This window comes from Schistocerca serialis, chromosome 3 (genome assembly GCF_023864345.2).
Source record: "Schistocerca serialis cubense isolate TAMUIC-IGC-003099 chromosome 3, iqSchSeri2.2, whole genome shotgun sequence".
Taxonomy (NCBI): Eukaryota; Metazoa; Arthropoda; class Insecta; order Orthoptera; family Acrididae; genus Schistocerca; species Schistocerca serialis.
This window is the reverse complement of record NC_064640.1, coordinates 790,916,541-791,060,719: the sequence shown is the minus strand read 5'-3', so window position 1 is coordinate 791,060,719 and position 144,179 is coordinate 790,916,541.

The window sequence follows — 144,179 nt, the reverse complement described above, 5'->3', positions numbered from 1 at the left end:
GGGTGTTCGCCCTGTGTGCCTCGGTCGTATGCAGTCCTGATTGTGGCGCTCACCTGCACGGCGCCAAACACGCATACGACCATCATTGGCACCAAGGCAGAAGCGACTCTCATCGCGGAAGACGACACGTCTCCATTCGTCCCTCCATTCACGCCTGTCGCGACACCACTGGACGCGGGCTGCACGATGTTGGGGCGTGAGCGGAAGACGGCCTAACGGTGTGCGGGACCGTAGCCCAGCTTCATGGAGACGGTTGCGAATTGTCCTCGCCGATACCCCAGGAGCAACAGTGTGCCTAATTTGCTGGGAAGTGGCGGTGCGGTCCCCTACGGCACTGCGTAGGATCCTACGGTCTTGGCGTGCATCCGTGCGTCGCTGCGGTCCGGTCCCAGGTCGACGGGCACGTGCACCTTCCGCCGACCACTGGCGACAACATCGATGTACTGTGGAGACCTCACGCCCCACGTGTTGAGCAATTCGGCGGTACGTCCACCCGGCCTCCCACATGCCCACTATACGCCCTCGCTCAAAGTCCGTCAACTGCACATACGGTTCAAGTCCACGCTGTCGCGGCATGCTACCAGTGTTAAAGACTGCGATGGAGCTCCGTATGCCACGGCAAACTGGCTGACACTGACGGCGGCGGTGCACAAATGCTGCGCAGCTAGCGCCATTCGACGGCCAACACCGCGGTTCCTGGTGTGTCCGCTGTGCCCTGCGTGTGATCATTGCTTGTACAGCCCTCTCGCAGTGTCCGGAGCAAGTATGGTGGATCTGACACACCGGTGTCAGTGTGTTCTTTTTTCCATTTCCAGGAGTATATATATATATATATATATATATATATATATATATATATATATATATATATAAGAGAATTTAAATAAAAAGAAATAAATCAGTTTATATTTGGAAATTTATTTTACCATTGATCATTGAAATTTCAGCATATTAAGCTTGAGTCATAACTATGCTGGTGCCTTATTTAGGACTGTGAAAATGTGAGTTTGTAATCTTACGGAACACATCAAATATGGAGCCAAGGTTGGGAAACTGCATACAACACTGCATTCATAAAATAACACACGAAGAACGTTGAAACATATGCAAGAGGAAATTAACCACAACCAACCGATTCAATTTTCACCCAAAGAAGTACGTTCGTAGCGCAATCCTGTCTGTCATGTAATTACCACACACTGGTGTACTAAATTCATACTAACTCTCTGTGAAATCTTCCCGAAAAGAATAGATGAGGGCTACTTTGATGATTACACCACATGCTTCACGTCGTCAACTTGGTTTACACAAAGAGTGTAACTCCACAATAATTTTGATAATTAAAATAAATTAGATCGAAAAGCAATTTACAAAAGAAAAACCTCGAACTGGTTACTATCGTCTTACTATTAACCTGATGGGTCAAACAATTGTATAAGCACGTGGTGCTGGTCACACACCCCACGTGGGTTGAACATAAAGAAAAGTTGCTATATTGAAAAATATTGTCAAGACGAGATGTTGTAATCTCACGCACATTCGCATTTAAGATTGATGATCTTAGTTAGAGTTACTGATCAACATGTGGTTCCACTTTACTCAAAAAGTAGTGACAAAGTAACTACTGGAAGGTATTCTGAACTTCACACTCGAAATACACTGCGTTGCAATTCAAGATAACATTAGATATTTTAGATCCAAACCTGAAATGAAGGTGATTAAATTTTCAGTTAGGCTGAACTTAAGAAATCCATTGTCCTACGGACTTAGCAGACACGCGCTTAGCCGGAGATCTTACCACTTCAGACGCTCGCCGTGGACAGACTGCCGTGGGTCCCTTCTGAGGGGTGCCTCACAAATACAGACGGATGTGACCAGAAAGGTAGCTTCCTATACCAACATGACACGGGACGTACAGGACCATACTAAGAATAGAAACCTCTTTGCTTCTAGAAAGCGTAGCTACCTGGTCCGACGTTGGTCCTACTGTTCTCTAGCAGACAGGCTTGTCTGCTACCATCAAGCATGCAACTAGAAATACATTTGCTCATTCATTCTTTCACACAGAAGGGAAGGAGGATGACAGTATCTTATCATACACAGTATATAAAAGAAAGCGGATGTAGGTTCTGTATGAGACTGTGTGACATGAATTACATATAAACTGTGTTTTAGTGTAGTAGTGTGACAGATCGTTCTTGTTTATGTGTAAAAGTAACACGTTTCACTGCTCAGTCTCCTCCCAGATAGAAACACCACAGTAAATTTAGAAGTGGAATGTATGCCGTAAATGACAACAGATTTAAGAAATTAACATGAAAGGAATCCAACAGAGACCTTTCAACAGTCCTCCATGCTAATAAACTCGTCTACGATATACAATACGTTTTCGTTTATATGAGGTTTATATACAAATACTTTGGAATTGTGACAGTTGGACTCATTGTTCCAACGATATTATGCGTAAGACATTTTCTTGTAGTAAAACTTGAAGACATGATACATCGCCATTCCACAAGAGAGCCATCTTTGTGCATAGATAGATACGTAGTACAAATAACGATCGGTAGCTGCCTTCTACTGTAAATATCGCTTAAGTACGCGTTGTGTCCAAATCTTACGCTAAACAACAATAAAATTGAACTGAGTCTGCCCGAGAAACACATAACTATTCCCCAAATCAATGTAAGTACTGCTACAAAATTAACGAAAAAATGATTTTTAGGCCATTATTTCTGCATTTGAAAACCATTACAGTTTGAAGAGAATATTAAAATAGCTGAAAAAGAATAGGAACTACTAAACCAAAGACTATGAGTAAAAATAATTACTTTAAATTTTTTTAAACAGATCAAAGAAATATTTATTATATAGTTCAGTCACTTAAATTGTTATGTGCATGTTTGCTAGAGGCAAACAATAAATTGAGTTAACCAATTTAGCTACAAATACCCTCTAAGGAAAAAAAATGGACGCACCACGAAGGAGTTATTCGAATGGGACATAAATCGGTAGATGTGATGTACATGTAAAGACAAATTACTACAATTACAGAAAAATTTTATGATTTATTCAAGAGGAAGAGCTTCACAAATTGAGCAAGTCAAAAATACGTTACTCCACCTATGGGCTCTTACTAAAGCAGTTATTCGGCTTGGCGTTGGTTGACAGAGTTTTTGGATATCTTCATGATGGATATCGTGCCAAATTCTGTCCAACTAGCGCGTTAGAACGTCGTGCCGAGAGTCTACAAAGAGAATGTTCGGCTGACCTTCAATACAGCTCATCTCTTTTAAGCAGAGAGGCTGCATCTTTAAGGGAACTGCATTCTGTCAGAGAAGAAAGGATTTCTGAACGAATTAGCTGTAGCCCATAGTAAGGGACCAATTCCAGCATTTGCCTAAATTGAAAACTGGAAAGCAACCACAGAAAACCATTGTCATGGTTGTCGGTGGATGGATTCGAACGAACTCGCCTCGCGAACCCACATATTCGCCTTAACTCAGTGCGTCAAGGGGCAGAACTATCCTGGTGGATGGAGACTTTAGAAAACTTGTTGTTGTAAATTTCTTTAAAATAAAATAAAATATATTACAACAAAATATGGAATTCTGATATTCCATGTTTTCCCTTAATTGTGCCTGTTTAGTCATTTGATTGTGCATGAATCCAAGCATAATTTAAGATCTAATCGTGCATGGAATTCCAGGCTCAGTTATTACAAGGGAGTAATTAAATTTTGGAAGAGTGGGGGGACAGCCAGCCGGGGTGGCCGAGCGGTTCTAGGCACTACAGTCTGGAACCGCGCGACCGCTACGGTCACAGGTTCGAATCCTGCCTCGGGCATGGATGTGTGTGATGTCCTTAGGCAGGTTAGGTTTAAGTAGTTCTAAGTTCTAGGGGACTGATGACCTCAGAAGTTAAGTCCCATAGCGCTCAGAGCCATTTGAACCAGTGGGGGGACAGGGTGTAATCGACTCTGACGTATTCAGGCAGCCCAGCTGAAAAAATCTTTTAGGAACTAATGAAATGTAGAAGGTGCTGTCATCGCATACCCATTTATCTCTCAACAAAACCCTCCCTATCGTTCCGTATCGGATTTGGTTTTCATAATTATCATCCACATTACCACTCGCAATATTCTGCTATTTGTGCTACTAGTATTAGAATTCTGAGAATTTTTTTTAAAGAAACGCAACCACCGCCGTTTGGGCGATAACTTATTTATCGACGCGGTTATTGGGGGACACAGAGAACTCCAAATCTATTTTAACTCAATGTTTTCAATTAATATTATTTCTAATGATATTTACTGCTCCGCTGCCTTGTGAAATAGTGACATATAGCAACCCAAAAGTTCTGCAAGTCTCCAAATAAAGACTCCAGTGCTAACATTAAACTACTATAGAAAGGTGATTAGACGGTTATAGTACGAATCAAATCGGTTTTATTATTCTTTCCCTTTACAAAATTATCAATAGTTAGAAATTGTAGCAACAGACACAGCACAAAAACAATAAACGCCAGAACATCTCACATTATATTAAACTGCAAGTGAGAATTGAACTGATCGATGGGCTTGTTGGCTATCGATAGTGCGTATCCCATTTTATTCGTATGACTGAAAATCAAAACATCGTTCAGTTTCCATATAATGCACGTAGGTCGTGTGTAATTTCATTTGGGCGATAGTGGGACCCGGACCCTTCCTTCGGCTACGCCCATGTGCGATCCATATGAAGTAATTATGTACAATCCCGGAGAATTTGACAAATCTGGATATGCGGCCCATAATCCTTTTGGAATAACACCGCAAAACGAGAAGGTGATTGTCATGATGAGAGACAAGTCTAGCCGTCCGCAGATTGTGGTGTTCGTTGGGATCAGGTCAAAGATGTGAACATACCGCATTGGTGCAGGTGCCACCCAGAGGCTGTATACGGGTGTGCATCGTGTGGCCTCAAAGGATATCTCAGTCGAGGTTTGCAAGAGGTGCCTGCTCGAGAGCGTTTGCGCTGCTGCGCATACAGCGTGTCAAGTAGTCTTTTCATTGAGATACCATGAGGTGCATACTGCACTGCTGCTGAAAGTTGGACTGTCTCGTCATGACGACAAACGTTTCATCTGGGGACGGTATCGGGGCTGTCCCCTAGTCGCACTATTCGCTGGTTAATTTATTTGTAAGTAATGGATGTGTGTGTAGAATAGTTGGATGAATTGCTTTTCATAGTTTTGTGTGTGTGTGTGTGTGTGTGTGTGTGTGTGTGTGTGTGTGTGAGAGAGAGAGAGAGAGAGAGAGAGAGAGAGAGAGAGAGAGAATGTGAGCATATCTACTGCTTGATAACTGCTGAGGATCAACTGATACTTACTAAGGAACTGCAGCGAAGCCGGTGCACAAACACTCTGTATGCATTCGACAACGTGTGACAAAGGTTGTTGGGTAACCGGTTAGTGCAACATTCCGTGCGATACGACAACTTGTCTCCTAGATATCATTTGGGTACTTACGATAGTGGATGACTAATTGGACTGTTCGAAGCTGGTCAGTGTGTCACTGCTGTGGCCACATTAATGGGTATGTCCAAAAGTTTCATCTCGCTATTAAAATAGGCCGCAGGAGATGGAAATACTATGCGAAAACTGCCGGTGGACGTAGACGGACCATCACATCGATGATCGATACGTAGCACTAGTGGCGAAAAGGAACAGACATCTCACTCCTAGGGAGAATGCGACAGATCTTGCAACTGCTACCGATACACGTGTCTCTCCCATTTGGTGGGGATTACGTGAATCTGATTTTTATGTTCGGAAACCTGTTAAACGCATCCTTCTTCAACTACGCCACCGTCGAGAAATATTTGGTTGTTGTAGGGAGCATGTTGGTTGGGGTCAGCGACAGTAGTCCAGAGTGATGTTGTCCATCGAATCACGCTTCCCTGTAGTAAGTGATTCCGGCCATCAGTTGGTCTGGAGAGAGAGGAGAACACGTTACACATAACACAATGTTCATGAGCGTCATTGTTAGAATCTATCCATTAGGGTGTGGGCATGTATTATGTCCAACGGCCGAACAACGCTGGATCTGGATCGTATCCGTCTCTTTGGGGGCAGCTGCTCTTGACTTTCTATTTATGGACGACAATGCCCAGCCACAAAAGACCACCGAGGTATGGGACGCACCAGAAAGTGAAGATACTGAACGTGTGGAATGGCCTGCGTGCTCCCCAGAGCTAAACCGTTCCTTCAGTGCATGCCTGGAATGCTTTTGGCAGACGTGTTTCTCAACGAACACCCGCTCCCAGACCCGTTCAAGAACTGACAACTGCCCTGAGAAAGGAAAGGACAATATCCCTGGATGACTTCTCAACGGTTTGGTAGCCAGCCTGAATGACAAGTGCAAAATGTGCATTAGTGTCCGAGGAGGGCTCCTTACTGACAGTGCGACGTCAACCTGTAGGGAGTTCGACCTGTGTCGAATATGAGCGTTATTTATGGCCGTTATTCTGTTTTCCGACGTGATGAAACCTGTACCATTTTTCGTTGCAAATATACACCTCCACCTCTTTTACTTAAGTACTGTATTGCATATTCTCCATCAATGCCTTTGATTATTCATATCCAACAAAGTTTCTGTTCCTTAGCAGTTGTCAAGAAGTGTATGTTGCGTACTCACTATGTCTGCCTGTAAATACTGTATATATTTGTGTGTGAGTGTATGTGTGTAGTGGAGGGGGGGGGTTGCATGTGTGTGTGTGTGTGTGGGGGGGGGGGGGGCATTTTCTATACCTGCTGGTGCTAGTCCTCTTTCCCATATACATTGTATATAGAAAACGATCACAAAGAAAAATTTAAATATTGTATATAGAATGACCGGAAGAAAAATGTAAATATTGTATAAAAAACTAACAAATTTACGTAGAAAAAATGGTTCAAATGGCTCTGAGCACTATGGGACTTAACTTCTGAGGTCATCAGTCCCCTAGAACGTAAAACTATTTAAACCTAACTAACCTAAGGACATCACATCTTCTTTCTTTTTATCCTCATTTTCCTTTTACGATGAAGGTGATTTTAGCCCGTTGAACACCTCACGTTTTATCCCTATATCTTCATTACCATGACGTCTTTAGATTACGTCCCCTTAACGCCTCCCCCTCCAGGCTAACTACTGGCATTAGGTATAGTTTTTAAGAGTTCCTCCTGTTGTCATAGGTAGCTTCATATATAAGTTTCTTTACTAGCATAAGCAACTGTGTGCGGTTATTTTTATGTTTCATCTCCTTTTAGCTCGTCTCTTGTTCTATCCATTTCATTTTTTGATATACGTTGATCCACTGTTGGGAATATATGGGCTATTTAGCCCCGACCCATGTATAAACTTTCTCGTATTCGTATGTGCATGCGCATTCGAGTAACTTCCCTTGTCTTGCGCATGTGCATAGATAGCGGGTCAGGCTTGTAAGTGAGCGACCATTTGTAGCTGCAGTTTATGGCGGGTCATGGCCCATCGAACATAGGCGGTGTAAGGTGGCGCGTACACCATTAAGTTAAGTAGTGGTTTTGACTTTGTACATATGTACTGTTTGTATTTCCTTTCCTTTTGCTTTATAAATGTAAAGGTAGGGTGTTCTTTCAATCATTGACAAATGTCTTCTTAGGCACTTGTGGGTTTTACTGTTGTTCTGAAGAAGGTGTAGTTATCTACGCCGAAACCTGGGTTAACACTTAACACTAGGTGCTTTTTTCGCAATTGAGGCGGGTTTTTATTTTTTTAATAAACTGACCAGCCTAACTTGGACCCGTCAGACAGGGATAAAACAGACACGTTTTCTATATTTTAATCGGTGCTCTGTAGCTGTTCAACTGCTTTCAAACGATTCGCAAGTCACTGCACAGTTACCCACAGGTTTCTGCTATCTTTTCTATAAACTATGCAGGATCACAGTCTGAACTCAAAAAAGCTAGGGATACACACAAAACCTCAGCACTTCAATTTACCATTGGGTCAGAATGGACTTAATTATATTTTAGCACCCTCGCCAAGTCCGCTTCATTCATTAAAAACATCCAGCAAGCTAGCTGCACGACACTCTGCAAGTCGGCTTCTTCCTGCAGAGTCTTCAGGCATTCGCTAAAAAGCAACAACCATCTTAACCATCTTCACTAGGCTGGTTCACACACTAGTGCATGGGAGAGCACATCCGAATACCTTCTGAACTTCTTGTACAGAGAGAACAACTTCAATCATCATTAGGTAGTGCAACACTAAGTTTATCCCAAGCGCACAAAACTAGCCACATACACCCCACGAGAGCACACTGCCGCCTCACGATTTGCGAGCTCGAAACCACTCAATCAAATTATTTTGTCAGCCAGGCCTTTGAACCAATCAGACACCAGAGCAGAACGTCGGGGCTTGGATTGGCGATTTCCTCTTAACGCTCATAGTACTGTTGTAAGGTGCTGCTGCATTCCCAATGTGTATTAGGAAACAACAGTCATTCTTTGGAAGTCACCTTTGAAGGCAACTATGTCGGACATCACCATTTTGTCGGAAGAAGGGAAAATCACACCTTTACCTTCAAGTTGGAGAATAGCCTCAGTCCCGCCGAAACTGGAAAACCTTCACTGCCGTTCACTATAGGTACCAGCCGCAGTCGACAGGCACGGCCCATAAATAATAATTTACAAATGTTCTGAAAAATAATACCACTGAGCTTTCACTTTCTCCACAAAATAATCCTCGTAGCTCATTAGTGAACGGAAGTCTGCAGAATAAACTTGTTTCTTAACATTTAAGTCAACTGCAACAGGAAGAATACGTTCTACAAATGTACACTACTGGCCGTAAAAATTTCTACACCAAGAAAAAAAGCAGATGATGAACGAGTATTCATTGGACAAATCTATTATACTAGAACTGACATATGATTACATTTTCACGCAGTTTGGGTGCATAGATCCTGAGAAATCAGTACCCAGAACAACCACCTCTGGCCGTAATAACGGCCATGATACGCCTGGGCATTGAGTCAAACAGATCTTGGATAACGTGTACAGGTACATCTACCCATGCAGCTTCAACACTATACCACAGTTTATCAAGAGTAGTGACTGGCGTATTGTGACGAGCCAGTTGCTCGGCCACCATTGACCAGACGTTTTCAATTGGTGAGAGATCTGCAGAATGTGCTGGCCAGGGCAGCAGTCGAACATCGTAGCACATCTGAAATGTAACGTCCACTGTTCAAAGTGCAGTCAATGCGAACAAGAGGTGACCGAGAAGTGTAACCAATGGCCACCCCATACCATCACGCCGGGTGATAAGCCAGTATGGCGATGACGAATACACGCTTCCAATGTGCGTTCACCGCGATGTCGCCAAACACGGATGCGACCATCGTGATGCTGTAAACAGAACCTGGATTCATCCGAAAAAATGACGTTTTGCCGTTCGTGCACCCAGGTTCGTCGTTGAGTACACCATCGCGGGCGCTCCTGTCTGTGATGTAGCGTGAAGGGTAACCGCAGCCATGGTCTCCGAGCTGATAGTCCATGCTGCTGCAAACGTCGTCGAACTGTTAGTGCAGATGGTTGTTGTCTTGCAAACGTCCTCATCTGTTGATTCAGGAGTCGAGACGTGGCTGCACGATCCGTTCCAGCCATGCGGATAAGATGCCTGTCATCTCGACTGCTAGTGATACGAGGCCGTTGGGATCCAGCACGGCGTTCCGTATTACCCTCCTGAACCCACCGATTCCATATTCTGCTAAGAGTCATTGGATCTCGACCAACGCGAGCAGCAATGTCGCGATACGATAAACCGCAATCGCGACAGGCTAGAATCCGACCTTTATCAAAGTGGGAAACGTGATGGTACGCATTTCTCCTCCTTACACGAGGCATCACAACAACGTGTCACCAGGCAACGTCGGTCAACTGCTGTTTGTGTATGAGAAATCGGTTGGAAACTTTCCTCATGTCAGCACGTTGTAGGTGTCGCCACCGGCGCCAACCGTGTGTGAATGCTCTGAAAAGCTAATCATTTGCATATCACAGCATCTCCTTCCTGTCGGTTAAATTTCGCGTCTGTAGCACGTCATCTTCGTGGTGTAGCAATTTTAATGGCCAGTAGTGTAGAAAGTTCTAGGATACGTGTTTCCCAATCATGGTTGTTATCTATCGGTAGTCCGAAAAAAGTTACACTCCCTTTTTAGCTAGTGGCGTCCTATACTGTTTTGTTTACTGCGTATTATCAAAATTTAATGCTAATCCATTTTCCTCGAACAAGTCGTTGATGTTACCAATAATTTCATTAGCAACATGGTACGAATTGTGATATTTCTTATTTTTGTACTTGCGTTAGGAAGGCATCTCTTACAAAAAGAAATTAATATTGGTGTTTCACGTCCCGTCAACACCTAGGTCAATAGAGACCGAACGCAAGTTCGGCTTGGGAAAGTACGGGGAAGGAAATCAGTCGTGCCCTTTTCGAAGAAAACATCTCTGCATTTGCCTTACACAATTTAAGGGAATCAAAAGAAACCTGAATCTGGGTGGCTGGACAGGCATTTGAACCATCGTCCTCCCGAATGCGAGTGCACTATGCTAACAACTGGGCCACCTCACTCGGCGACAGTCATTTAGGTGTACCACAATCAAAATAGGATCCAAAATAAAACCCTGGTGTACACCACGTCCAGTTTCTTCAAATTATGAGTGGTTATTGTTAAGTAATTTTAATGGAATTGACATAAATTACTTCCTGTTATGCATGAACAACAAAAACCAGGAACCGTTTGTGCCTGCTACTCTATAATAATTTTAATTTGCATTACTATATCATGATTCACACAGTCAAGTCACAAAATATTCCCACCGATAGTAGTTTATGATTTATTAATATGTTTAGATAATTTTTGTGTATCATCCGTCAAGATAAAAATAGTCTGTTCAGTTGACAGTCATTTTCAAAGGCAAACTATTTGCTGCTGAGTATGTTTTTTCTGTTCTAACTCTTCATAAATTCTGTTGCACATGATCTTCTCGAAATTATTGGAAAACACTGACTAATTATTATTAACATTAAATATACTGATGATTCTTTGCCTAGAATTACTTTAAATTGATTTGAATACAGTTATAGTAAGTCCGTTTGGGAAGATAACGCTATAAAACGATTCGGTACATAAGTGATTTACTAATTTGCAAAGTTTAGTCAAACAGCATTTGATTATTTTTTACCTCTGCTTTTATCATAACCACTTTAACATGTAACTGTGAGTCGATAAACCAGAAAACTACTTTCGAAAACGTAGGATATGGTTTAACTTTATCAGAGTTATTATGGAGTGACATTCTTAGAGACTGTAGGCTGTAAATTGGGGAAGTGTTCCGATCTAAACTGTCTTCTGCTTACAGAAGAAAGTATTAAATGTATGTGCTATTTTGTGGCTAGTTTGGATCAGTTTAGTGTCTGTCTCAATTTCCTGTCTCATTCTATTATGCTTTTTAAACAGTTTCTTATGTTTGTTATAGGGTTGCACTTTTTTCTTAAAAATATATGCTTTTGATGGTCTGGAGCCTTTGCTTACACTTTTGTAATTCAGATTGAAGTGTGATTTAACCCTGTCGTCACCTTTTTTCCCCCTCTCTTAGTTTTGTATAATATTACTATTTTATTTGTGATCTATATCTTAGGAGCATTAATTGGACTTACTCAGGCTAATATTCTTAGGATATGAGTTTTATAAGTAGCCTAATACAGTGTTACAGAATAAATTATATTTTTCCATAACATTAAGTATTTTGCGCACATTTCCTAGTTATGTTCCATAAATACTTTCCAATTATTTTCAATATCTTTTATTATTTATTTCCTGTGAAATTATTCAATTCCTTATATTTATTTCGTACTCCCTGTTATTAAGGGTCAGCTGTCGAACACCGTGATCTGACAGACTATTTACAATAGGATTTACACTATGGCTTCTTAGTCCTGGTGCTCTATAATTTGATTCAATAACAGTGCTATTGTCTCCCATAGCACTTATTAGTAACTGAATAACGAAAGCTAAATGATAAGAAATGGCAAGAGATTCGGAATAGGTATGTTCTAAACTATTAAATTCAAATATCCATTTATTGTTATCTCATTCTGTTTGAACATTTAATAACTTTAATAGTGGAAGAAGATATTCAATAAAGAACTCAAAATTATCAGCTGGAGGTGTATACGAGGGTCGCCCAGAAAGTAATGCACCGCATTTTTTTCCTTCGACAGTTCTTTATTGAAAATAATGAGAATTACACACACGAAAGGATAGTGCTTTATCTACACGCCCTATTTTCCAATAATCTCCATCCTGTTCTGTTGCCTTCCTCCAACACGAAACAAGGGCGTGTATGTCCTGTCGGTACCAATCCTTGTCCTGGTAGCGGAACCAGTGCTTCACTGTGTGAATCACCTCCTCATCGTCCTCAAAATGCCTTCCACGAATGGCATCCTTTAAAGGCTCAAATAAGTGGGAGTCTGAGAAAGCTAGGTCAGGGGTGTCAGGTGTGACAGCCGTGGGTGGTCTCCTCTACCGCTGCAAATTGTGGAGCTCCGCCGAATCGCCTTCTAATGACCTCACCCTCCACGCCCAGCGACTAACTGTACTTCTGTCGACAGAAGATTCCCCATATACTATGCACAAATGTTTGCGAATATTTCCCACATTTTGTTTCTCTGCAGTGAGTAATTCAATGACGGCACCTTCCTTGCAACGTACATCATATACAGACGCTATTTTGAAACTGTGGTGCAGTTACGCTATCTGTCGAAAGCGACGGAAACTTGTCGCTATCACTAAGGACACTTCAAATAATACACGTGTAACGTTTCACATTCATAGCATTATTTTCAGCCGAGAAAAAAAAGTGCGGTTCATTACTTTCTGGGCAACCCTCGTGTAGGACAAGTTTAAAATTCTGCTGTCTACAAAATTTAAGGGTGTCTATATTTTTATATTTGGATCACTTCAACATAAGTAGAAACCATCTCTGAGTTGCAGTATCTTGTTTCATCGATATACAGCATGATCATTTCCGTGGTCAAACGATGTACAGAAACCCATATTGTATGGGAAGAACAAATGTGAATAATCCCTGTACGACATCAGCTTTCTTTGCTTTCCTCTCGTTATTTCGTGAGATGTAAATGAGAGGAAGTATCTTGCCTTACGCTGCTTGGGATTCCCACTTTCGTCTGTCGCTAAAGTAAGATATACCTCTTTGTAACCTCCTTTACGGATGGAGTACAATATGGACACATCATACGACAACTGATTATCATAATACCTTACAAAAATGGAAAAAATTATGTCATGCTATATGCATGAAAGATCATAAGTCATTTACATGAGGAAGTGGGTAAAACACTTCTAGGAACTATTAACACACCAAGAAAGACTACATACCCAAATAGAATGAATAAACTGAGCACATATGACAGAAAATGATTACAGCCCAAATAAGTCTCAAACACTTAACAGAAGCAAGTTTAGCGTTATTTAGTATAATATGAACTGACTACAGGAAAAAAGAGCTAGATAAGTGAAAGACTACTATATGTATCTCTCTTTTTTCGACTGCGTTCAGGAGACGATACAACATTTTCGGTAGTAAGCTACAAAAGTTAAGCTAATCCGATAGATCAATGCAGACAGATATTTAATATTTTCTCAGAGATAATTACTGAGGTCACAGGCTGGGAAGCTCATCCATAGAAGGAATCTCCTCAGCCAATCAATCTGAAGTAAGTGATATTTATAACTGATTATTTATTACAGTCACACTAACGATGTAACGCAATTGATTACCGATTTGAGTCGCAAGTTGCTAACTTCAGATTTACAAATATGAAACAAATAATCTCAAATATGCAGAAAACGCCAAGGTATCCCACATTATGATAATATATACACTTTTCTGAAAAGCTTTTCTTCAGTTTGGTTAGTGTATAAAACGCCACCTTGGTCACCGTATATAGCTGTCTCAGTATTAACAAACAAGGAATTATGTGGAAGTGTATGTCCTAGAAGCTACTTATATAGGCATAACAATAAGATTTATGTGGGGAGAGGCAGAGAGGTGAATAAGTGTACTGTAGCGGTTCTATTCTCCAAACATTCGACACTATTAAGCCTGTTTTAATAAGATACCGATATTTCAGCATAGGTACACTTGCCTCGATTATGAAATACCTTGTTACTATTTGAGAAAGAAGAATCTATGAATGTTAATAGATAATGAGAAAAATACATTGGGCGCGACCTGAGAAATTTTCATTGAATACAGTCCTCATTAACAAGAAATGGGACCTAGCCACGAACTGCATTTTAACACGCTGGTGTAAAAAAATAAAGGACGAAAGTAAGTTTCGCATTATGTGTCACTGTCGAGTAACATACCTCGATGAAAATTGGACCACACATAGAAAGAACCGCTACAGTACGGTCAAGAAGATACCTGAAAGAAAAACGCAGTGACACAAACGGAAATGACACTTTCATTCAGACACAATAAGCACAATGAAGTCATCGTGATCCATTATGGTCCCCCACACATTAAAAAGGCTTTACTTGGTTCTTTAACAGGGTGTGTGATTACCATGGAAGGTAGTTCATGCTCTGCAACGTGCTGCCACGAGACTGGTAAGGAATTCCTGTGGTAAGACTCCATTTCTCCACAAGCACGGTTGACATCTGCTGCATGGTCGTTGGTGTTTGTGAACGTGCTGCATTACGTCTTTCCAATACGAAGATAGTAACTGTTCCGAAAGAACAGATACCAATGATGACCTTACAGCGTCTCTAGAAAGAAATGATACTTAATCGAAACCCTCAGCGGCTAACAGGTATAGTTGATAAACCTCTATGGGGACAGTTGAAAATGTGTGCCCCGACCGTGACTCGAACCCGGGATCCCCTGCTTACATGGCAGATGCTCTATCCATGTGAGCCACCGAGGGCACAAAAGAGAGCGTAACTGCAGGGACTTATCCCTTGCACGCTTCACGTGCGACCCACATTCCCAACTGTCCACAACCTAAAGGATATTTGCCCATTCACTCATTACTCGCGCCAACTAAGGTGACGATTCCCGTAAGAGTTCCGGCAAAGTGTGCGCATTCGCACAGAAGGTCAGTGGCCAGGTAGCCTTTAACTATATGAAGTTAGTAACTGTTCCGAAATAACAGTTACCAATGATTACGTTGCCGCTTCTCTAGAAAGAAATGATAATTAATCGAAACCCTCAGCTGCCTACAGGCAAGAGATACTGGGTTCGAGTCCCGGTCGGGGCACACATTTTCAACTGTCCCCATCGAGGTATATCAAATACACGTGTTGGCAGCTGAGGGTTTCGATTAATTATCATTTCTTCCCATTACATCTCATACGTGCTCGATGGGATTTAAATCGGGACAACGGCATGTCATTACATTCGCCGAATATTCTCTCGTTCCAAGAGCGCCTCCGCCTGCGCTGTTCGGTGAAGTCACACATTATCATCCATAAACATGAAGTCAGGGCCGAATGCACCCGAGAAAAGACGCACATGAGGATGTAGTATAGTGTGGCAGTACCGTTGACAGGTGAGTGTACCGTGTTCATTGATTTGGAGGAACATGCAACATTATGCCTTCCCATACCATAACACCTGGGCCACCGGAAGATCATATTCGACAATACTGGACGTAACCTCATATGACAAGAAATGGGAACACGTAATGCACCCAGAAACGTTATTTTTGCACACTAGTGCCAGCCGCGGTGACCGAGCGGTTCTAGGCGCTACAGTCTGGAATCGCGCGACCGCTACAGTTGCAGGTTCGCATCCTGCCTCGGGCATGGATGTGTGTGATGTCCTTAGGTTAGTTAGGTTTAAGTAGTTCTAAGTTCTAGGTGACTGATGACCTTAGAAGTTAAGTCCCATAGTGCTCAGAGCTATTTGAACCATTTTGCACACCCTTCGATAATAGAGGCACGGACATCACGGATATCCGACAGAAGTACATGTGAAACTGAGCACATTTTTGTAAGTTACATTTGGTTGGAGGGGCAATGAGCAGAACACATATATTAACCACTCGAACCAGGGTGACAACATATACAAAAATCTACTATCTCTTGTCTCAGGTATCGCAGCAAGAATAAGACTCGTGAATACTAGCTCAATAGTAAGAGAGACCTTAACAAATTTCATTCCACGATAAGTGCCAGTAAAAATTGATCGAACAGAGGCAGTAATAACTATAATGCATGGGAATGAATCATTGGTGATATGGAAAAACTAATACAAATGAAGGTAACAGACATAAGATTTTCATTATTTGCTAAACGATGTACAAGGCAAAATAAAAACTGAAGTTAAAATACTTCTGCAAGCAACTTGTCTGTGTGAGATAGTATCACCATATTCCTAGAGAAATTGTGTCACTTCTTTGAGGTGATGAAGTCTTTCATAATATGTAGGATGGTGATATTGTGTACAGTGGAGACACAAATTAGAATCGAGCGTCAAAACAGCTAGAAAGCGGAACGACATCGAAGTCAGAAGTCGGCATCCGACGTTTAAGCTCATTGGGGAGTTCCGAGTACTAGAAGGCACACTTAAAAAGATTCACGGCAGACGATTGATCCTCAGAGCAAACGGTTTAGAGGGAGTCCCCCTTACATTAATTACGCGAAGGCGACTCGGAAGCTTCTGGTGGCGGTGGCAGGATCCCGTAATATATATATATATATAAGTGAAATTGACCCAACAAAGTTCTCTAGATCCTAAAAAAAAAGCTCATGAATTTCTCGGTGCCTGTAGTACTGTGTACGTCTGGCAGGTGTCAGTACAGGCGCTTTGGACGCGACGAGGAACCGCATTCGACTTGCTTGACGCTCGTCGAGCAGCCCACGCTCGAATTGCCCTACCGTCTGATAGCTACCCACGTGCTACTCAGTCGCCCGCTGTAGGATCATGGTGCGTGAACGTGAGATGAATCAGAGTGCGCAAGCGAAACTAGATTTGACAAAATACCGGGTGATCAAAAAGTCAGTATGAATTTGAAAACTGAATAAATCACGGAATAATGTAGATAGAGAGGTACAAATTGACACACATGCTTGGAATGACACGGCATTTTATTAGAACAAAAAAATACAAACGTTCAAAAAATGTCCGACAGATGGCGCTTCATCTGATCAGAATAGCAATAATTAGCATAACAAAGTAAGACAAAGAAAAGATGATGTTCTTTACAGGAAATGCCCAATATCTCCACCATCATTCCTCAACAATAGCTGTAGTCGAGGAATAATGTTGTGAACAGCACTGCAAAGCATGTCCGGAGTTATGGTGAGGCATTGGCGTCGTATGTTGTCTTTCAGCATACCTAGAGATGTCGGTCGATCACGATACACTTGCGACTTCAGGTAACCCCAAAGCCAATAATCGCACGGACTGAGGTCTGGGGACCTGGGAGGCCAAGCATGAAGAAAGTGGCGGCTGAGCTCACGATCAACACCAAACGACGCGCGCAAGAGATCTTTCACGCGTCTAGGAATATGGGGTGTTCTTTTTTTAAATTCTAATAAAACCCCATGTCATTCCAAGCATGTGTGTCAATTTTTACCACTCTATCTACATTATTCCGTGGTTTATTAAGTTTTCAAATTTATACTGACGTTTTAATCACCAGGTATAATATAATTATTATGCTTGCCTTGCTCTTGACTCTGCAGGAGTATTTGTCGACCAATCAGTACCATTACGCGGCGTATATACATCATAAACTACATTAGTTTCTTTAAATTATGATACTCCACTTTCATCTCCTTCAGTCACATCATCTCCCCACTTCCATCCGATAGGTCATCATCATCATCACTTGAAGCATCAAGGAAATCTTGAAAATAAGTATCAGTGACCGGATCTTCTACCATTTCATCATCTGACTCATTCGAAAGCCTTTCTAACTTATCATCACTTAGAAAAGTCTAGGCATTTTGACACACAAAATCAGACTAATGAAGTAGTTGTTATAGATGTACCTATTCTTACAACAATGTGTAATGCCCCTGAACCATTGTAAACCATACAACAATAATCGCATTTCTTTCAAATAATTTTTTTTTTTTTTTAGAATTCAAATGACAATTTCTAACTGGGTCTAAACGACCTATTCACAATAAGTGTGTAAAAGCTGTGTCTCCCAAATTATTTCAGATTTTGTGATAAATATTGACGAAAACATAAATTATTACATATCTGTTGATTCCCTGAGATCCTGTTAGTGTATAAATATTAATCGCGGTTTTATGTTAATTTTAGAAACTGAAATACACTCCTGGAAATGGAAAAAAGAACACATTGACACCGGTGTGTCAGACCCACCATACTTGCTCCTGACACTGCGAGAGGGCTGTACAAGCAATGATCACACGCACGGCACAGCGGACACACCAGGAACCGCGGTGTTGGCCGTCGAATGGCGCTAGCTGCGCAGCATTTGTGCACCGCCGCCGTCAGTGTCAGCCAGTTTGCCGTGGCATACGGAGCTGCATCGCAGTCTTTAACACTGGTAGCATGTCGCGACAGCGTGGACGTGAACCGTATGTGCAGTTGACGGACTTTGAGCGAGGGCGTATAGTGGGCATGCGGGAGGCCGGGTGGACGTACCGCCGAATTGCTCAACACGTGGGGCGTGAGGTCTCCACAGTACATCGATGTTGTCGCCAGTGGTCGGCGGAAGGTGCACGTGCCCGTCGACCTGGGACCGGACCGCAGCGACGCACGGATGCACGCCAAGACCGTAGGATCCTACGCAGTGCCGTAGGGGACCGCACCGCCACTTCCCAGCAAATTAGGGACACTGTTTCTCCTGGGGTATCGGCGAGGACCATTCGCAACCGTCTCCATGAAGCTGGGCTACGGTCCCGCACACCGTTAGGCCGTCTTCCGCTCACGCCCCAACATCGTGCAGCCCGCCTCCAGTGGTGTCGCGACAGGCGTGAATGGAGGGACGAATGGAGACGTGTCGTCTTCCGCGATGAGAGTCGCTTCTGCCTTGGTGCCAATGATGGTCGTATGCGTGTTTGGCGCCGTGCAGGTGAGCGCCACAATCAGGACTGCATACGACCGAGGCACACAGGGCGAACACCCGGCATCATGGTGTGGGGAGCGATCTCCTACACTGGCCGTACACCACTGGTGATCGTCGAGGGGACACTGAATAGTGCACGGTGCATCCAAACCGTCATCGAACCCATCGTTCTACCATTCCTAGACCGGCAAGGGAACTTGCTGTTCCAACAGGACAATGCACGTCCGCATGTATCCCGTGCCACCCAACGTGCTCTAGAAGGTGTAAGTCAACTACCCTGTCCAGCAAGATCTCCGGATCTGTCCCCCATTGAGCATGTTTGGGACTGGATGAAGCGTCGTCTCACGCGGTCTGCACGTCCAGCACGAACGCTGGTCCAACTGAGGCACCAGGTGGAAATGGCATGGCAAGCCGTTCCACAGGACTACATCCAGCATCTCTACGATCGTCTCCATTGGAGAATAGCAGCCTGCATTGCTACGAAAGGTGGATATACACTGTACTAGTGCCGACATTGTGCATGCTCTGTTGCCTGTGTCTATGTGCCTGTGGTTCTGTCAGTGTGATCATGTGATGTATCTGACCCCAGGAATGTGTCAATAAAGTTTCCCCTTCCTGGGACAATGAATTCACGGTGTTCTTATTTCAATTTCCAGGAGTGTATGTCAGTTAGACCCATTCACAATAGGAAGGTCAACTGTAGAAATTGCTCTTGAAGCGCTTGAGGTCTGCAGTCTGTGGGGGAACGTTACGGTAAGAGAGAGTATTAAAATTCCTTCGTCGTTCGAAATTTCCTCGCCAGCACAGAACCGTATTAATACTTATCGTACCCTTGGCATTGCCATTCCAAAATGGAGACATATTGTGCAGTTGAATGGAGACCACAGTCCCATACTTACCGGATCACCTCATCTAGTAAGGGATCCTCCAAGCGCACCACATTCAGCATCCAATGCGATAGAAACAATTTTAGTGACTGTCCCACGTGATTTAAAGTAACAGTCACTGCGCAGTGGTCCGTGAAGCTGGCCAAAATCCTATCTCGCATGCAGTCAGATAAATAAGACATGTCAAGCCTACTGCTAGAAGTAGCAGTAACATAGGTAAATTTGACAAGAGTTGGATGTTTACAGACCCAAACATATTGTTATTTCAAGGAACGAACTAAATCTTGACATTCCCGACAGAAATTAAAATTGGGAGACTGATCTACAGGACACAACACCCAGTTAAAATCAGCAGCTATCAAAATACTCTACGGACTTTCCCATGACAACTAAACCATCTCTTCCTTATAAAATTGGGAATGGCCCAAAATACTCCTGGAACCGGATGGTGCTTAAAGGAGGATGAAGGTAAGGTGAAGAAAAGCACATATTATACCTCTACCATTATCAAAAATTTCAACCCCTTCAATGGCAATACCCTACATCAAAAACAAGGCAGTTCCCTTGGAACATTCAGGAGCCAACCACAGAGCGGTAAATGGGAAGGACTGTTATGTTTGACGACGATCTCCACTGAAAGGATACCGCTAAAACATAGCAATCGGTGTTGAGTGGACTAGCGTTCGCATGCTATACCCCTCGCATCACTATATAGGAGCAAAACCTCTTTAAGTAAACTGTCATCAACGCCAGGCAGCAGATTGAACAATCGGACATTTATGTAATCCAGTTCCGCGTTAGCAAGAAGTACCATACCTACGGAACCATCACGATGCTTAGAGGGAACTTGAGAACTATGGCGCAAACGCAACCTATCTACCTGAAGGGGATCCAAAAACTTAAATAAAAAGACAGTTATCAGAATCAAAATAGGCTTCACTAAACTGATCAGACGTTACATGAATGGTATCGACGAGCCAGCCATCAATCTGCAAAGATCCGGGCTGCACGGAATATATGGATTTGTCAAAACTAAAGCTTACTGTACCTTTTCTCGGAAGACACTTGGAAACTATGGTCGAAGTTATGGAATGGACTTCTTCGCTACCTGCAAACGTACACAACTGCTCATACTACGGACTAAACGACAATGTGGCACACACGTAAACACAAACAACACGTAGGAAAGGCTTTTCTGGCGCCAGTAATGCTGCGGCGAAGCGGAAGACAAGCGACCTTAACGCTCAGCTCACGAGGCGGAATTACCGGCCACTAGACCATCAAACCACGTGCGAGATTTTGTCACCCTTTCTGCTCCTTCGAGCGACTGCTGGCCTGTCGAGTTATGGCAATTGTTCGCGAGGTGGTAGTGGCATCGTTTTCACACTTTAACTTTATTTCGTCATAATTCAGAAAATATTTATAGTTAAAAAAATATTTATAAATTATATTAAGAAATCTTTTTCGTGAATCAGTCTGTGGAACCGGATAAAAATCCCTACGGCAATTCCTGAGATTAGCCTGCAAGTACAGACAAATAAACGTGAGAAGGTGACTTATATACAGCCGACTCACTGGCACCCTTTAATAAAAGAAGTAGCAGAAATGCATATGTGCACCAACAGCTTTAAGACAGAAGGAGGTTACAAACTCATTGGTACCTCGAGATGGAGCGCCCTGTAAGAAATAAACAAAAAAAACGCAGTTCTTAAGGGCTTAAGGATGCAGCGGATGGTCACCTTTTCTCTATATCCCCTTAGTCGTGGCCCAGTAGAGGACGGGCCTACCACCTCACTGCTGATTTCACGCATTAGCGCTTGCGAATCCCGCCCTCCCGGTGACGTTACTCTGTCAACAGATGTTAGAATACTAAGAGACGACACCCGGCCAATGAGAAGCTTGAACACTATTATAAAGAAAGTTAGTTTTTCTCCCGGCAGACAGTCACCTTCTGAGGAAGTAGATTATTTTCTAAAGCTCAGAATTAATTCAGATCTGGAGCTGTCTGTACACTTAGAAGATTTTTTGCAAGAAACTGGGATGACTTAAGGATCTAGGCCTTAAAATAACCTTATTGTCTCATCAAGAGATTCACACCATAAAGTGCTGGTGCACGATTCTGGTTTCAGTACTTATTGCAGGTGTGTCGGCAAAGACATAGACACTTGAGCTAAACTATGGTACGAATATATTTGCCGCTTTTTTTCGCGTAATAATTACACTTTCTTAAAAATATCCGTAGAATTACATTTCTCATCATCCGATATGGAACCCAGACATTAGCGCAAAAATGACGCCCTTGGACGGAAAGACGTTTAGGTATTAATTATGCGCCGTCAGAGAGATAATCATAGATGGAGCACAAGCTTGAATTGGGTCGTATAGAGGTGTGAAATGGCCATGTTATTTCCAAACGAAAGATCGAGGCATCCTTAAACGATTCGAGAAACCAACGGAAAACCAGCATCTTAATGGCCGGAGCATATTGCATTTCTCCCTCATCCATGCGAATCCAGGAACATCACTTCCAGCATTTCTTTGTAGTGACCTACACAATTTCGAAGTACAGTACATCCAGTTATGAATTGGCTGCACCTTTATGGTATTGGTAAATACACTAAATAATTTGTATAAATCACACTCAAATCAGATGTAAAGCATTTTCTCAGTAAGTAATCATTGATGATTTGGGGACATGTAGACTGAGAATAAAGGCATGCACTACTCGAAAGGAGATGTCTGTCCAGTAGCAGTGGATGTCAGATTGCAAAAAGATGCATAAAGGATAAGTGCGGATGTGATGTGGCGGTTTCGTTTCCCGAACACATGCTGCATTATACAGACAGAGACCCACGTTCCACAACTCGCCCTTTGGCCTCTCCTAATTATTAATCTCGTCAGCCGCGTGGCAAGACCTCCCCGAGGGCGGGAATTATTTGGTGCGCGTCGCGCCACTCGCTGCCGTTGTTCTCAACCCGCGACGCCGATGAACAGTTTAACAGCAGGACTGAATCTTGTAATTAGCTCAGGTGAAGTTCTCTGTGAGCTATCTCTGTGGGGGAAATGGAGGTAACCGTATTTCTCCTCAACCAACCAAGTAGGCGATACGCTTGTAGATTTTATGAACTAGAATAACATTACTGATGGTAAAAAGTTCAGAGAAGCAGATCTTGACACAACCTATTCCCTAATAATTGGTAGGATGCAACTGGAGTTATTATACAGGAGGCACAAAAACTTCATACTCGTAAAAGTATTTGACGTAGTTAGCCTAATTAATCCACAAATATAAGAACATTTTCTTTGTTAAAAATTAGTTTGAATTTCTTACCGAAAACCGTGATGATGGGTACAAAGAAAAAACAGTAACAAAAGAAAAGAGATAAGGGCAGTTGTGATAGGAGAACACAAGACGCATTTGTTGACAGACTACACCCAAGAAGAAATGGTAGGCTGAGACTTGTCAGGAGGATATGGAAGGTAAAAGGAAAACGACGGACGTTTGTATGCAGTATAGTCTTTGTAAGAGTAAAATATTCCACAATGGAAAAGGAATAGAATTAGCATTTTACTCAATGAGAAGAAGACATTTTCGATGGTTACGGATAAGACGGTAAAGAGAAAGACTGACGTAATTATGACACACATTTTTTATCGAACATTGCTAATGAGTCTCTGAGCAAGAATGTAGTGTCCTTAACGCTTTAGATAGACAAATGCTTGCAGATTGTGTGAGGAATTTTAGAAACTGACTGGAAGCCGGCCGGAGTGGCCTTGCGGTTCTAGGCGCTACAGTCTGGTGCCGAGCGACCGCTACGGTCGCAGGTTCGAATCCTCGGGCATGGATGTGTGTGATGTCCTTAGGTTAGATGGTTTAATTAGTTCTAAGTTCTAGGCGACTGATGACGTCAGAAGTTATGTCGCATAGTGCTCAGAGCCATTTCAACCATTTGAAACTGACTGGAAAGTTAATGTTACGAAGCTAAAATACGTACAGACCCTATGGGAAGATAGAATAGCCTTTTGATGTGTATAGTAGGACTGCAAAGACTGCCGAAATAACTGTATAGCCTATTAAGACACTGTCGACACAAAACGAAACTGCGTGAAAATCGTAATTATCTACAGTTATCCCTATCCACTAAACGATTATTAGTGGGTGAATGGATATACGGAAATTGATTTGCAAACATAAACTGGGCGACATTAGGCATTGTGGAACTCGGCAGTCTACTGCAATTTTCGTGTGCCACAAAATTTTTCTGGGTCGCCAACCAATTTAATTAAAATTTTGAAAATTTAATACAAGAACGGAATCAATCACTGAGTAGATAAGCATAACAAACGTGTTAATATTAGTAAAAAGATCCAATTGGACCTCTCGAATGAGCATATGGGAATAATTGAAGTACAAACGTTAAATCAAATAATTCAGAGTAAGTAGGAGCTTAAGCCTCAACAGAAAGTATAAGAAGATGAGATAAAAGTCATCACAGTTTAACACAGTTTAATAAAACAAAACATCACATTAAAAATTAACAAAATAATAGTAAACTACGATCTACATACTTCACTTATACTATTATTTTATTGAGTGCTGTGGTACATTGCGATGATAAATGAAAATGAAATCTTCGGAACGCGTGGGAAAATATCTCACAAACATATACGATTCACACACAAAAATGGAGATACAAAGAATTTTGCCCATCACAGTAAGTCAGAGGCTCAGACGTTCATACCTATGTCTGTGATTGAATTATTGTGAGTAAGAATACTATGGAACACATTCCGACAAAGAAATTTGTCTGCACTACCTTGCTCATCAAACTAAGGTACGTTGGCGTAAAACACCCGCAAATGCTGTGAAGCTTCATGAAGAAAGCAAAATTATTAAAACTCGTGAAACTTCAAGAACACAAATGCAAATCGTATAGACACAAACAGCAACAAAATATCATACGGAATTAAGAATAAAACATATCCAAGATGGTCCTGAAGTTGTACACGGAGAAATTACCACTACGCGGCATGGACAAAGGTACACAATATTAGAAATGAAACGGAAAGGAAAGTAGAAGAAATAAAACACATACACATGAGAAAAGTTCTCAAATACATTCCAATTAAAAGAAAGGTCAGGCAGCTGAATTTTAAATCTGTACTGCAGTAACGAACTTTGTACACCACGTGTTCTGGTTGCACAAAGCAAAGATCGGAAAAACTTACTAAATACAGAAAATATATTCGTGACCACACACTGAAAGATATAAGAATTTGATTACCGAACTTGAAAATGAACTAGCTAATCAAACGTGTACAACACAGCAGACAGCCAGATGCTGTACTGCAACCGTATATTAGACAAAATCAACGTGCACACTCACTCAATCATTCATACAGATGATAAAGAGAGAAAGGAAAACTGGGAGCAAAAAATGTAGGTAATGTACATCAGGATTAGGAGCTTACTGCAAAAATTGATACTGTAATGCAATTGTGTACCACTGAATAGGGACAAACACGCAGTACAGAACTAAATTACAAATAATTTAACGTGACAGCACGAAATACAAGTTAAATAGTATGAAACGAATCTAACTGAGACGCTTCACCACTACCCACAACTAGTCAAGTATAGAGGCGGTAACAACAAGGCGAGGATATCATGGCAGCTGAGTGTACCTAATAAAAGTCTTTGACCTTCTCTGCTAGAAAAATTGCAACTATTTGTTTAAGGTTTAATTGGAGATTACCATACATAATTTCGGACAGGTTGGAGAAAATCACTGGTAGTTTCAGAAACACAGTTCGGCAGTGTTTATCTTTTTTCTACCAGGCGTACAACAGTATTTATAGGCTGAACGTTCATAATAACCTGAGTGAGTATGGGATACCAAGGAGTCACTGCACTTAACGACAGCATATACGATTGTAAAGGTATAAATGACACACAGGGACAGTCCGTAATTTCAACTTACGCACAAGACTGCGGCAAGCTATTTCTCTCTCAGCAGTGCTTTTTGACAAACTTGAGGAAGTCATCCGAAGAAACAACAGAAATGGAATAGTGCCAACTAAAACGTTGACTCTATATTTAAAAATATGAAGTTCTCTCCAGTATCCAGATTGAGTCTCATATTAGTTAGGTTAATGCAGTGAGGGACATAGCCAACAATTCAACCAATATAGATGGAAATTCAGTGCTGAGAGGCCAAAAGTGATGGTGCTCTCCAGAGGAACAATGTAGAGCGTCACACTAATGTTGGACCTTACGATTTTCTACCTTAAATGACTTTCGATACGTGGACACTTGGCTCGACAGTCAGACCAGCTTAAAACGTGAGACGAGAAAGGTTATTAGTGTGTTATTACCTAACACACTATCATCAGAAAAACTAAAAAGAAGGTAATGTAATAACAGATATTGTGGAGTTATAGGGAACCGAGACCGTAAGTACCACGAAATATTAAGGAATATGATGGATCGAGTGCAAGACACTGATAGTTACAGAAGAAGGAAACATCAAGAAGAATCCTAACACTGTCAAGAAAATGATGGGCAAGATATATAAGTCGAACGCCACAATTTTTTAGAGTCAAATCTATGAAGCTGGTGGAGCTCGAGGGAATAGGGCTCACGTCTGCGCGGTTGACACCGAAAGCGATCGGCAGGTAAGTGGTGAACGGCTTTCGATACCTTGGCTTCACAAATAACTGGATGTAAAAAACAACACCGTATTTACTGGGGTATTAACAGCAACCTACGCATGGGACTATAATTCCTTAGTCCGCCTGCCGATAGTCTTCTACTAGTTGTATACCAGAATTAGAATCAAGAATAGCTTCCAACATGAGTAACTTAGCAGTAGATATCCTGGGTGTATCGAAGGAGATTGAATCACTTAATAAAGGCAATTCTTACATTCCAGATTGTATTCCAGTTAGGTCTCTTTCACAGTATGGCGACACAATAGCTGCATAATTAGCAATCATATACAACCTCTCGCTCGACGAAAGGTCCGTAGCACAGGTCACACCAATACTCAAGAAAGGAATCAGGAATAACCCGATGTATTACAGATCCATACCGCGGACGTCGTTGTAGAAGTTTGCCACACAAACTTTGTTCGAATATTATGAATTATGTCGAAGAAACCGTTCTATTGACACACAGTCAGCACGGATTCAGAAGATCTGGTTCTTTTGAAACTCAGTCAGATCTTTATTCGCACGAAGTAATGAATGCTATCGTGAGGTGATAGCAAATTGATTCCATAGTTATATATTTCCAGGTTTTTGACATCGTTCCTCACAAGGGAATTAAAATCAGATAGCGTGCTTATGAACTATCGTCTAATTTGTGCCACTTCGTTCGTGATTTTCTGTCAGAAAGGTCACAGTTCATAGTAATCGACGGAAAGTCGTCGAGTAAAACAGAAGTGATATCTGACGCAATCCAAGGAAGTTGTCATGTATTGACGATGTAATGACTGTAAATTGTTAACATTCAGGCTGTTGGAAGCCAGCAAGGGCACTGAAAGATAGCAAGTCAGAGACATAATGCAGAGAGCACGCAAAAGTAGTAGCGTTAAGGTTACCGGAGGGCAACAGTAACGCTAGAGGCCTGCGAAATGCAGACGTTCTTGGCAGCTGTTGCAGGGAGAAGCTTTACTTCAGAGAATTAGCTGGTAACTTCACCCACATCCTAGACGCTGTTCTAAAACAGTCAGATGTAAAACTTCCTGGAAGATTCAAATTGTGTCACGGCCCGAGACTAGAGCTCGGGACCTTTGTCTTTCTAGGGCAAGTGCTCCACCATCTGAGCTACCCAAGCACCACTCACGATCCGTCCTCACATTTTCAGTCCCGCCAGTACTTCGTCTCTTACCTTCCAAACTTCACAGAAGATCATCTGCAGGTCTTGCAGAACAGGCAAAGGCCCCGAGCTCAAGTCTTGGTCCAGCACACAGTTTTAATCTTCCAGGAAGTTTCATTCATCGTTTGTTTTTCTATCATTTCATCATTGCGTTAAATACCTCTAAATACATAAGCTTCGCTGGCCCTGTGAATCCACTATTAAATTCTATACTTTCTTTCTCGTGCTTTGATTACACATTACCTTACATTCGCTACGATAAGTTCCTAAGCACTCGTCCAACGTTGCTGTACTAAGTTCTTCGATTAATACTGATGCAGTATTGTTAGTACGCTCCACTTAAGACGTGCTAGCTAACATCACGAGAGGATCACTCCGTTTACCATCTGAGTGTTTTGTAGTACAAGGAGGAGCTACTTGACTTAATTTTTACATACCATTACAACTGAATTTGAGAATGCTTACAAAAGTGGTTTTTTTTATTTTTTATTTTTCACACTTCCTACATTCTCTCTTTACCGCTCCATGAGAATATGAATGTTTGGGTAACTGAAGGACTGGACTAACCGGAGATGGATAGAAGATAATGATTTTGCTAAAATAAATCCGTGGACAAGGTTAAGCAAAGAGCTTTGCATAGGTTTTCACTACGTATCGACACTTGGTTCATCTAACAGGTGAGATGACTTCCTCCGCGACTTGTGAGGCCAATTGAGGAGGTACGTGACTGAGAAGTTGCGACTCCGGTCACTAAAACTGACAACGGCCGGGAGGGCAGTGTGCTGACCACATGCCTGTCGGCTGAGCAAGACACAGTACCAGAATTCTGAATAATTCAGCTGCACATGTAGTTCAAATACATCATCACGTAGTCCTAGTTAATTCCTTTCTTGTTCTGGCGTAAAGTCAAGCGGCGGCTCGTCAGTCGGAAACGACAGAGAAGAGAGGGCTGTAAGATGTCAGTCAATCGTATGCTGACCGGACCTTTCTCCAGGACAACAACGCGACAGCAGCGTCCCCTATGTGAAGAGGACATAAATGCCGCGACCGTCTGTCGACGCCCAGTTCAGTAGTAGCTTTAGGACTAGTGACTTGTGTAGCAGCCGACCGGTGTGGCCGAGCGGTTCTAGGCGCTCCAGTCTGGAACGGCGCGACCGCTACGGTCGCAGGTTCGAATCCTGCCTCGGGCATGGATGTGTGTGATGTCCTTAGGTTAGTTCGGTTTAAGTAGTTCTAAGTTCTAGGGGACTGATGACCTCACATGTTAAGCCCCATTGTGCTCAGAGCCATTTGAACCATTTTGAACTTGTATAGCAGCGACTTGGAACTGTTTGTACTGAAGGGGATTGCTTATTTTTGATGTTTCCCTTTGCTTGCGAAACATCTGTGTAAATGCAAAGTTAAATATTGTCTCTTTTCATTTAGTAATAAACCTCAGTAATACGATTTGTTTGAATTGTTTGTCTAGCGATCCGAGTAAGCATTTTTCCTAGACACCCCTTCTTTGACGACGAGCACGGAGACATAAAATTTCTTGCTCGAACATTCCACGGGTGTATGGCTCTGAGCACTATGGGACTTAACTACTGTGGTCATCAGTCCCCTAGAACTTAGAACTACTTAAACCTAACTAACCTAAGGACATCACACACATCCATGCCCGAGGCAGGATTCGAACCTGCGACCGTAGCAGTCGCGCTCCACGGATGTAATGCCTGTCCTTAGTGTCCAACGGGAACAATATTTCGGCGATCTGATATGTCACTGACGAACAGTTCGACCGGCAGTACACCAGTGGACTGTTCGATCAAGAAATACGCCGGGAGAAACTGAAGAATCACACAAAATTTCTTCCTTAGGTCAAATCGTTACCTTTAAATTGTGTTTGATACATAATTAAGCAATTACTAATTTCGCCCGGAATGGCATGTAGGCATATCAGTGGGGGCCTACGCTACAACCTGAACTGCCAAAAATGGCCCACTTAGCGTGCTAACAATGTTTACCACTAGGACTTGGCTATTCGTATTGCGCACGGGCACAGGGCACTTTCCTCTTAACCTTGCCTCTCTCACGGTGAGTATTTTCTGCCGCGGCCATAGTATATTTACCATCGTATGGTGATATAGTCCGGCTCGATAACTGAATGCTCGGCATAGCCGATTGCCATGCGGATTACCCAGGTTCAGTTCTCGGTATTGCAGGAGATTTTTCCTTGGTGGGAGGAATTGAACGGAACTCTCTCAGATTCGTGAGCTACTTGAATGAGAAGTAGCGATTCCAGATCCGCAAAGCCGATAATGAACGGGAGAGCAGGATGACCTACATACCGCATCTAAATGACGCCATTGACTAGTACGAGCACTATAGCGTATTCCCATGCTATGAAATCAAAGGTCATGAAGATCTACATAAGTGATAGTAACCGTATCAACGAAAAAAAAAAAAACACTCAGCGATATTATGACACATGTTCGTTCAGTTTCTTTGTCAGATCTACACTTCAAATGTTCAAATGTGTGTGAAATCTTATGGGACTTAACTGCTAAGGTCACCAGTCCCTAAGCGTACACACTACTTAACCTAAATTATACTAAGGACCAACACACACACACACACGCACACACACACACATACCTGATGGAGGACTCGAACCTCCGCCGGGACCAGCCGCACAGCCCATGACTGCAGCGCCCTAGACAGCTCGGCTAATGCCGGGCAGGTCTACACTGAAATCTGTAATTTATTTGCACTTTCTGTTAACATTGTAATTTAATTTGTAAGTTTTGATAACGTGATGTTTATGATGATCCTTGTTCTTAAAACACGACTGACCTCCTTTAGACTTTTTGTCTACCGTTCCAGTCTCGAAAAATATGAGGGAAAAGTAAACACGTAAATCTTTCCGTACGAACTCTGCTTCCTTTCATTTTAATATGTCGATCATTTCTTCCTTTTTAGTTTAGCGCCAGTAAAATATTTTTACGTGTAGAGGAGGAAGTTGGTGACTGAAATTTCGTGGGGAAATCTCGCCGCAGTGAGAAACGCCTATGGCTCAAAATGGTTCAAATGGCTCTGAGCACTATGGGACTTAACATCTGTGGTCATCAGTCCACTAGAACTTAAAACTACTTAAACCTAACTAACCTAAGGACATCACACATATCCATGCCCGAGGCAGGATTCGAACCTGCGACCGTAGCGGTCACGCGGTTCCAGACTGAAGCGCCTAGAACCGCACGGCCACACCAGCGGGCCAGAAACGCGTATGTTTTAATGATTGCCACCCCAACTCGCTTATCATATCCGTGACACCCTCTACCCTACTTCGTGATAATAGAAAACGAACTGCCCTTCTTTGGACTTTTTCGGTGTCCTCCGCACAGCAGTACTCTAGCAGAGGACGGACAAGCGCAATATAATCTGTCTCTTTAATAGACCTGCTGCATCTTCTAAGCGTTCGCCAATAAATCGCAGCCTTTGGTTGTGCTTCCCTACAACACTATATCATCGTTCCAATTTCATTTGTTCGTGACTGTAATTCCTAGGTATTTAGTTGAATTGACAGCCTTTGGATTTGTGTGATTTATCGTGTACCGAAATTCAACGGATTTGTGTTGGTATTTATGTGGATGACCTCACATTTAGAGATAATTGCCAGTCATCGCACTATACAGGTATCTTGTCAATATCATTTTACAATTGGTTTTGATCTTCTGATGACCTTAATAGACGGTAAATGACCGTAACATCTTTAAATAATGTAAAATGGCTGCTCAGATTGTCCCCTAAGTCGTTCATATGTATTAGGAATAGCAGGGACCTGTAAGAATTTATCGTGTCCTAACACAGTATAGAGGGAAGGCAGGGGTTATAGGTCAGTCTCCAATTTCCGAGCGAGGACGAACTTCCTCCGAAAGAAGGTTGGTTGCATGGGTCAGAGCCAAACATTGTCACAAGGCACCTATGAGAGTCGTGGATTTTGAGACTCGATAGGATGTTCGCAGCAGAAGAGTGAAGGATGTTTAGGGGGCTGATTTCCACTATTTATTTGCAATCGGACTAATTACTACACAGAAGGGTAATTCGAAAAATTAGAATAAAACAAAGGGTTCACAACAGAAATCAGGATCTGAGTGAGTAGGGCAAGAGCTAACAGAAATAGCAATCACCAGCTGCACAGCAAAGTACGAACTTTGAGAGGAGCCCTCCTAGCCTAGTGAGAAAAACAGACTTGTCGGAGCTTACCAGCTGCCGGCGATGAACGAAAAGTAGATGGCGCCTCAGCAGTCTGACAGAGAATTCTCCGTGAATGCAGAAACATTGGTTTTTAAGGGAACGTGGCGGCGTGCTATTTCTCCCCCCATAGTCGGCGCACCAATCTAAAGGCACTTTAAAGGCTTCGGACAAAGTTACGAGTGGCTGTGCTCCTCCAATGCACCTCTGGCCAAACACATTCAGATTCCTCCCCTTCTCCTGTTCCGTAGGTAGGAATGTTTTTGAGCATTACATTAACGGACTCGCAGTCTGGTAGCAACAACAATGAGCCGAAAGCTAAACGTTACTGCCCTTTCTGGTACAGATGGTAACAACAGTGTTTTACGTCAGTTGGCCCCATCCAGAAGTCTCTCGTAAGTAAGGAACGCTGTTGTAGTAGCAATCTAATCTGTGTAAACCCATTGACTCTCAGTTTCTCAGGCTTCCTGCCTCTGCTAAGATGTGCCTTTTTGTGACCATCTTCTATTTTACATTCACTGTGCATCACAGGTTTTGACCGAAAGCAGTGCGACATCAGTATTACTAAAACGCTTTTCTCGAAATCGGAATCCAGAAAGCGGTGCCAGTTGCAAAGTAAGGGCAAGGTAAGATCTCACGTTAAAAGTGTAACACAACAGGACAAGTATTACCGTGAGAAACTGTGGGTTTGCCTTGAGGCAGCATAAGTTAGGGTGCTCAAATATCTTGAATTAATTCGTGTAGCATCTTAGAATTAGAGGACTCAGTGACTACCAAAAAAGTTGACACATAATTTCAAATCATTACGAAACTTTTCCTCTCTTACACCCCCGCAGAGTGATGAAATGAAAAAAAAAAAAAAATTATCCCTTGCTATAATTTCGCTGTTCATGCAGTCAAATTTCAGCATCAGGCATGACATTTTAATTTGTTATTTCTTTACTTCTAACTAACACGCTTTACTGGCAGTATCTTCATATATCACTAAATGCAGCTGCAATATTGTGACTATACGATACATAGATGAGGAGATATAACGTCATAAACATTTGTATGCGTGAGAAACTAGCTTTAGCTTAAAATGCTGCACAGTGAAACGTCAGCATCGGGTACGACTCTTCACTTTATTACTTCCTTACATAGTTCAGAAGATGTGGCTCATAGATACTGAGATTCATAAAAAAAATAGCTTTTGCTTCAAATGAAGCGCCAATAACGCTGTTTATATTCATCCTGTGTTTCATAATGAGAGCACTTCGAGACTTACAACGAACATAAAGCATAATTTCAAATTTTTCCTGAACCTTTTCTTCCTTACATTCTTAAAGGGGATATTTAACACATTAACTCACTTGTAGAGTAATTAGACGCTGAAAGCAGTTTTATACGTGGAAATCAGATTGTTTAAAGCGTGGATGGTTTACTGGTACATTCCTAATGCGAAAACCTTTCAAAAACTGAGGATAGCTCAACGACCGCTGCAGAGGTGTGGAGTTATTGCCGGGGACATCATAAGAAAGAAATGCATCAGTGAACAGTTTGGGTTTGAAGACGTAATTATGACTGTTATGAAAGTGAAATTGGCGTGAACACGACACGTAGTCAGTCGAATAGGTTGTGGCTGGACTAACGAAGATCTTTGAGGGTTTCAAAGAAAAGGAAAGACCTAGACGACATCCTAACAGAAAGTGAGTGACAGCACTAAAAAACACGCATTAGCCGGCCGCTGTGGCCGAGCGGTTCTAGGGGCTTCAGTCCGGAACTGCGCTGCTGCTACGGTCGCAGGTTCGCATCCTGCCTCGGGCATGTATGTGTGTGATGTCCTTAGGTTAGTTAGATTTAAGTAGTTTTAAGTTCTATGGGACTGATGACCCCAGAAGTTAAGTCCCATAGTGCTCAGAGCCATTTGAACCATTTTTGGCATCACACACATCCATGCCCGAGGCAGGATTCGAACCTGCGACCGTAGCAGCAGCGTGGTTCGGGACTGAAGCACCTAGAACCGCTCTGCCACAACGGCCGGCTGTGCAAGTGAGTGACAGCACTAGAAAACACACATTTTCACTTCAGACAATAATTTCGAAACTCTAGAGCACCACTAGAAGAGTGTTGCGAGTTATACAGCGAGTTGTGGTGAGGGACTGTCCCGACGACGAGGCTATGAGAGAGCAGAGAGAGGTCGCTAAGGGGGTGGTCGCTGCTGCAGCCCTGGCCGGCCACTTTCCTTCCGGTCGCAGGCTTGCGGAATATTCTGTGACCCGTGTGCAAGCTGTCTGAGTGCTCGCAGCGTCTGGAGACTCCTCGCCCTCCACACAAGACTTCTCTCCAGCCGGCATCGCCGCTGCAGTGCAGTCTCTGACACTGCTCTTTCCATGTTGCTTGCACCGAGTGAATGGCAGGTGTTTTATCAGAATCAACAAAAGGAGTTGGCGGCTTCTGCTATGTTTAACGTCTCCTAAGAAAAGGAACTGTTGCAGATGTAGCAGTGATTAATGTAACTGACACTCTTAGGAGTAGGGTCGAAATCTTCGTCAGGCCTAACTGATTTAGGTTTTCCGTGCTTTCGATTAAAGCTAATAAGGGGGCCATTCCTTTTAGAACGATACAGACGATTTCCTGCCGCCAATCGTACAAGAAGAGACTAGAACTGGCGATCCACTGATTTTGACGTGGTTCGTTATACTAGTCGGGTGTCTTCTAGAGTAACATACGACAATCCGCTTTGGTCAGTACACAGGTTGATTGACGAAGTTATACAAATATTTTAATATGTTATTCTAAAAGTAATATTAAAGAAAAAAGTTCATATAAACATAGGCCCGCAAGTGGTTGGTTATGGAGTTACGGCTAATAAAAGGTTTTGGCTGAAATTTAGCAACTTCGCTAATATGAAGCCATCACAAAACTGTACGAGGTTAAAGCAAAGCACGATTTCCATTTATGTTGTTGCTATTGGTCTGGTGAAACTAATAAAACATATCCCAGACGTGTACCTGCAGTAGTTATCCAGAACATCCAGAGAAGCAAAGAAGCAGTATTGTAAAATTTTTAATTTATTAACTACTTGGCCAAATTGTTGTTAGAATTCCAGACAGTTGCACCAAGTTTTCAACAGAAGATGTAGAGAATTTAATTTAGGAAAAACGATGATAATAACGTTAAGTGAAACTGTATTAAACAAGAATGAAATTTTCACTCTACAACGGAGTATGCGCTGATATGAAACTTCCTAGCAGATTAAAACTGTGTGCCGGACCGAGACTCAAACTCGGGACCTTTGCCTTTCGCGGGCAAGTGCTCTACCAACTGAGCTACCCAAGCGCGACTCACGCCCCGTCCTCACAGCTTTAATTCCGCCAGTCCCACGTCTCGGTCCCGAGGTCCCGAGTTCGAGTCTCTGTCCGGCATACAGTTTTAATCTGCCAGGAAGTTTCATGTGTTAGACAATCTGCTTTTATTAATACTTACAAACTACAGCAGTTAGCATGTGGTTTCACTTAAATACAAAAAAATGGCTCTGAGCACTATGGGACTTAACATCTGAGGTCATCAGTCCCATAGAACTTAGAACTACTTAAACGTAACTAACCTAAAGACATCACACACATCCATGCCCGAGGCAGGACTCGAACCTGCGTCCGTAGAGGTCGCGCGGTTCCGGACTGAAGGGTCCAGAACCGCTCGGCCACACTGGCCGGCTCACTTAAATACACTTGTTACTATGTTCTCTCACTCAACAATACAGAAAACTAACTTGTTTCAAGTTTAGGAAATAATTTAAACAACTCACTAACGGTGACCAACAACGACATAAGCGCTTCTACATTCTTAATGAAAAGTAAGCAAATTTACTTGTATTATAATCTTTGCTTCTCTGGATGTTCTGGAAAACTACTGCAGATACACTTCTGGGACTTGTTTTATTACATTCTCCAGAACAATAACAACAAAAAATGGAAATTCTTCTTTACTTTAACCTCGTACAGTTTTGCGATGGCTTCATATCAGTGAAGTTGCTAAATTTAAGGCAAAATCTTTTATTAGCCATAACTCCGTAACAAAACATTTTAGGACAAATGTTTATATGAACTTTTCTCCTTAGTTTCACTATTAGAATAACATATTAAAATAATTTCATATCTTCGTGAATCTCCCTGTATTTACGTTTCGAAAAAACCGAGGTCAAAGGTCGTGGCGCTGTATCAGTTTTAGACCAGTTAGACACGTTGTAACAGTAGAAAATTATGAAATCTTATTTACACAAATCATGCACGCAACCTAATAGTTCCGGGAAATATAAGAATTCGCTACTTCTGCCCGTTGCAGATAGATTTAAGCAGGAAAAAGTAAGCTAATTGAGCGTCACCTCAGTGTTATAAGATCTACGTTAAAATCACAAAAGTCAATCGTACGTGTGGTTTCGAACAAAGAAAAATTGTGCTGAGCGTGACTGCTTACAAACATTGACCGCAGGTGTTTGATTCTTGGTGCAGACTGTCTTTTCTGTTACACGCAAAATGTCTATTACGTCTGTCTTCTGATGTTAATATTTTTCACAAAGTTATTATCTTTATCACGAAGTTGTAAACCTACTCACCAGTCCACATCGATAAAATCACCACCGATTAGTTAGCTTTAAGTAGTTCTAATTTCTATGGGACTAATGACCTCAGATGTTAAGTCCCGTAGTGCTCAGAGCCATTTGAACCATCACCACCGAGCTGACGCCGTAACCTCCCATACACTGAGGTGCCAGGCACAGAATTATAGATGATGGTAAGGTATGTGTCGAAAACAAGCGACAAATGGCTTTATAAACGTAATAGAAATCAAGTTTTCATCCTCTTGTATAATGGGTGAGACATCATGTGCTTACAGGAAAACGGATGTCATCAAGTAATGGTTCAAATGGCTCTGAGCACTATGGGACTTAACTTCTCAGGTCATCAGTCCCCTAGAACTTAGAACTACTTAAACCTAACTAACCTAAGGACATCACACACATCCATGCCCGAGGCAGGATTCGAACCTGCGACCGTAGCGGTCGCGCGGTTCCAAACTGTAGCGCCCAGAACCGCTCGGCCACTCCGGCCGGCTGTCATCAAGCATGTTAGGAGTAGAGAAGTTCTCTGTTTTCCCCGCTTCTGTGATGAATACCATACAGCGTTCGGTCAAGGCTTATCATGACAGCAACGGACGAAAAGGGAGGGACTCCAGCAATAATTGCGGAACACTTTTGGTCACTTTTTTACCTTAATGAGATACACGTAGTTTATGAGAAAAGCACACACACAAAAGATCAAATATGTGTTGCCAACGTTAGCAGGCAAGTAAGCTGATCAATTTTTACTTTTTGTCAACGTAATTTATTTATTTTTGAAATAAGAGTATGTAAATGTCATGGCAGGTCTCATTCTCCATGGAGATCACAAAAACATAGTGAAGACAACGATTTGAGTCCACGCCTACGTAAAGTTTCTGTGATCTGAACGCAGGATATCATTTGGCCCTCACTACCATTACCAAACCTTTACCTTCTTTGCAACGAATCACAATGACTAATGCTTCCGTTTTTCATAGACTATGTGGTTACGGACCTCTGTATACAAATAAAGTTTCCTGATTTTTGTATGTTTTAAAGGTTCCGCCTCTTTCGGCACGAATCTATAGACACAACATTTGACCTACATTTGTTTCGAAATCCGAAACATAGTGACATAAATATTTTCAAAGTAGTGAACCCTTACTTGTTTGCTGATGCATGTCGAAATTGGTGGGTCGAATATCTGCCTAATCCTTGTTTGTCTAATTGGAGCCTAAGCTGCGTTTCTGAGGACTTTATCGTCGACGGCACATCAAATTTTATACAAAAGGAGAGTGAATGTGAAAGACCTGAAGCAATCAGGATCACTCTTTTCAAAATGCTCACCTATTGTGATTTAGGTAAACATGTAATTAATCTGGTACCTGGTTTTGATTGAGTTCGTGAATATATCATATCGTTAACAGAAGACCAAAAAAGACCCACTTGTGAATTTCCCACGGCTGGTAATGAGCGCTGGGAACACAGCGCTGGTCGCATCCTGTTTCCATCCCCTGATCAGTGAATAGTTTTCCAGATGTGTACCTGAGTTGTGTCACTGACTGGAAAGTTTCACAGAGGAAGCACAGCTATCTGCGTTTGATGGTGTGTATTAAAACGGACGTAAGGATGATAGAGGATGAAACCTGTTACCAGTACACACCGGGATCAGCATCCAGAGCCAGCAACAGTGTCTTGTTCTCTGAGTTTAGTTTTAATACTATACTTTTCGAAAAATTAGAAGACTATTATTGAAACATTGCAGTGGAAGTACAAAGAAACAAGCGCAGTTTCACCTAGAGATCTTTTTAAATATAATGCAATGTGGCTTTATCCATTCATTGACCACCGACTGTCGCCATATGTTAAGCACATATTCTCTTCATCATTGCAAGGAGTTTGACTGTGAAAACTAACATGTGTGTTAACACGATACACTTCTTTTCACGACTTAGGAAAAAAGCTGTTAAAATTGTCGATGCACTGTTCCGGTTTTAAAAAAGAACTCATTGGGTCATGAGCTAGACAAATAAAAAGTATGTTCACACCTCTCATCCCCATCACTTGCCTATATATAGAATGTTTTTATAATATATTGGGATTTACTTCTATACGTGTAGTACGCTGGATACAAATGAGGTATAACATTGTAAGTGAACTGTGACTTTTGGAACTGAAAGCTCCATATGTAACTTGTATAACGTGCCCTTTATTTACTCGAAAATTAAAAAGAACCTGAACATACTTGCTCCGCGAACTGGATTTCTCAGGTGTTCAAGGATACTTCCTGATGGAGATTAGCTATATGGCATAAATTAAGAAAAAAACTTCATTCATTTCAGTTGCACATGAAAACTTCAAAAAAGTAAAGTAATTCATAATTAACGTTAACCGTGCAATGAAGTTAACACATGCAGAGGAACCAAGAGAGAAATATAATTTAATAGGTCTCGTGCAAGATGACATTGTGTCTCTCCCGAGCGGGATAGGCTTCTTGACCACTGTAAATATTAAGCTCCTTGTAGCATTAGGTTTTCCAGAGGCGAGATGTTGTGGTGAGTTTGAATAGGACCAGTAAACCGAGTTTAACTATGAACGTGTGCTTATTTCAGCGATAATATCCCCAGTAACTTCTCGCATGGGAAATAAGAGTGTTGAGAACTGGAAGAGTTCTGTCTTAGACGATGAAGTTGGAGTCGTCCACTTTCCTGTCGAGAATAGGTAGTACGAGCAATCGCCTCTGTATAGCTTTATTATCGCATAATAGACGCTGGAATATACAGCAGCCTGAGCGGAGTAATGTATACCTAATGTTGATGTTGCAAGCCTTTTTAGTCAGGTATTAAGAACCAAACTACAACAGAAACTGGATTTAGAGCATTTCAGGTGGAACAAGTGTTAAAATGGATATTATTTTAAAGCTTTAATGATGGTTTAATACCTTAAGGTCGACTCCCTAACTGGTAAGATATACATTTTACTAAGGGATGCAGAGGACAGTCCACTTCCTACAGGTCTCCTCCGTATAAGTCTGCTAGCTGATGAAAGAAAATAAACATTCCCTGCTGTTACCACAAAATACACGTTCACTCACAGATTTATATTGGTTCTAGCCTCCAAGCAATTTTGATTACTTTTATAATTAATACAGTTGTGAAATATGCTTTTCAAAATACCGAGACGCGGATTCTTTGCATGTATATGCAGTCCATATAGCTCACAACTACAACGTTCGTATAGTTTACAGCTAATTAAAAAAAAATCTGTCATATAGATTTCATACTAGTTATTCATAACACTGTTGATTTTACTAAAGCAGTAATAGAAGTGATTTAATAGCAGCATATGTAAACTGCTTCTAAATCACAATAGCCAGAATAATGTGTTTCATATGTATTGGCTACCTAAGTCGAAGGCGAACTTGGACAGCACGAAAAACTTTCCTATAAAGTTCCATTTCAGAGCAACTACCTCGATACATTCTGCGTCATTACACAATCGAAGATCTTGCCTCTACCAACATATTGCCTCCCTTTGAAATTCGCACGCAACTATGTAGCTTAGCAACTGGTAACGCAGACCGAATTTCTCATCAGACATTGGGAACAAAGAGAACATAGGTTTCTACATACTACATGCACACGTAGACTTTAAAGTCTTGCTTAATTAAATTACATGCTAATCGTCTCTCTAAGCCTCCAGAAAAGGATGATACAATGAACAGTTTAAATTATACGCTAAACCACAGGTATGCGACATGATAAATGTAGTCTGAGTTCTCTACTGTTTATTTCGTTATCATAAACTCCTGTGATTTTCCATTTTAGAAACTAACTAAATTTAAATAATTGATTAATAACTAACTTGTGACGAAGTTAAAACTATAAATGTTAAAACTATTGTGACTTACGCGTATCAAAATTATCAGGTCTGTAGTGATTATGTGCTACAAGATAATGCATTGTAAAGTAAGGTAGTGTATACACTGTAGAAATGATAAGCATTCATCTCAGTTTTGGCCATACATAGTTGTCAACGAATCGTAACTGTTTACAAACTTTTACAAATGAGAAAATCTAGGATTGCGGGAGATGTCACTTGCTTACTGGCATGTTTACGTTTATTGTGACCTTTATGAGCTAACCTAAGTTAATTATGGCTTCAAGAAAAATTTTAGTCAAATCCCAATTTTTGTCTTACTTTTGGATTTTTCGGAGAACACAATATGTTTTTATCCACCAACACATCTGAGTGCTTTGTGGTCTCTAAGACAGTATGGCAAATACTTTTGCGTCGTCTACCAGGTTTTGAAGTTGCTCTTATTTTTACATTTAGTGGGCTTTATTACCGTGTAGGGCTCCTCGCATTGAAGCTGTAAGGGCTGTTCCTGTTTTAGATATTGTTGTCCTCATCCTCGTAGTCGTCTTTTATCCGAAGACTAATTTGATGAATCTCTCCAAGCTAGTCTATTCTGCAAAGACCTCTTAATCTCTGCATAACTACTGCGGCTTACATCTATTGGTCAAGTATCCGCCTCCCTCCCCCTTCCCCACTCACTTCCCTACATTACCAAATTGACGCTTCCTTGATGTTTCAGGATGTACCCAGTCAACAGATCCCTCCTTTTAGTCCAGTTGTGTCATATATGTCTTTTCTCCTCAGTTCCTCTCAGTACCTCCTAGTCAGTTATTCTATATACCCATCTAATTTTCAGAGTTCTTCTGTAAAGCCATGTTCGAAAAGCTCTTCTTGTAGTAACCGCTATGTCCACGTTTCACTTCAAACAAGGCTACACTGTAGACAGAGGCTTCCGAAAATACTTCCCAGCACTTAATTTTATATTCGACGATAAAAAAAATTCTATGTTGGAGCTGCAGGTCTTCGAGAAGCATAACGGCTGTTCTTTATCCGTGCTTTCAGCAGTTTTCAGTACTAACATTCGTTATTTAGTTTAGTACATATACCATATTATGGACTTACATTACATTAATTCTGAAGAGAATTATCCAGTCTTGATAGTTGCTTGATGCATAACGCCCTAAAGGTCAAACATAGGGACGCACCTGTTGCCCCAGCGTCTTTGAATGACGTCTTTGCTCTTAGTTGTCTGTTCGCCACGCTGTTGCCCTTTTCACCCGTGTTTTCCTCCGGAATATGGCACGAGCATTTGCACGTTAGAGAGAATAACGTTAAATATGTCGTCATTCGCTGTTCATTTCGAAAGTTTACCATCGACCACCATATTTAGGTCACATACGCCCCAAAAATGCTACAGGAGAATATTTTTATTGTGTGGATGATGGTTAACCCTAAGCAATATGAAATATTACTGAATGGCTTCTGTTTCCTTATAATGACACTTTGTACTTCAAAACTGGAAATGCGCAGACTACAATCTAAACGTGAAATGTCTAAATTCTTACTGTAATATCCACTTAAAAGAAAATCTTCTAGTACCGTAAAAAATAACAAATTCGAGAAAACTGGTGCAACGACGTAGCCATTGGATATTGTGCAGTGTACCTTTAGAACCATAAATTATCCACTGGTATTTTAATAATAGAGTAGTTTCTTCTGGCAGATCGTACAGGAATAACCTGGATGGATATTCTTCTTCCATTGCTCTACGGCGGTTCTAGCCTTGTTCGTCAATCTAAATTCGATAAAAAGAATATTTAATAACCACTTCAGGCTAAAGTGTATGAATTTCAAATATTATTTGGGCACTAAAATTTGCAAAATTACTGAAAGGAGACATCAAATGTTGACACGTTTAAATGAAAGAATTTCAAACCATTTTAGACCCCAACGTTTAACGTTCCCCATAGCATCTCAGCATTGTATTCAGTCCTGTTGCATTCTGCAACACACTACTTTAGGCAGTTTCTGTGACACGTTGGACTGCCGAGAATGCTGTGTATGCTGTGTTGTAGGACTGAAAAATTCCCTGCAAGAAATAATTCAGAGAGGAACATACAGGTGCTTTTGTAGTACGTATAGTCATCCGTTTTTCAAGGACCTATATTTCCAATTGGCTGTTTAAAATAGCTAAGAATTCAAACCGTACGGCACAACACCAGAGTACCGTGTATGGTTCCATGGCAAAGAGTATGGGAGATTTATTTCTCAAATAAAACCATTTTAGAAACATAACTGAAATTAAATTCTTTTATTGAAACATCATAACTATAGTATTAACTGGAGTAAGGGCTTCCGTAAAAGGGTAACTAGGATAATATTCAGTCTAAGAAAAACGAAGTCTCCATAAAACACATTTCACTGACGTTTGTATGACATACGAAAAACTTGATCAAAATACGTTGCGACTAGAGAACCACATGTTTGGGGTGTGTGGAGCCGGAACTGTTTCAAGAAAACCATAACTTTTTTAACAAATTGCATCTAGATTAATATCGGTATAGTACATCCAAAAGGTATAAAATTTTAACTTTTAACGTAGTGTAGCATAACTACAATTACTATTTTCCATTAGTTTCTTTGTGTGTCATGAAATACACATTGTCATTCTGCTTTTTACACTCTCCTATGAATGAAGTGACATTGTGAACATTCGTGACGTAAGTCTCTAATTAATCTCGATGTGCCATATTAATTTGTCATAACATAGAGCGGTATCCACTTGAGCAGTATTGCATTATAGACCATGCAAGTGTTTCTTAAGCAATCCATTTCGTAGATAAACTAACAATCTAGGGAAAAGGTAGATCTCTACTTACCATAAAGAAGACACGTCAAGCTGCAGACAGGCAGTACTCTCTTTTCCCACATTGTTGATATTCCTACCTGGAGTTTCCATTCGTAGAGAAACTTCATTTTCCGAATATCTTACCAACCAATCGAAACCAGTTTATTTTATTTTCTTTTTCGCCCAGAAGACAAAAATTAAAATGTATGATGGAATATATCGGTATAATGTCACTAGAATGAATTTTACAGGTGGTACATTTAAATACGAGTGATTAAGGTACGTCATATCCCTACAAAAGGCATATAGATACAGATCATCATCAAATAATTACAGACCATGAATTCGTCGCGACGCTTTACAAGTTTTCTCCCTCGATAGCTTTGAAGAACTTCTGGCATCTAGTCTCCCGGGACACAAAGTTTTAATATGTAGTTTACCACCTTATCCTGAACTCGACCACCAGAGATACTCGTCTTCTGTAGTAGAGTGAAGCTCCTCTCTGAAAATCTCAAGCTAACAATAATTCGAAGTCGTAATGTAAAACCGGGTGAATGATAATGATTTATATCTCTATCTTTGTCCTTTATATTAGGGCTTTAAGAGACATCGTACTTCACTGGTCATTGGAAACCACGAAGCCTTTAAAACGAGGACTGACGCACTGCGCCGGAAAACCATTATAGCCGGCCGCGGTGGTCTCGCGGTTCTAGGCGCGCAGTCCGGAGCCGTGCGACTGCTACGGTCGCAGGTTCGAATCCTGCCTCGGGCATGGATGTGTGTGATGTCCTTAGGTTAGTTAGGTTTAAGTAGTTCTAAGTTCTAGGGGACTGATAACCACAGCAGTTGAGTCCCATAGTGCTCAGAGCCATTTGAACCATTTGAAAACCATTATTTGCAGAAGTACTTTTTGTAGCATGTTCTATAATGCCTTCTACCATGGTTTGGAGCTCGCATTTGCTGATACGAAATATTATGTAGTATTTACAAGCGCAATTCACTTTTCAGATATATCAAATTATCTAAAACATTTCCGTATCAACATTGAGAAAGGACTCTTGATTTCATGTCACAAATGTCAAGCATGTAATAAGGAGTATTGTACACTCTACTTACGGGACCACAACTCAGCATCAGATCACAGTTTTGTGATGAATGGTAGCATGCTCTAAATGTGGGAAAATGTAAGTTAAAGGGGGTGAGTAGGAAGAACAAACCTTTAATGTCCTGATACATTAGTACTTGTGTCCTACCTGACACAGTCAAGTCGTTTAAATATCTCGTCGTCGCGTCGCAAAGAGATATGAAATGGAACAAGCATATGAGAGCTGTGGTAGGGGAGGTGGATGTTCGACTTGGGTTTATTGGGAGAATTTTAGGAAAGAGTGGTCAACTGTAAAGAAGACCGCATATAGGACGCTGATGCGTCCTATTCTTGAGCACTGCTCGAGTGTTCGCGATCCATACCAGGCAGGATTCAAGGAGGACATCTAAGCAATTCAGAGGCGGGCTGTCAAATTTGTTACCGGTAGGTTTGAACAACACGTAAGTGTTACGGAAATGATTCAAGAACTCACATGGAAATCCTTGGAGGGAAGGTGACGTTTTTTTGGAGGAACACTTTTGAGAAACTTTAGAGAACCCGTCACTTGAAGCTGACTACCGAATGATTCTACCGCTGCCAATATGCATTTCGCGTAATGACAACGTAGATAAAATACGAGATAATAGGATTCATACGGAGGCATATAGACAGTCATTTTTCCTTCGATCTATTTGCGAGTGGAATAGGAAAGGAAACGGCTAGAGTAGTAGTAGTAGTAGTAGTAGTAGTACAGGGTACCGACCGCCACGCACCGTACTGTGGTTTGCGGAGTATCTATGTACATGCATAAGTAATTCTACACTGAAGAGCCGAAGAAACTGGTACACCTCCCTAATATCGTGTAGGGCCCCCGCGAGGACCCAGAAGTACCGCAACACGACGCGTCATAAAATCGACTAATGTCTGAAGTAGTGCTGCAGGGAACTGACGCCATGAATCCGGCAGGGCAGTCCATAAATCCGTTAGAGCACGAGAGGGTGGAGACATCTTCTGAACTGCACGTTGCAAGGCATACCAGATATTCTCAATAATGTTCATGTCTGTGGAGTTTAGTCGCCAGTGGAAGTGTCTAAACTCTGAAGGGTGTTCCTGGAGCCACTCTGTAGCAATTCTTGACGTGTGGGGTGTCGCATTGTCCTGCTGGAATTGCCCAAGTCCGTCGGAATGCACAATGGACATGAATGGATGCAGGTGATGAGACAGGCTGCTTGCGTACGTGTTACCTGTCGGAGTCGTATCTAGACGTATCAGGGGATGCATAGTCCCCAGCTGACTGCAGGGTCCATGGGTTCTTGAGGTTGTCTCCGTACCCGTACACGTCCATCCGCTCGATAACAATTTAAAAGAGACTCATCCGACCAGGCAATATGTTTCCAGTCATCAACAGTCCAAATCAAATGGTTCAAATGGCTCTGAGCACTATGGGACTTAACATCTGTGGTCATCAGTCCCCTAGAACTTAGAACTACTTAAACCTAACTAACCTAAGGACATCACACACATCCATGCCCGAGGCAGGATTCGAACCTGCGACCGTAGCAATCACGCGGTTCCGGACTGAGCGCCTAGAACCGCTAGACCACCGCGGCCGGCCAGTCATCAACAGTCAAATGTCAGTGTTGATGGTTTCAGGGAAGGCGAAAAGTTTTGTGTCGTGCAGTCATAAAGGGTACACGAGTGGGCCTTCGGCTTGTTGATGGCCCAGCATGGAAACTTCAGCAGTTTGCGGTTGGGTTGCATTCCTGTCAAGTTGATCTATTCTCTTCAGTCATCGTTCGTTCCGTTATTGCAGGATCTTTTCCCGGGCGCAGCGATGTCGGAGATTTTATGTTTCACCGGATTCGTGATATTCATGGTACACTCGTGAAATCGTCGTACGGAAAAATTCCCACTTCATCTCTTCCTTGGAGGTGTTGTGTCCCATCGCTCATCCGCCAACTGTAACACCACGTTCAAACTCACTTAAATCTTGATAACCTGCCACTGTAGCAGCAGTAGCCGATCTAACCAATGCGCCAGACACTTGTGATATATAGGCGTTACCGACCGCAGCGCTGTATTCTACCTGTTTACATATCTCTGTATTTGAATACGCATGGCTATACCAGTTTCTTTGGCGATTCAGTGTAGTTTAAACCTACCCCTAGTCAGTTACATGTCCTTACCGTCCACACAGTCTACAACTTTTACTCAGGACGCACAAACTAACTAATTTATCAAGTATTCATGATGAAGCCTTGATACGACTTAAGCACCATGGAGCGGACAGGTACATCCTGCTCTCCCTTCCCTGTAACTAAGAAGTTTGCGGGTTTATGATATCAGGTGCATCAGACATGACACCGAAGTATGTTTATAATTAAACATGATAAATAGACTTAGACAACGACAGTATACATGTCAACAGTGTGAATCGATGTCACATATCTTCATTAAATGTATTCGAAATTGCGAATGTGGGCAACCATCAGCTGTAGAACGGAATGACGATAGTGAAAATTTGTGCCGGACGGGTAGTCGAATTCGGATGTTCTGCTTAGCGCGAGCGGTCGCCCTACCATTTGGCTATCTGTGCACGACTCACGGCCAGACCCAAATTTCCGCATGTCGTCAGCCATGTGTCTACAACCTTGTACTCGTACATCCATTACGCATATTCCCGTACAGGCGAGACATTTTACTTGAAAGTCGCTTGTCTGCGTCGGTGGATAAATACGATATTGCAGTCCTGTGTTATTCTGAATTACGATGGAAAGTAGATTTGGACATGGGTGTACTAAGGGGCCGCCGTGCTTAACGACCGCATCTGACGGGAAGTTCACCAGTCAGCAGTATCACATGCCTTCCCTTCATGAGACGTTGCGGAGAGGTTTGGAATTTAACGCAAGTCGTTTGCGTAAAGAGTGGTGATCATAAACTTTACTCCACCACCTCTTCTCCCTCTGTCGGCCAAATACTGGCAGTGAAAGTTTCTTCCACCATCAAGATTTGAATCGACTTACCTCCGAGTCAAGAGCCACCGCACAAGCGACGTTAACGACATCGGCTACGAAGGCAGGTCGTATCTCAATAATAAACTCAAAACATTTAGCTCTGGAGATGAGCACGTAGAAGAACCGTGGTTCAGATTTAGAAGAATAGTTGACTATGCAGTTCATAGACATATAGGGGCGTGCTAGCAGAACATTGGATAATGGGCAGCAACCTCCATGGTATATGGGAGAACCGTTCATGATGGGAGTGAACCTTCATGGTATACAGTCACTGTAAGAAAAAACTTCTGTAGTAACAGAGACTACTGTGTAAGAGGTGCAAAACTAAGCATAGGGGCTGTAGATAGGGAAATGCTGAATGAAACACGAGTGGTTGTCAAGAGGGAAGTGCGTGAAGCCTTCGTAGCGGAAATAATCGAAGGATCTCTCGGAAAACCCAAAGAGATTTGGGTCGTATTTTTACTATACGAAGGTGATTCAGCTTCCCCGACAAGCCGGAGTATCGATGGAGAGAACGCGTTATAAATGGTCGTGCCCACGTGGGACGCTGCCGCCGCGCCAGGCACATGGTATGGTCCTGCCGTCTGACCAGTGTTTGCCGATATTCCGTAGCCCAGAGATTGCGGCTAGTCTCTCGCTATTCACTGAAGCCTTACATACTCGTCATCTGCTAGCAGAGTATTTTCACCACTCCTGATTAACGTTTTGTGATTTGGACTTTTTCCTCGATTGTGGTATATGTGCTTGGAGAACTCGACTACGCTCTAAACTCGTGTTGGTTATTATTTCACCTCACGATCGCCACTGTCTGTCGCCACCGGAACCACCTGTTTCGTCCCTACGGTCTCCTTGTTCCACAAGCGCAAGTAATTGTAAACTGTGTTTTTACCTATGCAGAGTAGTATAGAAAGATATGTAAAGACTGTTAGTGGAACCAAAACTACTGTCGAGACAATCGTGGACGACACAGGAACTGAAATTGAGGGTTGCAAAAGAAAACCAGAAATGATGAACTCCGTTTACTAAGGTTCCTTTACAGAGAAAAGTAGAGGTTTATTGCCCCAGTTTAATTCTCGCATAAGGATATTAGTGTCAGTGGTGTTAAGAAACAACTGATATGGCTGAAATTGAGCAAAGCTCCGAGGCCGAGCCGAATTCCTGTGAGATTCTGTACAGAATTTGTGGATGAGTTAGCCTCTCTTTTAACTAAGATCTACCGTAGATCACTCGAACAGAAAACCGTGCCTAGAAGTTGGAAGAATGTACAGGCTATTCTCAGTGGAGAGAGGTTTTCAGACGAGAAAGTAACTTCGAGTATACCCTAAGGGTACCACAGTACCGTTTCTTTCCACAATATAAATAAATGACCTAGTAGACAACAACAGAATTTCAATGAGGCTCTTTGCGAATGATGCTATTATATACAAGAAATCTAAACGCAAGAAAATTGTACCCAAATGAAAGTAGGCCTCCAGAGGATCAGTGCTCGGTGCGGAGAGTAGAAACTGACTAAACAAATTTGGCGTAATGCGTACACATAGAAAAAATTATCCATTACTGCATGATCATGCGGTTGCAGGACAATCACTGGAAGCAGTTACTTCCAATAAAGGCAATTAAAGTGAAATGACCAAATAATATTCATTGCAGGTAAGGCAGATGCCAGAGGACATTCATTCGAATGATCCTCAGGATATGTAGTCCACCAACGAAGGAGATAGCCTACAAAAATCTCGTCCTACCAGTACTTGAATATTGTTGTCAGTCTGAGATCCATATACCATATATGATTCATAGAGAAAATGCAAAAGATTCAAAGAAGAACACAGCGTTTCGTTACGTGTTAATTTAGTCAGCACGAAAGCGTCACGGAGACGTTTAGCCAACTCCGGTGGCATAAGCTGCAAGAGAGGCGTTCTGTATCACGATGTGGTTTACTGGTCAAATTCCGAGAGCGTGCGTTCCTGGAAGAGTCAAACAATATATTGCTTTCTCCGACGTAGACCTCATGAAAATAACGTGAAGATAACATTAGAGAGATTCTAGCACACTCATAGGTTCACCAGCAATCACTTTTCCCGGGAACCATTCGCGAGTAGAACAGGAATCACGGGAATTGACAGGGGTACACAAGGTGACCTCCGGCACACACTGGAAGTTGATTTGCGAAGTATAGCTGTGGAGGTCATAAATGTCTTCAACAACGTTAGCAGAAGTGATCCACAAAACTACTACACAATCTTAGAAAATGTTCTATGCTCAAACGTAATGAGGTACCTCGAACACAATGGCCTCCTCGCTGCCAACAAGAATGCATGCATTCCGAAACCTAACTAACAGTTTTCGCACATGACATCCTGAAAGCCATGGATCATGACAGCATGTAGGCTCAATATTTCTTGATTTCCGGAAAGGATCTGACTGAGAAGCACGCCTACGCTTATTGACGAAAATAAGATAGTGTAGGGCATCAAGGAAGACTCGGGACAGAATTGAAGATACCTTAGCAGGTAGGACGCAGCATGTTCTTTGGGTGGAGAGTCATCGACATACGTAGAAGTAGCTCCAGATGTGCCCCATAGAAGTGTATTACGACCCTTGTCGTATTGCGAATTAATAACTCTGCTGGCACTATTAATAGTAATCTCATAAATAAATCAACAGCGACTCCAGCACATAGTTCAAGCGTCCGTCACTAGTCGGCACTACAGTCGCCGAAAACTCCAGAATAGCACTATTGGGAAATTCAAAAATGCAAACGAACCTGTGTCAGACAAACGGCGAACCATTGTTGCAAACATTGAATGCTGTTGTTGTTGTCGGCGGGGACAGGTCTCCTGATTGTACCTTGCTCCCCGCGTTCCGTTGCCATTTGCCTTTTCGTAAGTAATCCCCATATCGGCAATTTCTCGATTCTAATAAGGAACCATTGTGTACAACGCTGTATCGCATCCACTACAAGGTGAGTCAGCAAGAAAAGTGACTCGGACACAACATTGCCAATTGCTACGGCAGAAGAGTGCGCTAGGGCATGACGCATGAGGAACAGTACCACCCTCTAGGAGGAAACCATGCATACTGTAACAGTGGCTGCATGGTACAGCTTGTATTAGACCACAGTCTCTATAATGAAGTATGATTGAATAAATCGTCTCTGGCATGGAAACCATGCATTTCCGGACATAAGTTTTTTAGACGTTTTTCGTTCTGTAGCCTAGATAATTTTTCTTCAAGACTTATTTCCATCCTTTTATTTTTAAATATAGGGTCATTCACAATCTCGGCGATTATATACAGTTGTTCAGTGAACTATTACAAGCAATCACTGAATTGTTCAATTTAAATTCGGAATATCCCTCATCATAACTGCAGTATATGTAGTAGGCTATGCTGAACAGTGTATGCACATGTACCTGATTGGAATACAAACCAGAGTCACTACTATGACAGCAAGTATCAATTGGTTCTAATATGCATTCCGTATCAGCATAAATTACAATTGACAGGTTCAGTTTGTTACTAAGACAGTAAATTTAGTACACTCGTTCTTGTTGATAGGCATGACACTGCTGACCGGTTAATCTGTGCATAGTCAGCCAAGCGTGTTGTATCCTGCCTACTTGTCAGATATGGGGTGCCTAGGAAACCTGCTGTCTCGGATCGCTAGACAACAACAAAAAAATTGTTCAAATGGCTCTGAGCACTTTGGGACTTAACATCTGAGGTCATCCGTTCCCTATAACTTAGAAATACTTCAACTTAACTAATGTAAGGACATCACACACATCCATGCCCGAGGCAGGATTCGAACCTGCCACCGTAGCGGTCGCGCGGTTCCAGACTGAAGCGCCTAGAACCGATCGGCACACCGGTCGGCTGCTAGACAACAATTCAAGCAAATCGTATTACAGCATTTTATTATGAAATGAATGAATGAAAGTACTTAACTTTGACAACAACACAAAAGTGTAGCAAGCAAAGGGCGACATGCAAATAAGAAATCACTTCAGTATATACAATTCCAATATAAGTGAAGTAATACAGTGGATGCTTCTATCTAGGTCGCTGGTCTTGACGCTTCTTTATAACTAGTAGAACTGGGCCGCGATCAGACGGCGTGGTGCTTATGTTCACTTCGTGTAGACGGCACTGTTGTCGTGTTGTCATGTTGGAGAGGGGTCAGTCAGCGTGCAATTCACTGCTCTCTCTGCTCTAACGTTCCTGCCTAGCATGCCGACACTTGACTTTATGCTGGAACAAAGTGCACATAATTTTTATTTGGAATGAAGGTAGCAGAGACAACGCTAACATACTACAATTGAATGCTGATAAGCAGTAACGCTACTAAGTACAACCATTGACAAGTTTTTAATATAATAGAAATGACAAGTATCTGTAAGAGCAACCTGCAACACAAATAAGTCAATTTACATGTTTCTCACATACATAGAAATTCTTTCTAATCTCTCTTGTCTTCTGCAGGCATCCAAAAATATCAGAATCTTCTTTATGGATTCTTCCATTATTTTTTGGTGGAACAATTCCACATTTAAGGTAAACAACAAATACATGGGTTTTGTTCTACTGATTTTTGTTTATTTCGAACTAGTTTTCGGCTTATGAGGCCATCTTGAGGGAACAACTGACTAGCGTCTGGAAGAGACACTGGTTCTTAAGTAACCAAACATTATAGATACAATCACTTGTATAGTGTTCAGCACCTAACTTCTTTCTTAATGTTGAAATTACACTTTACACAATGGACAGTGTTAAGCACAATAAATAATTGAAGTACACAGTATTACAGGTTAAACAGACTTTTTGAGATACTGTCAAACTGAGTATATTCAATTTATATTGTGCAACAGACTTTTTTTGCTAGCAAAGGGTTTCAAAATGTCCCTCCTCATAAACCTTCTGAAAAAAAGATCTTTTAAAAGTTGATGCAGAATACAGTGTAAAATGCAACCAAACACATCATAAGTGGTGATATACAAAATAGCTTGAGTTTGACACTCCTACATCATAATTGTTGATGAAAACACACTGAAGAACCTAAAGAAGAAAACTACGAAAATCACAACTTTGTCACAGAAGCCGATAAAGATAGTACTTAGGTTCTCATGGGCAAAAGTGATTATGTTGAGAAAGTGAAACAACTCCTCACATCCAGTTCCTATCATTTCCTCGCCAAAGACCCCACCAAAACCTTCAGCAAAGAAATTGAAAACCTAACCAATACTTTCAAAAGTGTAATACCTGAATATGAAGCTAAGTATTTGATTTACATGAACCCAGAGGCTCCTAAACTGTGTACTTCCTAAACTACACAAAGAAGGCCAATCTTTACGACCTCTTGTGCCAATCTACATCGCACCAAACTACAAAAGTACCAATGAATTATATTTCTGAATCAAAACCAAGACAAAATTTAAATCTAAGTTTGGAACTGAAAATTCAGTGGCCCTTGTTAACGAAATTAAAGACTTCCCTATTCCACATAGTGCAAAACTAGTAAGTTTTGATGTTAGCAGCTTATTTGCAAACATACCAGGCTATGCAGGGAAAGTGTCAGCCCTGTAAAAGTAGAAGACATAAAACTGGCCACCCAGACATCTTTCCAACAAAATTATTTTCAGTTTGAAGGTACTCTATACAAACAGATAGATAGCTTGACAATGTGGTATCCCGTCAGTCCTCTTTTAGCAGAAATCTTCATGGACCATTTCGGAAAACAGTTCCTATGTAATGAGTGTCTCAGTGATAATATCAAATATTGGTATAGATTTGTAGATGATGTACTGTGTCTGTGGACTGGAACCAAAAGACAACTGGACGCACTCTTTGAATGTCTAAACACACAACACAAAACGTACAGTTCACTTAACTTCTTAGACCTCAACGTAGATTTCACTATAAACACACAGTTTCAAAATTTACAGAAACTATAATAACCTTATGTTCACAACACTAAATACCTCACAAAAATGCTTCCATTCCATGGTACATCGTCTTACATCCGTATCAACGTCAAAACAGAATTTTCAAATAGAATTACACACCATTAAACATATTGCATGAAACAATGGCTATACCCCTAAATTAACAGGCAACATTCTACATAAAAATCAAAGAAGAAGAATGTTATGCTATGTGTGCGCCCCATCTGTAGCAGCAGTCATGTCTGAAACCAGCCTGTGTACTGTGCCATATTTAGGAAAACTATCTTGCAAATTAGCTAACACCCTCAAATCCTGCAAATACAAAACTTCATTTTATCTAAGAGGCTCCACAGCCCATATCCTATTCAACAGCAAGGACAAAGCATATTTATTAAGCAACAGTGGTGTTTACAAAATCACTTGCAATGCCTGAAACAGGCTATACATTGGACAGACAGGCAGGGCCATAACAGCTAGGCTAATTGAACACAAACGCAGCTGGAGATTACGTAAGTCAGACTTAATCTTTTTCGAGCATGTGCTGAAGGAAGGACACAAATACCAAATCCACACAGAAGTACTACATGTAGCTAACAAAGGAAGAAAACTACGTCTATTCGAAGCACTTGAGATAAATAGACATTTAGCTCAAAATCCCCAGCTGGTTCCAAATAATCAACTATAGCTAAGCACATCCTCATTTTTAAGCTTCACAGGATACTATCAACCAGCCACATACCTACAAACCGCCACAATGATGCCTACTGCTACACGAAATTAACAGATTTTCCTATTCCTTGCCCCACAAAGTTCAACAGTATAACTTGTAATACTTTAATACTGTATATTTTAACTATGTATATGTTCAATATTGCCCATTACATAAAAGTGTTATGTACAATATAAAACATGTTTCTTCCTCAATATAAGTTGCTGGTGCTTAGTTATGGCATCACAACCATACATCCTGTAATAATGTAAGATTATGTATTCTCTCTATTGGGTATAATACTGTCCATTACCTAGAGTTCTGTCTACAAAAAAAAAGTTTGTTGCAAAACATAAATGGAATGTACTCAGATTAACAGTATCTCAGGAAAAAATCTGTTTAACCTGTAATATTGTGCAGTTTAGTTATTTATTGTGCTTAACGTTTGTCCATTGCGTAAAGTGTAATTTTAACATTAGGAAACAAGTTTGATGCACAACATTCTATGCAAGTGATTGTGTCTTCGTTATCTAAGAATCTAAGAATATTGAGGTTACGTTATAAAATATATGACAGTGCTGAATAGACTGAGGACTTTCTAACAACAGTAATGATTCCATTAGCAAAAAAACAAGGAATCAAGAAATGCAGTGTTCACAGGACAATTAGCCTCATTTTACATGCAGCCAAAGTGATGTTAAGAATAATTAATAAGAGACTTGAAAAAATAATGGAGGAGAATCTTGGCGAGAAGCAGTTTGGCTTTTGACGGAATACGGGCACCAGAGATGCAATAGGGCTCCTACGAATGGAAGAGACCTCTATATGTGCTTCATCGATCTAGAAAAGGCATTTGACAATGTGGCTTGGGACAAGCTGTCGACTATAATGAGGGAAAAGAGAGTGGACAGGAAAAATCAGACTTCTAAGCGCATTATGTCTGAATAAAAAAGCCTCAGTTAAAGTGAGAGGAGAAAGCACAAACTGGATCGGACTAGGAAAAGGAGTAAGACAAGGATGCTATCTATCACCTACTCTTTTCAACCTCTATTTGAAAAATATGATTGACCAATGCTCATTAGATGACAAAGGAGAGTGGAGGAAGAAGAGTAGGGTGTTAGATGTTTGCTGATGACATGGTCCTTCTAGCCACAGGGGAAAAAGAATTACAGGATTTAGTGGACACCATTGAAGCTAACGGAAAAAAATAATGGAATGAAAATTAGCACAAAGAAAACAAAAGTATTGGCACTAGGAGGAAATAAAGAAATAAAAATTATGCTGAATGGAGAAACATTAGAACAGGTGGAAAATATTAAGCATCTTGTAAGCAGGATAGACACCGACTCGAGTGCAGCATAGAAATTAAAACAAGGATAGCAATGGCAAAAGAGGCATTTTATAAGGAGAATTTTCTGCAGCAGTCTGGACAGAGAACTGAGGAAAAGACTCATAAAATGTTTTGTTTGGAGAGTTCTTCTGTATGGCGCTGAAACATGGACTTTGAGAGAGAAAGACAGAGAAAAGCTGGAGGCTTTTGAGATATGGACATGGCGGAAAATGGAAAGAATGAGTTGGATGGACAGAGAAAAAAATGAAGAGGTACTGAGAAGAGTGGGAGAGAAAAGACAGTTACTAGATGCAATAAAAGGAAGAAAAAGAAATTGGATTGGGCTTATATTACGAAAGAATGATGGAATGATAAAACAGTTTTAGAAGGTTATGTAGAAGGGAAAAGGAAGCGAGGAAGGAAGAGATTTCAGATACTGGATGGCGTGATGGATGGTACTACATACAGCAGCCTTAAGAAGGAAGCAATGGATCGCAGAAAATGGAGAGGCAAAGGACCTGCTAATATAGCAGGCAACTGATGATGATGATCTAAGAATCAGTGACTCTTCCAGACGATAGTCAGTTGTTCCCTAAAGATGGCCTACCAATCCGAAAACTAGTTCGAAATAAACAGAAATCAGTATACAAAAAAGAGTGTATTTGTTATTCAACCTTAAACAATCGTAATACTGGATGCCATACACTTTTGCAGGGATGCCTTCATTTCGTTTTTCAGTAATGTTAACACGCTTCAGTTCAGTAGCAGTCAGTATGTTGGCAACGTTTAATTTATTTGCATATGGAAATTAGGTGCATGTTGTGCATCCTTATTTAATCATACAATACAGTTAGAACAAATCACTTTTAACAGGCGTGGTGATATGACAGAGCGTTTATTACGGCAGTTTAATTTTCTATCATTTTTGGCACTGATGTGTATAGTCCTGTGTAAAACCATTTATCTTTATTAGCGTTGACATACACATGAACCATTTCTTTCAATGCCCAACTGGTATCTATATCTGTTAAAGTTTCTAGTTTCTTTAACAGCTTATGAGAAACAGTAGTCGAATATCAATCATCACTAATTTTGGATGGAATTTAACTCCTATTCCTTGTATATAGATGCAATGTTTTAGTTCACCTAAATTGGTCAAGAGACAGTTGCATACAGACAAAAAAGTGATCTTCAGGCGTTATTTAATTCGATGAACTCTGATCTGGAAAAAATAATGACAGACATCCAAGAAATTTCTAGGCTCCTTAAACCTAAACCTAGACCTAATTATTACCACACCTGTACATACTGAATTTCTAAATGCAAACTTAGCAACAACCCACTCAAGAACATGGTTGATCGTATTTAATGCATTTGGTGACGGTCCACGTATTATAGCGAACTTGACACGAACTCACTAGTACTATAACATTACTAAGTAAGTCTCGAAGTTGACACTGACCACGATGTTCAGCTTTCCGAGAGGTGGTCTTTATCCGTAGTCTTCGATCGCTGCCCCCTGATAGAGACTAGATAAGGCTGCTGCTGGTCTTTGACTTCTACCCCAGCCTGGTATTTGACGGTATCTGCTTGCAGATTCTGCAATACTGAATAAGACATTCATACCTAAGTTACGGCAAGTCATCAGTAGATGAATTTGGGAAACGATACAGTAGTTGCTCTCATAGATATAGAAAAGGCTTTCCACACTATTAGAAAGGAAGAGCTATCGCAAGGTCAGAATAGACGGAAAACGTCACAAGGAATGCTACTCACAACCAGAAATATGCTTGAATTGTGTTGCAAAAATCAGAATGGAAGGTACTGGATAAGAAATAAGATTATACGGAACACGCTTCAGCTTGATCACCTAAAGAAATGTTTCAAGAAGAAGAATCGATAGGTGAAAAATGTCAGATTTAAATTTTTCTTTGAAGAGCTGCTACCCGTGTCCAAGGGCTCAGAATTTCCTGATGATTGGGTATTATTTTACAGCCACTGCAGTCCTTCGACCACTGTTCTGATGTGTTGCTAAATGACACCCACTGCAGACCCTGTAACACTGAATGAGAAAAGCATGTCAGAGCTATACCAAGTAAAAGAAGAAAGCTTTAAGACAGCCATATTTACATTACCTTTTGAGAGTTGTGCACACGTCCTTGAAAGAAAAGTGTTGAACGACAATGACAGCTGTGATGGTATTATAGCAGTACCTTTCTTCGAGTGGCAGACCCCTACTTTTATAACCCGCATCGTTGGTGAATCACCAAGTGGCGTGGGAGAGAGGGTGTCAGAGATTCTGTTTATGCATATCCAGGGAATTGTCTCATCTCGCAAACCTATCAATATAAGCGTCATATTCCCCTTCTACATTTTAAGGAATAGGGAACACAACCTTAACGACAAGCACATTGCTCACCTGGCTACTGGGTCTAGCAGTGCTGCATGCCACCACTGCCTCCACTGAGCGAGCGTTCGTTGCAAACAGGGAAGGCCTGTTGGTGCATGCACTAAATTTTATGTTATGGAAAACGACTGTGACTTGAAATCAAAACATTAAAGCCATTTGCTGAGTTTTTAAAACTAATGCATGCAAAATTGTATGAACTTTTAAACGTAGATATTTTGAGAAGAGATCAAATTCAGTTGTTTTTTCTTTTTGGAAACCGTAAAGAAGACTCGAGATAAAGATAATATCACTGTAGAGGAAATTGTGGCAAACTGGGTCAAACCAGTTACAATGCTGTAGGTTGATAAACACTAGAAGTCACCATCAGATGTTCACGTTCACAGGGTGACCACCATTGGCTGATAGATACTAATGGGAAGGCAGCAATGATGGCCGTTGCTGTTGTATGCAGGAAAGATGTAACTGCAGAGGATTACTGACTTGTGTTAGGGATCGGCTGCTGACCCACAAAGTAAATAAATCTAACGCTTAGATAGGCAAAACCACTAGTCACAGACAATAAATCAGTGCAAACAATAGAATGTGTGTGTGTGTGTGTGTATGTGTGTGTGTGTGTGTGTGTGTGTGTGTGTGTGAGAGGGAGAGAGAGAGAGAGAGAGAGAGAGAGAGAGAGAGAGCACATTTGAGAGGATGCAACCCCGTATTCTGGTTACAAGCAAAGATTATGATAATGGCGAGTAACGACTGATATCGTAATCTGCTGATGTAATTCAAAATCCTAGTTTATTTACCCATGAGAACTCAAAAACTACGTGCTGTAACAGTAAACCTTATGAACATCTATCTTTCTTCTATCTATACATAAATTTAAAGCCCCTGCTGCAGTATTGTCTGTAGGTTTGGGCTAATCTCAGGAGCTACTATAGGGATTTAGTACTGTTTTAGTTAATAGCCAGACTCATTTAAGAGAAGGATTATGTATAAAACTTACAAATAGTACATACAAACTAGCTGAAGTATGATGAATTAAAGTCCATTTTGAATAAAATGTCATAGCCACCTATTGGTGCATGTCAGAACTTGCAATCGCAGTAAGCTCACAATGTGGCACTGTTGCGGGGCAGAGTGTGCTCTCCAATGATGTTGCATGACAGAGAGTGCTTTGTACTGATGTTACGTGGACGAAAGTCCTTCTTACCAGTGTTGTATGGCAGTGGGTGTTTCTTACGAAGTTCCATGGCAAAGGGCTCTTCATGCCAACGCTGTGTGGCAAAGGGTGCACCATGACATTGTTGCATATTTGAGAGTGCTTCGTACCAATGATGTGTCGTAGACGGTTCTTTCTACCATTGTTATATGGTAGAAGCTTCTTTTTGTACCACTGTTCGTCGCAAAGAGCGTTTCATTCCAGAGTTATGTGGGAGAGAGTGCACTGTACCAATGTTGTAGGGCCGAGAGTGATTCTTATGAGTGCTGCATGGCAGAGGATGCTTTGCACCAGTCAGGGGAGGCAGAGGGTGTTTTGTACAGATGTTTCATTAAAAAGGTCACCTTATATCAACGTTGTGTGGCAGAAGGTGCTTCGTACTAGTATTGCGAGACAGAGGTGCCTACTACCAATGTTGCGTGACAAACTGTGCAATGTACCAGTGTGGTGCTTTGCACCGATTTCGTTTGGGTCAGAGTTATTCATACCAATTGTGTGTGGCAAAGAGTTGATTCTACCAAAGTGATGTTGCAGAGGGTGCTTCATACCCATGTTATATGCAGAGCATGCCTCGTACCAATATTGCGTGGAAATGTGGGCTTCATACCAATTATATGTGCCTGTGGCAACATCCAATTAAATCTATGTCGAAGAGTGTGCTTTGTACCAATTTCGATTTGCAGATGATGCTTTCTTCCATTGTTGCGTGGCAGAGAGAGCTTCATCACATGTTACATCGTGGAGGACGCTCTGTACCACAACGAGGCTCCTAAGGTTGCTTGGCGAGCGTGGAGAAGGATATCTTCTACAGAGAAGAATGAGGCAGTCACAGAAGAAGGCAGCATGTGAATTTCATAATGACTTAATTACTGTTTATTGTTCGTCAGTCTTTGATGTTACTAGGATGATTCCTTGAGAGTGTGGCAAATACACTAGCATGGCATCTCTCTTCGTGTTGGCCTCCTAGTCTGACCTAGTCAGCATAGCACAGGCCATACGTTGCCACAGACGCTGCTCTGTCAAAGGCTGTCTTGTGTTAACGGCCTATGCACTGATCATCCAGAATATTATGGCCTCTGACCTATTGTCGCTATAAACCCGTCCAGGCGATAGCAGCTTCACCTGGCGAGGAATGACTGCTAGTCAGTCACACACTCGATGCATGTATGTATGTACAGTAGAATAGGGAAAGCGCCCAGTTTATCTGAGTTTGACTGAGGGCAGAATGTGATGGCCTTGAGACTCAGCACGAGCATTTGAGAAACTGCACGACTTGTCAGGTGTTCGAGGAATGCTGTGGTGAGTGTCTTCAACACGTGGCGAAACAAAGCTGAAACCACGTCCAGACGTCATGGGGTTTGGCAGTCACCCCTCATTTCAGATATCGGGCGCTGTAGGCTGGGCAGAATGGTAAAACAGGAGAGGCGCCGAAATGTGGTGAAACTAACATCTGACTTTAAGGCTGGGCAGTGTTTAAGTGTGTATGAACACACAGTGCATCGAACACTCGAACACTCCTAACGATAGGCCTCTGCAGCTGACGATCCATGCATGTGCTAAAGTTAACACCATGACACTGCAGCTACGACTGAGGTGGGCACGTGAACATCGGCGCTGGACGTTGATGCAGTGGGATAGCGATGTATAGTCCGATGAATCCCGATACCTTCTTCATCATGCCGATCGGAGGCTCGAATCCGTCGTCTCCCACGGGAATAGCTTCTTGTCACCTGTGCTGTAGCACAGAGACAAGCTGGCGGCGGCTCCTTTATGCTCTGGGAACATTCACGTGGGCTTCCATGGGTCCGGTAGAACACGTGCAATGCACCACGATGGCCAAGGCACGCACACCTCTTTACGATGATCGTGCTTTATGACGGCAGTGGCGTTCTTCAACAAGATAATGCGCCATGTCACAAGGCCAGGGCTGTGATGGAGCGGTTCGAGGAACACAATGACTAGTTCCAGTTGATGTGTTGGTCCACCAACTCACCAGATCTGAACCTGATAGAATACATCTGGGATGTGATTGAACGATGCGTCAGGGCTCATCGGCTCCCTCACCGGAATTTACTGGTGTTAGGTGATTTATGTGTGCTGATGTGGTTCCAGGTCCCTCCAGCATCCTACCAAGCCCTCATTGCTTCCATGCGTTTCAGCTGTTATCCATGCAAAGGTAGATATACCAGCTATTTGGTAGGTGGTCATAATTTTCTGGCTGCTCAGCGCTACTGGTTGGCTAGGCGTCAGCTACTCTCACCGAGAATGCGAAGGACTGCGACTCACCCTAGTGACATTTGGTGAAGCAGTCCTCAGTGTGAATCCCGGGAGACATGGAGATGGGTGGACCCCAGCCCCGTAGACCTGTGGAGACGGCAGGATGCTGTGCTGCCCAACGAGCCAGGTGGTCAGGCACCAGTCTAAGATTCGTGACCCAGGAACAGAGGGGATGGCGACATCATCGGTGAGACGTTGATTGGCACAGATTGGACGTCACAGTATAGCTCAGCTGTTCAACGATAACGGACTGGGCTCAGGGGATTTAAATACATCTGTCTGAGGCTCACTATGCGGAAGTCGTCACGTTTCTGTGTTACACAGACAAGTCTCAAACAAGTACGAATGTCCCTGGTCCCGGCTGTCGTCATGAAGAGGGAGCTCAGTTTGGAAACGGGCACATGGCAGAGGATTGCTTTGTCAGCAGGTCACTGAATTACGCTGTTGGAGACGGTTTCTAATGTCCTAGTCACGACACTGCGCTGGGGCTGCGTCCTATGGCATTACAGTAACAATTGTGTGTTGCAGAGGTGTTCTGTACTTATGGTACGTGGTACATTGTGTTTCATACAACTGATGCGTGACAGAGGGTGCATCCTCCTAAAGCTATGTGTCAGAGAGTGCTTCGTATTTTTGAGAGAGAAAGAGAAAGAGATATGACATGAGCACAGTATTTGATATAAACATTTTAAGTGAAGTAGGAAATATAGAGGTGTGTGTGTGTGTGTGTGTGTGTGTGTGTGTGTGTAGGTGATTGGAAAATACTGTAATATCGACAACAATAATTTTTATGCAGTTCAAGTGAACCCTATATAAAATTTTTTGAACGTAGATCCTTTTTACGCTATTCAAGGGAATATTACCCACTTTTCGATATGGAAATACTCTGGACATACACCATTTTTATGTAAATCAACTGAAGATAACTTAATTTGACAGCTACGTTGTTATTGGCTCCTTTGTTTAATAACTGTTAAAATACTGCGCCGACATCTGCTGGACAGGGCTGCAGAGGGCAAGAAACGGACAGGGAGGGGTTATGAATTACAACTGGGCTATTTCCACCATGATGTATTTTCAGATTTGCCATATTCTACAATTCTGCATTTTTAAATTTTCCACCGCTGCTACCCTGCCATTTTTGAACTTCCCACCACCGCCAAACTGCATTTTTTAAAATTCCTGGAATCATCAACCTCCATTTTTAAATTTCCCTGGAGCCATCTTGAATTACTGAATATCTTGCCAGGCCCATCTAGGGTTTTTCGGCAACTGCAGCACCGACTAGTGGTGATTGCTGAACTATGCACTGGAGTACCAGTAGACATACTACTTATGACAGACTATTCGCAGATGTTGCAGTTACCTGTAATGAAGTACTGTATGAAAAGGGCTGCACTAATATTCAGTCAGATCTTGACGAGATTTACAAGAGATGGGAAGAGTGGTAACTTGTTTTAAATGCTCAGCAATGTAAAACTGTGCGCTTTACAAAACGAAAAACTCATTATTTCCTATGACTACAGTTTCAAGAAGCCACAATAGGAATCCGTCTACTCGTACAAATTCCTTGATGTAACAGTTTGTGGGGATATGAAATGGAACGATTACATAGGCTCAGTAATAAGTACAGCAGATTACTCAATTCTGTTCATTATTAGAATACTTGGGAAATGCAATCAATCTACATAGGAGATCGCTTGCAAATCACTCGTGTGACCCATCCTAGAATATTGCTCCTGTATGTGGGACCTATACTACACAGGACTAACCGAAGATATTAAACATATGCAGAGAAAGGCATCACTAATTATCACCGGTTTGTTGGACCAAGAGGGCGTGTCATGAAGATACTGAAGCAACTGACCTGGCAGACAAGTCTTTCCTCGTTTCTTCCGCATACAGTGAATGGTGCTTTCTGTTTTCGTCATTCAGCTCAAATGCTCTTGCAGAACAATATCTACCAAAGCCTCCATGCATCATGTTAACTCAGTGTCCCTTGATTTCATTCTGTTCATTGGCAGTTTGTTCATTCAGTTATTATAGTAACGGAAACTACGATACTAAGAACATTATTTTTGTTCTGAATATGTTCCAAAAACTTAAGAAACCCTTTGTGGTTATTGCTTACATATTTCTCGGAATCGTCTTTGAGTCTGTGCCAAATTTTCCACACGGTTTCACAGTGTGAGCACCTACTTCTGGTTTTCAGAACCAGTTTTCACAAAATTACTTCACAGTGTTCCACCAGCGGGTTTCATATGTTCTCGTCATAATAAACTCTTGCCAAAAGCCATTTAGTTTTTGTTCAGACCAGTAGTCATTAAGAAGACATCTTTGAAAGTCGCCTAGTCTGTACTTAAATTCAGACCCACAGCATTTCGCATCTTATGTGTGAGCGCTTATTACAACGTTAATGTTTTCTTAGTAAGTACTATTTCCATGCGGTATTTCTCTTTTGCAGTTGTATATTAAGTTCGCAGGGTTCCATTTACTCTGTCTTTTATGTGGATCCAGTTTCTCTTCAGTGTGTCAAATGTTTGATTTAGGAACTCTGCCATGAGGTACTTCGACCTATCTTTTTCTTTCCAGTGTCGCAGGTCTTACCTCCAATATCAGAAGCGGCAGTGACACACATCTGTTCGCGCCGGCCGGGGTGGCCGAGCGGTTGTAGGCGCTACAGTATGGAACCGCGTGACCGCTACGGTCGCAGGTTCGAATCCTGCCTCGGGCATAGATGTGTGTGATGTCCTTAGGTTAGTTAGGTTGAGTAGATTTAAGTGTAGGGGACTGATGACCTCAGATGCTAAGTCCCATAGTGCTCAGAGACATTTGAATTTGAACATCTGTTCGCAAACATTTACCTGGTTAGTGTACATGGCCTCAGTATCGGAAATCACAGGTTCAACACTTCCCTAGATTTTCTGTACTTATGACTGAAGTGTACAGTTAATGTCGTTTATCTGGGTCTCGTTTCCACAAAGTTTGTATTCAGAAATACACTCCTGGAAATGGAAAAAAGAACACATTGACACCGGTGTGTCAGACCCACCATACTTGCTCCGGACACTGCGAGAGGGCTGTACAAGCAATGATCACACGCACGGCACAGCGGACACACCAGGAACCGCGGTGTTGGCCGTCGAATGGCGCTAGCTGCGCAGCATTTGTGCACCGCCGCCGTCAGTGTCAGCCAGTTTGCCGTGGCATACGGAGCTCCATCGCAGTCTTTAGCACTGGTAGCATGCCGCGACAGCGTGGACGTGAACCGTATGTGCAGTTGACGGACTTTGAGCGAGGGCGTATAGTGGGCATGTGGGAGGCTGGGTGGACGTACCGCCGAATTGCTCAACACGTGGGGCGTGAGGTATCCACAGTACATCGATGTTGTCGCCAGTGGTCGGCGGAAGGTGCACGTGCCCGTCGACCTGGGACCGGACCGCAGCGACGCACGGATGCACGCCAAGACCGTAGGATCCTACGCAGTGCCGTAGGGGACCGCACCGCCACTTCCCAGCAAATTAGGGACACTGTTGCTCCTGGGGTATCGGCGAGGACCATTCGCAACCGTCTCCATGAAGCTGGGCTACGGTCCCGCACACCGTTAGGCCGTCTTCCGCTCACGCCCCAACATCGTGCAGCCCGCCTCCAGTGGTGTCGCGACAGGCGTGAATGGAGGGACGAGTGGAGACGTGTCGTCTTCAGCGATGAGAGTCGCTTCTGCCTTGGTGCCAATGATGGTCGTATGCGTGGTTGGCGCCGTGCAGGTGAGCGCCACAATCAGGACTGCATACGACCGAGGCACACAGGGCGAACACCCGGCATCATGGTGTGGGGAGCGATCTCCTACACTGGCCGTACACCACTGGTGATCGTCGAGGGGACACTGAATAGTGCACGGTACATCCAAACCGTCATCGAACCCATCGTTCTACCATTCCTAGACCGGCAAGGGAACTTGCTGTTCCAACAGGACAATGCACGTCCGCATGTATCCCGTGCCACCCAACGTGCTCTAGAAGGTGTAAGTCAACTACCCTGGCCAGCAAGATCTCCGGATCTGTCCCCCATTGAGCATGTTTGGGACTGGATGAAGCGTCGTCTCACGCGGTCTGCACGTCCAGCACGAACGCTGGTCCAACTGAGGCGCCAGGTGGAAATGGCATGGCAAACCGTTCCACAGGACTACATCCAGCATCTCTACGATCGTCTCCATGGGTGAATAGCAGCCTGCATTGCTGCGAAAGGTGGATATACACTGTACTAGTGCCGACATTGTGCATGCTCTGTTGCCTGTGTCTATGTGCCTGTGGTTCTGTCAGTGTGATCATGTGATGTATCTGACCCCAGGAATGTGTCAATAAAGTTTCCTCTTCCTGGGACAATGAATTCACGGTGTTCTTATTTCAATTTCCAGGAGTGTACATTCTTGATGTAATCCAAGTGGACAAAATAAAATTTAATATTTCTAATTTTCTGATTCAGACCTCCTATGTTTCCCTCTAATGAATCAGTTTTTCTGGATTGCATATCTATCGTACTGCTCTGAGAGTCAATTTTTATGTATATATTGCTGCTATGGTCTTCAAGATTGCTGCTTTGAGCATCCATATTGCTACGTTGGGCTTCGATTTTGCTATTTATTACCAGATTTTGATTAAATATTTATGTCATCGACATTTTTTATAAAGTATTCATGTTTAATTGAATTTCAGGAGTCTTATTTTATTTCGGTTTTTTTCGTGTCTCCGGTATAGTCATATACATACTACATAAGTTTCTGGCAGTGCAGTGGTGTCAGGTACATTCTCTGTCTTGTGTTGCCTATGAGGGTTGCCCCACACTCCACTCATCATTCTGTACCTCCCTCGTCTGTTAGTTATGTAGTGCTACTGTTCTCATATCCATTTCAGTTGTTAGTTGGCCACAAACTAAAATCTATGTTTCCCATTTTGTGTGTTTATTCTATTATTATTAACAAACTTTCGTAGTATTTTATAGTATTATTACAAATTCGGATCGCTAGACTGTTAGTAAATATTCTTGTCATCCATGAGCTGAATATAACAACCTTCTACTGGATTAATATAATAGAAAGATTGTGTTAGCCTCTTACAGGATTTATGACGGTGGTCATGTAATTAATGGATTTTAAGCAATTGGACCATTGGTTACGTCTATTTTATACAGGGGATCACATTTTTTAAAGCAGTGCTCAAACAGGGATTCATTTAGCAGTTGTAATTACTTGCAGCTAGATAAAAATAGAGTCTTCAGTACAAATTGAACATTTAATTTGCAATCAGTGTTAATAATTTTAAACTAAAGACATTAATTAGATTACGTGGCACTTTCTACCACTTAACTCAGATTTGAACTGATTTACATCAAAACTTTTGCGATGGTGCTGAGCCACAGTCATGCAGCATTTTTTGAAAGAATATCGCACTATTTGACTGTATATTAATCTATTTTTCTTCTGCACAATCTAGATTTCAGCTTTTGCACCATTATCACGTACAGTTTTCTTAGACCATTAACACGTCGTACCTGAAAATGTCAGTCCAGTGCAGATAAACACATTATTCACTATCAGCAACTTCTATACAGTCATGGTGTAACCACAATCAACGTCAAATATGAAAGTAGGGTTGTCAATGAAGTACAGCACTTAGTCCTGAAAGCACATTTATTGCAGATGTCTACGCACAACTAGAAGAGATTGAAATCCTAGAGCCGGCCTGAGTGGCCGAGCGGTTCTAGGCGCTACAATCTGGAAACGCGCGACCGCTACGTTCGCAGGTTCGAAACCTGCCTCGGGCATGGATGTGTGTGATGTCCTCAGGTTAGTTAGGTTTAAATAGTTCTAAGTTCTAGGGGACTGATAACCACAGCAGTTAAGTCCCATAGTGCTCAGAGCCATTTGAACCATTTGTTTCTAAAAATTTCCTGCACAAAGGATATAATACATCATATGAAACATTATTCTTGATGAAATTCGTCGTTTTCTGGCAAAGGATCAATCAAACACAAAATATTAATTGGCGGATCTGATCCTACGTTCGGTAATACATCGCATGTATCGAGTCTAAGAGGCTAGTACAGACTTAAGCTGGTTTACCTGACGTCTCAGGTGTTGCTGGTCTTGTTTGCAACATTTCAGTTCTTACGGCAGTAAAACCAAGATGGAACGATGCCCATCCAGCTCCAGTCTGAGCTGTTGTAAATTGACTTTGGCATCTTAATTAACCAGAAAATTTAGCCCAAGAAATACGTCATAGCATATGATTACACTACAGAGAACTTCCACACAAACCCTGAAGTCTCTCTCACACACTCAGAAACCCAACAATGCCGAACCTAGCGAGAGAAAACTACCACCACCAACAACACTGAGTCTAAAAAGTGATGCGTTTAAATTTACTGCACGAAGCATACTCCGACTCGCCTTAGATACCTGTGATGGTGTATCCAACAAAAACCTACACAACCTTTTCCTTACACAGCTGGTTAGGCAGATGTCTGCCACTGATTTCACACTGCGATGTCATGTAGTCACGTTTACTGGTAGCATTACGCTGTGGCCACACTGCTTGATGTTCCATTTAATGTAAGAGTGCGAGTGTTATCATGATTCCACCTTCCCTGCAGCTGTGGGCATTTTCAATCGGAGTCTCACACCTGGTAGCCCTTTTGACACCGTGGCTTCCTATAAAACTGCTGAATGTGACCCAGATGGTGTGGTGTGTTGGGGCTTATGGGCGCTCAACATCGAGGTCATCAGCGCCCTGACACACATTAAAAGGAACAAATGTGGACAGACCTAATAAAACTAAAGCACACACTCAAAGAAAGCAGGAAAAGAAGGAAAATGCTACATAAGAAAGTAAAACCTAAGGAAAGGGGAAACATAGCAACAAGAATGTCACAGGAAATTGTTATTGGCTGGCCACTTACATAAAATATGGGCGAGGTTGTCACACAGTGAGCAAATTAAAATCCCCTCCCTAAAATCGTTGTAAAAACATTTGACATGGCACAGAACTTTCAAATTTTAACCACATTCATCCGAGTGTTGCCTAAAAGAGATGGCAGGTCCGCTAGCAACTCAGCCGCGGCCCGCTGGTCAGAAAATAAAACGCAATCCAATAAAACGTGGCGCACAGTGACCTGGACGCCGCAAGCACCACACATTGGAGGGTGCTCTCGCCGGAGCAGGAAGCCATGCGTCATAGGGCTGTGGCCTATTCGAAGCCGAGTGAGGAGAACCTCGTCGCGTCGATGGGGCTGAAAGGAAGTACACCATACACGCGTTGTGGGCTTGACTATACGGAGCTTATTGTCAGTCACTTCCAGCCACTCACCCTCCCACCGACGCATGACTCGTGAGCTCAACAGCGAGGTGAGTGCGTGCAGGGGGATAGCACACTGAGATACTTGTGGATCGAGACACGCCTCCTTGGCTGCGAGATCTGCCCTTTCATTCCCAGCAATGCCAACATGCCCCGGAACCCAGCAGAAAGCTACAACCTTACCCAGTCGCTGTAGTCGGAGGAGGGCATCCTGGATGGTCTGGATCATTTTGTCTGCCGGATACAAAAGGATGTGACCCAGACAGCCACATCTATAACATATAACCTCTGCACGGAAAAATAGTCTCCTCTCCCTTAGCCTCATCACTAAGTCAACCTCAGCCAAATCTGCCTCAGGTGCCACTGCTTTGTCCATAGTTTTTGGAGGTTCCATATCACGCTTCGTGATATTTCAGCATGTAGACCCTGCAAAAACGTATCAAGCACATGTCGTTCTGCTTTTTGCAAAGTAGTTCGCACTATATAGAAGTGATTGTCAAAGAGTACAGAAGAGCAATTTTAACTGCAGTTATAAATCGTATCTTCTCGTCCGGCATTACCACTTTCTTTGGCCAAAGAAGACATAATGCGTTATGGTAGATGCATATCAAAGCACTTTATAAAGTGAGCAAGATAGTTAGCAACATTTTTGTTCAATCCTGAACATGTCATTCGGCATATAAATTTGTTACGGTAGTTTTCTCGAAAACAGAGATAGTGGTTTCATGTTAGGTAATCACACATTTGCATTTTGTTAAAAATGTCAACAATCTCTTGTATTATACCCAAGTTCCCAAGGTAAGATAATGAATAAGGGTTCAAATGGCTCTGAGCACTATGGGACTCAACTGCTGTGGTCATAAGTCCCCTAGAACTTAGAACTACTTAAACCTAACTAACCTAAGGACATCACACACATCCATGCCCGAGGCAGGATTCGAACCTGCGACCGTAGCGGTCGTGCGGTTCCAGACTGTAGCGCCTTTAACCGTTCGGCCACTTCGGCCGGCAATGAATAAGGGAAAAATATTAAATGTCCACCTGCTTAGCTAAGTGGTAACGTGCTTGCCCACCATGCAGCAGGCCCGGGTTCGATTTCCGACCAAGTTGGAGATTTTCTCCGCCCGTCGACTGGGTGTTGTGTTATCCTCATCGACGCGCATGTCGCCCAGTGTGGCGTCACATGCAGTAAGACTTGTAACGCGGCGGCTGAACTCCCCGGACGGGGCCTCCCGCCCAAAGACGCAATACGAAAATTTCATTTTTTTCTTAAATGATTTAACATAATGTTTATATAGCTGTCCAAAATTTTGAAAGGATGTTGTTGCACGTTCATTCACTCTCTCTCTCTCTCTCTCTCTCCTTGCTGCTGGTGTCCATAGCACAGTGCCGTCCTCAAATCAGGCAGGATTCCCCTCACTTTTAAGGGTCAAAACCAATCAGTGGTGAGCCATTCCACTTCAAAAAAATTAGTGAAGAAGCAGCTTTTGCTAATAGATAGGCTCTGCCGTTATTAATGACCACATTCACGTTCAGTAGATCACGCTGGAACTGTCTTGATGGTGGTTAGTAACGAAAGCTAATTTGTGGGGTACTTTGCCTTGTTTTCACAATTTCCACCAAAGTTTTCACAACTGTCCAAAACTTACTAATGAAACGATTTAATCTTACCTTGTTTGTTCAACTGAAAGTGAGCTGCAAGTGTCTTAAAATGTTTCAAAAAATTTCTATCGTAACACATCTGAAAATCCGCAGGGTTTTCTTTTTCTTTGGTCTGAGATATCGGCATGAAGTACCATTGGAAGCTCCGTAGATATACTAATCACCGGTTCACGTAATATATCACCATGTACATATCAGCTTAATTGCACACACCTTTCCAGCAGCGCGCAACACACATTCTCGTTCATAGGCGTCCAAAGTAACTGGTAGCGATGATAGGGCATATTCAATGTTCACCGTTCAAAAGCAGCCCACGACTCATGGAGACAGAGGCAGTATGCAAGGATAATTCGCCTTGACTGAATATCAGACATACTTAGTACAGTGTGTGCTGTTTGTCAGTGTACTCATATTTGTAGAACGCTCATTAACCTACACCCTCACAATGCGGAAAATATCATAGAAGGACGCATTACTTTCCGCTGTTAACAAAACGTACCTTACCAGATACTAAATTAACGTAAATAGCTGTCAGAAGTTTTCCGCTTGGATGCAGGAAAATTCGGTTAAAATACGCAATATAGGGATTTAAACTGATTTATCTTTATTAAACACAGGTATCGCAAAACATAAACCGATGTAATGTTATTTTATTTACGCGTAATGCTGAACAGTATGTTCCTTCCACGTCAGTGCACCACCTTTTCCCCTTTAACTAAGTGAGCCACACCGTATTAAACGCAGCGATTCACCGGTAACTGGACGCTAATAGCTTTTCATCATCGGGTCGACGCGATGCGTGGTTATGTGCAATGCGGCGTCAGGTTCCGAGTAATATTTACTGCAAAATGTTCGACGAGCGTAAACGAATCGCAAAGTAATCTAATACCCAACATTAACGTGCCGCAATTACGATACAGAAGCGTGGTACGTGCGGTCGGAAAACTCTGAGCGAGCAATTTTGTAAGAAGATTATGTCGTTACCATCGACACGGTTGTCACCACAAAATCAATATTCCGTATATGACACTCACAAGTACGTCTCACATCCTTGTGTTTCAACGTGATGGCACAGCTAACAATGGGCTCAGTATTCATTGCTACATTTGTAAGGCGATGAAGAGCATTTACGTAGAATTAGATCAGAATTATTCTCCGTTTCTTTTCTCTACATTATCCATTTCTATATTAGAAGTTTAAAAACCTGTGATTATTGATAAACTGTGTACCATTAGTGCCGGCCGCGGTGGCCAAGCGGTTCTAGGCGCTTCAGTCCGGAACCGCACGACCGTTACGGTCGCAGGTTCGAATCCTGCATCGGGCATGGATGTGTGTAATGTCCTTAGGTTAGTTGGGTTTAAGTAGTTCTAAGTTCTAGGGGACTGATGACCTCAGATGTTAAAACCATAGTGCTCAGAGCCATTTGAAACATTTTTGGCACCATTACTCAATAAATCAACAACCAGTCATTTTCATGCTTATTTAGTACCATGATGAGTTTAGAACTCTTACGCCTTCATATCTAATGGCGATCATCTGTTGTATTTTATATGTTTACACAAGATGTTTCTGTGAATGTGCTTCAACTGGGTCCTACAATAAGTTTTTCGCAGAATTATTCACAGCCTGCATGCTGTGGAGCGCAGTTCATTATAATAACTCGCAAACCGTAGATCAACTGTCCAAATAAACATTCCAGAATCTACATGTTAAATTGCTGTTTTCAAATAGTTTTTGATATTCCGAAGTTCAGTGGTGAAATTTCTTAGCAACAGAACTGAAACGTTACTTGTATGTTAGTGAGCCTTAAAACTGCTGCGTTTTGTGTAGTAAAGAGCAATACGGTTTTCTCTCTGGTTCAGTGCAACCAGTAATCTATACTAATAGCAAATCGTTAAACCGTCGTCTCTTCTTTTTTGAACAAGCTAAGCTCCAAAACGACAAGACGATTTTTTTTCCAGGTAACTTGGGTATAGCTTTTGGCACTGCTTAGGGTTTATTTCATCAAAATCGGATCACGGGAAAAAATATTCACACTTATGTATACTGATCAGCCAAAACATTATGACCGCAGAGCTACTCTCAATATAAAATCGACCATCGGTAACGGCGTCACCTGATGAGGATGACACTCGCACTGTTCACGTATCAGCGAGAGTGCTGTCCGAGTGTAGAATGGGGAAGGCTTTCGATCGATCAGAGTTTCACGAAGGCAGATTTTGATGGCCCGAGCATTTCGGAAACTACATGACTTTGTCAAGTGTTCGAGGAGTGCAGCAGTTCCTTCAATGCGTGTCTAAACCTAGGTGAAACCACATCCATATCGCGTGGGGTTGCTCGGCCATACTTCATTGTTACAGATGTATGTCGTCGTAGGCTGGCCAGACTGGTAAAACAGGACAGGTGGTGAACTGTGGCGTAGCTAACATCAGATTAAAATGCTGGGCAGAGTACAAGTGCATGTGAACACACAGTGCACCCAACACTCCTAACAGTGGTCCTACGCAGCTGACGACCCATGCATGTGCCAATGTTAACACCACGACATAGGCTACTACGAACGAAATGGTTCAAAATGGCTCTGAGCACTATGGGACTCAACTGCTGAGGTCATTAGTCCCCTAGAACTTAGAACTAGTTAAACCTAACTAACCTAAGGACATCACAAACATCCATGCCCGAGGCAGGATTCGAACCTGCGACCGTAGCGGTCTTGCGGTTCCAGACTGCAGCGCCTTTAACCGCACGGCCACTTCGACCGGCGAACGAAATGGGCACATGATATTCGGTACCGGACGCTGACGCAGTGGCAGGACATTGCATGGTCTGATGAATCCCGATACCTTTTTTATCGTGCCGATGGGATGGCGTGATTCTGTCGTCTCCCAGTGGAACGCCTGTACTGCAGGTCAGAGACAAGCTGGCTGAAGCTCCGTTATGATCTGAAGAAACTTCGTGTGGGAATCTATGAGTCCAGTGGAGCTCGTGCAAGGCACTATGATGGCCGTGGGGTATTGTACACTAGTTTCAGATCACGTACAACTTTTCCTGACGATCACGTTTCCCGACAGCAGTGGCATTTTTCATTAAGATTGTACGCCATATCACAAGGCTAGGAGTGTAATGGGGTGGTCCGAGGAACAAAGTGGCGACTTCCAATTGGTGTTTTGGCCCCTCAACTTGCGGGATCTAAACCCGATCAGACACATCTGCGATGTGATTGAACGGTGCTTCACAGCTCATTGACCCCCTCCGCGGAATTTATGGGAATTACACTACTGGCCACTAAAATTGCTACACCAAGAAGAAATGCAGATGATAAACGCGTATTAATTGGACGGATATATTATACTAGAACTGAAATGTGATTACATTCTCACGCAGATTTAGTGCATAGATCCTGACAAATCAGTACCCAGAACAACCACCTCTGGCCTTGATACTCCTGCGCATTGAGTCAAACAGAGCTTGGATGGCGCGTACAGGTACAGCTGCCCATGCAGCTTCAACACGATACCACAGATCATCAAGAGTAATGACTGGCGTATTGTGACGAGCCACTTGCTCGGCCACCATTGATCAGACGGTTTCAATTGGTGAGAGATCTGGAGAATGTGCTGGCCAGGGCGGCAGTCGAAGATTTTTCTGTATCCAGAAAAGCACGTACAGGACCTCCAACATGCGGTCGTACATTATCCTGCTGAAATGTACGGTTTCGCATGGATCGAATGAAGGGTGGAGCCACGGGTCCTAACACATCTGAAATGTAACGTCCACTGTTCAAAGTGCCGTCAATGCGAACAAGAGGTGACAGAGACGTGTAACCAATGACACCCATACCATCACGTCGGGTGATACGCCAGTATGGCGATGACGAATACACGCTTCCAATGTGCGTTCACCGCTATGTCGCCAAACACGGATGCGATCATCATGAAGCTGTAAACAGAACCTGGATTCATCCGAAAAAATAACGTTTTTCCATTCGTGCACCCAGGTTCGTCGTTGAGTACACCATCGCCGGCGCTCCTGTCTGTGATGCAGCGTCAAGGGTAACCGCAGCCATGGTCTCCGAGCTGATAGTCCATGCTGCTGGAAACGTCGCCTAACTGTTCGTGCAGATGGTTGTTGTCCTGCAAACGTCCCCATCTGTTGACTCAGGGATCGAGCCGTGGCTGCACGATCCGGTACAGCCATGCTCATAAGATTCATGTCATCTCGACTGCTAGTGATACGAGGCCGTTGGGATCCAGCACGGCGTTCCGTATTACCCTATTGAACCCACCGATTCCATATTCTGCTAAGAGTCATCGGATCGCGACCAACGCGAGCAGCACTGTCGCGATACGATGAACCGCAATCGAGATAGGCTACAATCCGACCTTTATCAAAGTGGGAAACGTGATGGTACGCATTTCTCCTCCTTACACGAGGCATCACAACAACGTTTCACCAGGCAACGCCGGTCAACTGCTGTTTGTGTATGAGAACTCGGTTGGAAACTTTCCTCATGTCACCACGTTGTAGGTGTCGCCACTGGCGCCAACCTTGTGTGAACGCTGTGAAAGGCTAATCATTTGCATACCACAGCATCTTCTTCCTGTCGGTTAAATTTCGCGTCTGTAGCACGTCATCTTCGTGGTGTAGCAATTTTAATCGCCAGTAGTGTAGGTGATATGGATGTGCAAATATGGTGCCAGCTCCCTCCAGCGACCTACCAAGGCCTCACTGCTTCCATGCCAAGAAGCGTCGCCGCCGTTCTCCAAACCAAAGGTGAACATTCCGGCTTTTTGGTAGACGATCATAATATTCTGGCTTATCAGCGTGTATGTTCCCAATCTCCTCTGAAACCATTTGACGAACTTCACCCCGACTGGTACACATATCACTTACTGTTGCGAGGGTAAGAACCACTTACCTATTAAAGGGGTTGGGGTGAAAAAGAAGTGTAAGCCGCGATGCGCGGATAGCCATACTTTATTCTTCCAGTATTAGCGAAGGAAAGCACTTAGTGATTTGCAACAAACAATAAACATAGTTTGAAAGCTTTGCGAAAATTTTCTCCCTGACATCCCCACGAAATGATGAAAGAAAAAAAGTTGATCGCTTACTACATTGTCGCTGTTCATTTTCGCATCAGACATGTCGTTTTAATTTATTACTTCTTTACTACACATATAACATTTAATGTACCTGAAAAATTATATCAACGTTCTATACATAGTTCAGGGTCTAAGACGTCATATCACAATATCGGTGAGAAAATGCCACATCATTCATGACATATCAAATCGCTATTACTAACCCACTCAACCGATTTCGATGAAATTTGGTAACTATGTAGCTTAAACCCTGAAGAAGAAAACAGCCTTCTTTAGAAAGTGTGTAGTAAAAGATACTCATTGATCTGAAGACTAATATTGCGAATTAGGGAAAAATAATTACTCTTTGTCTTTTGAACTTCATCATATTCTGAAAAAGAGTTTATTGGTATATATGTGCTACGTGATATAACACAAAGTAATTAATAAAACGTTTATACTATCTTCAATAAGTTGAATCCATTCTTCAAAATTACTTCAGTAGCGTTATTCATAGATGTTCGATATTGTCCAGACCCCTCTGTACGAATTGCTTGGCACCGTGCGTTGGAACAGCTCGGGGTGGGTGAGAGCGGGGAGGATATCACGAGCTATACTTACCCGAACACGCAGAAACGTAAGGACAGCTGATATTACTGCTCGCACAGCAGCTTACTACTCACCATCACTCGTTATACCAAAACTACCGATTCGCGAGCACGTCAGCACGTAATACCTAGTCTCTGTACTAACGAGACATATGCGTCAATACTAATCAGTAGTGGACGTTCATTGTTTATGCCCTAGCAAGCCAGTAAACAGGTTGTGATAATATTTAGTACGAATGTGAAGTCGTGAAATGATAGTCATTATTTCAGGCACCAATGAATAGTTGACAGTTACAGTGTAATGTACTAGTTAAAATTTATATAAACCGTTTTTCCGTCAAATTAATATTATCTTAGAGAGAAAGTTTAAATTGTCAGATCATATGCAAATATATGATGGAGTTACAAATGAATAGTTTAATTTACCAGTGTGATCAACTCCAATAATTCTTCAACAGCACCAGTAATGGATCCTTACCACTGTTCTTTTCCCCTAATGTCATGAGCCATTTGATCGCGAATGCGGAAATAAAGGTAGTCACACAATACTACACAGTATTAATACACTGTGAAGTACTATACTGTTGTAGACGCGGGACCGTGTAAGTGTAACGAGTGTGAGATCCCTTGTGCTCCATCTCCAAAGGAAATTAGTGTGAGACAGAACATAATACTCCACTCCGGCTCCGTCTTTATGAATACTGTTACACATGTAAAAAGACAAAGACTTTGATTCCACATAAAGGGAGAAAAATACACTAGTACATGTCATTTGACTCTTATTATGTATAATGGGAAGCAATGTGTCTAGCATATTGCTTCATTTACATTTCAAAGTCACTGAATAGTGGCGAAAAGCAATCTCGTAGCACAATGAGAAATCCCTGTTCTCTTTCCTTACTACACTGCTTTCCAACCTACCTCCAGTAGTCAGCATAAGATGCATGTAAGAAAAATACAAAAACAAAAAATAAACAAATAATTAGGATTACAGGTTACACTTTCTAGTGGAACGTAATTATTATAGCTCTTTCGTCTTCAGGTATTGCTTTGTTGACCCTCACATTGTTTGATGAAAGGTTTATTTAGTTATATGAACATAGTCGTGAAATGATCTAAACGTCCAAACTTTCATAAAATCAAGAGTCATCTCTGGTTAAAGTTCCATCTTATGCAACACATCTTACAAAACTGCGATAGTAAGCTGTTTGTGTTGATGTTCCCCTCAGTAAAATATTGAAATAATCTTGATCTTAACTGCCTCTAAATTTCTTTAATATTCAGAAAATGGGAAAATATCGAATACTGAAAATGGTGTCACTTTTTTTCCAAGTACAAATGAAATAACAAAATTGGCATGAAATAGTGAAAGGAATTAAAAAGAAATATTAAAAAGTATATTTTAGATAATTTTGCCAATGGTTATGGGAGTAATAATTCTGAACATTTTTAACTCCTTCAACAAACATGGTCCGCAGCTCGTGGTCGTGCGGTAGTGTTCTCGCTTCCCGCGCCCGGGTTCCCGGGTTCGATTCCCGGCGGGGTCAGGGATTTTCTCTGTCTCGTGATGACTGGGTGTTGTGTGATGTCCTTAGGTTAGTTAGGTTTAAGTAGTTCTAAGTTCTAGGGTCCTGATGACCATAGCTGTTAAGTCACATAGTGCTCAGAGCCATTTAGCCAACAAACTTGAAAAAAAGTCCCTAGATTTGTCCTTCTAGATGAAGTAAACCAAACTATATTTTAACATACTACGTTTACTTTCCCAGACAATTCTAACAGATCACTCAGATGCACTGATTAAATTGTTCTTATCCCTGTAGCAGAAAAATAGTACAATGATCTCACGGTTCTAAACAGTTTTTGTCTCTAAGTTCGCTTTTAGCACGACTACATAAAATGCTATGTAAAAAAGAGCAAAGCACATTTGATATTGTTAGCTACATATGAGACATAATGAGAATTTTAAGAGTCTGCATTTAAATATAAAGTGCTATTTTATTGTTAATAAACAACACTGATCACTTCCCATTTTTCTTACATCACAATTCTATAGACGGTCATTATTCTCGTTCAGAAAAGGATCTTAGTAGGTACTGATAAAAGAGAAAAATTGTGTTAGTACTGTCTTGTCAAGCCGACCCAGGGTGGCCCAGCAGTTCTAGGCGCTACAGTCTGGAACCGCGCGGCGCTACGGTCGCAGGTTCGAATTCTGCCTCTGGCATGGATGTGTGTGACGTCCTTAAGTTAGTTAGGTTTAAGTAGTTCTAAGTTCTAGGGGACTGATGACCTCAGAAGTTAAGTCCCATAGTGCCATTTTTTACTGTCTTGTCAGCTATATTACATATCGTAAAAGGTCCTAGTATTGTAAAATAGTATAATAAAGGCGCTGCATTCTGTGTCCATTCTAACGTATCTGCCAGCGCACGAAAAAGCCAAAGTAATAATGCAATAAACCACAAGAAAGAAAGGAACAAACACAACAATAAAAATAGTATGACAAAATGACAGATTGTTACTAAAGTAGAAGAAGACATCTGCTACAACATCACTTTACCTTTTGTTGATATTTCCCTCAGTACAACAATGAAATAGCTTTTTGTCTGCTAACTTCGGTCTTAATTGCCTCATAAAAATGTTTTAAATCCAGAATGCTGAATAAGATAAAAAGCGGCACGAAATAGTGCTTACGTTCCTAACATCAGACTGGTTCATTACAACTGCACTTGCATTGCTTGAAAAATTATCAGTGCAACTAAGTGAGAGGAGACACACAAATAAATCTGCAGACACAATCTTTGACTTCAGACACATGTAACGTAAAAGGAAGGAATGGACAACTATAGCTAAGTTATGTAGGTTAATTATTGCTATTTATTACACTTCAGCAAACTGTTAACAGTAATATAGCTTTACACATGAGAATGCAAATTATAACATTACAAAGGCATTTGTATTTCCATAGTAAACTTGTACAGTAGTTGAAAATTTTATAGCCGCTTGTTGCAAGGAGCACATCAACATTAATTTTGGAGGAAGATGATGTCCACTGCTCACCAAACCTCTCCGCAGCTGAACCGTGTCATCCCGGTTGCTGTTACGCTGGGAGAACGGGAGGTTCGGGTCTTATTCAGCGCTACGTTCGCGTAGTGCTGGCAGTGATAAGTGTCTTCTGTGCAGATGTTCCTTAAAGCTTCCACGGTTAAGTTACAGTCGTTATATGGAGGTGTAGCACTTTTTGAAGCATTTTCACTCTATACTCGTGCTATATTGAGATTGTTGGCTTTATAATGTCCGTCTGTTATTTGTCAGATTGCGATCCATTCTGGTTTTAGGTTATGATATCTAATACTGGTTTCTTATGGATGGCGTTTTCGCCTCTACGTGCTGTCTACTTGACAGTTTCATCTACTAATTCCCTTCCTCGAATTTCACAGTATGCTTCAGCCTATTTCATGGTGATACTTCGGTTCATTCGCCTTATTTCTTCTATTGTCTCCATGACTTAATAACTAATTGGACGACATTTAATTTCAAATAGTAATATCATATAAGCTTTAGTGGTGACACGCTGTCGGGTAGAATGATCACTATGTACTATGGTTTTGATTGTGCAGCATTCAACCATTCCTTCATAACTGAGTCGTCAGTGCGTCTTGCTGGCATATTGAGGGATTTTTGCCTGGTCGGAGGACTGTAAAATTATGCATTCAGCCTCGTGAGTCCAACTGATGAGCTATTTGAGTGAGAACTGGCTGCGCCAAGGTCTGAGAACCGTGTGCTGACCCCCATGACTTTCCACACCGCATCCAAATAACGCCACATAGAAGACGACGACGTGGCAGCTAGTCTGCACTGGGATGGTGTAGCTACGAATTCAGTGGTCTCTATGCTCCTCTCTTTTTGTAGCCATCTAACAACGGGAGGCCACGACGTTGCAGTCACGGATTTACTTCAAAGTTTGTTCACCTTTAGTAGGACATTATAAGAACATAATGTGCAAGTAGTATGGTGCATTACTCTGGCAATTCCGGGGAAATCACAAGAGAAGTTTTACGCGACTATTATGTAACTAATGTGTCTGTGCGAAGGTGCACATGTAAGCTGTTATTGTGGACAAGTAGTGCGCGGGCACGGTAGCTTAGCGTGTTGCCGGCACGGTAGCTCAGCGAGTTCGGTCAGAGGGCTGCGTGCTCTCTGTAATAAATAAAAAAATAAATAAAAAAAAACGGAGTCATGTAATCAACGATCAACTTGAACGGATGTCTTGTGATGTCCGCCTTGACCAAACGCAACGAACTATATCGAACATAAAAAAGCGTGTTCGGTCACAGGATTAGCTTGCCCTCTATAATAAAAATAACTGAGTTAATGAATCAACAATGAACCTGAACAAGTGTCATGGGACGTCCGCCTCGAACAAATACAACGACCAGTAACGAACAAAATGAGATAAAAAAAAAAGTGTTTGGCGATTGCGCGCGGGAAGGGCGTCGTGGGTGAGGCGACGGTTCGAATTCCGCTAACACAAACTTTTCAATATATATTTTTCATCAGTAGTCACGTTATTTAATTTATAATATACTGAAGAGGCAATATGTCTATTTAAAAATACCACCTGCATATTAATGAAGTTGTCTGTTTACTATTTCTACTTAAATGCTGAAGAACTAGGGATAGGGTTGGATATCCCAAGTCAAACTTCGCTAAATCATTAAGCGATTGGCGTTATTCAGTAATATAGTAAGCCAAAATGTGCCAGACCACAAGAGTAATGTACAATAATTCATCGTATGTGTCTCGACATCACACGTTGCAGGATGGTATTTGTCTTACAGACATGGAAAACATAAATTGAAACGGCAGCTACTACTTCGAATGAATGTAGTTTTCCCTCATTTACAGAGAGTGTTCAGAGTTTCTAAGGCAAAAAACACCTCGCTGACACTTTGAAAAAATTTTCTTGCTTCCGATAGTATAGATTAAAAATTAAGTTTAGGTGAGAGTCGAGAGTCACCTCATACATGTTTGTCTTACGTGGCCTGTACACTGACCACTTGACCACCAATAGCTCTACCGTCCGGTATCTACTCACAGACACATAAGCCACATAATAGCCGCCTAAAACTTCTCTTGCATTTTTCTCGGAATTGCCAGAGTAGTGCACCTTACAACTTGCACCTTATGTTGTTTTAATGGCCTGCTAAATATGTACAAAGTTTGAAGAAAATCTGCGATCCCATCGTCGTGGCCTCCACTTGTAAGTATGCGGAAAACTGCTCCCATTGCACACTTTGTTCGGTACAAGTGCTAGAGGAGGCAGCTAACACAAGCCACCACAATTATTATGACACCAAAATCGTTGTTTTTTTTGTTTGTTTATGGAACTACGTACTTTCCTTTGTTACATTTAAAGGAAACTTCTAAGAGATTTTTCAGGACATAACATGTATAGGACTTGATGATATAACATCAAGATAACAGCGCCGCAAACCAGTGTCCCGCCGCCAGGAGAAGACGTTTCAAGAAAACCAGCCCCCTTACACCCAAGTAAGTAAACATGTAACGCTGGCATGGTTCTTGCGTTTATCTGTACGCTTGAAGCCCATAGACTGTGTTCTGATGTTATAGCAACCATATAACTTGCTCTTAAAGCTGTTAAGACGTTCACAATGTATAGAATAGCAGAAAAAGTGAATATCGTTTGTGGCGAATATTGGTAAACTATTAGAGGAGCGATGTGGTTGCATGCTGAAGAGTATCCAGATCGCGCCAAGCTCTCGCGATATGTCTTTGCAAACATTTTGAAAAAAGTTCGAGAAACTGGAAGTATAGGGTATAAAATATGCCAAGGAAAAAGAAGAGCTTCTAATGGAAAAAGTGAAACTAACATTTTAGTAGCAAAACGCATTGCAACATCTCTAAAGTACAAGAGGAATCAACTAAACGAGTGTTCTGCGAACTCTACATTTCATCGTATTTCATCCTCTTCACAAGTCCCTGCACCTACAGCTTCTTGGGAATCACTCCCAAAATAGTTGCGTATAGTTCTCTGAATGTTATCCGCGAAAATTGTGAAATAATGCGGCATATCTAAGCAAGATTTTCTTTACGGAAGAGGCATCGTTTACAAACCATGGGTAAGTCAATCTTCACAATATTGATTTATCATTAGCTGAAAATGGTTCAAATGGCTCTGAGCACTATGGGACTTAACATCTATGGTCATCAGTCCCCTAGAACTTAGAACTACTTAAACCTAACTAACCGAAGGACATCACACAACACCCAGTCATCCCGGGCGAGGGTATCGAGAACGCTACCGCACGACCCCGAGCTGCGGACTATCATTAGTTGAAAATTTACGCTGGCACAAAAAGTAGATGAAAACAACACGACGTGTGGTGAGTGTTTTTCAAGATCCGCATTATTGATCCTTGTTTTATTGATGGTAATCTAAATACACTGAAGTATTTCGTGTTCCTAAGATATGCCGCTGCTGCTGTACTTATTAAAAGATATCCCACTGGACATAAGCCAATCAGTTTGCTATCAAAATGACGGATGTGCCTCCCATTCTGCACATATGATGACGAACTCTTTTAACAGAACACTTGGAGAGCATTTGAATCGTCTTTCAGGTAACGCAAATAGTCTGTACACTCACCAAACTTAACACTTCTACATTTTTATTAAAACATATCTGTTAGGAAACACCGACGACTCCCGAAGGCAAGGTCAACATTTCGAGCACTTAATATGACAGCCGTGATAATAACCACACGGACCATCCCTGAGATACACGCTAACTTGCATCTGTGGAACATCATCTCCTGACGGAACGACTTTGGTTTGCGTTTGAGCAGCAACATCTCGATCGCCTTGTGGACAGCACACAACGTAGAACCCAATGATGTTACGATTTAGCAACACGGTACCAAATGTTATTCAGCGAAAGATTTTGTTGTCACAGATGTACGAAGATGGGGTATTTCGACAGGATACTCGTTACTTTCTTTTTTAGACTCAGGTTGCTTCTTTAGTGCCATATGTGTTACTCTGTAATTTCCTGGTCCCCTTGGAGCTAAGCCCACACAGGTACGCAGATATGCATGTGGAGCATAGTGGTTTATAACGGCGAAAGTCTGAAATACTGCAAGGCAAGGTGTACATTCTAAAATGAGTGTGATACAGACTTCAGAATTTAGTTTCGGAAATCTGGGACATATTTTTCACAATTTCCAGTAGTCCCAGGAGTAATTACGTAAGTATTGACACAACGTGTACCGTTTTTCGTTTAAACATGTAATCAATTTCTGCTGGTATTTCTCTTAAATCAGTCTTTCTTATAGGCCACAGATCCCACAGAGGAGGGCATTCAAAGTGATCGAATAGCATTAAGATGACAAATCGGGACTAATAATTGCCTTTCTGGATGCATAGAACTATCTCAAACTCTTATATCACAGAACACAATATGTTCCTTTTTAGAGTCAGTGACGATTATTCTTATGCTTGGAAAGCAGCACACAATTTCATCATAAGATTTAGGGTGTAATGCCTCAAACAAAGTGTCTCCTGCATTTTTGGTTCTAAAAATTTATATTTCACTTCCGTAATTATTTGAGCTCGTTGCCAAAATAAAATGTCTCTTTGACAAGAAGTCTGTCAGAATCTGTATGCTCCGTCTTAGTGAAGATCGTGTAGGCGACGTAGCATCAGTTTACCACATGAAATATGTCCCCTGCTATCCCTTTTTGCACAGCTTCGACATCTTTATTTACGCATCCGGTTTGAGTGTGTTCATCCCATCTTCAGGCATATATATTCCGAAGCTTGTCATGTTAGTAGAGACATGTGGGTTGTGGCAGAGGTTGTATAACGATAATATATTTATACACTGAGGTGACAAAAGTCGTGGGATAGCGGTATGAACATATACAAAAGGCAGTAGTATAGCGTACACAAGGTATAGAAAAAGCAGTGGATTGGTGGAGCATTCATTTGTATTCAGGTGATCCATGTAATAGGCTTCTGAAGTGATTATGGTCGTTCCACGGGAATTAATGGACTTTGAACGTAGAATGGTAGTTTGATCTAGACGCATGGGACATTCCACTTCGGAAATCGTTAGAGAACTCAATATTCCGAGATCCACAGTGTCAAGAGTGTTCCCAGAATACCTAGTTTCGGCATCACTTCTTACCATGGAAAAGGCAGTGGCCAATAACCTTCGCTTAACGACCGAGAGCAGCGGCGTTTGCTAGAGTTGTCAGTGCTAACGTACAAGCAACACGCCATGAAATGACCACAGAAATCAATGTGGGACGTACGACGAACGTATCCGTAAGGACAGTGCGGCGAAATTTGCGTTAATGGGCTATGGCCGCAGAGGACCGACGCGAATGCCGTTGTTAACAGCACGACATCGCATGCAGCGCCCTTCTGGGCTCGTGGCCGTATCGGATGGACCGTACACGACTGGGAAATAGTCGCCTGGACGGATGAGTCCTGATTTCAGTGGGTAAGAGCTAATGGTGGGGTGCGTGTATGGCTCTGACCCCACGAAGCCATGCACCAAGTTGGTGATGACTCCATAATGGTGTGGGTTCTGTTTATGTGGAATGGAGCCGGTCCTCTAGTCCAACTGAGCCGATTATTGACTGGAACTGCTTCTGCTCGGCTAACTGGAGACCATCTGCAGCCATTCATGAACTTCATGTTCGCTAACAACGATGGAGATATGAGGGATGTCAACGCGCCATGTCATCGGGCCACAATTGTTCGCAATTACTTTGAAGAACATTCTGGACAATCAGAGCGAATGATTTGGTCATCCAGATCGCACGACATGAACCGCATCAGTCATTTATGGGACATAATTGAGACGTCAATTCGTGCACAAAATCCTCCACTGGAAACAATTTAGCAATAATGGACGGCAGTAGAGGCAGCATGATTTCTGTTGGGGTCTTCCAACGACTTGTTGAGTTGCTGTACTGCGCCTCGCAAAAGAGGTCCGACACAATATTATGAGATATCAGACGACGTGTGTCACCTCAGTGTAAGTCTATTCACAATTTGTTTCAGTTAAATAAAAACTGTTAACCAACTGTGCATGTTACACAGAATCCTGTTTGTTAAGTCATCTACACTACAACCATTGTCGTTCATAACACAACCTGCATATTTTTCAAATCTGATTCTTTTGAATAATCTGTCAGTTTTAATCGTAGGGCGTTGGTTTATATAAAGACAGGTATCGAACAACGAAGGGAACTCTGCAGCACATTCACTTACACGTCCACCATTCATGACTCAACATTTGCTCTTAGCTGTCACCTTTATACCTCACTCCCCCAAACATCTGCAACCCCATTAGAAAAAGTGAGCTAATATGGAGTGCTATTGAACCTACTCATTTGCGCGGAGTGGATGGTATGATACTCTCTTGCAGACGCATGGCTAGCACCTGTTGCACAGCTACTAGCTGTATCAGTGTTAAGCATAAAGTAATTTACGTTCGATTCGGAATCAGGTGTGTTTGCTGACCTATAACTAATTTGGTAGTCTGATGATACAAGAAAGAAAGAAAGAAGTAAGACTAGGGTTAAACTTTCAATTACAGTCCGAACAAATCTCTGATTGAGGTAGCTTGAGGAAGAAAATCGGCTGTGTTCCTTCAGGGTAACCATCCCGGTATTTCCCTTAAACAGTTTACGGAAATCGCGGAGTCCAGTGTCTTACCAATATGTCCGCTCCCTCGGTGGCGATGGAGGTTGCGATGGAACTCCTAGAAGGGCTTGTGAGAGCAAGGCAACTGATGTGGATGGTACGACGGACGTTCAATAAGTAATGCAACACATTATTTCAGCGAGCATTTAGTTTTATTCAAGTTTCCGATACACTATATTACTCTCGCTCTTTTGGCTACTAAACCCTATTTTTCGATATAATCTCCACTTGATGCGACTGTCTTACGTCTCCTTACTTGGAGGGCCTGCATGCTCGCGTAGTGCTACTGTACAGGTTGACGTCGGAACCAACGTCTTGCTGTATCAGTAACCTCTCAAATAGCCACGTACTGCTTCCCGTGATATGCATCCTTCATCGGCCAAACTAAAAGGTAGCTGGTAGGCGCAAGGTCAGGGATGTAGCGTGAATGAGAAGGAACAGTCCGTTCATGTTTCGCAAGCACTACCAACAGAGACGCCCAGTTTTGCAGAGAGGTTTTGAGTGTGATCCGTCGGTCACTTCGAATGAGAGTGCCCTCAAGTTGCAGCACTGGAGAAATCACAGCTACGTACTGAAGGTCGGCACGCGGCAGATGGGACAGGTTAGCGCGACCGCGTCCAAATGATGACAGACGCGTCGGCCAGCGATTCACCGTGCTTTTGTTCACTTCAGGACTCCATAGACATCTCGTAATCGCCGATGAATATCTGGGATACTCTGGTTTTCCGCCAAAGGAACTCATTGACAGCTACCTGTATGCAACGCACCTCTGCTACAGATGCTGTTTTCAATGTTCCGTATAGCGCTGCCACCTATCGGAACTTCATGAAACTATAGGAGCTAAAGCGGGAGTATTCCAGGATGCCCGACAACAAATTCCGCATTTTTTCATCAGACATTGGGTGATAAAACAAAATGTGCTGCACTACTTATTGAACGCCCCCGTACAAAAATTACCGAAAGTGGCCTGAAAATTTACTGTATATTGACATATTTTAGAATGTGACGTCAATCTGTCCTCACTACTATCACTACCCCATCCCAAAACCCTCACGCTCATCCTGGTGAGACATTCAAAATAATACATTTTCCGTAAGTTAAAATAGCATTTATGTATCCCTGTTCCCGATTCTGTATAGAGATTTGCTCCTGAGGGTCTTTGCTTTCACGTCACATCATTAGTAACGTGTGCAACTTCCATGTATACCTACAGATTTCAGAAATATTAGCTAAATTTCCATGTAAGATTGGTGGAAGAATAACTCCACTTTCACCATGGAATTCGCGGTTGGGATGTTCTTTGTTCAAGCCCTGAAACTGACATTATTCTCGATTTACACATTTTTGGGAACTGTACGATATTTTCACTATTGCACAAGCTTTTCTTTGTTTCTACCTATTGGTGTTAAATCTCAGATTGCGTAACTGATTCTCAGGGAAACAATTTTTCTCATCTTTTGCATTTTTCATAACACAAATGTGTCATTACTTCTACTTTGAGCCTTTGCATCCCTGGACTGGTCCCACATTCCCTCAAAGACAACTACTTCCCTTAAAATTCTTTGTCTGTTTGAGTTTTTCTCTCAGAGTTGAACGGGTTCTGCTAATAATGAAGAATAATATCTCAAGAAACAATTAATAAATAATTATTAATACAAATGAATGAATATATTCTATCTTCTTTAGGCTGATCTTAATCTATCTGTTATTTAAATTAAGATTTGCACTATAGAATTGCCAAGAAACTATTTCCCTCACATCGACCACCGTCCGAACAGATCCTCAATGTTCAACGGTTCCGACCGGCCGCCGTGTCATCCTTAGGACGGTGGCCCAGCCAAGCCTGACAGCGCTTAACTTCGGTGATCTGACAGGAAACGGTGTTACCACAGCGGGAAGATCGTGGGCAAGTATGATAATTGCCTTGGTTAATATTTACTGAAGTGACATGGGATTAACTCACTAGTAAAATGACGTCAACAGGAATTCGATTACTACACTTTTATTTTACAAAGGTCTACACACATTGGAGAAATTTAACTAAACAAGGTGAACGTCTTGGTCCTAAATAACAAAAAACACGTGACGTAACTGTCTCAGTTACAAGCAGTACATGTATGGTGGATTGACAAGGTACTGTGAGAGTCAGTATAAAAGAGGCGTTACTTACACAGACCGCAAATGAAACGACTATCAATTAGATGGCAGAAATAGCTTCGTCACCAATAGAACTAAGGCGAGATTAGATATGCACCAGAATTAATACGTGCACTGGGCGCATTAACGAGCAAGCCGTGATAACTCAAGATATGTTGTAACAAATGTTGAGTCCAGAATCGCAAAAGAATTGAAATGATGAAATTAAGTTTCATCATTGCAGCTGTGAAATGATGGCAACGTTCCTAAACTTCACACAGCGCTAACCTCAGTTAAATCCTAACACCACAATGAGAAGACTCACCATTCTTGCTGCCGCCTCAGATATCGAACAAACGCCAACCGCTCTCCATCAGTCTCAATAATCAGAACGCTGCTGTTCTCCTCCGATCTCCGACACCGAATGTTCTCTCCAAGACTCTCCAAAACTGAATGTTCTCTGCAGCGATCTCTGATACCAAAAGCTCTCTCTTCCGCTCTCCGAAACCGAATGCCTTCTACACTTCTCGTTTCTCCAAATGTGACATCTCAACGAAATAATAATTTTGCCAAAAACCCGTACCATCCAGCCAGGGCTCCTGCTTATTTGTTGACATATCGGAAGTTAGAAAACTCTCCACACGACTCCTCTCCTCGCGTCTTACGAGCCTAAGAAAGATCGAAGCTACATACACTGCCTGAAAAAATGAGTAAACCTGGAAAGACTAAGTCGATTTTAATCCAGTAATGGCATACGACACCTGGGGATAGATGTACTGATAATAGTTTCAACTTCGTCCAAAAAGAGATAGCGTAGTGGGACATCTGCCAGAAGGCCATATGTGTTTATCCTTTAATAGAGAATGCTCACAGTCAGAAGGCTCTGTGTAGTGCAGATGTGTGAATCAAGCACGCCATCACGCTACAGAGAAGCACTCGTACTTCCTACAACCAACCGAGCGAGTTTGAAAGCGGTCAAATTGTCGCCTTCCGAGGGTTTGAAGTTGCTTCCAGAGAACTGTCACAAGTTGGATGTGCTGCGTCAGGATCTTCGTATCGTAAGGGCAGCAGTGAGAAATCGTACAGCTACCACAGCTCAGATAAGAGGGCTTGTAAGCCAACACATGTCAACATGAACTGTTGTCAACCGGTTATTGGCAGTGGGACTATGGGCACGCACACCTGCAGCCCATCTGCCACTTACGCCACAAATTCGACGTGCACGGTTCGACTGGTTCCGTAAGAGGATCACTTGGAAGATAGAATGGCGCGACGTTGTCTTCAGCGATGAAAGCAGATTCTGTCGGCGCGCAAGTAATTATCATTTGCACGTACGACGTAGCCCTAGTGGGAGCTGTATGTAGAGTGCTTTCGTCAAGACACACTGGCAACGCGCCGGGCCTTGTAGTCTAGGGTGCGATAAGCTACAACTCTCTTTCATATTTGGTGTTTATGGAGAGGACGCTAATCAGCGCTCAGTACTTGCAGAATGTTGTTAGACCTGTTGTCTTGCCGTTCTTGGAAGAGAAAGGGGATGTGTTGTTCCAACAGGATAATGACTGTCCACAGACTGCCCGTGAATCTCAATGTGCGCTGAAAAACGTGCAGAAACTCCCTTGGACAGTACGGTCTCCAGATTTGTCTTCTGCCAAGCACCTATGGGATATGATGGGACGATAATTGACTTGTGCGATTCGTCAACCAATAATTCTTACAGAAGAACGCGAACAATTCCAGCAGGCGCGGCATCCCAGGACAGTATTCGCCATCTTTACGAACGACTGGATGCCAGAGTCAACGCCTGCATTGCCACCCGTTGAGGGTACACCACGTACTAATATGGGTATTTGAACATGGGTCGATACCTTTGTGATATTGGTCTGTAAATGTAATCATTTCATGTCCTCCACATGGACTGCGACAACAATAAATCTTGAATTAACTGGAAACCTCTAAAAGTGTGAATTCTTTTCCGGCAGTATATTAGCGGCCAATGAGACCTCTTGCCTTAGCGTTAGTCCATGAGACATCAGCAAATGCTAGCATATTCTACCATTCAGAGAATTTTCGAAAGCATCTTAATTAAACCATGAAAGATCTCACAGTTCTTGTAAACACGTTTGGCATCAGCGAGTCTATCGAGGGCGTAACTTCCTACTTAATCAGCCGGCTCGCAACTCTCAACTGGCACTAGTATATCGTTTGGAGGCGTAAACGATCATTGTACAATACGTCAGTTCTCTGTTGTCCGCAGGGCAGAGCGTGTCGTCTTACTGGAAGAGGTGCACGACTCGCGTGTGAACTCGCACACGCGAACAGTACCCCATGTGAATGAAAAACCATTATTTCAAAACAATCTGACTTGCTTGTTCCTTGACCTGTTAAGAAGGCTATCAGACTTACAGATAGATCCTATGGATAGGAGCTAATGTCGAGGGTGACTGCAACTGCTTCTGCTCTGCTTATGCTCACTCTGAAATTACTGGTGGAAACCATTCTTTGCCGATTTTTACTCAAAGTAGCGAGACACATGCCAGTATCTTCCTATGTTTCTTTTCTTAATCCACCTCTTTGTTGTCGATTGTCGATATGGATTTTTATATTAGCTGGGTTAGGAAAGGAGTCAGGAATGCAAACGCTGATTATCACTTACCAAACATGCGTACATGAAGAATACAATGTAAAAAAAAAGTGAAATAATCGTATGGCTTTGATGGCCAGGAGTCGGCACCTGGCGAAGTTCGGCCGTCGAGTTGCAAGTCTTTTCATTTACGCCACATTGGGCGACTTGTGTGCCGACGATAATGACAGCAACACAACACCCACTCCCCGAGCGGAGAAAATCTTCGATCCTGCCTAGAATCGAACCTGCATGACAGTCACACGCGTTGTCCACTCAGCTGAGGGTCTGGGTTGAAGAATAAAATGTCACACTTCTTTCCGAGAGCTTGGTTATATTCATAAATATTTAGCAAGTAGCAAAACATTTTAAGAAAGTGAAGAGATATGAGAGGGATCTGACAGATTCTACTCTGAAACATGTGGAGCGTTAATTATTTTCACAGCTATCAACAACTCGGATTTCATTATCATCATTATCATCATCATTATCATCAAAATCACCTACTACAAGAACGTTAACAATGAGTCTTGTTAAGACGGCCTCATCTTCTGTTACGCTTCTAACATTTGTCATTCCTGTGTTTTTCCTATACGATGTTTCCTTGTGGCTTTGCAATTATAAATTTCTTTGGGTATTTGTTACCGTCCATTCCCTCAATAATATTTTAAGTGCATTAATTTGTTACATGATCCTCTTTACTCCTAGTCTGAGTGTTATAAATCCATTACAGATTCGATTACCTCTTCTGTGTCACGGAAATCTCATTTCAGCTGCCTGACTTCTTTATCTGTGTTTTGCTATCAACATCAGACTCTCTCTTTCATAAATATAGGATTTTTTAAAGTATTGAACACAAAAACTAACTAAGAGGTGTAAGAGTAATAGCTCAGTCGATAATGTACTGCAGACCGCTGCCTAGTAACATTAGATTTCGTAGTACAGATATGGCCATATTTTCGTTCTGTTGTGGAGTAATTGTTCTTTGTCGCGCTGTAATACTCCTAACACGTTCTGTGCATCAGAAACGCCGCCAAAACCAAAGCCTTGAAATAACACATCCGTAGCTGTAGCCAGTGTGGCCTGTGTCCCTACCACCTCAAAGCGTCCAAGAGTCTCTCTCTAAAAAAAAAAGCCAGGATCCAAATGATTTCTTTGCTGGATTACACCGTATACATCACAGCGAAAATGGAAATATGACTTAGGCTTTGTGAGTGTAATGCAATGCTTCTCCTTATCTTTTAGTCAATACCTCTTTTAAGTTGAGAGTGCTCCTTTCCTAAACAGGTAGCAGAATTTGGATTTGTGGTGCAGTTCGACGTTCTTTTACAACATTTGTCAAATATCGTCTGGGGTTTCTTCTCTTTCTCCCACTATGCTTACCCATGTAATGCTGACATCGAATGAATTATTCATTGAAAGTGCTAGTAATACCTTTAATTTGTCTGGACACTCATGTCCCTACCGAAAAAATATACGTATCGAAACTGGCTGAACTGTCGATGGACACATAGTTAGCGACACCTTAACGCACTTGCCAGTGTACGTCTATGCCGATAAATAATACGGGATCAGATTACGTTCACGAGTGTCGTTTCTAATGCAAATGCGATCATTACTGTTGATATTCGAAAAAAAAAAAAACTTTTACCGCTCAGCATTTCAGCACCGGTGTTCCGATGTCCGTTACTGACTGAGGAATTTGGACATCGAAACGCTAGGTAGTGAGGTACGTGCGACTAATAACTGTAAAATGTAGATTCGTGCAGTCTATAGCGCAGTCATCATTTGTTTGTGTTGTACGGCCAGAGACAGTTAGTCTCAGCCCGGTCGTGTTCCAGCTGCCGCCTGTGAAACACGAGCAGAACAGCAAGTGACATGTTCATAATTTTCTGTTTTTTCTTGGCGTAATTCTTAACTTCCTTGTGTGTTTTTCTATTGAAGGGGAGTAACCCCGCTTTTTACTAACTGCCAAGTGCGGATTCGCTCAGTCTGTTGCACAGTTGCATTTATTTTGAACAGCCAGCTACACTTTCGGTACTGCATCAGGCTCCGTTGATGAAACATCAGGAGAATAGCGACTTGCGTATTAAGTTTCCTCTGTGTGCTCTTGTAGTTAATTCATAAGTGAGTAGTACTAGTACGGATAAGATCTGTGCATGCTATGTGCAGACGCAGGAGAAGCTGGCAACAGTTCACAAATAGCTAGAGACGTTTATGGCCACGGTCAACCATTTTCAAACTGCTTTCTGGGGGATGGCCTGTGGAAGGGGAGGGGTAGCAGTGGCGGAGAATCTGGCGCGTTGCTTAGGACATCTCAAGATATGTTTGTTTCGCCCATGGGCTCTGCTGCTGAGACACCTTGCAGTGTACCTGACTTAGGTGATCCACCCTCTCTAACGTGTGAGTGGCGGGTGGCAAGTTGCTCGCGTGCTAAAGTCAGAGAGCCTTTCTGAAGGATGGCCGGCTGGCCTCACCCATGTGACCTGCTACTTCAGCAGGGACAGAGAAAGCGCATATGGGGAGGGCTTTGCTACTTATCCGGAGCTCCAGTGTTAGGTTTGTTATAGAATCTCTTAGGGAAATAGCATTCAGGGCCAGAAAGAAAGTCAATGTGCGGTCGGTATGTGTGCCGAGGGGTCTCATCCGAAATGTGGAGGAGGCCTTGCCTCGGTTGAGGGTGCAGTTGCAGTCATCCGCAAGCTGTGGCTCACATCAGCACCAGTGATGCCTGTCACTTGAGTTTTGAGGCCATCCTCAATTCTTATCGGCAGCTACCAGTGTTGCAGATTGCTGGCCTCACTCTCTGGGAGCCAGCAGAGCTCAAAATTTGCTGCAGCGTTCCCAAAGTTGATCGGGGTCCTTTGGTCTGTGGCTGAGTTGAGGGCCACAAACAAAGGCTTCGTCGACTCTGTGGCAGCCTTGGTTGCAGAATCCCGGACCTGCACTGTAGGGTGGAGAATTGTAGGACTCCCTATGATAGGTCGGGGGGGTTGGGTTGTTTGGGAAGGAGACCAGACAGCGAGGTCATCGGTCTCATCAGATTAGGGAAGGACTGGGAAGGAAGTCGGCCGTGCCCTTTCAAAGGAACCATCCCGGCATTTGCCTGGAGCGATTTAGGGAAATCACGGAAAACCTAAATCAGGATGGCCGGACGCGGGATTGAACCGTCGTCCTCCCGAATGCGAGTCCAGTGTTTAACCACTACGCCACCTCGCTCGGTGATAGGTCGGGGATGAGCTACTCGGGTAACAGAGAGCTTTTAGAATGCACATGGTATTTTTTAAGCTAGGCGGTAGTGAATTAGATTCTCTGACGAATGCTCGCCAGTCGACATGCAGAGAGCAAAATTAGACCGTGTGGAAAGTAAAGACATTTCGAATGTAAAAATTTTTGAACTAATTTATCGAAGTATTCGCAACAAAGTTTCTGAATTTACTGCCTTCCAGGAAAGTTGTCACGCTCAAATTATTCTCAGAACCAAGAGCTGTCTGAAACCCAAAGCAGAACGCCCAGATATATTTAGTGAGGCATGGAATACATATCGAATACACAGATTAGATGCAATAGGAGGGGGAGTGTTCATTGCAGTGTACAAAAATATTGTGTCTATCAAGTTCGATATTGAGTCTGACTCTGAAGTTATCTGGACGCGTGAACAGGCGTACGTGAGCTCAAATTAATTATCAAGTGTCTTTATCGGCCACCCGACTCTTGGAGTGACAGTTTCAAAATCATTCAAACAAAATCTACGCTTAGTAGTGCGGAAATACAAAGGTCATGCTGTTTTAGTTGGACGCGACTTTAACTTAACGAGCATGGATGGGCACGTCTATGAATTCGTTGCAAGTGGTACAGACAGGCAGTCTTGTGAAGTACTTTTGAACACGTTTTCGAAAAACTGTCTTGAGCAGCTAGTACGACAGCCCACATGTAGTGAAAATATTTTAGGCCTTGTTGCTACAAACAGGCGTGAGCTTATCGACAGTGTCAGTACAGAGACAGAGATCAGTGATCATCATGCCATCATGGCGTTGGTGGTTACTTGTGTTAATAAATTCTTCAAGAAGGCTAGGAATAGTACTTTTGCTAGAAAAAGTAGATAAGCAGTTGTCAGCATCCCACCTAGACAATGAGTGGACATAATATAGTCCGAGCATAATGGACGTACAGGAATTACGTGCAAAGTTTAAATGGATTGTACTTCGCTCTCTGGAGAGGTATGTGTTAAGTGGATTAAGGACAGAGAAGACTCGCCGCCTTGGTTCAGTAACAAAACTCAGAAAATATTGGAAGCAGATATTGTTGCACTCTCTTTCAAAAAAGAATGCGCAAATGACGACAGGCAAAAGTTAATAGAAAGCGAATGGCAAATGTAACCGTCATACCTTAGCAAAAGATCTTGCCGGGAACCTGACATGACTCTGGTTTTACGTAAAATCGTTAAGTGAGTGGAAGACTTATATACATTCACTTGCCAATAGATGACATAAAAACAAAAGCTGACTTTTTAAATTTTCCTTTTAATAAATCATTCAATCAGGAGCGTCGTCGAAATAGACCGTCGTTTGACCGTTACACGGATTTCCATATGGAGAACATAACAACAGGCATTCCAGAACTAATGGCACTCGAAAAATGTAAAGATGGCCGCACCACTGACAACAAGCACCATGGACGAAGAGTGTTCCGTTCTTAGACTTATGTGTGCTGTATGTGTAAAATAAATTAAATTTAATAACAAAATGAGGGTTTAGTATAATGATGAATGTTCGTCACAACAGGCAGAGCAACTAAAGAGTTGAAAAAAATAAGTCATCAAGTCCGGATGGAAATCCAGTTAGGTTTTACAGAGAATACTCTGCGTCAGTGACCCCTTACTCGGTTTGAATTTATTGCGAATCTGTCGCCCAGCGCAAAGTTCCAAGTCACTGGCAAAACAGCACAGGTGACTCCTGTACATAAAAAGGCAAAAGAACGGACACGTAAAATGACAAACTAATGTCCTTAGCGTGGGCTTACTGCAGAATTCGTGAACATATTCTCCGTTGGAGACGGAAAAGCTTTTGTCCAAAACTCAGTAAGGATCTATAGATCATCGCTTGTGTGCAAGTCTGACACGGTGCCCCAGTACAGGCAGTTAAAGAAGCTGCGAGTATATGGAACAGGTTTCCAGGTGAGTGTCTCGAAGGTCTCTTAAGGAATAGAACTCAGTACGTTGTCCTCAACGGCGAGCGTTCGTTAGAGACAAGGTTATCGTCGGAAGTTCTCTCTCACGCCACTTATTCTCTATATACACAGATGATCTGACAGAGAAAGTGAGCAGCGATCTGCAGCTGTTTACAGATGACGCTATGGGGTACGGGAAGGTGTCGTCGTTGTAGAAAAGCGTATAACACAGGTGAGTAGAAAAACAATCCCGTAATGTTCGAATATAGTGTTGGTATTCTACTTGACACAGTGACGTCGATTACACTTCTAACCGTAACGTGACAGAGAGAAATGGACATGGAGTGAGCACATAAAGACGGTAGTAGGGGCGAGGAAAGGATGACATCGGTTTATTGGACGAATTTTAAGAAAATGTGGTTCATCGTACAGAATAACTCGTATAAAACACTAGTCCGATCCATTCTTGTGTACTGCTCGATTGTTCTGGATCCCCACCAGGTCGGATTAAAAGAAGACATCGAAGCGAGTCAGAGACGGGCTGCGTATAGGCTCTATCAGCACGCGAGTATTACGGAAATGCTTCGCGAACTCAAATGAGAATCGCTGGAGGTAAGACGACGCTCTTTTCACGAAACGCTGTTTAGAGAACCGGCATCTGAAACTGACTCCAGAACAATTCTACTGCCGCTAACATACTTTCCCCGTAACGACCACGAAGATAACGTAAGAGAAATTAGGGCTTGTACAGAGACATAGAGACAGTCGTTTTCCTTGCTATATTTGCGTGTGGAGCGGGAAGGGAGATGACAGGTAGTGATACAAGATACCCCCCGCCATGCACCGTACGGTGGCTTCCGGAATATGTACGTAGATGTAAACTAAACCATCCATAGCAGCAAAAAACAGAGTCAAACCGGCGACATAGCCAAGTGTCAGTGCTTCAGTGTCGGCTATGCGGACAGGACAAAGTTATTGCACGCTCACTTATTATCGCATTTTTTCGCGCGACCCTCTACCGTTCACTGGTTCCACAAACGTTGCATAGCGTCAGTAGCGTGCCTTACAGAAGACGTGAATCATTCCTGGGGACCATCCGTTCTGTCCGTTTAGAACCAAGTGATATTATGATGCTGCAACACTTCATGCCTACGCTTACTGTTTCCCAAATCGCTTGAGTTAGGCTGAGTCCAATTTCCCAATGTCCCTGAATAGTTATCTAATCTGCTCGACAGAGGATAGTGTACTATGGTAATACTTTTGATAAATTATCCTTAGTTATCAGAACATACATAATAAATGGTCAAGTTCCGCACTGAAAGTCTGGATGCCTTTAAGGCGACTCAGTTCCTTTCCATCACATGTACTTTCACTCGTTCGTATACACAACGTCTCAAAAAAAAAAAAATTACAGTCCACTTCCAATCCAGTCATTTAACTACAAGTGAAAAATATGCATAACAGGCTTCAACGGAAAAGTGGTTTCATTAACATCCGAGAGCTCCCTGAATTAGTTACCCATACTTGATACATACGTCTATTAATAGTTCATGTCCTGCCACTTTTGGATCCATATTGTTTACTTACTTGACAATTGCAATATATTAAGTTATTAGAAAATTAATGTATTAAAAGCAAGTGATACTAAGGTTACCGCTTAAGGTCTCGTTAATGACAGTTTCTTGTTGATAATAAAGTAACATTATAAAGAAAACCGTTTCTGGTACCTAATACACGTCTCTCCCCTTACTGTATGCTATCTCAGAAGCAAATGAACTTAATGAATGTGGTACCATTTCTGCACGCAGCGCCACATAACCAGCTACAGGGAGGCTGCAGCTCAGAGAATAAGTAAATGCTTCCCCGACTGATAAAGATTTCATATTATCTTGTCAGATTCATATTCTACAGAAAAAAATATAGAAGTTAGTTTTCACGTCATAAAGGTAGATCAAATAATGGTTTTCATTAAAACTATTGACGGAGGAATGGCCCTGATTCTACAGAACTAAATTGTCTAATACTGCGTTTTTCGATATTGGATCCGACGCGATGTGAGGCGCGTGGTGTGGGCTACAGCCACAAACAGCGTCCCAGGGCGGAGGTCTGGGGCTGAAGCGGCTGCCACTGCCCGGGGCTGTGGCGGCGGACCCACAGGATATTGCCAGTTAATGGAGGCGTCCCAGCTGGCCGACGTCTGATTGCCATTCCATTTCTGAGGCTCTGGCCGCGTCCGCCTCAGATGTTCGCTCCCTACACGCCACTTTCCTTTGAGCGCAGTCCTTAAAGGGACCGAGATTTAGTTCCGAGACGGTCGGAGAAATTATCCACTGCTCGAGAACTGGACGTACTTCATGTTATTAAAACAAACTGGTAAAATGGCAATGTCTCCGAAAGTATGAATTAGGTCATACTAAGTTCCACACTTCATCTATGTGAACTATTTTTGTTTCAATTCGCATTCACTGAATGTTGTCATAAAGAATTATGGTGAGGCCTCCTACAGTTCTTTCTGGCAATCCATTAACTGAACAGACGTTCTCGAAGGAAATCATGTTGTTTATATGGAACAAGCAAATATGAATCCAGTTGTATGATTTACGTACTTCGAGTTGTTAATGCAGTGTTTTCTTCAATTTTCTATAGCCTGCCACAGTTGCAGAATCTGTGAGTTTAGCACTTATTTTATCGAATGGATTCTGATCTGTATTATGACAGGTTTTCTCACATTGTCCATCCACCTATCCAACCTTCATCATAAAGAATAATGAGTGTACCGGATATTTAGGGTAAAAATTATGCAAATAGCAGATAAAACTAAACTGAAGGCTCGGAGGCAGAGATTTAATGGTCGGAAATGAATATTTAGTTTTTATTGGCATAAGCTTCTTACAATATATAGCAACGACTTAACTTCATAGAAACTGGTTCTTCTGAGATGTCACGTACCAACAATTTTATGCAGTCCATGAAAAACATTCTTACGAGTAAGATGCTGCAGTTGCACTGGGTTAGGAAAGTACACTCCCTTCCAATCAGATACACCGTCGTGTTGAAACTATAAAGTCTTGTTGTCAAGAGAATGTTCAGTCTCCAAATACTGTGACAGCAAATCTCGACAGAAACAAGACAACATACTCCATTCTAACGAGATGGGAATCAATAGAGTTGTTAATCTGTCAAGTCTCAGTTTCTAATAATATTTCAGTAAAGGTTGCAAGGATATGGATCTGTGGGCTTCTAAACAACTTCAGTTTATTTTTTGTGGTACGAATTTCGATTCAATTTATTGAAGCATTCCTAGTGATCTGAAATATTTACACATCTTCATTTTATTGAAATCCTTTTAACTAAATTATTTTGCTATTGTCTCTGTAAATAATACGCAGTTCAGATAATGACTCAAATGTCTGATATTGCTAAACTGTTCAACTGAAATATTCGTGAAACTGTTTAGGATATCACAGTTCTGTTTTCATCCAGATAGATTGTAAGAAATTCGTTACTAAAATTCTTTCTCAGTAAGACGTCTTGAACATATTTCAAGTTCTTCACTAAAAAAAAAGGCAAGCTTCACATCGTAACATTTCCAATATCCGTTTTACAATCAATGTCACATCTCTTCCACCCAAGTCTAGCATCGATTGGTAGGAATTCAAAAAATAGACACCTAATGTCACTTTCATATTAATTTAATAACGGCACAATCAAAATATTTACGTATAACTGTACACCTTCACACCTGAACGCTATTCCAGTTTGTCTTTTAATGTCAATGATTTTCCCAAAGATCGCCACCTTAACTCTGATTCCTTGCTATAACAGGTCCAGCCAGGTCACCACTTCTTCACATTTCCAAAATTTGCTCTCGGTGATAGCTGAAAAGGGCCTGTCTGTGCCGAAACGCACCACAAAGGTAACGACCAAGTAGGGAGAGATACAGCCGGGTTCACGCCTGTAATTCTATTACCACTCACTTATTTTAAAATAGTCTTTCTCACATTTTTCCTGGCAATAAAATGAGTACCAAATGCCCCATTTGTTACTATTTCTTCAATCACACCATCTTCAGCCACCGACATTAGTCACTGTGATGAAGACGGTCTGCTTTCAGGTTGGCAAAACCACAGGCCAGCTGAACGGATCCCTACCCCTAACAGAACTACAGATCTATTATTATTGTTTGCTGTCCATACTGATTAACATTACCATAGTTGTGCCGATTCCACTTCCTATCAGAGCCTTGCCTGCATTAAGTTCTCCGACGTCAATTTTTATGATAGTGATTCCATTTTTTTATACAATTGGTATTTCCTCTCCAAACACCCATATCTGCGTGTTCTTTCATGTCCATGGTAGCGAATCTGACTACTATTTCTGTTTCGTGGTGGTCCAGTGTAATAAATCGGCTCACAGAGCTCATTCTGTGCGCAATTCTTCCCAGTCTCATACTGTACATGGATGGACCGAAACTAGGATTTAGGCGGGATATGGACGCCTGAGAGTGTCGGAAGATGTGTCGAAAAGGTGACACTAGCAGTATTGTGTTCACTGACTGGAGTTTATTTCTCCATCTCCTACTACTAAAGGATATAGGAAGATACAAACTTTCGATGTGGCAGGAGGCTCCTCATCCCCCATGTAACCATTCCCAGTTCTCTGACTGGCTGGCAGAAGGTATTTTGGATACGTCCTTCAATCAGCGATACTTTACAGTAGCGTCCCCTTTCAGCGGTATCCAGTGAGGGAACGCTATTCACATGGACAGGGCATGGGTAGGAGCAGTATGTAGAAACATCCATTGTCGCACCAGCCCAGGTTCAGCCACAGCTCAGCTGTAAGATGCAGTTGACCATACCAGAAATCCAAAGATATAAGTAAAATAGAAGAAATTGGTTCCACTAAACCTTCCCACTCACACCGTCTGCTCACCAAACACACTTCTACCCCTTTTGCAGGAACCAGCTACGGGACCCACATGGATTTAACAATGACAACTGATAAGAGTTTAAGGGTCTCTTGGACAGGTTATACCGACATTTAATAGGGGTCTTAATCTATGGGAGGGTGATTTTAGAACAAAACTCTTAAAAATGGCTAAAGGGGTACAGATTTTGGTATCGACGGTTCACTTTAACGAAATGTGTTTACATGAATCATAGTCAGGTAGGCCACGTTGATATAGATTTCTTTACTAGCGAGAGAAGAGAAAGGATCTTTCGAGTTGTTGTGCTGATGCGATGGCGTTAGAGTGAAGGCGGTGCTAGGTGATGCGACAGTGGACGGAGCCAATGAGGACAGCATGAGAGCTGTTGAGGGGCAACAGCGGCGGTAGCTGTGGCCAGAAACAACAGTGTTGGCTCTGCCAAAGGAGGGTTGGCGGGTGCAGTGACCAGATCTCATAGGTTATGGGAGACTGCAAAGCTCCATCAGGGGGCGCCTCAGTTAAGGCTCACGGAGAGGCGTCTTTAAAAAGGGGATTACTAGTATTGGTGGCACAAACTATACATATTGAAAATGTCATCATAAAACTAATAGAATCAGTCAGTGTATGTAGTAATCCATCTATGAATCTACACTATGAACAGACTAATTGTTGGTACTTTTCCCGTTTTGTTTGTAACTTATAGATTCATTAAAAATTATTGACTGCTCACTGCTCTCTGCTTGGAAAATTATCTAGTTGGAAACTCACCAAGTATAAAGTGGTCTACACACTAATAAATGTACATTATTCTTAGTTAATACACTCCCATAGTACAGATTCAAACATTCCGTTTAATAGAAAAGAACCTGGCAGAGGGGGTATGTCTGAAACGTACCACACATCAGAAAGTCTTAAACATGGTATTCACGTGACAGCTGCTGCTCAGTGGCTGCTGACTGCGCTACCTAAGGCTCTTACAGTAGCCTCAAGTATATAGCAGCCATATATCAAGGCTGACAATGAGCAGAGTTAAGCAAATAGATGTAACACTAGGAACAATGGGTCTTTGTGGTATTCTGTTCAATAACGTGTGCAGTAGCATTGTCAAGGGTTATCTCACGTCGTTCTTGAACCAGTAAATCATTGATAGATTGCAACAAGAGGATCTTGGTTTTGTTTCGCAGTATAGATAGGCCGTAAAGGTGGGGCAACACAAGTGAAGTATCAGGCAGGTACAATAGAAAAGAAATGCATATGTTAAACGGGCAGACAGCCCGTCAATGGTTGTGATTACGTCACAGAAGCAAACGTTGTATAGAAGTACACTGTTAGTCAGTGACCCGGTAGGTCTGAAATATAAACTCATAGTTGTAACAAAATAAAGCTCCTACGGGCAATATGCTGTGGTAGGGAGCAGAGTGAGATGTTCCCAAAAGGCGAACTAGGCTTCGTCTATCACAACAAGGGTACGAGGATAAGGAGGCGTCCCAGTTTCCTTCAAAAACTGCGCTTTTTCACAGTCCCTCGTACTAGTTCTAAGCAACAGGGTTAAACATATGTAATAATTGGTACAGATGCAAGATTGAACTGGGTTAAGCGGCATGACTGAGTGTATTTACTGATCTTTACAAACAAAAAGAATATTCCTTGTTTGCAAGATCCTGTGTTTCTCGGCAGCTGCCAAGGTTACTGGGAAGGGGTGAAGGTGGTAAAATTCGAATTAACGGTCTGCATGAGTGACAGGTAATGAAATGGTTCAAATGGCTCTGAGCACTATGGGACTTATCATCTATGGTCATCAGTCCCCTAGAACTTAGAACTACTTAAACCTAACTAACCTAAGGACATCACACAACACGCAGCCATCACGAGGCAGAGAAAATCCCTGACTCCGCCGGGAATCGAACCCGGGAACCCCGGCGTGAGAAGCGAGAACGCTACCGCACGACCACGAGATGCGGGCACAGGTAATGATATTTGCACATTTGATGTATCTAGGGATAGTGATAGTTGTGCCTGGGCGCCTGTTCAATAATATGCCAGACTCGATACCCATATAAATGCCGATAAATGAAATGAAATATTTGTTACAGTCTGCAGGAAGATTTCTGCAGGTAATAAGTTAGGACTTAGCCTCTGTTGCCGACCTGACTGAATGATAATATCCAAGGTGTAGACATGTAACTGGGCTGCATGCCACTTATACAGCAAAATTTTTTAATGCCTTGATTATTTCTAAATTGACAGTTAGGGTCAACAATTCCCTGTGTATAGTGCTTAATTCACACTGAACTGTATTTGTAAGCTCTTAATACTGTTATACTAGACCGGTGGCTACATTACGATTTTGCCTAGTAGCAGCCATGATGTTTTCATCAATGCCGGCGGGTGGCACATGCTGACGTATAAGAACTTAATAATTTTTAAGTAGCAAAAGACGTGGCTTGGTGGAAGGCTTTATTCCAGAAATCAGCGTATCAGCCGGATCAGGGGCACCAAACAGGGTTTTTTGCACGGCACCGCCTGCATTAAACCAGGCTCCCATTGTGCGATGCAGGGCCACGGCATACGATATACTACTTCGTAGCTGTTCTTGGGTAGTGGCGGCACCTGTTTTGTCAGCCACTATTATGATCTGTTGAGGTGAGTATTGCAAACTACCTAAAGCTTCAAACAACTAGGGACGTTCCTGAGGTAGTGGAGTACACACAACACTAAGAGAGTAGATACAATACAGCACTTCATAGTAAGTACTGGCGACGAACAACGAAGGCACCTACAGCTTGGGATGCCACGGCGAGCATTAATCTCAACAATTTTCATTATGTCAGTGACATCACTAGCTAGCACGAGTTGTTGATTTTAATAATTAAGTATCAGTGCTCCGCAGGGTGCTGGTGTGATATTTGACGAGCTCAAGTAACGACTTGGTATGCGCAAGTCGACCACTGCTCGTAACATAATTAATCAGTACCTAGAAAGGGGTAAGAGAGGCAGGAAGCAAGGCTTACACATCACTAGAATCAACACTGATTTGGAGACCGGCGTAAGAAGACTCATGAATCTGCTTGTCCTACGATCGAGGTGATCATTCGGCAAGATCGACCGGAAATTGCTGAGCAGTGGCAGCCCTGACTCTTACGACGTGTCGGCAAGTCTGCAACTAAATCCTAAAATGGTTGGATCAGATGAGAGTGCCAGACGCCTAGTTACTGGCAAAGACAGTGCATCACACAGCAGTAAGACAGCGTAGCTTCCAACATGAGGAAAAAATTGTATGGATGGTCTCCAGAGAACATCATGAACCTTGGAAACCTTGGAGGTGAGTGGCAGTGTTGGGTTTGGCGGGGAGGAGGAGGGGGGGGGGGACTAGTAACGCTGTATTGTAAGCTACGTTATATTAAGATGATAGAGTTAGATGTCGTAGGATCCAGGCTTATAGTGTTGTGAGAGCATTGAGTTTACTGACTTGCTTCTTGTCGAATCGGGTTTGGTTGGTGGAGCTTTGTGTGAGTTGTGCTATATGCGAGTTAGATGGCATTCCTACCTACAAAGAAGTGTTACATAGTACTGTTTGATGAATGTTTCGATTTAGAAAATTTAGCGCAAGAGATCTAGATCAAGAGTGGAGGGATCAATGACGCGAGGGGTAATAGTAATTCAGTGAATCTCGTTACCGAGTTGAATTGAAAATTCGGCCCATAGAAGGAGGTTATCACACAGCAGTCCTTAGTAGAGGAATAAATATGTTGTCCAAACGCTGTGGTAATACAAATCACAGGTACAACGACGAAATCGACGTAAAAGCACGCGTGAATGTGTATAAATATGCAAGGCAGTGTAAGCTAGACGCCACGTCATGTGGGAAAGCTATCGTGATCATCTCTTCAGACACGCAGCGGCCTAAACAAACTTGTGCGTTGCACACCACGGTGGTCAGCTCACCACGCAGTGAACTGGATATGTGTTCACAGCACAGGGATAAAGTATAAAATGTGTTAAAATTTTAGGAGTGAACAGGATGTTGCACATTCTACTGAACTTAATTGGTTCACTCCATAACTAATTAGTTCAGATGAAAAGATGACTTGACAGACTTCGATAGTATTTTCGGTCAAGTGAGCCCAAAATAGAAAAGAGGTTCATTATACAGGGTGATTTTTTCCACCGTGAACAATCTCTAGGGACTGAGCAATGAGAGGATGCAGAACAAAAAAGTGTCTAATGAATTTATTTCCGGAAATGCATGGTTAAATTGTAGGAACCATTTATGCACACTTCCCCCCATGAACCATGGACCTTGCCGTTGGTGGGGAGGCTTGCGTGCCTCAGCGATACAGATAGCCGTACCGTAGGTGCAACCACAATGGAGGGGTATCTGTTGAGAGGCCAGACAAACGTGTGGTTCCTGAAGAGGGGCAGCAGCCTTTTCAGTAGTTGCAAGGGCAACAGTCTGGATGATTGACTGATCTGGCCTTGTAACAATAACCAAAACGGCCTTGCTGTGCTGGTACTGCGAACGGCTGAAAGCAAGGGGAAACTACAGCCGTAATTTTTCCCGAGGGCATGCAGCTTTACTGTATGATTACATGATGATGGCGTCCTCTTGGGTAAAATATTCCGGAGGTAAAATAGTCCCCCATTCGGATCTCCGGGCGGGGACTACTCAAGAGGATGTCGTTATCAGGAGAAAGAAAACTGGCGTTCTACGGATCGGAGCGTGGAATGTCAGATCCCTTAATCGGGCAGGTAGGTTAGAAAATTTAAAAAGGGAAATGGATAGGTTGAAGTTAGATATAGTGGGAATTAGTGAAGTTCGGTGGCAGGAGGAACAAGACTTCTGGTCAGGTGACTACAGGGTTATAAACACAAAATCAAATAGGGGGAATGCAGGAGTCGGTTTAATAATGAATAGGAAAATAGGAATGCGGGTAAGCTACTACAAACAGCATAGTGAACGCATTATTGTGGCCAAGATAGATACGAAGCCCACACCTACTACAGTAGTACAAGTTTATATGCCAACTAGCTCTGCAGATGACGAAGAAATTGAAGAAATGTATGATGAAATAAAAGAAATTATTCAGATTGTGAAGGGAGACGAAAATTTAATAGTCATGGGTGACTGGAATTCGAGTGTAGGAAAAGGGAGAGAAGGAAACATAGTAGGTGAATATGGATTGGGGGACAGAAATGAAAGAGGAAGCCGCCTGGTAGAATTTTGCACAGAGCACAACATAATCATAACTAACACTTGGTTTAAGAATCATGAAAGAAGGTTATATACATGGAGGAACCCTGGAGATACTAAAAGGTATCAGATAGATTATATAATGGTAAGACAGAGATTTAGGAACCAGGTTTTAAATTGTAAGACATTTCCAGGGGCAGATGTGGACTCTGACCACAATCTATTGGTTATGACCTGTAGATTAAAACTGAAGAAACTGCAAAAAGGTGGGAATTTAAGGAGATGGGACCTGGATAAACTAAAAGAACCAGAGGTTGTACAGAGATTCAGGGAGAGCATAAGGGAGCAATTGACAGGAATGGGGGAAATAAATACAGTAGAAGAAGAATGGGTAGCGCTGAGGGATGAAGTAGTGAAGGCAGCAGAGGATCAAGTAGGTAAAAAGACGAGGGCTAGTAGAAATCCTTGGGTAACAGAAGAAATATTGAATTTAATTGATGAAAGGAGAAAATATAAAAATGCAGTAGGTGAAACAGGCAAAAAGGAATACAAACGTCTCAAAAATGAGATCGACAGGAAGTGCAAAATGGCTAAGCAGGGATGGCTAGAGGACAAATGTAAGGATGTAGAAGCCTATCTCACGAGGGGTAAGATAGATACCGCCTACAGGAAAATTAAAGAGACCTTTGGAGATAAGAGAACGACTTGTATGAATATCAAGAGCTCAGATGGAAACCCAGTTCTAAGCAAAGAAGGGAAAGCAGAAAGGTGGAAGGAGTATATAGAGGGTCTATACAAGGGCGATGTACTTGAGGACAATATTATGGAAATGGAAGAGGATGTAGATGAAGATGAAATGGGAGATACGATACTGCGTGAAGAGTTTGACAGAGCACTGAAAGACCTGAGTCGAAACAAGGCCCCCGGAGTAGACAATATTCCATTGGAACTACTGACGGCCGTGGGAGAGCCAGTCCTGACAAAACTCTACCATCTGGTGAGCAAGATGTATGAGACAGGCGAAATACCCTCAGACTTCAAGAAGAATATAATAATTCCAATCCCAAAGAAAGCAGGTGTTGACAGATGTGAAAATTACCGAACTATCAGCTTAATAAGTCACAGCTGCAAAATACTAACACGAATTCTTTACAGACGAATGGAAAAACTAGTAGAAGCCAACCTCGGGGAAGATCAGTTTGGATTCCGTAGAAACACTGGAACACGTGAGGCAATACTGACCTTACGACTTATCTTAGAAGAAAGATTAAGGAAAGGAAAACCTACGTTTCTAGCATTTGTAGACTTAGAGAAAGCTTTTGACAATGTTGACTGGAATACTCTCTTTCAAATTCTAAAGGTGGCAGGGGTAAAATACAGGGAGCGAAAGGCTATTTACTATTTGTACAGAAACCAGATGGCAGTTATAAGAGTCGAGGGACATGAAAGGGAAGCAGTGGTTGGGAAGGGAGTAAGACAGGGTTGTAGCCTCTCCCCGATGTTGTTCAATCTGTATATTGAGCAAGCAGTAAAGGAAACGAAAGAAAAATTCGGAGTAGGTATTAAAATTCATGGAGAAGAAATAAAAACTTTGAGGTTCGCCGATGACATTGTAATTCTGTCAGAGACAGCAAAGGACTTGGAAGAGCAGTTGAATGGAATGGACAGTGTCTTGAAAGGAGGATATAAGATGAACATCAACAAAAGCAAAACAAGGATAATGGAATGTAGTCTAATTAAGTCGGGTGATGCTGAGGGAATTAGATTAGGAAATGAGACACTTAAAGTAGTAAAGGAGTTTTGCTATTTGGGCAGCAAAATAACTGAGGATGGTCGAAGTAGAGAGGATATAAAATGTAGGCTGGCAATGGCAAGAAAAGCGTTTCTGAAGAAGAGAAATTTGTTAACATCCAGTATTGATTTAAGTGTCAGGAAGTCATTTCTGAAAGTATTCGTATGGAGTGTAGCCATGTATGGAAGTGAAACATGGACGATAAATAGTTTGGACAAGAAGAGAATAGAAGCTTTCGAAATGTGGTGCTACAGAAGAATGCTGAAGATTAGATGGGTAGATCACGTAACTAATGAGGAAGTATTGAATAGGATTGGGGAGAAGAGAAGTTTGTGGCACAGCTTGACCAGAAGAAGGGATCGGTTGGTAGGACATGTTCTGAGGCATCAAGGGATCACCAATTTAATATTGGAGGGCAGCGTGGAGGGTAAAAATCGTAGAGGGAGACCAAGAGATGAATACACTAAGCAGATTCAGAAGGATGTAGGTTGCAGTAGGTACTGGGAGATGAAAAAGCTTGCACAGGATAGAGTAGCATGGAGAGCTGCATCAAACCAGTCTCAGGACTGAAGACCACAACAACAACAACAACATCGTTACAAAAACTACGGTGTAATACACGCTGTACCATGCAGCCACAGTTAGAGTATGCATGGTATCCTCCTAGAGGGTGGTACTGCTCCTCATACGTCATGCCCTAGCGCCCTTTCCTGCCGTAGTAATTGGTAATGCTGTGTGCGATTCACTTCTCTTGCAGGCTAACCTTGTAGTGGATGTGATACAGTGTTGTACGCTATGGTCACGTATTCGAATCTAGAGTTTTCCGACATGATGTTTACTTACGGAAAGGCAAATGTCAACAAGTGACATGCAGCAAGGTTTTATCGGGAGACCTACCCCGCCGACAACAACCACAGCATTCAATTTTTGCAACAGTGTTTTGCAGTTTGTCTGAGACATAGCTGTTTCGCCAAGCAAGAAATCGTGGAAGACGTAATCGAAATGTTCGGACACCATACTTGGAGGAACATGAGATCAAAGTTGGAAAGCGACTGCCGTGTCAGTACCAGGCAGTTGGCCCGCCAGTACAGGGTAAGCCAGACGACCGTGTGGAGCATTCTCCATGACAAATGTAACTACCTTTATCACTTACAGCATATGTAGTGCTTACTAGCGACAGACTTTCTACATCGGGAGTAGTTTTGTGACTGGTTCCTTCACCAGGCAACCACGATTCCGGGATTTGTGTCATCCAACCTGTTCCTCCGCACACGGAGTGGTATCTTCAACTTTCATAACAGTCATCTGTGGGACAGCATGCAAAACCCCCATGGTATGGTGACAGCGGATCATCAGCATCGGTGCAGCCGGAATGTGTGAGCCGGGATAATTGGCGACCGTATCAGTCTACCTTTCACGTCGCCGTACAGGCGAGAACTATAGGCGTCTCTTGCGAATGACTTTGCCTACCCTGCTGGAAGACGTGTCACTGATGATTCGAAGGGTTATGTGCGTGTCAGATGATGATGCTCGAGCTCACTTCGCTGTGAACGTGCGGACCCATCTCCATTGTGTCTTCCCTGCTCGATGGATCGGACGAGGGGGTCCACTTGCATAGCCTGCTCGTTCACCGATCTCAACCCGTGCGATTTCAGGTTATGGGCCCATCTCAAAAGTATCGTCTATGTAGAGCCAATTCCAGATTTGGAGACACTGGAGCTGCATATTCATTCTGCCTCTGACACTGTTCGGATGCAACCTGGTCGGTGTGAACGTGTGAGACAGAACATGCAACGGCTCGTACACGCACATGGAAGCCATTTTCCATACCTACAGTAACTGTGGCTGCATGGTACATAGCGAATTAAACCTCAGTTTTTGTAACAGTTTATGAGTGAAAAATGATCTCTAGCATGGAAAAGATGCATTTCCGAACATAAGTTCATTAGATCTTCTTTGTTCCGTATCCTCTCTTCGATGAATCTCCAGAATTCGTACACGGTGGAAAAAATAACCCTGTATAATGAGAGAGGAACATTATTATTACGTGATATACTATTACCTCCACAGAAAATGAAAGACGTGTACTTAATCCCGTAATAGTGTGTAAGACATTAATAGTCGAAGTAAATATGTGACTGCTGCATTAAATTAGCATTTGTAATCAATGGCTGTCTGAAGTACAGCTGCAGAGAAGTGCACCAGGGATAAGGACGGGAAAACAGAGTGACGTTGGGAAGGGTTGCCCGTATTACAGCTAAACAGTACATATTTTAAGGGGTAAAACACGTTCACTTCATCCAGCGACTTTGCGCTGGTAAGGCGGAGTATTCATTTGTAAATGTATAGGGTGCTGTGGCATTTGTACAATTGTAGTTGTTCAGTGTGATATGGGCAGATATGAAAGATACAAGTATGATACTGTAGTTGGGGCACAGGAAACGACTGCCGAATGCTCCCTGTTAGCAGCATCAGTAACAATAAGCACCTAGTATAGGCAAACCAAAGTGGTATTATAGCTTCGGACTTTTCATAAATTCTGAAGGGACTGTTGAATATAGCGTGTAAGTAAAATAACGAAGCGACAATACAGCGTAGAGAATATGAACAGACTAAATATGGTAAGTTAATTCTTCTTAGGAAAGCATGGTCGTTACATAAAATATAACTTCAACATCGCTATTACATGCGAGGAGGCAGGACAACCCGTTTCAGCCCTGCGACGTGTCGTTGAAGGCTCATATCCGCTATACCGCTATACCGGGGTGGAAATGTCTATCCAACAATACAAGGGTAAATATTCGTAGTAAGTCAGGAAAAGGGCAGATCCACAAAACAAGGAACCAAAGAATCATTAAAGATTATTTCGTAATGATAGCATGGAGGGCAACGAGAGTCTGCAGTGACAAAATCACTGTTAACTGTATCGTGAAATAAAATATGCGAAAAATGTAGATTCATAAAGAAACAAGCCATCAATAATGTGTGTTTAAGTATGGCAAAAGTGTACGGCCACAGAGTGCATAGAAACTACACTGCTAAACATCGTTTTCTACCATTCTCGAGAAATCATCTTTATTCATAGATCCAAAACTATAGATTCCAAAAGGACAGTCGCGATCGTAGCAGTCTCGCGGTTCCAGTCTAAAATTGTATTAGCATGTATATGTATTAGTTCATCCGTTACACATGACTCAGTAAAGTCATCATGTCAAAATGTACACTTTGCAAGCCTTACAACATACTTCTTAATCTCTCCACATGTTCCTCTGTTGTTCTGGGAAAAAATTGTATCATCTAAATGTACGAGATATATAGTGGGATTCGCAGGATTCAAACTTCACAACAGGTCAGCAAATCTTGGAAACTGGCGGGAACATTCCTTAAACCAAAAGTCACGCCTAAGAACGCTTACAGTGCAGAAGGAACCACGAAAGCGGTCTTTAGACTATTTTTGGTGCAGTCTGAATTTGGATGTAACCAGAGCGCATGTTAAGGTCAGTGAAATACCTGCAATTTCCTAATCTGTCCATTGTTTCGTCTATACAGGGTAGAGGATAACTGTCAGTTGTCATGATCTTACTAACCGCTCGCATATCAACATACAGACAACAGGAATTTTCCACATAGGTTGACTTCTCAGGTACCACGACGATTAGTGACAACTATGGGCTTGCAGAAGATTGATTTATTTCTTTAGCCAGCTGTTGTATAATATTCAAACCAATGTAGGTGAAATGGTAGTCAGTATGGTTTCTGAGCAAACGGTCTAGCGTCTCCTGTGGAATTTCGTGCTATACGAGGTCAGTTGTTGGCAAATACTACTGTTCGTTGAATAGTGACGCATATTACTCCAAGAATGGGTACAAAATGTTCTGTTATGACTGAGGCAAGTGCATTAACATCTCACGCAAGTGATACTTTAGTAAGGGTTGGTGCACACCTTTCTAACTGGCATCTGCTTCTTTTTGCTGCTTTTAAACTGCTCTTCACAATGAACTTCCGCTTTCATTACTGTAGTTCCATATGTGATATCAATGTCGCTTGGGCCAAAGTCATCAACACTTATTGGTACACGAAACTTCTTCCCTACTGCTTGTGGTTTACTTACATTCCTTTCGACTGCAGGCAGTCGAGGACATTGTTCTGGCTGAGCAGATCAACCAGAAAGTCTGATTCGGTGATGTCCAGAGAACTATACCCATACCTCCACTGATGGCTTCATGGGTGTTTGTTTATAATGCCCACGTTCACGGTTTTGTTAGGGCCTGTGGAGAAGGCATCACACCATAGGTTCCACACGACTAAAGCATGTGCTTAGTGCCAAAACACTGAGTTACATCACTGAATTGCAATGTTCGTGTCTTATAATCTATCATTGTCTGGAAAATGTAGCCAGTCTTCCCTAAAATAGAAACGAAATCACGCCTCCCTGATCACACTACTTCCATGTCAAACTCATCTTTCTCTCCATCAGTCTGGAGATTTGTGAAACAAGTCCCTGCGGGTTCAATTATTTCCTCTCCTAATCTACTTATATTATAGCACGGCAGTTTAAGCACACGCTAATCACGAGACACAAATAACACCCTAATCTGAGATCCTGTATTTACTAGCATTCTGACAGTCTTTACCCCTAACTTGCCTTCTAAAATTACATTTCCCACCTTATCAACTCCTCCTTTCATTATGGAATTTATTGTTCTTATGGCAGATGAGGGGGAGTGCCAGATCCTACCTACAGTGTCATTTTTCCTCTGTGTCCTTTCATCGCTTGTTTTATTTTGTTTAGTACTCCGCTGATAGTAATTTCGCCTCCGACTGTGCGGGCAGCCATCGCTGGTGTAACCTATTGTACAAAATTTCGTTCAGTACGGTACGCGATAGCACTCAGCTGCTTCCGTTTTTCACAACGTTGGCCATTAGGTCAGTTACAAAAACTCGACGAAGATCATTGTTTCCCGAGATAATTGAGACAAATCGTCCCGCACCCTTACATAACAGAGCGAATCTCATGGCTTCGTATAATGAAGCAGCCGATGCCATTTTAACAGCACCACCGATGTTCAGATATATTCTACGAAAAAAAAATGAATAGCTCTTGTCTCACCGTCTTCGATTAGTACCTCATTGCGTGTGCCATCTTGCTCCAGAGCATATGGGTGGCAAGATTTAGTTCCTATCCCATCTACAACGGCCTATTTTTCTGGCGCAAAATGGGCAGACTATCTCTGTAACTACTAACGCCTCTCTTGTAAGAGACCTCTTTGTCAGGACATAATATTTTGTCACCTCGTGTAAGGAATCCACTGATTCTACATAGGAGCACACGTCGCCTGAAAGTCTTAGTTTTTTTGTTTTTAGCAAAAACTACATAGCCTGGAAAAGTACGCCATACGTCTTGGACATTTTGCAAGAAGGTGGTAACATTCTCGGAAGGTCTACCCAAAAAGGAGGGGAGAAAAGAGACTGCAGGAAAATTACTAGCAATATTTTGTACTTAAGTTACTAATTCCACTGCAGAGGCCTGAGAGGTTCTTCCAGTAGTTTGATTTTCTGTCTGCCTGGTTTCGCATTTGCATTGTTAAAATAGATCAGTTACCTCTTCCTGTAACTGTAATTTTTGTGCCAGCCGCGGTGGCCTAGCGGTTCTTGGCGCTTCAGTCCTGAACCGCGCGACTGCTACGGTCGCAGGTTCGAATCCTGCCTCGGGCATGGATGTGTGTGATGTCCATAGGTTAGTTAGGTTTAAGTAGTTCTAAGTTCTAGGGGACTGATGACCTCAGATGTTAAGTCCCATAGTGCTCAGAGCCATTTGAACCATTTTTTGTTTTGTTTTTGAAATTTTTGTGACAGTAGTGCGTAAATCTGCTCTTGAAGTAGAGCGGCATTATCTACCACAGGATTTCCAGCAACAACTTCTTCTTGCCGTTCTGGCAATCCACGCAAGCGTGTGTCAGGTATGGTTACAAAACCTAAGGCAACAAGTTCTAGAAACCGGAAGATTTTAACAGAAAGGAAAAAGTCTCAACAGGGAAATAAACATTAAAGTCTACCAGCGATGGATTCCAACGGTGGGAGTTCACAAACAGACGGCATAAAAAATGGGGCACACGTGGCAGCGAGACTTGCTTAATCTTTTCCTGCATCGGTTGAAGCGGAGCGCATACGGCGGTGTCGGCAAGGTTAGTGGCACAGAACGGCCCGCCGATGTCGCTGAGGAGAGCAACGTAGGCGTCGGTGTAATCCACGGCAGAGGTGGCAAGCCTCGGACGGACGTGCAGTGGTGTAGCTGGCAGCTCACGCCAGACTGGTAATCGCGTTGACGTGGAGGCAGCCTGGCAGGAAGGCGACCTGTAGAGCGCGCCCACGCGGCGGAAAAGGCCATTCGCGACTGAACACAGTGGTAGTAAGCCCCGCAAGTGTTACCACGTGGCGTGTCGTGTCCTAGGCGCATCTGACGCAAGGGAATTCAGAATAGCTCGTGCCCAGGCCAATGTAGCCAATCTACAGGCTAACAGTAAACGCGACAGCTCTTTCTCGTGAAATGAACATGCGGCAACTATCCACAAGAGCGTGTGCCAATAATCCAGGCGAAACGGTGAGTTCTAATCCCGCGGCTGACACCAGTCGCGCATGGATGGACCAATATTAGGATTTAGGTAGTGTGTCAGAATTCTGGAGTGTTAGGAAATTTGTTGAAAAGACAACACCATGGGTGTCTGGTTCACTGAATGGAGTTTATTTCCCCATTTCCTACCGCTAAGGGCACAGGAAGATACAAACTGCGACTTTGCAGGAGGCTGCTGCAGTCAAACTGAGTGCCATATTGCCCGGAAAGAGGAGCAGGTGAACGCACTTAGCTGGGACCACAGCTGGTCGACAACAGAGTGACACCGTGGTACTAGTACGCTCTCGCCAACCGCTCCCCACGAGCCCCATGACATCGTTCCCAGGCCTCTGACTGGATAGCAGAGGGTACTTCCTCTGTCACTGACGCTTTGCAATAGCTTCATAAAACAACAGTACCCGGTGTGGGAACGCTATCCACGTGGATTGAACATTGGTAGGTGCCATATCGAGGAAAATTCATGTCACACCACGACAGGTCCAGCCTGAGCTCGTCTGCAAGACGCAGTCGACTATATCAGAAATCCAAAGGAAGAAATAAAATAAAAAAAGTCCACTAAAAGTTTCGACACTTGTAAGAGACTCTTGAAATCTCTCGCATTATCTTTACTGTGCCCTGCTAATCCAATGTGCTGAAGGTGAATTGGTAGTTTGTTCACGCATAGGCAGATCTATTCTACTGGACTGTACAGGTGATACTGGAATTGATTCTGCTGCACCATATGTTGAAGAATCTGACTGGGCTGGAGGAGATTCACTGATTACATTTTTAGCATCATAAGGATCCCATGCTTCACACACCATTGTGTTACTTCTGACCCTTACATGGTTAGAAAAGCTTAGCAGTATTCTCTATCTGTCAAGCAATCATGAGCAGTCGGTCTCATTCTTAACACAAGTTCCATTTCTAAACAGCTCCTATGAATTCGATTTTGCATCAATCTGGCCAGATGCAAGGCAGTGAATGACAAAACTGTGCCAACCATGCCCTTCGATGGATACCATTGGAAGAGTTACGAAATACTTCAAACTTCTGATTATTCAGATTCCTCCATTTCATGATGTGACTAGTCTCCTTGAACCTATCTATTTTTACTGAATCCATGTAAGAGGCAATAAGTCTGTGGATAATATTCGTAATTATTTTCATAACCTGACTCATTCTGGTCTTCCTCATGATGCCTATCTTTACTAATATTCGGTTCTAGGCGCTACAGTCTGGAACCGCGCGACCGCAACGGTCGCAGGTTCGAATCTTGCCTCGGGAATTGATGTGTGGAATGTCCTTAGGTTGGTTAGGTTTAATTAGTTCTAACTTCTAGGGGACTGATGACCTCAGAAGTTAAGTCCCATAGTGCTCAGAGCCATTTGAACCATTTACTAATATTTTGTCTGTTGATGTCGGTATAGCCTAACCTTCGATCCACACATGACATGCATTCACTCAATTCGTGTTCAGATCCTTGGTAATACATATTCTGACTGCGCTTGCTTGAATTTCGACAAGGAACTGACCTCAGCACCGTCTCCATAGTGGGTAACGTCCTTTCGCTACACTTTCCTGTGTTTACTAATTCCTTTATCTTTCCTGAAAGCTTACTCAGCTCATCTTTCAGATTCAAATTCTCCTCCATCGTAGTTACCTTCAACGCCTCTAATTTACTCTTCAAACCCTGTACCGGTACACTAAGTTCCGGAAATCTTCGCCTAAAAGCTTCTCCATCCTCTAGAGTTACAATATTCATCTTCTTCATTTTCCTTCTGCTACTGTTCTCTTAAATTTTCCAAATCGTGTTGAACTCTTTCATTTTGCACTTCTTTGCATAATTCAACTTGGTCTGCCTCCATTATCACAGTCCTGCCTTCGACTTTTTTGAATTTTGTTTCCTGCTTGGATTTAACTCGTCCTGTAACAGATTGCTAAAGGTCCGAAACCTTTCATTTAAACTTTTCATCAGTGTTATTTTTGATTATTTCAGCTGTCTCTCTACATTCTCACAAACGAATTTCATGATCCGCTAGTTCAGTTAATCTCCTTCTTAATTTGTTTTGGACCTACTTAAATTTTCATTCTGCTCGGCATCGTCATTTAAATTTCGTTTCTTCATCACTGTAGTCACACTCTCTCCCACACTAGTGGTCAAACTTCTGAAACACTCCATTAAGGACTCAGGGCTAACAAACTCACTGGCTGGTACTTATTGTACATGCATTTGTGTATTTACAATGGTGGTATTCATGGTTGAAATACGAGGTAAGTAATCCAAATCACTTATCATAATTTTGAGGAGCAACTAATTCCATGGGAACGCAAGAATTGTGAGGGTCAGAAACTCGACTAATAGTCACGATTCCTATTCGCCAGAGGAAATTATTGTGTCCTGCCCTCTACCTCTATCTTCAGATGTGATGTTGACGTTTCATAATAAAACTGTAGCACTCCTGCTTCTCGCATTTCTGCCCACACTGTTTCTTCTTCATCATCTCCTTTTACCCTCCTTGAAGTACTTTTCGATCTGTTGCGAGTGAATATCTTGAATTAATTCGTGTGAGTACAGTCAGCCAAAATCACACTTTACTGAACACAAATAAAACAAGAAAAATAATTGTCAACTCGCAACAAATAATAATCAGAGCAAAAGAAGCGACGTAATCAGTGCAAATACCTCTCCTGAACCCCATCATAATCACAGCTTCGGTAGTATACTTTGCTGTTTCAATACTACATAGCCCTAGATGGTCATATAGAAACAAAACAACTCTCGTTTCTCATGCTTAATGTAAGCAAGAGTAAATCATAAACAATAATTCGTCTTACACAAGGAAAGACACCTCAAAGTCCCACAAAACACTTTTATCCCATTCAAAATTTTTCACAAGAAACAGGTTCCCCAAACAAACAACAGAAAAATGCACAACACAACTGTCTCCCAAAATTGAGAAAAAATTAAACTCACTTCACAGAAAACTCCTCAGTACAACGCTATACATTCAACAACAAGAAGCAACAGACTTATTTGGCTCCTGAAAGAAAAAAAAAGATATGTTATAACTCGTGTTTATCTACCTGCATATCAGAAGATTCTAGTACTATTTTAGTGGGTCTAGAAACGGACGCCATGTAAAACACTCGTTCTGTTTGATCTCTTCACACAGAAAGGTATCCTGGCATGGCCAACTGTATAAAAATTCTCAGTAATAAATTAAATTTCAGTGATCGTGACCAGATCATATATGTAAATGGGCGTAATAGAAAAAAGTATTAAATTGTGGTCGTCACGTGGAACTTTTAAGATTGCAAGTGGTATTATAAATACATGAGTAACACAAGGCTTCACTACTAAATCGAACAAAAGATAATGCAGACGACATTTAAAATTTGGGCAGTAGGTAACACACTTTATACTTACTGAATTTGCTATAGATCAGTTCGTGGTTTTTAAAACAGGAGCTCTAGCTTTGCCAAACTTTCCACCAAATAGATTTATTGACAAACAAAGCATATCGTGGTGAACACAAAACATGTCATCTCATACAGATAAACTGACCCCCCATTCGTGCTGAAAAAAACAAACAATTGTGCATTATTGCAGTGAAGCTACACCCTACTTGGTATGCATGAATATTCATAGTACCACATTGTATTACGAATGTTTGAAACAGTACTTGGTAACACATAAGACAGGCACACAAAGAGTAACAGCCACAAGTTCATGACAAAATCATTAAATAAGCATAGAAAATGCTATTCTCTACAACAAACACCTATGGACGCTACTGTGCGCTAGGAAGAAGGTAGACCTTAGCTGTGGACAGGTGGCAAATAACGAAAAATACATTACACAGAAAGTTAGGAAAATGGATGAAATTGCTTCATACATGTAGATATTCGTTCGGTGCACAAAACTGAGTAATATTAATTAATTAATGAGAATATGAGCCCATCTACCCTTCAGGAACACATGGATGTACATAGCAATTGGATGGAGAAGAAAGACCTATTTACTTCACTACAAAAGAAACTTGAATTCGGATATTCGTGTGTATACTGAGCAGGCGCTGAAGGCACAAGCATTTGTTATTGATATAAAATCACAAGGTTTAATCCCTAGAACTGGCCAAGTGAGCACGTGGCTGAACAAAGGCAGAAACTTCAAAGATTCCACAAAATCGTTGAAAATAAGAAATTTAATACCATGTTAAGCACAGATATTTCCTGAAAATTTACCCCTACGTTTAGGTCAACTTGCGTTATTTATCATTAAGCAGGGATATCATTTGTTAGTCTTACCACTGCAAGTGGTAGCAATTAGACCTACACGCAAAGTATATCCCACAGAAATTTTACGAAAATACGACTGTCCTTACCCAGTTCTGCCAGTGCCGTACAAAAGACTCTCCCTAGCGATCCCAGTTAAAAAAACAGTAGGGGGAAGCTGTCCAGAGGCCCAGTCGCAGATTTCACTGCTCGGGGTCTGGCTGTTGTGTTGTCCTTACACTCGTATCGCCATTACTGACACGAAATTTGGCTCTAACGCGCTGTCGTGTCGTCTTTCCGCTACTTAGATGGCTACATGAGCACGAATGGAAAGCTAAGAAATTGAAGTTTAAAAAATTAAAAAAAAAGAAACTATCCAAACAGACACAACACCTTTCTTGCCATCCCAAGTGACCTACAACCTCTCCTGTGGATACAGTTAAATCTCACTGCCTTTCTGCCTACGACATCAAATAGATAAAACTATACATTTCCGTCAGCCGCGAGAAATTCGTATGCAGATCGAACACAGCCATACAGGCTGCGTTTAATCGCAGGATTAGGACACACAATAAATGTATATACACAAAACATACATGGTATAACTGTGAAAAACTACTCTTTTCCTATCTAGTGGATTGCTACAGTTGTATATAGATTTCATGATTGCACGGGGTTATATAAATACACAGGTATGCTAATGGAAAATAAATGCTCTGTGTTCAAACTTGGCAACGGGTAATGCGCTGAGTTCACTTTTAATCTGAACAAAAGCTACATGGAACGAAAAACAGAAATAATTCAACATTGAAATTTAGTTATATCAAATGGATCTGACGTGCAAGTTTTATGTGAGTACGACGATAAACTTAAAAAATCGCGGCCTGGAGTGAGAGATGCGGTTTTTATGTCTACAAAGGAGTCTCTTTTATTTATAGTCCTGTCTGATAATGAATGCACTTTCTTCAACGTGCAAAATTTTGCAGAATACTTACAAGCAGCTGGCATAGCTTTTCCATTCAACGCAATACGCTTAGCAACCTGAGATTTCTTGAGGTGTTGAAAGAGGTGGAAATCAGATAGTGGCAATTAATGTTCATAGAGTTCAAATGGCTCTCAGTACTATGGGACTTAACTTCTGAGGTCATTAATCCCCTAGAACTTAGAACTAGTTAAACCTAACGAACCTAAAGACATCACACACATCCATGCCCGAGGCAGGATTCGAACCTGCGACCGTAGCGGTAGCACGGTTCCAGACTGTAGCGCCTAGAACCGCTCGGCCACACCGGCCGGCATTCATAGAGTTGATAGGATGCTTATTCCCAGATTTCGTCAAAAATATCTCAGACTTTCGACTGCAAAAGTACCTTTGTCGACAGGTACAATAATATGATGAAACAGGTTATTTTCCCCATGGTAATAGAAATCTATTCTTACGTAGGCCTATTTATTTAGCAACTAGGTGAGTACCCGGCGTTTCCCTGGTATGTATTTATTCCAGTCTTCCGTTTGTCCATCTCGCCCTCCTCTCCCTCGGCCCATCTCATCCTTCATCCCCGAAACTATCCGTCTCCTCCTCTCCCGTCTCCCTAGCCGTCGCCTCCTTCCCCTCTCTGACTGTCTCTTCCTCCCAGTGTCTGTGTTCATTTCAACCTCTCTCTTTTGTCTGTCCATCTCTTCGCCTCCCCTCTCTCTTACCGTTTCCACATGCATTCTCTCTGTCCATCTCCACCTCCCCGTCCTCCTCCTCACCTGTGTCCATTTCCTCCTTCCCCCTTCCCCCCATGCTAGCACGCTCACCCCAATAGAACGTTGATGGTTCTCAGACCCACACTATTTCTTTCCAGATTGTAATCAATATGTGTACCAAATTTTGTTGATATCGTTACAGGGGCTTAGAATGAGCTTTTTACCCGTGGTTTTGCCCACGTACGTACATACAAAATTTATTTTACGCATATTTAACATATTTCACGCGTATTTGTACACATTTCTCACCTGTACCTCTAGCGGTCACCCTGCAGTTTTGTTTTCACGCAGCTTAATGTTTACGATGCCATATCATCTGAACTATGTGCCATACAATGATATGCTTTTTCAAGTAAATCTGGTGGCATTTATGGCTACTGTCAGCGAAATGTGCTATCAGTAGAGTTAGTAGCAACGAAGTAATAAATTTAAACGTCTCGCATGATGCAGCAGTTTTTCATGCACCTCAGTGTTTATGACGTCATATCGTCTGAATAGGGTGTCGTGCAATGCTATAATTTTGCTGGTACACACGATGGTACATGTGAACACTGCAAAATGTGTCGTGAATAAAATTCGTAGCAAAGAGGCAGCGAAAGTCACAATAGGTACAATTAAGAAGAACAGGAGGAAACCGTGGTTCGATTAGGAATGCAAGAAATTGGTAGAGAAAAGGAGAAAAGTGCGATTAGATTGGGATCGAATGGGGGACAGAAAACGAGAGGAGTTCTTGAACTTGAGAGGGGAAGTTGGTCGTAGGCTACGGGCAAAGAAGAGGGATTATTTGAACAATCAAATTACAAAAATGGAAACAAACAGTAAAACAAAAAACATTAGGGAACTTTACCTAGACATAAATGGGTATCGGAAGGGCTTCAAGGCTAGGACAAATGCACTTCGAGGGGATACTGGGGGAATACTGACAGACCCCACTGCTATATTAAGTAAATAGAGGGCGTATTTTGAGCATCTATTAAATGTACACCAGGAAGCAGGAAATGAGCAGGCGTACGAAATACATACAGCAGAACCCCAGATACCTGAGCCAACGTTAAAGGAAGTAAGAGATGCAATCAACAAATTCAAAAACCATAAAGCACCAGGATCAGTTTGCATAACTGCAAATTAGTTAAAAATGGGGGACAGAAATTGGTGGAAGTAGTTCACAAAGTGACAACTAAAGTATGGAACTGAGATATGATACCTGAAGAGTGGCAGGAGTCGATTCTGATCCAAATTTTTAAGAAAGGTGACAAAATGGATTGTAGGTATTACAGAGGGATATCGCTATTACCAGTATGTTCCAAAATTTTCTCGAATATTCAGCTAAGCAGGCTTAAACCATATGCACATGAAATTGTGGGGGATTACCAAGCCGGCTTTCGGAGGAACAGATCAACTACAGACCAAATATTCACCCTGCGTCAAATTTTGGAAAAAAATGGGAATACACTAAACCAGTTCATAATCTTTTCATAGATTTTACAAAAGCATATGATTCAGTATTACAGTCAAAATTGTACAGAATTCTTTTGGAACTTGGAATACCAAATAAGTATGTTAGATTTATAGAAGCGAGTTTGAAAAACACAAAAGGTAGAGTACGCGTTGGGAAATTGGAGTCAGAAGAATTTGTAATAAAGAACGGACATATCTGGGAGATGCCCTGTTTCCTCTACTTTTTAATTTAGTCCTAGAATATATTGTACGAATGGCAGCAGATAATTCAGATGGTGTGGAGTTAAATGGAAATATTAAGATATTAGGGTATGCAGATGATCTAAACATCATTAGCGATAGGAAAGAATCTGTAACAGCAAATGAGAATGCGTTAATCAAGGCTAGTGAAGTTGTAGGTCTAAGGATAAGTGAAGACAAAACTAAATACCTGGTCACGACTAGATTGCCAACAACAGTAGATCAGGAAATGTTAAGAGTTGGAGACATGCAGTTTGAAACAGTGAACACCTTTATGTATCTAGGCGTGGACATCACTTCGAGAAATGAAATTGAATCCGAACTGAAGAAGAGATTACGGGCGGGAAATGCGTGCTACTTCTCACTGAGTAGATTACTTTCATCACAGATATTGTCTAGGAATTTAAAGATTAGAATATACAAAACTATTATTCTACCAGTTATGCTGTATGGATGCGAGAGTTGGTATCTCACTGTGCAAAATGAAAAGTCGCTTTGAGTATTTGAAAACAAAATTTTGAGGAAAATTTCCGGAGCAAAAAGGGATGACAATAGCGGAGAGTGGCGAAAGCTGCATAACGAAGAGGTTCACGAACTCTATTCAAGCCCTGACGTAATCCGTATTATTAAACCACGTAGGCTGCGATGGACGGGTCACGTAGCTCGAATGGATGAGGGCAGGGCAGCGCGCAGAGTACTGGTAGGGCACCTAGAAGGAAAACGTGCTGCGGGGAGACCGATGCGTAGATGGGAGGACAATGTGAAAGCTGACTTGAGGAGCCTAGGTATTGAAGGTGAATGGAAGGAAATAGCCCAAGACAGGGACAGATGGCGAAAATACGTTGGTGCGGTAATGGACTCTCGAGTCCGGTATGACCAGTAAGTAAGTAAGTAAGTAAGTAAGTTAGTAAGCAAAGCAGTAATACATTTAAACGTCATCTTTCGTGTGGTAGTTTTTCCGCAGATAAAGAACAAAAATGTAGTAAGCGAAATTTTTTTCGTTTCATCATTTTGTGGGTCCGTCACCGATAAAAAGTTTCGTAAGAGTTTGAAATTTTGTGTAAAGTCTGTTCAAGTAACTCTCATTCGCAAATACTGGACGACTGACGTATTGTTATTCGTGCGTCGTCAGCTACACTGCTTTTTCACCCCCGCCCACAACCCACGCCTCTTGATAGGTACGTTGTTCGTACCTTCATAGCGATTCTTCCCAGCCAGTAAGTGATACGTGTACCAAGTTTTGTTGAAATCGGTTCAACGGTTTAGGAGGATATGTGGATTATATATATAGAGGGTGTTCAAGAAAAAGGTGGTATTACTTATCGAAACAAGAAACATGGATCCGGAAACGCATACTTCAGAGATAAACATGTGTTTCAAAAATGGCTCTGAGCACTAAGGGACTCAACTTCTGAGGTCATTAGTCCCCTAGAACTTAGAACTAGTTAAACCTAACTAACCTAAGGACATCACAAACATCCATGCCCGAGGCAGGATTCGAACCTGCGACCGTAGCGGTCCTGCGGTTCCAGACTGCAGCGCCTTTAACCGCACGGCCACTTCGGCCGGCAAACATGTGTTTATACGAAGGTCTGCACGACGCGTGGCTGCGGATATAAGCACGATCGTTGCATCGGCGATCCGTCAAGTATATCGAAGGGGCACTATGATGTCTTACTCACAGTACTCTACCTAACATATGGTCATCTGCACGCAATTGTGTGGTTCGAGCCGTGTTGCAGGCTACGTTAGTTTTCGTCGTGGTTCTGTGTCTTAGTGTACAGTAGTATCAACTCTGGGTGCGTATCATGTTGTTTTTCCTTCTTACAAACGCGGAATCACTTACATGTTTACTGTTACTGCGCTGTTTGTACGTACAAATGGTGAAGTATATTTACACTTTCTCTCTTCCATCATTTGTTAGCAATGGAAGCCTGCTACACGACAAGTGAAATTGGGGATATGATATTCTGCTACTATTTAGCAAATGGAAGTAGCCTGCGAGACCGTCTCCACGCTGAAAAATATCCACAGTGCACAGTGCCCTCTGATATGCTGTTCAGCAGACTTTTCCAGCGTCTGAGGGACACAGGTACCCTTGCACCTCGGAAGTCAGACAGTGTAAGGCCTGCACAGTCCGCACGCCTGATATGGAGGAGCGTAAGCTACGTTCGGTGAAAGAAACCCCTGTGACCAGTGTGGAACGTTTAGCAGCAGCAGCAGGTCACTCTCTTATCTGCGAGGTACTTCATGAACAGTTGCTGTACCCATATTATCTCGCCGGCTGCTGTGGCCGAGCGCTTCTAGGCGCTTCAGTCCGGAACCGCGCTGCTGCAACCGTCACAGGTTCGAATCCAGCCTGGGCATGGATGTGTGTGATGTCCTTAGCTTAGTTAGGTTTATAGTAGTTCTAAGTCTAGGGGACTGATGACCTCAGATGTTAAGCCCCATAGTGCTCAGAGCCATTTGAACCATATCATCTACAGCGCGTTCAGGCCCTAAGACCACGGGATCATCATGGCAGACGGTGATTCTGTTAATGGCTGTTGTGGAAGTGTGCTACAGATCCACTTTTCACATCCAATATTTTATTTACCGATGAAGCAGGATTCAAGAGAGATGGTATTGTGAATTTCCGTAACCAGAATGTATGGGAAGATTTCCGTAACCAGAATGTATGGGAAGATGCAAATCCCCAAGCAATTCAGGAAAGAGTGTATCAACAGCGGTTCTCAATCAATATATGGGCACGCGTACTTGGCGATAGATTAATAGCCGCCGGCCGAGGTGGCCGTGCGGGTAAAGGCGCTGCAGTCTGGAACCGCAAGACCGCTACGGTCGCAGGTTCGAATCCTGCCTCGGGCATGGATGTTTGTGATGTCCTTAGGTTAGTTAGGTTTAACTAGTTCTAAGTTCTAGGGGACTAATGACCTCAGCAGTTGAGTCCCATAGTGCTCAGAGACATTTGAACCATTTTTTGATTAATAGCCGCGCGGGATTAGCCGAGCGGTCTTGGGCGCTGCAGTCATGGACTGTGCGGCTGATCCCGGCGGAGGTTCGAATCCTCCCTCGGGCATGGGTGTGTGTGTTAGTCATTAGGATAATTTAGGTTAAGTAGTGTGTAAGCTTAGGGACTGATGACCTTAGCAGTTAAGTCCCATAAGATTTCACACACATTTTTCGATAGATTAATAGGGCTACGCGTGCTACCACGAAGGTTAACTGGGGGCACATTATCTGGACTTTCTCATTAACGTATCCCTACCTTTCTGGAGGCTGTGCCATTGCTGCAACGAATATAAATGTGGTTCATGTGTGGTGACGCAACAGAACACTTTCGTCACAATGTACTCGAACATCTGACGCAGACATTTTAGGATCACTGAGTCGGTCGGGTCATCGGGAGGGGAGGAGGGGGAGGGGGGAGGGAGGACGGCGGCACACTCTGACCTGCTCGTTCTCCAGATCTCAATCCCTAGACCTTTGGCTATGCGGACACTTGAAGGATTTGGTCTACACGACACCAATCAAAGATATGCGGATGTTACAGGGTCCGTTTTCAATGCGTGCCAGCAGGTACAACAACAACCGGGTGTACTTCAAAGGATGGCAGAGGGGTGCATTTTAATGAATAGACGCCACGTTGAACACCTGCTGTAAACATGTGTTTATCGCAGAAAGTATGCATTGTCACACCCATGTTTATTGGATCGTCTCAGAAAAAATGGTTCAGATGGCTCTGAGCACTATGGGACTTAACATCTGTGGTCATCAGTCCCCTAGAACTTAGAACTACTTAAACCTAACTAACCTAAGGACATCACACACATCCATGCCCGAGGCAGGATTCGAACCTGCGACCGTAGCAGTCGCGCGGTTCCGGACTGAGCGCCTTAACCGCAAGACCACCGCGGCCGGCTCATCTCAGAAAGTATGCATTTCCGGACCCATGTTTATTAAGTAAGCGAAACCTTATTTGAAATTCAGAAAACAATAGTTATCAAATCTCAGCAAATAAAATAAAATTAGTTTTCCTTTTTCATTTATAATTTTCAAATATTTCAAGACAGTCTGAAAATCACTAGCAAATTCACTTTCGTATATGGGTTTGCATGTCATTCAAGAATTGTGTCTCCCATTTGCTGGGCACAAAACTCCGTCTTCATAAATGCTTGAAACGTCAGCTACTTCATCGATTCTTAATCGACTATCGTTCAGTATAATATTAAACACTCAGGCGACATATACATATGTCGTAGCATTTCTAAGGTCTTTTAAGTAAATCGCCATTAGAAGAAATACAGCCACGTTTGAACTTAGCTACCCATTGCTTGATTGTTGAAAGTTGCGGATCAGACTCCTCATAAGCCTTCACAAACATAGAACCGATTTCCGATATTTTTTTCTGTCCATCCAATTGTATGAAGCAGACACAACAGGACTACTTTAAATGATCGTGTAAATAAAACTAATCTGTGGCTGAAACTGACGTCTGATTTATGTTATTGGTAAACAGTACTGACCCAAAAACTTCTAAGATGTCAAACATATCACTTTGTGAGTCTGAGATGTTTTCGCTTTGTTTCTGTAGTCGATTTTCACTGAATCAATTCCAGTTCACTTCGTAATACCACATTTAAAACCCACACCAATGTTAAAGGTGGAACGCGAATCGGTGCCCACCTCTTTGCGAGGCAGTGACGCTTCTCAGATGATACGGGCGCCAGGTTCAGCATATTTAGAGCTTTGATACAACAAAAGTATCCGGACACCTACTAATGGACGTTAAGATCGGTAGTGTTCACGCTTCACCTTTAAGACGGCTTTAACTCTGCTGGCAACTCTTTATATTAGGTGTCTAAATGTCTGTGGAGGAATGGCAGCCCTCACGGGCTGAAATCAGAGATGTAGTGATAGTGAATGCTAGGGTCTGGAGCGGAGTAGGAGTTCTAACTCATCCCAAAGCTGTTCCATTGGGTTCAGGTCGGGACCCGCCGCAAGACTATCCCTTCATGGGATGTTATTGTTCACAAACTAGTGTACCACAGAGGCAGCTTTATGACAAGGTGCATTACCGTGTTCATACAAATAATCATTTTCTCCTAACTGTAACTAACTCATATCCTTCCGCATTTAGCTCTTTGTTAACTGCAGTAAGGGGTCCAAGTCCCATCCACGAAAACGGCAGACATACCTTAACACCACCTTCCCTGTGTTTCACTGTTGACACAACACAAGATGACAGGTAAGCATCTCCAGACATACGCAAAACTCAAGACCTTCCATCTGATTGTCACAGGATGTATCGTGTTGCATCACTCCAAATCACTCGTTTCCAGTCATTCATTGTCGAGCGACGTTGCTTTTTACATCACGTCAAGCGTCACTTAGTGTTGACTACAGAAATATGTGGCTTGTGACGAACTGCACGACCTTTGTACCCCATTCTTTTAACTTCCTATGCAAACTAATTGTGCTACATGGACTGCTGGTAGCACTTTGAAACTCACAAGTGATTCCTTTCTCTGGTTTCCTGAGAGTTTTTACGAGTACCTTCCACAATGTTCATGAGGTCTGCCTTGTCTTGATTTGGTTTAATTGTTTCAATTTCGCAATCACGTAACCAACAGTTGACAAAGTATGCGGTACAGATCCTTGAGGTGTTAATTTCTTGGCGACACCCTCTGCTAAATCTGCGTCCTTGAGAAGAGCTCTAGTTTTGTTCTCCACCTTCTTTGTGGAGTCAGCGTTAATCTTCCTGTAAGATTCGTCATTTAACAGGCTCTGCATCTTCTCAGTGTAGTCCTCAAGGGAAAGAACAACCGCAGCATTGCCTTTGTCAGCCGGTAAGACAACAGTCTCAGGGCTTTGTCTCAGGTCTCGAATGGTTGCCCTCTCCCTGCTGGTAATATTGGACTTGATCGGTTTAGTTCTCGTCAGAGCACGGCAGGTTTCCCGGCGTACCTCTTCAGCTGCTTCAGGTGGTAGTCGCGCAGCAACTGTTCAACTGCACTGACGATGACGCTGACCCCACAAAGAAGGTGGAGAACAAGACTAGAGCTCTTCTCAAGAACGCAGATTTAGCAGAGGGTGTCGCCAAGAAATTGACACCTCAAGGACCTGTACCGCCAAGACTTTATGGTCTTCCTAAGGTCCACAAAGACGGGGTTCCGTTACGTCCAATTGTCAGCAACACTAGGGTACCTACATATTTGCTGGCCAAATACCTAGCAGAATTACTAAGCCCTTATGTGGGTAAATGCCCTCGTCACGTTCGTAATTCTGTGGATTTCGTAAAACGTCTCGACAACTTCAAGATGAAAGACTTAGATATCCTGGTGAGTGTTGACGTTGTTTCATTATTCACCACGATGCCCTTCGAAAGTCAGTTGGGCTTGTTGCACAGAAATTTGACGAGAAGACGACCGAGCTTTTCAAGCACATTCTGTCTTCCACGTATTTTCTCTTTAATGGAGTATACTATGAATAAAAAGGAGTCGCAATGGGAAGCACCCTTTCGCCTGTGGTCGGAAATATCTATATTGAGTACATAGAGCAGGAAGCTTTGGCGTCATGCAAATCGAAACCTACAAGTTTTCTACGTAATGTGGATGACACGTTCGTGATCTGGCCCCATGAAAGGGACAAGCTCCTAGACCTCCTTACACACCTGAACTCCATACATCCGAACATCAAATTTACTATGGAGACCGAAGCAGAAGGAAGATTACCATTCCTGGACGTCATGGTCAAAAGAAGAGCGGATGGCACCCTGGGCCACGGGGTGTACAGGAAGAAAACGCACACCGACCTGTATTTGCAAGCGGATAGCTGCCACCACCATGCGCAGAGGAATGGGGTGCTAAAAACACTGGTGCACAGGGGGCGCATCATCATTACTGGGAAGTGTCAAAGACGATCTCGGTTTGCGGAAGGCCGGCATATACCAGATTCCGTGTCACTGTGGGAAGACTTATGTTGGACAGACAGTGCGCACCATCGAAGATCGTTGCCGAGAACACTGAAGGCACACTCGACTAGGGTACCCCAAGAAGTCGGCGGTCGCAGAGCACTGTTTGTCCGAAAATCACGAAATAGACTACCAGCATACCAGGGTCCGATAGCCGAAATACTGTACCCGTTGGACACTATGGACCGGCAGTACACCCGTGGACTGTTCGAGCAACCAGCTTGTTGTTTTCTTCGTTAAGTGATCAGTGCGTGCCGAAGTTGTAAGACGTACTGTTCAGGAGAGTTTGGAGACTTAATGGTAGATACATCAGATATGATGTGATGGAATGTCAGTTCTCATGCGTCATTTCCTTTAAAAAATGTTGAAATGTGTGTGAAATCTTATGGGACTTAACTGCTAAGGTCATCAGTCCGTAAGCTTACACACCACTTAACCTAAATTATCCTAAGGACAAACACACACACCCATGCCCGAGGGAGGACTCGAACCTCCGCCGGTACCAGCCGCACAGTCCATGACAGCAGCGCCTTAGATCGCTCGGCAAATCCCGCGCGGCATTTCCTTTTAAATTGTCGACTACAAAACAGGAATGTGACGTCTTTCACATGTAAAAGTGGCCATACATGTGGCAGTTCTATGAAAGTATTGAAAATGTTCGGTGCTAATGCTCAACCACTTGATGTGACACTGGGGAATCATATACTGTGTAACAACACATTTCGTCGTTTACCGTCAGTCCACTGCCCCACCCTATACACACAACTGTATTTAGTCAGGATCTTCTGTGTCTGCTGCAACATCATATTCTCTGTAAGTCCTCCACCGTATTACATAAAGTGTAAGTGGGAAAGGGCAGGGGCTGCAAATGACGCAGTTTTTTTTATCTAAGCTAATATCTGAAACTGCATACAAAACTAAAGTTAAACCAATATTTAACTGAACCTCAATGCACAATGCAAAAACATACTCTATCAAAAACAAATGAGCCTTCTATAAGAACTTCTACTAGATGTGGACTCCATAAACCACCGTTCAGAGTTTAGAGAAGGCCATATAGCGTATCTGAATCATTCGCTTCGTTCGTATTGCATTCGCGGAGGATCCATTTAAAAACGATTGTTTGGACCCCTTTACATAACTTAGTACGTAATCAATTTTGCCGGCTTGGTCATTACGCAAAATGTGTGTCCGGGGAAGTTAAATATTTCTAGACATGTATTGGAACATATGCATAGTGGATAGACTTGCACTCAAAATTCCATGAGCTTAGTGCCCTTCTTATTCCGATGGTTTATTAAGTAATAGTTTTACGCTCATAAGCTGTCTAAAGAAGCCCGTGACAGATCACGAAGTTCTTCTTTGAAACTTTTCTTTGAAAATTTCCTAACTCATCTATACAGAAAAAAATTGTAAGAGTCGTAGACCACCGAACAAACCTCAAGAATTGAGTGAGCGTAAGTTTACTTTCTTAGAAATTTTACGTTAGTTCTGACTTTAGTATCCGTGTTTTCTACTGATAGATATATGTTTTTCTATTCGCCCTAAAATTTGACTCACCGTAAGGTGGCCTCAAATTTCTTGACTTCGTAAATTTAATTCAACTTTCTAGCCAGATGGCCTTCCTGATGCTGCAGTCGTCAGTTAACCTAAGGGAGGAGAGTCGCGTGTCTTTCAATCTAATGAACCACGTTCTCTGTGTTACCGTGTTTTAATTGTTGTGCATCTTATTTTCTGAGGCTCCAGCCCAGCATTTGCCTAAACGAGCGCGAAAAACTGCAGAAATACCGCACTAAGGCTGGCCAATGTACCAGATCAATGGTCGTTAATCCGCCGCATTGTCTCCACGCTGGTCTCTCACCTCCCTGTCTAGTATGCTGACAGGCTATGCTTTCAGCTACACAATCAGAGCCGCTAAGTTTAAGTGATTTTTCCACCATAAATCACTGTGGACAAACACCTCTAGATCATATTCATTTGTATGGCCATGTTGTCCATAGTTCACGGTTGTGACCTAACTTAATGACTAACTGCAATAGTATAGTAAAAGGGATCGACTCTTTCACTAGTACTTACTTGAATTGCATTACATTTATATATTTCAGGTCAAATCCTCCTATACGCAGTCTGTCCTCTGTGAACGGCCTCAGAGAGCTGATAAGGTTATCACCAGGTCATTTATGAGTATCTTGAGTAGTAACGGTCTTTACACTCTTCTTCGGTATAGTCTAAGACACAGATTTCGCCTCCGATAGTATCTCCTCATTAAGAACGATGTGTTGACATCTGTTTGCCGGTAAGTTCTCACTCCAAACATATTACAGTCAGAATATTTTTAAACAGGTACTGGTAGCTATACTGTTTACTAAGTAAGTACAGTGTTTACTAAGTAACAGTGCATACCTGTTTCGAAGGCTTTTCTGAACCTCAAACGTGCTATTTACAGAGTTCTGGAGCTCGTGTACACACAGAAAGACATGGATTTCAAATAATAAATGAATGAGCAGAACCTTCAAATTCAAACAGGAGTAATATGATTTCCAAAAGAGTTATAACAAGCGATAATATAAGATTCCACAGAATGTTGACGTTAGTGAGATATGACTATAGTTAACCGCTCAGAATGCGTAATGACTCGTTTTAGAAAATCCAGCGTAAAATCTACAGCGTATTTCGACGGCTTTTTTCCGCCAAAATTTATGTTGGATCCACATATTTTCTTTCCTTACACGTATTTACAGCATTTTCGTGACGCGTTCCATATCTATGCTACAGTTGACTTTCGCGTTGTAGAACGTCTTAGCCCAGGCGGGAGTTTTTTCTACCTACAAATATCGCTCTATCCTACAGATTCCATATGAATAAGTACAAGTTGTTAGCCTAACAGTTAAAACAAGCTGATATACAGATTCAAACTTTGTACTCTGACTTCACTTTGATCAACTAATCTTATGGAGATTGCCCAGTCGTTGCAATAACCTTAATATATGTGTATGCTATTGTATTATTACTCCTGATGTTTGTTTTTTTAACTAAGAATTTGTATATGGAGACGCCAACTATTGTAACTTTGTATAATTTTTAAACTTAGAACCTACTTCGTATATGTAGAACTGCGCATAATGTAAACCGCTTAGTATATTGTACTGTCCGCAATGCTGAGCTTATATTCCCAGTTTATAGTTAAATCTGTAAAGTTACAACTGCTGCTGTCTGCGTGGTCATTGTTGCCTCTAGTCAAAATAACTAAATAAAGAAAAAAAATGATGATGATGATTTGTTTGTGGGGCGTTCAACAGTCCAGTTTTTTACAGAGTCCGATCTAGCCACTGTCACGAATGATGATAATGGTGATGAAATAATGAGGACAACACAAACACCCAGTCCCCGGGAAGATATATTCCAGAAGACCACCCCAATACCCGATAGCTATGTTCTTCAGTACTCGTATTCAACAGTGGACGTCGCTGACTCCCTTGAGCTGTTTACGATAACGGTTTGGATACATCCCACTGTTTGTATCACGTTTTGGTGTTTTACTGTAATATCATGAAAATGATTGTTCAAATGTGTGTGAATTCCTAAGGGACCAAACTGCTGAGGTTGTCGGTGCCAAGACTTACACACTATTTAAACTAACTTACGCTAAGAACAACACACACACCCATCCCCGAGGCTCGAACCTCCGTCGGGAGGGACCGCGCAATCCGTGACATGGCGCTTCAAGCCACGCGGCCACTCCGCGCGGCGTGAAAGTGATTAATAAATGCTCAGGATACCTATGTTAATGCAGTTCAGAGAACAGTGCTTACAGACAAATAAATTCGCTCCCACAAACATGAGACGAGATCGCGTATGAGATGAGCAACGTACGGTGATAGGCAGATAAAGGCACAAATCTTCGCAACAACCCATGCTGACGGAGATTTAAAACCAATAGTTGATGTCATTTCATTATGTCACAGTTCGAAACTATAAAATCCAATGGTACTTATTGCGTTACCCTGTGCTATTATTATTTCTAACGAAAACATGTGTTGCTTCCGTCGTTTTATTGGGTTGTTTATAAAACTGAAATCAGAAGTCCTTGTTTTCAGTTTACTACGTTATTCTCGAATGACAACATGAGAAATTCCTTAACACAGCGTGGTTAATAATAAATCTAGTTTTCAAAAACAATTTTTATTGCTATTATGTTAACGGAAGCGAAAAATGGTTCAAATGGCTCTGAGCACTATGGGACTCAACTTCTGAGGTCATTAGTCCCCTAGAACTTAGAACTAGTTAAATCTAACTAACCTAAGGACGTCACACACATCCATGTCCGAGGCAGGATTCGAACCGTAGCGGTCTCGCGTTTCCAGACTGCAGCGCCAAGAACCACACGGCCACTTCGGCCGGCTAACGGAAGCGTCTGATAGATATAAACGTGTAGTGTTTCCATATGGAATGAAAATATATTTCCTATAATAACGTCATAGCCGATATTTATTATATGTTATATGTTCACATGTTTTACAGTATCAAGAGGCATTATGAAACTGAGGTTAGCAACACTAGTTATTCCTATATGGTTGCGGGATATCAGCATCGATGTCGGAAGCAGCCGAGAGTTTCTTATGGTTCGTCGAATGTAAGTTTGGTATGGCATTTTATTAAAAGTTTAGATAGCACGCTGTGGAGTTACGTCAACGACTAGATCATAAATGCCTCATTTCGTGGATTTAAGAAACCAACTAAGATCTAAACAAAATAAATTTACCGTAAGACCATGCATGACCGAAGATATGTTGTGAGAACTCGATAGATATGCATTCTAAAGTGAAAGAAACCTGTCATCCACCGTAAATTGCCGCTTGGTATTCCGAAATCGACTCAAAGAGGTCAAGGCGCAAGGCCATGACTAAATTTCTATTAAATTTTACATTAAATTCAGTGCTGAATCACCACTTTTGTCGCTCAAATTTATCAGAAATCTTTTCCTCGGGAACAGCCCCGCATGACAGAAAAGAGCCCCCAACAGGAGGAGTAAAAGTACGGACGCTAAGATTTATAGATCAGTATTTGCATTATACATTTTTGTCATCTGTAGTACGTTGTAAGATGGAGCATCAAGACGTTTGTGGAGAAGAATAAACTTCTGTCGTGGAAGCCGTAAGGGGTACAGTAATACCACTCGTTTGTAAGATAGCAGTCTTTGATACGCACAGTATCTTGCAGATTTGCTCGCAGGAGAACGGGTAATTTCGTAGACTTGGGAACAGGGCTCGAAATTGTACCATACTGCCAAATGAGAAATGAAATAGTGCGTATTTTAGCATCTTTCTGAAACGCTTAATTAGCTGAGGATATGTACCGCTGTTAGTGAGTAGCTCGCCAAACGTGAATAAGCTCAGCTCCATCGGAAATGCACTTCCTGCTCTGCTCTCATAGCAATCGTCAACATGAACATGACAGTATATTCTAAGAGTACCATTCACAGCCACATTTTATTAGCAGTTACTCTTTCGTGACAATGTAGTTCTCGGAAGAAAGTTTCTACTCTGGGGGCAAAGATAAAATTTTTCTTCATTTATAGGAGAGACTGGAGCAGCATCAGTTTTCAGCTGTTGAGAGAAGCCATTGACAATAGTTTGGTTAAGCGCCAACAAAAACAATGTAAAAGATGGGAAAGTACTTGTGAAATAACCGACCACTACAGCAAGCAAACATAGATTGAACACGTCATTACAGTTATGAATCTTTCCTTTATATATCACTGCAGTCGACGTCTCATTCTTATCTTCATTGTTAACTGTAATCTTTTCACGACTTCCACAGTTACAGGAAACAGAAATAAGTAACAAAGCTACGTAATATCTACGAGAGAAAAATTTTGGTTTTGGTAAACATTCCCAGCAGCATATAAGAATAAATTGTGGAAACAATATATTTGAAGCTGTTGTCATAAATGCTGGAGATGGAAAGCTCGATGATAAATTATATCCAAACTGAAACACGAGACTAACAATATTTACTAATTCACAAACAGCAGATCCCGTTGACAGAACAAACGATTTCGTCAAATACACACACATCACGCAATATTTGACGTTAAACATTACAGCGGTACTTGCTGGACAACATTTGTTAACTGTACGACACATGTGTGCCTTTAATACAAACAGCGCTGGCAGCGACGCACAGTGTCATAGCGAAACAGCGAACCGATTGTGTGTCTGTAACGCGTGGCTGCTTCCCTACGTTCATTAGCGCACATCGGAAGCAAGCCGACTCCATTGAATCGCTTCTGAACAAGGACTTTAAGCTTCCCATTTAATTGTATGGAAAGAACTCCTTCGAAATAATAGATTGCTGTTCTTTTTCCAAAAACATTGAATGCCATATTTGGAATGAATCTCTCACTCTGCATCTGGTAAGGCTGAGAAGGCGAGCTTCACTTCCAGTCAGAATGAAAAACTGTCTTGTTTACGCGTCATAGAAAGAAGATGCTTATATCAACACTGCACGTTCCTGTTCCCTAAAAGTAGAGCACATTCATGTGCTGCACGTCTAGTAACTTGAATTCCAACAACCATCAAACACTTTCTCCACTTTTTTCTACAAAATGCATTCCACACTCTCATTCAGTAGCACTTTACTGTCGTGTAATTTGTTGGAACCAAGTTTAGACAGAGCTATTCTTTTGTTGCTCCCTGTTTAACATCGCAGAAACTGTGGCTTACAGGCACATTTGTGCCTATCGTCCATGGCATGCATACCGTGAACATCTTAGTCCTTCAGAATGAGATTTCCACTCTGCAGCGGAGTGTGCGCTAATATGAAACTTCTTGGCGGATTAAAACTGTGTGCCGGTTCAAATGGTTCAAATGGCTCTGAGCACTATGGGACTCAACTGCTGAGGTCATTAGTCCCCTAGAACTTAGAACTAGTTAAACCTAACTAACATAAGGACATCACAAACATCCATGCCCGAGGCAGGATTCGAACCTGCGACCGTAGCGGTCTTGCGGTTCCCGACTGCAGCGACTTTAACCGCACTGCCACTTCGGCCGGCTCTGTGTGCCGGACCGAGACTCGAAATCGGGACCTTTGCCTTTCGCGGGTAAGTGCCTTACCATCTGAGCTATCCAAGTACGACTCACGACCCGTCCTCACAGCTTCAGTTCTGCCATTACCTCGTCTCCTACCTTCCATGCTTCACAGAAGCTCTTCCGCGAACCTGCACAAAAAAAATGGCTCTGAGCACTATGGGACTTAACATCTGTGGTCATCAGTCCCCTAGAACTTAAAACTACTTAAACCTAACTAACCTAACGACATCACACACATCCATGCCCGAGATTCGAACCTGAGACCGTAGCAGTCGCGCGGTTCCGGACTGAGCGCCTAGAACCGCGAGACCACCGCGGTCCGCAGAACCTGCACAATTAGCACTCCTCGAAGAAAGGATATTGCGGAGACATGGCTTATCCACAGCCTGGGGGATATTTCCAGAATGAGATTTTCACTCTGCAGCGGAGTGTGCGCTGACATGAAATTTCCTGGCAGATTAAAACTGTGTGTCGGACCGAGACTCGAAATTGGGACCTTTGCCTTTCGCGGGTCGTGAGTCGTGCTTGGATACCTCAGATGGTAGAGCACTTGCCCGCGAAAGGTAAAGGTCCCGAGTTCGAGTCTCGTAACGGCACACAGTTTTAATTCTCCAGGAAGTTCCACCTAGCTCTTATTTCTTGGAGTGGATACTCGAATACCATTCCCACAGCATCGCGTCCATCCTTCTGCAGCGTACATACCAACATCATAATCACGTTTAGCACGTAACAAGCTGCTATCCTTCGATATCATAGTTGTTTTCTCATTCCAATCGTGATAAACTGAATGACATTAATATCACGCATCCGTGTTTACTCGCGTGACATTTTTCGCAGCTCTCAATCTACGAGGTAACAAGAGAAACTTCGATGAACTGTATTGTAGCTGTCCCACGTGTTTTATATTGTGTATTAGGACTCAAACCATGACCAAACTTTTCACGAGCTTATGTCTTAGCAAATCTGATACAGTATCACTTCTCAAAGACAGGGTTGAATTCGAGACTTAAATTGGCAGACATCTGTGATCCACTGCCGGTCGGAGTGGCCGTGCGGTTTTAGGCGCTACAGTCAGAAACCGAGCGACCGCTACGGTTGCAGGTTCGAATCCTACCTCGGGCATGGATGTGTGTGGTGTCCTTAGGTTAGTTAGGTTTAATTAGTTCTAAGTTCTAGGCAACTGATGACCTCAGAAGTTAAGTCGCATAGTGCTCAGAGCCATTTGAACCATTTTTGTGATCCACTGGGAAACATCAGAAAGAGTTTATATTTGACCACAGTCTATCTGAGAACAATAACAGTTCTTTAATTCACCGTTAATATCGTGATAGTGTGTTGCTTTTATAACTAACCGTAGATTAAAAATAGAACCACCAACAAAAATATTGATTTTGACCTAGGATACGTGGTTGACTCTGTGCTCCGTCAGATAGAGCGTACGTACATTGGTGTCACAAATTAAAGCAACAAATGGAAATTTTGCAAGTGCTCTATGAGGCCGAGCGTTATCGCCCGTCAATACTAAGTCACGGGCCACAGCACCTCGCAACAATCGCACATGAGGTCCCATGGCCTCGTAACGATACCTGACAGCAGTTAAACCTCGCCGATTCACCCGCAAAGTTTCATGAAGAGGTGTGCGAGTGGTCAACGTAATCCCTGCCCACACCATTAGGAATGCCTCTGCAGTTTTTAGGTCCCGAAATCGTGTTCCAAGTTCCCTCAGATGCGAATTCGTCCAGAATCGCTCTCCACACCATTATCTGTACTCACCTGCGAAAAGAACATTTTCTCATCGTTCGACCGCCCAGATACCATGTTGACGATTCCACACGTTCCCTTCTGGGAAGAGGCGTCAGAGGTACACATAATGCTGGTCTCCGACAATAAAGGCCACTCTGCTGAAGCCTTCTGTTTACCGTTTGCCTTGATGCAACAAATCCAGTTCACACTGTGAGGTCAGATGCCAGTTGCCGTGCAGTACTAAGGTGGTACCGTCGTGCCCTTACAGCCAAGTAACAGTCCACCCTTTCTGATGTTACACGTAGTCGGGCCTACCCTGCCCTTCGGGATATAGTTTTGTTCTCTATAAACTGCCGCCAAATCCGAGAAACAACACAGCGATTCACATTGAGCCATCGGACTAAATCAGTTTGCTGCTGTCCTGCTTCCATTCTTCTTATGGTCCTCCACAGCATAGGCATCTTCTCTGTACTATACTGCACCATCTGTGACTGTCTACAGCGATTTTGGATGTGGGAATACCCGGCAAACATTACTCCATTTGACAGGTACCCTGACGTCATCGTTGGGGTGATAGTCCATTGATTGGAATGCTATCTTCCATGTAGAACACAATCGTACAGACATCTGTTGACAGTTTGTATGATTATATAGTGAATTAGTCACAGGACGGGGAAATCGCTGTTTGTTGCTTAAATTTTGGACACCAGGGTAAATAGTGTTATTGCACTGTACATATGATTACATTAATGTGTGGCCGGCCGAAGTGGCCGTGCGGTTAAAGGCGCTGCAGTCTGGAACCGCGATACCGCTACGGTCGCAGGTTCGAATCCTGCCTCGGGCATGGATGTTTGTGATGTCCTTAGGTTAGTTAGGTTTAACTAGTTCTAAGTTCTAGGAGACTAATGACCTCAGCAGTTGAGTCCCATAGTGCTCAGAGCCATTTGAACCATACATTAATGTGAGTTATGGACTGCTTTATTTATACATGACGATCTATGAAGACATGCGGCGCTCTTCCACATTGGTTTCTTTCAGGTTCTTGATAGTGGCTCACTAACGAAATTAGCTAATAGCACGGTTTTAATAAAGCACAATACAGCTTGCAACGGACAATGTATTCTTTTATTAAACACTTAGAGGCTGAGGGAATTAGATTATGAAATGAGACACTTAAAGTAGTAATTGGGTTTTACTAATGGGGGGGAAAATAACTGATGATGGTCGAAGTAGAGAAGATATAAAATGTAAACTGGCAATGGCAAGGAAATCGTTTCTGAAGAAGAGAAATTTGTTAACATCGAGTAAAGATTTAAGTGTCAGGAAGTGGTTTCTGAAAGTATTTGTATGGAGTGTAGCCATGTATGGAAGTAAAACGTGGACGATAAACAGTTTAGACAAGAAGAGAATATAAGCTTTCGAAATGGGGTGCTACGGAAGAATGCTAAAGATTAGATGGGTGGATCACATAATTAATGAGGAGGTACTGAATAGAACTTGGGAGAAGAGGAGTTTGTGGCACAACTTGACAAGAAGAAGGGACCGGTTGGTAGGACATGTTCGGAGGTATCAAAGGATCACAAATTTAGCATTGGAGGGCAGCGTGGAGGGTAAAAATCGTAGAGGGAGACCAATAGATGAATACACTAAACAGATACATAAGGATGTAGGTTGCAGTAGATACTGGGAGACGAAGAAGCTTGCACAGGATAGAGTAGCATGGAGAGCTGTATCAAACCAGACTCTGGACGGAAGACCACAACAACAACAACAAAAATGAAACTTTCAACCACACCACAAGTGCATGTAAATAACTTAGGACAGAAAGCACAAAACAATCCGAAACGTGTTCGCAATCTACAGTTCGCTCAAAAATAAATTCCTACACGTTACATAGAATGGAGTGAGGAAGGAACGCCGAAAACTTAGAAGTTCACTGTTTGCAATAATCATTCCATGCACGACAGTGCGTGGTACCAATATGTCCCAAAAAGCCGCAACCAAAAATGTGATTTTTCAGATCTGTTGATCGCAGAGTTAAGGGGCCAACAGTTTGGAGTAGCCCTTCTCCTAAGACCAGTAGTATACCTATCATAAGAACAGACATTCAGTAGCTATCCTACCGTAGAGCTTCAAAACTTAAACACTTTCTCCAGCCCAGGAAAATTGAAAAAAATCCGTTGATTCCTTTGCAATAGATGTGGTCTAGAGTGGACCTTGGGCTTATAAAAGCACCATTTGTTCATCGGGGTTCTCTGAGAGCACCCAGAAAAACCGTGATTTTTGAGTATGTAAAGTAGCTATTGATGGGATATCCACTCCTATGATTTCTTTTGACTGTTGTTCGTCAAAATTTTTACCATATATTCCTAAGATAATATTCTCTGGTAACTTCGAAACTTATTTCTGTATCATTACCTGTTAGCGAGATACATAGGTTCAAACTTAACAGACTTAGGGAGAAAATCGGATCAATCGGATTTAGCCGTTTATGTGCCGTTGGTCGGAATTATCTAAGTAACTAACCATAGCAAATGACTGAAATTTTAACTGTACGTGCCTTGGACATTCATCTAAGAATGTCTTTTTCGTATTCCAAAATCTGTATCCATTATTATGATAGACTCGAAAAACCATGATTTTTGGATACTATTTGTGGGGATGACCACTTCTATAAATTCTGTTCCTGGCAAATCGTCGGAATTTTTATCATATTTTATTATGGTGACTTTTTCGGGAAACCATGAAACTTTTGCGGTATAATAATCTGTTACCGAGATCCAGAGTTTCAAAGTTATCGTACTTATGCACGTAAAATATGCAAGGAATATCCAGTCTGATGCGTAAACGTAGTTTTAGCTGACGTAATGAATATATGGCGATGATTCTAGACCATTGAAACGGTTCTGAATTCACCAAACTACGTTTTTAATCAGCATTTTTTCGCCAATAAAACTGTGTTAGATGCTATCTCTGTACAGTATAATGGGCGCTTCACACCCATACAGCTAAGCCCAAAGTGGCATTGCAGTGATAAAAAGTGGGCTAAGAAGGGTCTTAATATGCCAGTAAAGAAATTAAAATTACTGTCAAAAATCATGTAAAACTAGAAGGACTAATAACATTTTCGCTATTTTAAGATATAAATAATAAGCCGGACATTTTCGATGAACTGTGATCGATGAACGAAATATCCAGAAAAAATGTAAAGCAAATTATTTTGTGTTAACAAATTATCCATACTTATTTGTTGTTTATATGTGTCAAATCGTATAAAAGTATCGAAACATATAAACTGTCAAAATTTTACTGACCTATGGAATTCGTTTTATGTAAGCAGCCCATCCTGCTCTAACAGAGAAAAGAAGGAAAACTGAGAAAAAATGCTCCCAACAGAGCACAAACGAGGCGAATCCGATCCTCTTTGAAAGACTGACAGAAATGTGGAGAACTAACTGCCTCAATCCTCACTCCGCCTTCCTCACCAAAACTTTTGACTTACGAAAATATTATCGCTTATTTGTTCTGAAAGGAAGTTGAAGAGAGACAGTAGCGGTGGAAGAGAGAGGAGACAGGGAGACAGTGACAGTGGCAGAAAAAGAAGAGGGGACTATGGTGGTGGTGGTGGTGGTGGTGGTGGTGGTGTGTGTGTGTGTGTGTGTGTGTGAGAGAGAGAGAGAGAGAGAGAGAGAGAGAGAGAGAGAGAGAGAGAGAGAGAGGCAGAGAGATAGATAGAGAGAGAGAGAGAGAGAGAGAGAGAGAGAGAGGCAGAGAGATAGATAGAGAGAGAGAGAGAGAGAGAGAGAGAGAGAGAGAGAGAGAGAGAGAAAGATGCAGAGAGAGAGACAGAGATGCATGAAGACAACAGCATTGGGAACCAAAGAGAGAGGAGATATTGATGGTTAGTGAAAGACAGTGGCAGTAAAAGAGAAAAAAAGACGGATAGAGACAGAAGCAGTGGGAGCAAAGGAGGGAGGAGACAGTGGAAATGGAAAACGCAGATGAGTGGAGATCATACATAGATTTGGGAGTGTCGACCCTTCCAGACTGGCGAACTATAACAAGTAGGTATAGCGGAGAGCGCATTTTCAACTGAAAGTTTATAGGGAATACAATATGTTAAAAAAAGTAAGTTGAGGCACTGTGGTATGGGGGAGACGGTGGCAGTGGCGAAGAAGACAAAAGGAGACAGTGGCGGTGGGAATTACTGTAAATCAACGCTTGAAAAAGGAGACATTGGGAGAGAGACATACTGGATGATTATAATTAAACTTTTCCTATTTAACACATTATAACACGGAAACTAATTACCGTACGGGTACCAAACTTGGTAGCATTAATGTCAAGAGCATGGGGAAGAGAAATAATGCAGAATCAATTCAACTGAAACACTTTTAATTTGCTGATACGGTATATCAAACCAATATATATCGGTACCATAACTGCTACAAAAGGGGCTCATTAAGGCGCTCCTCAATGTCCAGAAGAATCTGAAAGCGCAGGACTGCATTCTGCATAGCAGAACGAAACACGTCCTTCGGTATGCTGGCTACCTCTCTTGATATGCTGCGCTTCAGATCAGCACATGTGTGAACGTTCCCCTTGTAAACCATGTCCTTCAGGTAGCACCACAACCAGAAACCATACGAAGTGAGATTAGGTGATCGTGCTGGCCGAGTATTTGGAAACTATCGGCAAATAATTCGATTGTTTCCAGCTGTGTTTCGGAGAAGCAGGTGAACACGACAGATGTGCGATGGGACCCCATCTTGCTAAAAAATCAAATGTGTGTGAAATCTTATGGGACTTAACTGCGAAGGTCATCAGTCCCTAAGCTTGCACACTACTTAACCTAAATTGTCCTGAGGACAAACACACACACCTATGCCCGAGGGAGGACTCGAACCTCCGCCGGGCCCCATCTTGCAGTTCAATATGTCTCTCTCCTGTAGGGCTGGTACGACATACTGGCGAAGCATATCGCAGTAACCCTGGCCAGTGATACTGCACGTCTTTGGTCCTTGAACGCCAATCCGTTAAAAAAAAATGGCCCATTGATGAACGTAGCCGTGAAGCCACACCATACGGTGACACATTCACCACGCAGAGGAACTTCATGCACAGTGATGGGAGATGAAGATCCCCACACTCGGCAATTCTGTGTGTTCACCTCACCCGTCAGATGGCCGAGCGGTTCTAGGAGCTACAGTCTGGAACCGCGCGACAGCTACGGTCACAGGTTCGAATCCTGCCTCGGGTATGGATGTGTGTGATGTCGTTAGGTTAGTTAGGTTTAAGTAGTTCTAAGTTCTAGGGGACTGATGACCTCAGCAGTTAAGTCCCATAGAGCTCAGAGCCATTTTTCACCCGTCAGAAAAAAAAAAAAAATCTTCGTCTGTCCATCTTATGGATCAGGGCTATTCCTTGTCAACTTCAATCCTTGCGAGAAAGTGGAGGGCGAAGTCAACACGTAGTTGTGCGTCCTGTGGTGCTAGCTGCTGTACGATATGGATCTTGTACGGATACCATTTGAAAATGTATCGAAGCACCTTCTTCCGTACAGTGGACCGAGGGATGTTCAACTGCCGTGACACATCACGCGCTCTGTCTGACGATCGGGAATTGTGCGCATAGCAACAACGATTTCATCAACCATCGGTGGTGCAATCGGTCATTGGCCTCTTCCCAGAGCGACACCCTCTCCTTCAGTTGATTCGAACTACTTCTTCATGCTCCCCACGGCAGATGGAGAAAGAGGACCCTTCCGTAATCTTTTCTGCCGGCGATATTCTTGAAGTGCAGCGTTACTGTTGTTTCGGTAATAGAGCTTCACCAATATTGCCCTGTTCCTTTTGTCCAAGCGCATGTTGACACGTCAACAAGTGCACTGTGACCCGTCAGGTGTGTGAGACTATGAATCACGATGACTGATCACGGCACCTGGTGGCCATAGTTGGAACTGGACGGTGACGCTGTGATGCATGGAAATCATGCACCGCATACTCTGGACATTAAGGGTACCAAGTCTGGTATTCGCACGATAATTAGTTTACGTTTTATGACATGTCAAATAGGGAAAGTTTAATTATAACTACCAAGTATATAGACAATGGCAGTGTGAGGGAGATGACTGGGTGAAAAGGCTTAGAATCTTCTATGTTGAAAGAGCTCGAGTACGTTCGCACGCCAACATTTTTGGTGAGGAATGCAGGATGAGTGTTAAGGCAGCTGGTTCTTCACTTTTCTGTCAGAGTATTTTAAAGAGGAAAGTATTACCTTTGTTCTACTCCAAAAAGAGCATTTTTCCGCTGGTCAGGTATATTCAAAAATTTATTGTTAGACGTGCACAAACTTGTTTAT